Source organism: Sciurus carolinensis, chromosome X (assembly GCF_902686445.1).
Source record: "Sciurus carolinensis chromosome X, mSciCar1.2, whole genome shotgun sequence".
In the NCBI taxonomy this organism is placed as follows: domain Eukaryota; kingdom Metazoa; phylum Chordata; class Mammalia; order Rodentia; family Sciuridae; genus Sciurus; species Sciurus carolinensis.
In genome coordinates this window covers 24,394,625-24,538,803 of record NC_062232.1, presented here as the reverse complement: position 1 = coordinate 24,538,803, position 144,179 = coordinate 24,394,625, and the positions used below count along the sequence as shown (strand labels likewise).

Genomic DNA, 144,179 nt, shown 5'->3' with positions numbered 1-144,179 from the left:
TTTAAGCAGTGTAATAATGTGATTTGATTTTTATTAAGAGCTTGCTGTGGCTATTATATGGAGAATGGACTGTAGAGGTCTGGGGAGGGCAAATGGAAAAGTAGAGAAATCAGGATGCTGTTAGATTTGTTCAAATGACTTGGCTGCTAAAAGCACAAACAAGAAGGGGTGGATGTTTCAGAACTTGTTCCCAAGGCACAGTGAAAGAGAAGAATTGATTCTGGGATGGTGAAAATGTCCTTTATCTTGATCACAGTGGTGTTTTATGTAATGTATAAAGCTGCTCCCCCGCCCATTCCATTGCAGTCATTTTCCCCGCCTCCCAACCACTTGTCAATCTGTGAACATCCTAGCTAGCTATTGGTTCATCAGTCAGTTTGCAAGTATCCTTCTCCATTATTGGTCCCTTGTTAGCCTGGTGAAATTCAACCGCCATCTTTCCCTTCTTGCTTTTCTCTCCTACACACTTGCTTTTCCTCCTCCTCACTTTCCACTCTCTCTAGCTGTGCCCTTTCTTTTCCTTTCTCTTTTCCTCTCATTTTCTCTCTTAACCCTTCAGGGAGACACTCTGTTTGCTTAATAAATTCCCTTATGTGATTTCCCGTGTCCAGCATGGTTTCCGTGGGATTCCTTACATTTTATATGTATATACATTTGTCAAAATGCATTGAAATTTACACTTTAATCACTGTTGCTGAAGTAGTAGAGGTAGAAGAAGGGAGAACAAAATATGAAATGCCTGTCTCAAATTTAGAAAATTAATTTCCAGGAGATATATAATAGTATTAGCCAGTAGTACCAAAGGCCTATTAAGAGATTTGTGCTAAATTTAAATTGAAAACGCTTTTTCTCCAGCAAGGTTCAGCTTCTCCAATATTGGCAAAGAATAGAAGCATAGTTGACTGGAGTCTAGATTAGAATTATGCTAGAGGAGTATGATTAAGGGAGAGGGACAAGGGATTCAGCTCTGTGGTTCTTCTGCTGATCTGGTCTTACGCAGTTTCACTGATCTGGAAGTTCCATTGGGACTGAATGGTCTAAGATGGCCTCTTTCACGTGTCTGGCAATTGGTATTGGCTGGACCATGCATCTTTATCCTACTAGTCTGGACTTGTTCACATGGAAATTGGATTTAAAAAGCAGCAAGTGAAGGCAAGCTCCAGTGTACAAGTACTTGATCAGTGTCTGCTGGTTTGCCACATTCACTAATATCCCATTGGCCAAAGTCAGATAGCCACACTTAGTGTCTATGAAGTGGGGTTGGGAGACATAGACAAGGTCATGGACAGGGAGGAGTGGTGCATGGAGAGCCATTAATTTAGCAATCAACCACAAGGAGATTAGGAGCATTGCTCTCTTCCTACAGCTGGTAAATAGCAGCTAAAACTAAATAGAAAAGTGAGCCAGTTATTCTCTTGGAAAAACATCATTTCCCTCAGAGTATTATAACTAGTCCTAGGATGTCTGCAATTTTTCTCAATGTCATGAAATTCTAAAGACAATCAATTTGAAAAATACATGTGTCAGAGAACATTTTGGGAAGAGAGAGGTCTTACAATGAAATGATGATAGTGGTTAGCAGCTTCCAGAACTTGTTAACTTGGCCCTTCTGCTTTGGATGAGCAAATTTGTAGACAGGATATTGAACCAAATGACCTTTGATGTTCTTTTCAAGTACTGAGATTTTATGATAAACCATTTAGTAATCAGCCTATTACAGCTGATTCTATCCTGGATGAGAAAATGCCCCTTTTTTTTCCTTACAAGCACATACACATACGCCTCTGCAGAAATCAGAGCTCTGAAACAAATGACACTCCTGTTTCATAATATTTGTCTCCTGACAGAAGAGGACCAGCTCTTGAGTTATTGCCTCATTAGCAAAACTAAAAATCATTGAAAACTTCCAGAGTTGTGGCAAGGGAAATATTGAAACTTTCCTTTACAAGGGCTATTTCTGACTTGCATTTTTCTTGGAACATCAGAAACTTGGACTTCTTAACCCCTATTCCTAGATTAGTGGAAAGCACGTTGGAGACTGAAAGTAGGAAAAATGTAAGTATGGACAAAGAAGAAAAAGCAAGGTAATCCTTATGTTTAATAGTGCTTAGGAAAATATAAATAATTTTATTGTTCTCTAAATAATTTCATCTTCGAGGAAAAATTCTTATTTCATTTAACATCAGAAAAAGTGAACTTTGCTGACACAGAATTAGATCTCCAAGTATTTTTATTTGCTCTGCTGGCACAGCAAAGCTTATGGGCAACTTATAATTGCCTGAATGCCCAAAGGTTATAGATCAATCACTTGGACTGCCAGTCACGCCAAGTCACAAGCCTGGGAATAGTCAGAGAAGCTTAGGATCTTTTTTTACAAAGGCAAAATGGCTTATTGTTATATTTGGAAGAAAAACAGAGTGAAAGGAAAATGCTATTGAGCGTACTTAGTGAGAAACATCATTTATATCTGACAGTAGCACATTTTTAATAATGAGGTCAGCAGGGAAAAGATAGAGAACAGGAAAGACCTTATAGTGAGAGCTCTGCTCAGTGAGCCAGCTCAGCTGTTGTGAAGTGGACCCAAAAGTCCACAGGGGAGAAAAGAATCTAATATCTTTAAAATGCAGTGAGTAACATTTACTTTTATTTTAAGGAAAAAAAAAATTGCCCAGGTCAACCCCACCCACTGACTTGATCTTATAACTATGACATTGATTCTTGCCAGCTAACATCTCATGGTTATACAAACCTGCATTCTTTTTAAACTCAGTTTATTCTTCAATTATTAAGATATTCTTTGTCATCATTTAATAAAAGGAAATTATACTTTTGTAAGAAGTTAGTATTAGGGTGAACCACATAGAATTGCCAATATTATACTATTTCTGGCCCTAAAACAGCAACTTCATATTATATAGCCTCATATAGTTCCTGTAAGTGATTGGTGTTTGATAGGTTTGGTATTTTACATTTGTGGGGAAAAACTAAATTATTATTATTTAAAATTTTTTTTTATTTTGGTACTGGGAATTGAACCCAGGGGTGCTTAACCACTGAGCTACATTCCCAGCCCTTTTTATATTTTATTTAGATGCAGGGTCTCCCTGAGTTGCTTAGGGCCTTGCTAAATTGCTATCGCTGACTTTGAACTTGTGATCCTCCTGCCTTAGCCTTCCGAGCCACTGGGATTACAGGTACACTCTACTGTGCCCCATGAAAAGTTAAATTATTGAATGAATGTTCCTAGTCCTGTGACTATTAGACAAGTATTTGGGGGAAAGTAAAAAGCCCTATATCAACCCATACACAAAAATAAATTTCAGATATTACTGTTTGGCTAAATGTTAAATGTATAGGAAGTTAAGAGAATTCAGATGAATATTTACACACTGGGGGGTTACTGAAAGATGTCTTATAAAAAATAGTGGAAAGGCCATGATAAATTTAAATATACTTTTAAAATTACTACGGCATCAATACATCTTTCTTTAAAACCATAAATAAAATGAAAGCATGACTTTAAAAACAGAAAAAATATTTGCAACCTATAAGACAATTAAGTAAGCTGGGATTCTTAACATCTAAAGAAATTATCAATCAATTTAACAATCAATGGGAAAGACATAAACATTCCAATTAAAATAGATAATTTCCAAAAGGAGACATAAATCCCAGTAAACCTTAAAATCAGGAATAGAGCAATTGAAAATATTAATGAGATGCCAAGTGCCAGCTTTCAAATTACTAAAGTAAAAAAAATGAGATGAGATGAGATGAGAATTGGTGAGAAAAGAGGGAAATAAACGTTCTAACATAGAACTATAGAGATGGGGCTAAATTTGTGCTGTCTAGTGGGCAATTGGTAATCAAAAAATCTTAAAACAGCACATATCCTATGAACACCCAATTCCATCTTCCGCAAGCAAGTTAAGGATAAAATCACAAATGTGCCCAAAATTACATATACAAGTATTTCATCACAGTGAAAATTTGGAAACTAACTAAATGTTCTTAAATAATGGAATTGTTCAGAAATCATGACACAGAAAGAAAAATACTATACCAGTGATAAAACCATGTTATAAAATACTTTTAGGGATAGAAAAGATATATTATTTACATGAAAAGAATAAAAGTAGACTATCAATCAACATGTGCACTGTACCACTCAGAATGAGGTGGATCTACATCATCATTTAAACTGTATATAGCAGCATTGGTGGCCTTTTTCATGTTTGTAGCCAATCACCAGATACCCAGTAGATACCAAGATGCATGCTACTGATGTCACTACTTACACAGAATGTACTTACATTCCAATTTTGCCTCTTTCTCCAGAGTGGGGGATGAACCATCTAGAATCATCCTGACTATTCTAAATTGTCATGGTAGGATGGCATAAGATGAGGTGAGATAAATCCCCCTATATGGGACCTGTTGAATTCTGGCTTCAATAAATATTAATACTAATATTAGCTGATTGTTATTCTATTGGCATATTCCCCTTCCTGCTCCTGGCACTCTCTGTCTTTCTTATCCTGCTTTTTTCTTCCTATACACCACCTTCTAATACTTTTTGTAACTGACATAGTTCTTGTTTTATTATCTGTCTCCCCCTACTGGTATGAAGTCAGAGATTTTTTTTTTTCCTGTTTTATTCTCCACTATACCCCCAGCACCTAGAATAGTACCTTCCTAGTACACAACAGGATCTCAAGAAATATTAACCAGATGAATTAATAAATGAATAAGAGTGCATATTTACTACATACATCCCAGGCACCAGATAGTTTAATTAGATAAGGACAGCTTGTAGGGGAAAAGAGGTGATAAACAGGCAACAGGAGGAGCATAGCTGAGAAGGGATAGTAGCAGCTCACCCTCACTGCCTTGCTAGTGGCTATGAGGGTGTTGAGTAGAGTTGATGAGTGATAAATGATCCACCAAGATGACTCTTTTAATGCAAATTTAAGGAGCTACCTCTCTCTCCACCAATTGTCCCCCTTAGCATTGCCCACTGGATCCACAGCAAGAACCCCAAAGTGGAAGGGCTAAGAACACTTCTCTCATTCACTTTCATCTTGGTTTAAAGCCAGTGGGCACTTCTCCGACAATCAAGAGCTCTTTTTCAGGGATTGGAAGAATGTGACAAGACAGTAGCTTAAAATTAAGTCTCAGCAAGAAGAATAATTGGGAAGCTAAGCAAATATTCATAATACTAGTCATTTCTAATGGATTTTTTAAAATCCATGTTTAGCCTGATTACTTAGAATCTGTCTTTGGCTTTCTACATTCATCAAATTCATCATTCTCAGAAAAACTATACTTTTACTCTAGAAAGACTACTTTTCTGAATCATACCTTAAAAGAATGTTCATTTTATTTTCCTGCCGAGTAAGATCAGCTTTGAGTTTGTTTGGGCAGAAGTACAGTTTAAGAATATACATCCTGGGCTGGGTGGAGCGCTTGTTTTACATGTGTGAGGCCCTGGGATCGATCCTCAGCACCACATAAAAATAAATAAATGAAATTAAAGTATTGTGTCCATCTACAACTAAAAAATTTTTTAAAGAAAAGAATGCACATACTGCTCTTCTTTCCCTCTCCCCACATTATCATTAGTTTAAATGTGCCTACAATGAATAAAGCCTTAATCTGGATGCTTTAACAAAAGAAAAGATGTCTCCTGTGAGTACAAAACTGCCAGGTTTCACAGCATGCACAGGAACTTCAAAATTATTGCCAGTTCCTGACATGCAGATAATTCTTCCAGAATTACAGTTTTCAAGTCCAAATTATACTTGAAAAACTACCAGTTCCCCAGAATAAACTCTATGCAATGTCCAGCTCATACCACCCTCACAATAACAGGAAGAATACTGCTTCATATTTTTCCCTTGAAAGGCAATGCAGCCTAGTTGATAAGAGATCAGAGCAGATAAAAAATGGTTATATTTATGACTCTACTTCTTAGAGACTATGCTTTTTTTCTTCTCTGCCCTTCCCTCTCCTGCTCTCCTTACCTTGCTCTCTCCTTGCTTCTCTTCTCTCCTCCCTTCCTCTCTTCTCCTTTGTCCTCTCTTCCCTTTTGTTCCACTCTTCTCCCTCTTCTCTAATCCTAAAATAAAATATTAGCCATAAATAAGTTTACACCAGGATCAACAATGCCAGGTGCTGGCAAGGATGTGGTGGAATTGTAAAACGGCACAACCACTTCGGGGAAAGTTTAGGCGGTTTCTTATAAAGCTAAAACAAGTAGCAACCCTATGACCTAGCAGTTCTGCTCCTAAGTACTTACTAAAGAGAAATGTTAGCCTGTGTCCCAGAAAGAGCTGTTCAGGGACTGGAGATGTAGCTAAGTGGTAGAGTGCTTACTTAGCATGTGTCAGGCCCTGGGTTTGATCTCCAATACCACACACACACACACACAGCTGTTCCAGATGTCATAAGAGCTTTATTCATAATAAGTCTAAATTAGAAACAACCCATATGTCCATCAACAAGTAAATGGATGCACAGTGGTGGTATGTTTGTACGATGGATTCAGCAATGAAAAGAAATGAATTGCTGATGCATGCACTAATGCCAATGAATCTCCCCAACATTAAGTTGAATGAAAGAAGGTAGGCATAAAGCAGCACATGCTTTTTTTTAATTAATATAAACTTTTAGAGAAGATAAAACTAATGCATAGTGATAGAAATAATATCAGTAGCTCCCTGGGGCAACAGGAATGGCAATGGTGAAAGGATATTAGCTTAAAGGAGGAAGGAACTTTTTGATGTGGTGGAAATGTCTTATATCATGGTTTCAAGGCTGTCTATATTTGTCAAAACTCATCAAACTATATGCTTAAGAACTATGCATTTTTGTGTAATTATACCTCAATAAAGGTGATTGAAAGATTCAAACTGCTTTCTAGGCAAAGGATTAGAAAATAGTTTTCTTGCTAGAGTGTAGAGGTGGAAACTGTGTCAGCCTCTCTCTAAATTCACATATTTGTAGGCTAGAGAAGGTGGGTTGAATCAGTGAGGTCATGGATCTGTTGGAAAATTCCTGCTGACTACCTCATTAAATTCACAGACAGTCACTTAGTGCTTCAACCTGCAAGATAATACATTGGGCATTATGAGACATATAAAGATGAATAATTCAGAATTCCCATTCTCAAGTTGCTAATTATTTTTGACCTGATAATGATAAAAACAAAGGTCATCTAATTACTGTAAAATAAGGAATAAGTGGATAGCAAAAGGTCATACTTAATGTACACTTACTCAATACCTGGGAATGTCAGAAGAATGGATATCTTATTTATATATGGTTGCTAAGCACTCTGGGAAGAATTTTGAGGGGCACTTGCTACCCAACAATAGATTAGCAAACAGTGAAATTAATATTCTTCCACCAAATGTCAGGACCGGATTTCCTTCCTTCCCTTGAGAAGGGACCTTAATAAGGTAACAAGTCAGAGGGTGAACACCTATTTTGAGACCTAGGGGTAGGAATGATGGAAGAGAGTTATTAGAATTGTTAAGAACAGGGTTATACAGAAGAGCTGCACATACTCAGGGTCTAGGTTTTTATTAAAGAGAGTCAAACTGAGAGGGCAAATGTATTAGAGTAGGTCATCTCAATGCCTTCACACAATAAAAGATTATTTCTTCCTCCCTCGAAGTGCTATTTGGACATTTTTATTTGGACAGTTGTTCTCCAAGTGGTGACTCTGGGATCTAGGTGCCTCCATTTTGTGACTTCAGGAAAGCTCTGATGCCATCTGGCTAATAGATTGGGAAACAAACATATGGGTTATGTAGAATGTTTATGGGTTAGGCCTGGAAATGACATATATCAATTTTATTCATGTTCTACTGACCAGAACTCAGTCAATAATTCACTTAGATGCAAATTTGGCCAAGAAAATTTAGTTTAACTGTGTGTTCAGCACAAAAAGCCAGATTGATAAACACCAACTGTCTTAACCACAGCAAAGCTCCTATTAAGCAATAAAGTTCCATGTTCATTTACTCAAGGGCAGACAAAGAGATACCATAGAGCAGGGTATGGGAGAAAAGAGGTAGCATTGTATTCTTTGCATAGAAAGTGCTACACTTCTTACTGGGAAATATAAACAAATCAACAATGGAGAGCAGAAGAATCCTATGCCACAATGCTAGGTTATCCAAGAGCCAGAGAAGAAAAACAGTACAGATCTGGGGTCAGAATAACTCTGTCAAAGACTGATACAGTGGCCATTATGCTTTGAGGACCCTAAGCCTGAAGTTGGTGCAGTGCCACAAAAGCAAAAGTCGAATTGGGTTGATTGGATTGAATTGTTCAGAGATACGTACCAGGATTTGACCAGAAGCTTCAAAGAGATGTCTCATGCATTATTGGTTGGGCTCTTTTTTTTCCCTTTGATTAATATAAACAAAAAAATGAGGAACATAAGCATAGAAGTACCATATGATCTAACAATTCCATTTCTGGGTATATATCCAAAATTATTGAAAAGCAGAGACCTAAACAGACACTTGTATATCAATGTCCTTAGCCAAATTCACAATAGCAAAGATGAAATAACCCAAATGTTCATTAACAGATTAATGTATAAACAAAATGTGGTATCTACATATAATAAAATATATTCAGCCTTTTAAAAGCAGTGAAATTCTGATACATGCTTTAACATAGATGAACCCTGAAAATGTGATGCTAAGTGAAATAAGCTAGATTAAAAAAGGACAAATATTGTGTGATTCTACTTATATAAGGCACCTAAATAGGCAAATTCATAGAAAAGGAAAATAGGACAGAAATTACCAGGGTTGTGAGGAGGAAGTAATGAGGAATTATTGTTAATGTGTATGGAGTTTCTATTTGGAATGATGAAAAAGTTCTGGAAATGAATAGGTGGCAATGGCTGGACAATGTGAATGTGCTTAATGCTTAACATATATACCTAAAATTGTTAAAATGGTTGTACATATTTTACTACAACAAAAATGAGAAAAAATGAGGGACCCAGGCTCTCTGATAGAGAAAGAGTTTGTTAAGAGCCAGATCAAGATTCCAGTTGGTGGCTGGAGATGGAAGTTATCAAGTAAATCTTCACAGAAAAGGGAATTACTTCAGCTGCCCATGGAGAATTTCAGACTAGATATTGGGAAGAAGGAGGACATACTCCAGACTCTAGACAAATGTGAACAAGGGCAATCATGAAAGTATGTAGCAAAACCAAAATAAATAAATAAGTTAATTAATAATAATAATAATAAAAAAAGTGTAGTCTGATTTATTCATTGCATCTCCTGCTTTTGCCTGAGGAGGGCACTGATGTTTTCCCATTGGAGGGTGATGGGTGATTGCTGGTTCCTCAACACTTCTCAGTACCTGGGACACAGAATACTCCTGCTTGTTTTAACACGAGAAGGCATATCCCCCAGTTGCTGCATGTGAGTGTTTCCACTTTATCCATAGGAATGGAGTTTACATCACTCTGCAATAAACACATTACCTTTTTCAAGGAGGTTTCATTGTGGTCTGAGGAACTTATCTATAGAATCTATCTATATATTGTCAAACACATGAATAAATTATTTTTTGGGGGGGACAGGTACTACGGATTGAACCTAGAGGTGCTTTACCACTGAGCTACATCCCCAACCCTTTTTACTCTTTGAGACAGGTCTTGTAAGTGCTTAGGGTCTTACCTAAGTGCTGAGGCTGACTTTGAACTTGCAGTCCTCCTGTCTCAGCCTCCCAAGTCACTGGAATTACAGGCATGCACAATACAATAGATGTTTTCTTAAAATAGTCTAACTAATATTCCCCCATCCCCCACCATGCTTCTTCCTGTTCCTCCTCATTGGAGGAGATAGGTGAGTTTGCACATGCTACCTCAATGGAGGGTGTGAAACAGGGTGGTGTTTTAGATCCTTAAGGAAGTTAGATATGACTTTTCTTCTGGATGACGTATCACTTTGACCCTTTTAAAACAACAAAACAGAAGTTTCTGAATATAAAGTTAGGTTTGCTTATTTGTATATGTGATTTTAACTTTCTATTCCCTGTCCAAGCCAATTCTAAGCACATAAAGTAGTGTTGTCTTACAGTGTGCACAGTTTTCAGCCTTCTGCTGAAGATAGATTTTATCTTCCCACCTTGAAGCTGCCCTGGATCAGGAGCTGCTTAAGTTCATTTGGTCCCTGGAGTGGATTGACCACACTCCACAGCCAAGTCCTGTAGGTCTGCTGGTGCCCTCTTCCGAAAGGGAGAGATATTCTAATCATTTGATTACTTATCCTTGGGCAGAAATGAAGAGCTAAGCAGACTGCCAAACTGTCCTTCATGCCTCATCAAGGGACAGTCTCTCTCCAGTAACTGCATCAAAGAGAAAATGAACATAAGTGCTAAACATTTTCAAGTCAGAAAAATCAGACCATTCTCCAGCTAAGTGATCAAAATTAAGACCACCAGTACCAGGTAAGCAGACATAGTGTCTCTAATAGAAAACATCTCAGGTGGAATACAGCTTCACTTAATTGCTCTAAAGTGGCAAACTCACCCTCTATTTCCCTAAAAATATCCCCTAGTTGCTTTCAGGAAATGTGAGGTTTACTTGTAGTTAGTTCTTCTGGTAGAAAAATATATCTTCCCTGTATCTACCCCAAAGAATGCTTCTCTAACTTTAGCATGCTTATCAATCACTTGAACATCTTGCTTAATGGATTCTAGTTCAGTAGTATGGAGTGGGGCCCAGTATTTTCCATTTCTACCAGTTCTAGGTGACTAGAGAGTTGCTAGTCTGCAAGCCAAAGGTATATCTCAAGCATGGTTGTAGTAGTTCTCAAAGTGTGGTCCCCAGATCAGAAGCATCAGTATCAGTCAGGAACTTGTTAGTGATGTAACTTCTCTTGCACCCCCTAATCTAGTTACTTACTGAATGGAAAACTTTGAGTATGGAGTTCAGTCCAACCAGGGCCAGGATTAGGGTAAGGCAAGTGAAATCTGGCACAAAATTTAAGGAGGTGCCCATTCTCTGGGCATGAAAGTATAGGGTGGGTACCTGAAAATGTGCCCACCCTCAGTCTCCTGAGTCCTGCAGTCTGTTTTACAAGCCCTTCTGGGGATCTGATGCATGCAGTAGTTTGAGAAGCATTATCCCCTTTCTTCTCAGTAAATCCACCTCAGTACAATAGCAGCCTCATTGTATCTGAATCATCTAGGACCTAACTGTGACTTATTGAATCAACCTGTTAGATTAGAAAACTTTCACCTGGCCATAAAGGAATGTGAATGAGAATGCTTCATCAAAGAGCTATTTGCCTTAGCAAAGATTTAGAAGAAAAAGCAATATATCACCTATGTTACATTGGATAAACAAAGTAAATGTCTAGAAGCATATGTCAGAGGCACAAAGCTAGAGGGACCATGCAGTAATGTGTAAGATTTTTTGGGGGTACTGGGATTAAACCCAGGGATGTTTAATCATAGAGCCACATCCCAGTCCTTTTTATTTTTTTATTTTGAGACAGGGTTTGCTAAGTTGTTAAGGACCTCGCTAGTTGCTGAGGCTGGCCTTGAACTTGCAATCTTCCTGTCTCTGCCTCCTGAGCTACTGGGATTCCAGGCATGCACCACCCGCACCCAGCATTACATGACAAGATCGTAAGTCAAAAAGTTGGATGAAAATGGCAGGAACACATGATTTAGAGCTCTACACCACTGGTGAAATTTAAACTGCATGTTTTTCTTAAATTCATGATTTCTTTTAAATTAAAGATATATAAATAGGCTACCAGAGGGGAAATAAAATGAGAGGGAGGACCCAGGGAGGAGGAGGAAACCAATTTGGTAAATATAGTAGACAAACAAGCATTAAATAGAAGACTTTGTGCAAATGGAGATGATAACATCCCATGAGCTGGGGAACATGATAACTCCAACATGAAGTCCACCAATGTACAGAAATCTCTGCATACAGAATTGGGAAATCTATTAAAAACAAGAGTCCCGGGTAATTCTTTGCACACTACCACCATCAATTAAGATTGATGCATTTTACTTTTTAGCATTTCCATAATTTGGTCAATTCTTATCTTTCCAGTTACCCTGTCTGTACTTTGCAGTCCAGTAATCCAGTAAATGTCATGATCATGTTTCTCACCTCTATGGTTTCTCAACTTAGCTTAGGTGCAATCTCATTAGGAAAGTACCCCTGACCTCTTTGGCTGGGTCAATTTACCCACTAGCTTTCACAACTCTGGGTTATTTAGTTAAACAACATATACTGGGATCATTGTGTGTTTTGAATCTCTCCAGTCCAAGGACTTATGCTTATCACCATGTCTACCTCCAGTGCCTGTCAATATTGTACCTGTAATTCAGTAGGTCTCAGATGTGGTAGTGCTTACCTGGACCAGGAGTTTTTATGTATTCGTTCACTTATACAAGACTCTATTCAGAAGGGACTTAAGGCAGAACTTGAGAACTAAACTTCCGAAAGGGAGAAGGTGGACTTTCATGGTAAGAAAGCATCAGCAAGGAGCCCACTACAGCCTCAAGGATTCATCATGGCTGTCTCTGAGCAGAACATGATCCAGAGCTGAAGGCTGAAGTTCTGGCTGTGGTTGCTTGGCAAATGATTCCCACCTCTGCCTGTTATTGCCATCTCCAGGAGATTGGTTGATTTTCACCCAGCTGCTGGTGTCCAGCTGCTAGGAGACTCACAGTTCTGAATTTAAATCACCTTCTTCAGTGAACCGAAAAAAAAAACTCATTCTATCCTTTTCTTCCCCAGGTCTCTGAGAGAGGTGTTGCAGATACCATGTTTCCAGTCAGGACCAGAAGACCATCTTAGTGTCTCCTCTTGAGCATCAATAATTTCTGAATAAGAAAACTCCTAAATAGATTGCTTTTTACAAACCAGGAGTTACAAGAGATTAATAAAGAAAATAGAAAGTTAATGTCTAAGATTCACAAATCATTAGAAAACATTTGCAGTTATGGTTATACTCCCCTCCACAGAAAGGACAATAAGGGTTTTATCTAAAGCATTGTTATGTAAGAGTAAGAGCCCCAGTGGCTGGGGAGATTGAGGCAGGAGGCATCATAAGTTCAAGGTCAGCTTCAGCAATTTAGCAAGACCCTGTCTCAAAATAAAAAATAAAAAGGGCTCAGTGGTTAAGTGCCCTGGGTTCAATCCTTGGTACAAAAAAAAAAAAAAAGAAAAGTAAGAGGCACATGAAATACCCAGTATAAAATGAAGTTGTCTCTTATCCCCTGAATTTCTTTAGTCTTATGTCATTGTTTCCAAAAGAACCATTGTAAAGTTTTGATTGCTGGGCAGGAGCACTACTGGGGATTTAACCCAGGGGCACTTTATCACTGAGCTATATCCCTAGCCCTTTTCATTTTTTATTTTGAGGCAGGGTCTTACTAAGTTGTTTAGGGCCTAAGTTGCTGAGACTGTCCTTAAATTTGTGATCCTCCTGCCTCAGCCTGCTCAGTCACTGGGACTACAGGCATGCACCACTGCCACCCAGCCAATTATATTTTTAACAGACCAATTTATATTTGCTTAATGATAGGAAAACATGGTTAATAAAATCTAAATTTGACCGGTTAGAAAAAAACCTTTCCTACAACACATAAGGTACTATCTTATAATGAACCAAGTAATAATCAGGGGAAATTCTGGGATACTTACTAGAGCAGGATTTCTCAGTCTCAGCAATATCGATAATCTGGGTGGGATAGTCTTTTCTCAGGGGACAGGGAGAGGGCCATTCTATGCATTACAGGATGTTTAGATGCTTCCCTGGCCTCTGTCTACTTCTATTGATCAGAAACTTAAATGTACCCTGGATGCGGGTGGTTGAGAACAACTGCACTAATGGGAGACACACAGCATTCACAGATAAAATGGAGTCATAAATTAAAATATGATGCAGACCTTTCTCCTGATCCAAACCCCAAGGATTTGACTTTTTTAATTCAAAGGTCAAACTTGCCAAAATTGTATTTGGGAACAAATCCTTCTTTTAAATAGCATTTTGAAATCTAGTCAAGAGATATCTAACAGAGGAAGTCTAGCTTTCAGTAATCTATTTTTTTTTTACTCAAAAAACCCCTGTCCCTTCAGTCTTGGCTCTAACAAATACCTAAGATACAAAAGAGCTATGTTGACCTCAGTGAACAAGCTTAGCCACTCTTGATAAGAAATAATTAGAAAATTTAAATACAGCAACTAATTATTAAGTGTCTATGTGGCAGAATGCTACCCCTGCCCCCAGCTAAGATGTCAGAATCCTAATCTCCAGAACCTGTAAGGCAAGAGGGACTTTGCATATGTGATTAAATTAAGATGACGAGATTGTACTGTGTTACTCAGGAAGGTCAATGTAATTACAAAAGCCCTTATAAGGAAAGAGGGAGGCAGGAGAATCAGTCAGAGAAGATGGGATAACAGAAGCAGACACTGGAGTGATGCAGTTGTTGGTTTTGAAGATGGGGGAAGAAGCATGAGCCAAGGAATGCAGGTGGCCTAGTAGCTGGAAAAGGCAAGGAACAGATTCTCTCCCAGAACCTCCAGGAGGGACACACTCCTGGTGAAACCTTAATTTTAGCCCAACAAGACCCTGACCACTGCAACCATAAGGGAATACATTGTATATGAAAGTTACTAAATTTGTGATAATTCGTTACAGCAGCAACAGAAAACTAATATGGTGGCTGCTTAGGGCCACAACACCATCATGGGGAAAATCCAACAGCAAGATTATGACCTAGGAAGCCAGGAAAGGGAGGCCATTTCTTGGTTTTTATAAGCATGGTTAATATTTTAAAACCATAGTTAAAGATCTCAATACAGTGATGCACCATTTCACCCTAATAACAGTGAAGTATATAGCTTTTAGGTGTTAGACACTTCTAAGGGTTTTAAATAAATTAATTTGTTTAATCATCATAACAATACTATGATGAAATACTTTTAATTTCCCCATTTTGCTATTAAGGAAACAATTTTTTGCTCACATGGCTAGGAAAGCCAGGCAGTCTTGTTCCAGAATGCAAACAAATGCCACCTAGGGCAGTTCTATGAATTTCAGGTGTGTTATTTTAAAAAGCAAAACCTTAAACTTCTAAAACCAAAATGGATGCTTTACTGTAAGTACTGTGGCATCTGTTTCCAAGTGGAGCGACATCTGCTGTTTTTGCCCTACTGGCCATTCCTACCACCTCACTTTTTTTTTTTTAATGATACTAGAGATGGAACCCAGTGCTTTGCACATGGTAGGCAAGCACTTTTCCACTGAGCTACATCCTTAGCCCTTTTTAATTTTTATATAAGACAGGGTCTCACTAAATTGCCCAGGCTGTCCTCAACTGTGATCCTCTTGATTCAGCCTCTGAATAGCTGGGATTATAGGCATGCACCATCGCACCCAACTCTACCACCTTTTTTTGACAGCAGTGTTTCAAGTTTCCCATGTTCACCTCCTCACATTGGATAGTCTCCACGGGCTCCTCAACCAACCCTTTGCCTGACCCTGTGCAATACAAGCCAGACCAATACAATCCATGCAACCTACTGCAGGAATTTGAAGGTCAACAAGATTCTCCTTAATTTCTGCTCCCTGATCTCTGGAGGTTCACTGGTTCTTGTCTTTTCTAAATCATGCTTGCTGGGCTTTTCCTTTGGTTTGCTGGGCTACCCCATATCCTTCCAATGAAGCCTTTTTTAAAAAATGTAAGTGTACAAGGGTCTGCTTCTTTCCTTACAATCAAACCTTAGCTGAAACTGAGCATTCAAGAAATTTCTTATTTGCTGAAAACCCAAACTGGACACTTTGCATTTCCTCCCACAGGCAAAGAGGCTGCAACATTCCCCTTATAGGCCTAGAAACAGCAGAACACAGGAAGCTGACTAGAGAATAGACGGAGTTCATTAGCAAAGGAGACTGAAGTCTACAGAGCCATTCAGATAAAATGAAGCTACAGTCCAATAATCAGGAAAGGTTTGGGACAATAGACAATTTTTCCTTGGCAATTACTATTGAACAGACTATGTATCTAGAACAAATGATGAGCAATGATTAAACCATCCCAGCATCCACTGGTGTGAACACATACAGTAAAGGATGCACTGAACCTACACAATGCAGGAAGTAGGGACCACAGTGGCATAATTAATCTTTTTATTGTCTTCATGCACCACTCTAGGTGGCTATCTCAATCCAATGGACACTATTGATCATTGCCATCAACTTATTGTTGATGGAATTGACAAATCAAATAAGGATTATTTCCATACAGTGCTACCATAATAAGGCTCATTTCTTTTATAGCTCTACCTTATGAAAGTAGGACATGAATAAAACTTATTTTGGATTCCCTAAGCTTCTGCAAGCCTATGCATCATTGCAATCTAAAAATGTTTCATTGGGATGCATTTTCTCTCTGCAGTACCTATTACATGTATAGCTAAAATCCACAGCCTCCAATCTCTCACTGTTAATATAAAAAACTTTGAGATGATCAGCAGCTTCACTGACCTGATTTTTCACAGGTCCTTAAGTCACTTTCAGTTGTCAAACTTTTTTAATTACAAAAAGCTACATTTCCCCAATAAATGAAATGTCAAACGTTTTGAGATTGCCTGAGGCAGACTTTTAAAGTGTTGTGGGTATTTTTTTTAACTTTTCATTCGTGACTGATTCCAGGACATTAAAGTCCCTATGTATACTGTCATCACCTCCTCATCTTTTTCAACAATGTTGTCCTAGATTCAGCCTATAGAAGACAGGTTTTACTGCCACTCTTTAAGAATGTCACTAAGAAGTCATTCCACTTTTCTAAGATAGCTAACTCCGTGATGAGTAGGTCTTATGAAAAAAAAATCTTCAGTTTAGTCTTTTGACTAATATCATGCATTTCTATAGACATTAAAAGAATAAGCAAATTAGTAATGTGTTTAGATTTAGTATATTTTGTTTATTGCAAAAATATATTGCAGTTGCTCTGGACTCATCAGGGAAGCCTTCCCAAAACAGTATACCCACTAATTAGTTATGCATCTGGGATAGATGGCAAATGTCCCCTATTTTTCACCTTTCCCTATTATACTTCTTCTCCCATCAAAAGATGGAATCTGTCCACCCTTGGAATCATAGCTGTTCTTGTGATTTGCTTTGGCCACTAGAAGCAGCAAAAGTGATGTGTGGGTTCCAAGTCTAGGCCTCAAGAGACATTGTGGTTTCCACTCTCATTGCTCTTGGGACCTGACACCACCATGAGAATAGACCTGGGCTAGTCTGCTGGAAGTTAAGAGACCCTGTGGAGAGATACTTACCTATTCAAGTCATCCGAATCAAGGCTCCAGACACAGAAGTGAGCCCAATCTAGATAAGCTAAGCCTGGTGCAGACCATAAGGACTACCATCAGAATTATGAGCTAAATAATGGCTGCCAATTTAAGCCCCCTGTTTTAGAGTGTTTGTTACCTACCAAAAGCTAACTGATATAGAAGCACTTAAGCAAACTCTCTGGCTCTATAAAATAAGGGAGGGGATTTAAGTAGTACTACAATTTTCTCATTGTAAAACATTCTTAGTAATGTATTTACCACCCTGTTTACTCCTGAGGAGTAGAAAGCTGAAATGAAATTCACACAATTATAAACAAGGATTCAAGGTATATAGCAAGTATATATATAGTATATGAAAATGCTTGTAAACACTAAAGCATTATACAAACTTAAGCTGTAATTATACTTATGTACAAATCGAGAGCACAAGTTAGTCTAAGGAAAATAAATGAATGCCTGGGCAAGTCTATGGAGGAGTTCTCCATCTTCAAGGTAGCCTGAGAAATGGTAAAAAAGAAACTAATGATTATTGATGTTTGTAGTGTTCCTAGGTATTTGTATTTAGTAGCTCATTTACACTCCATCTTAAAAGTAGTCATTACTGTTGGTCCATCTTAGAGTTGAGGAAACTAATTTGGTGATGGTAATTTGCCTGAGTACAAAAGAATAAAGCACAATAACTAGGGCATGAGCACAGATCTTTGAACTTCAAAGACCAAAGTATTTCTTTCCTATCAATATGAAAAATTAATAAAAACACACACCTAGTAGAGTCAAGCTTAAATTAGCTATCAATAAACATTTTAATTGCTTTTTAAATTTTTATATTATGACATAATAAATACATGCCAATGGGAAAAGTTTACATAAAAGTATTATTCATGTTCAAGATCCTATTGTCCCCAAACAATGACAAATAAATATTGAGATATATTTTCCCCATGTTTTCTCAACAAAATATATTGAAATTTCCTTTCCTTTCTTTTTTTTTTTTTCCCCTTTTTTGGTATAAGGAATCAAACCCAGGGGCACTTAACCACTGAGCCACATCCCCAGGCCTTTTTTATTATTATTATATTTAAATTTTACGATGGGTTTCACTAAGTTGCTTAGGGCCTTGTTAAGTTCCTGAGGCTGGCTTTGAACTTGCCATCCTCCTGCCTCAGCCTTCTAAACCACTGGGATTACAGTCATGTACCACCACACTTGGCTATCCTGGGTTTTCATAATCAGGCAAATGGCATTTTAATTATTATCTTAAAATCATGCTCATGATATGAACACATTTATTACAAAAAGTTAAATAATCAAAAAATTTGTAAGATTACAGAAATTTCAATTTGTTATATGCCTTTCCAAAAACATTACATAAAAGATTGTATTATAAAAATTATGTCTTACGTATATACAGACATTATACATCTTTCCTTTGCATAAATGAGATAGTTCTAGATATATTCTTTCACTTAGCAAAATGTTTTAGAGTGCTTTCCATATCAGGGCATATAGATATTTCACATTTTTTACCATAGTTAACCCTTTCTGTATCCAAGCACACTTTGGTTATTTCCAGTTGCTGTAAAAATATAATTATACATACTTTTTAAAAATTGCTATAACAAATGCAATTATATGTAAGTTATGAGCGTGACTTTTATTTATAGATGTAGACATAGGGTGTTTTTATTTGTTTTTGTTTTGTAATACCGGTGCTTGAACCCATGTCCTTGTGCATTCTAGGCAAGTGCTCTACCACCAAGCCACACCCCTAGGCCTAAATATAGTTTTAATTTGCAAAAATAATGTCAAATTCGCTCTCCAGAAGAGCTCCAGAGTATAAGTGCCCATTTCTTCTAAACTAATGAATGAATACTATACATTTAAAAATCTTTTCCTGATCTGACTATAGAGATAATTATTGCTTAATTTGCATTTTCCAGATTTCAGATAGGCACTAGTTTATATATATTTGAAATTTGATTTTTTCTTCAGTAAATTATTAATTATTTCTTGTGCTCAATTGTTTTTGTTTTTGGTACCAAACACTAAATGTACATATATATATATATATAAAATGGGTAGATGAACATATATATATATATATATATTATATATTATATAGATAAAACAAGAATATTTACACTGTTGTGTGTGTGTATGCATACATATATTCTCCCAGCTTGACACATCTTTTATTTTGGTTTACAATATGTTTTAACATACAGAAATGTTAAATTTGCATGTATTTAGATATTTCAATATTTTCCTTTATGGCTTCCAGGTTTTTTAAAATAATTTTGCTCACTCTTGAGAGAGTGGTTTTGTGTATGTGTGTACTTCTAGTACTTAATAAAGTCTTGCTTTTGTGATACTGGAGATTGAAATCAGAGCTTTAAGCATGATGAGCAAGCCCTCATATCTTATATATATATATATATATATCACGTCCCTTCTTTTTTAACTTTTATTTGGATACAGGGTCTCACTAAATTGCCCAGACTGACCTTGAATTTGCAATCCTCCTGCCTGAACCTCCTGAGTAGCTGGGATTACAGGTGTATAATACCACACCTGGCCTTAGTCAAGTTTTTTTTAAATCATTTAGATATTCAATTCATCTGGAATTTATTTTTGTTTTAATGTAGAGAAGGACTCTACTTTTTTCTTTTTTTATTAGTGCATTATAGTTATACATAATATTGGGGTTTATTTTGACATAATTACACAAACATGGATATAATTTACTTCAGTTCAGAGACCAGTATTTCCACTTTCCCTCCTTCTCCCTCCCCTGTTTCCTTTCCTCTACTCTAGTGTTCTTTTTTCTATTTATAGTTTTTTTAATTAGTGCATTATAGATATACATTAAGGTAGTATTCACTAAGGTATATTCATATATGTACATAAGATAGTTTGGTCAGTTTCACTGTGGTGTTCCTCTTTTTTCCTGTCCTTCCTCTGTCCCCCTCAATCTCTTTCCTCTACTTCACTGATCTCTCCTCTGTTTTCATGGGGTCCTCTTTGACTTTCTGGATCTGGCTTATTTCACTTAGCATAGTGTTCTCCAGATCCATCCATTTACCAAAATGCCATAATTTCATTCTTCTTCATGACTGAGTAAAACTCCACTGCGTATATATCCACATTTTCTTTACCCATTTGTCTGTCGACAAGCACATAGGTTGGTTCCATAGCTTGGCATTGTGAATTGTGCTGCTATAAACATTGATATGTTCATATCACTAGCATGCTGACATTAGATCTTTTGTATATATACCAGGAGGTAGAATAGCTAGGGCATATGGTGGTTCCATTCCTAGTTTTTTTTTGAGGAATCTCTCATACTGCTTAAGTGGTTACACTATTTGTAGTCTTGCCAACAATGTAAAATATGCCTTTCCCTCACATACTCACCATCAGTTATTGTTGTTGTGCTCTTGATAATTGCCATTTCTGGCTGGAGTGAGATGAATCTCAATATACTTTTTTTTTTTTTTTTTTTTTTTTTTTGCGGTGCTGGGGATCGAACCCGGGCCTCATGACTTGAAGGCAAGCACTCTACCGACTGAGCTATCTCCCCCACCCTCAATATACTTTTGATTTTGCATTCCCTGATTGCTAGAGATGTTGAATATTTTTTAATGTTTGTTGACCATTGGTATTTCATTCTTTTGAGAAGTGTCTGTTTAGTTCTTTTGTCCATTTATTAATTGGTAATTTTTTGGTATTTTTTGAGATTTTATATATTCTGATAGAATCCCCTGTCTGAGGAGCAGGTAGCAAAGCTCTCTCCCATTCTGTAGGCCTCTCTCTTCATGCTCTTATTGTTTTCTTTACTGTGCAGAAGCTTTTTAATTTGATGCCATACCTCTTATTGGTTTTTTTTTTGTTTATTTCTTGCACTTGAGGAGTCTGGTTAAGGAAGTTGGTGCCTTTGCCAATACGTTGGAGTGTTGAGCAGAAGGGCTCTACTTTTAATGCAATGAATTGCCAGTTTTCAATACACCATCTTTTATCACCTACAAATGCCAAAGTATTTTTATTACTTTAGCTTTCATACTCTGGTTTGCGGTTGAGAGAGCAAGTCCCTATTATTATACTATTTTTCAAAAACTTATTTGTTATTCTTTTATATTATCTCATATTAAGTTTTGAAGCAGCGTATCAAGATGCTAATTGACATTGTATTAATTTGTAAATTAACTGTGAGGGGAAAATAATTTTACGTGGCAATCAGATTAATGTTCCCCATTCTTGCAAAGACCACATCCTAATGCCTACAACCTGTGACTATGCTGTATTAATGGCAAAGGGAAATTCAAGCTGCTAATCAATTGCCTTTAAAATAGATTAGTCTGGATTGCTGGGAGACTAAAGTAGATTTTTCTGGATTATCTGGGAGGGCTCAATATAGCCATAAGGATATTTTAGAATATTTTCATTGTAGTGGACACAATACCTTTATTTTATTTATTTACTTTTATGTGGTGCTGAGGATTGAACCCAGTGCCTCACACGTGTTAGGCAAGTGCTCTGCCACTAAGCCACAGCACCAGCCCAACCATAAGGTTTTTTTTTTCTTAAGTGATAGAGTCAGATACAGTCAGAAGGAGACATAACTATGGAAGAAGGGTCAGAGAGAGAAAATGTTGCTGGCTTTGAAGATGGGGAAGTAGACCATAAGCCAATGGATGCAGTGGAAGCTGGATAAAGCAAGGACATTGTTTCTCCTTGGGACACTCCAGAAAGGAATGCAATCCTACTGATACCTTGATTTTATTTTTGTTTATTTTTATTTTTTAACTGAACTTCTAATGGGCAGAAATATAAGATATTGTGTGGAATTTTTATTTTTGGCAGTCCTAGGGATCGAACCCAGGATGCTCTACCCCTGAGTACATCCCCAGTCCAGTACTCAAAAAAAAAAAAAAAGGTACCAGGGACAATCTCTTTGTCCTGTGTCTATTCAATTTTGTGCTTCTTCATTTATTCAGATTGTCTTTCGGCCATCATGTAAGTGCTATGGTTGTACCCATATAAGACTTGCATGTTTTTGTTAGATTTTTTTATTAGTCAATCTCAGTTGCAAGTGACAGGAACCAAAACACATAAGCTAAAGTAAAAGAAAAGAAAATATATTGGCCCAGATATTTATAGTACCAGGGGTGAAGCTAATTTAGAGTTTCCCTCAGGACCTCCCCACACACAAACATTATCTCATAGTTTACCTCTAGGCTGCAACCACTCCAACAGCAAAACACTTTTGTCCATAAGATAAGGAAAAGTGCAAATTATCTGCACCAAGGTAGCAGTATTAAATTCACAATCCCCAAAATTTAAGTGTATAAAATACAGCTTTCAAATCTGAGGTTTGAATATATCATTAGAAATCAGAAAATTCATGAATTATGAAAATTTCCATTGTGTAATCGCTATAGAACTCCTTTAAAATGTGTTTTAAAATATCTTTTACTTAAAATAATATAATTTTCAATAACCCAAAAATCTGTACCCTCTTTTCCTTTTTCCTTATTCTTAGATATTGAACTTCCAAAGCAACTGGCATATAAACTTAGGTAACTCAGCCATTTCTAACTCAGTTGAAACTCAGTTTCTCTTGAGTATTACCTTCTTCTAGCCAGGAATAAGTGAATTTCTTTCCAAGAGGTTTCCTACCAAACCAGGATTCAGAGGGTTTTCTAGATACAGAGGACCTGTCCTTTTGTCAAGACTTACTGGAATTTAACTTGCTTATCTGGTCTTTGTCACTAGTTATGGCATTCATAGCTGAAGTCCAGAATCCCATCATGGCCTGTAGTTATAAGGACATAACTCTGATTTTTCTTCAAGCAGACCCCAAGTATCCTTAGGTCCACTGGCACTCTTTCAGACACGTTCAGAGGTTTAGGAACACTCAGCTACTTTCCCCACACCAGGTTAATGTGCATAATGTCTGTGAAGCTAACACAAAGTGTATCTGCTTGGGGACCTCTCTTGGCCTCAGTGTTCTCTGTTCTGGTGCTTTGCTAAATGTGAGACTTCTCTTAGAAGCTTGCAGTCTCCTGGCTCTACTTGAGATGTGTGGCACAATTCTTTCCACCTCAGATCTCCCAAACCTGAGGCTTGCATTACCCCATCCTACTCCAGATGCATCCCCAAAGTGGGGGCCAAGCTCCATTACTCTTAGGGATACTCATGAATTTCTAACTCTCTCACTTTCCTCTCTAAATTTAAACCCGTACTCACCCCCATGAGTCATCTCCAGGTCTAGGGCAGGAATTATTTTTATATCATCATGTATTCTTACCCACTTGATTGTTTAATGAATAACCTCATTTTCTACCTCACTTAGGAGATTGTAAAGGAATCGAAATGAAAAAAAAAACCTTCAAAAATTCATAAGTTCCTTTAAAATACAAGGTTGCATTTCAGCTGATGCTTTTGGAATGGATAATGCCTTCTGAGGTTGAGTTTCATATTCTTCAAACTTTTTGGAGGAAAAAGGCAAAAACAAAGCAGGCTACAATTGGATGATCTTAAAATGTGAATTTATAAAGTTGTTTATACATGTATTCTTTAACAAAATACCTTATTTCTCTAGGGCATGATTCCCTTTCACAGAAATTTGCATTAGGTATAGTAGTGGTTGATTTTTCTTCTCAGCATCCAAAACGGATTCTAGGCTTCCTTTTTCTTACTTCTTGTGTCACATGCCATTAAATATGATGACTCCTTCAAAAAAACTTTGACCACACTATTAACATATTCAGGTCACAATTAGCTCAAACAGTCAATGGTTAGAATTAAAATGAGAGCTAATAGACAAAGTAGGCCCAAATTGTCATCATGTTGGCTTAGGATCAGACTTCCTTAACAAGACTCCCAACGCACAAGAAATCAAAGCAAGAATCAATAAATGGGATGGATTCAAACTAAAAAGATTTTTCTCAGCAAAGGATACTATCAATAATGGGAAAAGAGAGTCTACAGAGTGGGAGAAAATCTTTTCCACACACACTTCAGATAGAGCACTAATCTCCAAGATTTATAAAAAACTTACAAAACTTTATACAAAAATACAAAGAATGCAATCAATAAATGGGCCAAGGAACTGGACAGACACTTTACAGAACAAGATATACAAGTGATTAATAATATATGAAAAAAAGTTTTCAACATCTCTAATAATTAGAAAAATGAAAATTAAAACAACTCTAAGATTTCATCTTACTCCAATTAGAATGGGTATTATCAAGAACACAACAATAATAGATGTCAGAGTGGATGTGGGGGAAAAGGCACATTTTTTACAGTGCTGGTGGAGTTGCAAATTGGTGCAGCCACTCTGGAAAGCAGTGTGGAGAATCCTCAGAAAACTTGGAATGGACCCACCTTTTGACCCAGTTATCCCACTCCTAGGTTTATACCCAAAGGACTTAAATTAGCATACTACAGTAACACAGTCCACATCAATGTTTATAGCAGCTCAATTTACAATAGCTAGATTGTGGTACCAACCTAGATGCCCTTAAACAGATGAATGGATAAAGAAACTGGTATATATACACAATGGAATATTATTCAGTCACAAAGAAGAATAAAATATGACATTTGCTGGTAAATGGATGGAATTGGAGAATATCATGATAAGTGAAATAAGTCAATCCCCAAAAAAAACAAATATTGAATGTTTCCCCTGATAAGTGGATGATGATATGTAATGGAGGTGGGTGTTGGGGGTGAGAGAAGAATGGAAGAACTTTAGATTATGTAAAGGGAAATGAGAGGGAGGGTGGCTGGGGGTATGAAAAATGGTGGAATGAGACATCATTACCCTATGTACACGTATGATTACATGAATGGTGTGAATCTACATATGTATAACCATAGAAACGAAAAGTTGTACCCCATTTATGTTCAATGAATCAAAATGCAGTGTGTAAAAATAAAGAATAATAATTTAAAAAAAAAGAAAAAAGAAAAAAATTGAAAAGCCAGGTGTGGTGGTGAAAGTCTGTAATCCCAGTGGCTCTGGAGGCTGAGACAGGAGAATCACAAGTTCAAAGCCAGCCTCAACAACTTAGGCTCTAAGTGAGACCCTGTCTCTAAATAAAATATTTTAAAAAAAGAAGTGCTAGGGATGTGGTTTAAAATGACCCTGGGTTCAATCACTGGTTTTTAAAAAGAGAGAGAGAGAGAGAAAGAGAAACGAATTAAAATGAAGAGAAAAATGTGTGATATTCACTTTAAATCAGAAATAAGGTACCCAGGAATTGTTAGATGATTTATACATGTCAGGGGAACTTTTCATAATCCTTTCTCCCTCTTGATAGTGTATCAGGTCATCTCTAGGTTGGTTGCAACCACATTGCTTGATATTTTATGCTTCCTTCTTCTGCTTTAAACAATTTTACTCTAATCTGATTTTAAAAATTAGGTACAGTCTTTAAAATTTTTAAACACCTATTAATTGTACATATTAATGTGGTTCAGTGTAATATTACAAAAAATGTATATATTTTACCTTAAACAATCCATCACTCTTTTCCACACCCCCTTCCATACTCTTCCCAATTTAGTAACTACTATTCAACTGTAAGGTCAGCATTTTAAAGCTTCCACCTATGAGAGAGAACATAGAATATTGCCTTACTGTGTCTGGCTTATTTCACATAACATCATGTTCTCCACTTCCATCCATTTTGCTGTGATGACAGGATTTCATTCATCTTTATGACTGAATAATACTCCATTGTGTATATATACCACATTTTCTTTATCCCTTCATCTGTTGAAAGGTGCCTAGGCTGATTCCATATCTTATGTATTGTGAATAGTACCACAATAAACATGGGCAGTCAGGTATCTCTTTTATATGACTGATTTCAATTCCCTTGGATAGCTACCTCTAATGGAACAGCTAGATAACTTGGTAGATCTATTTTTGGTTTTTTTTAGAAACTTCCATACTTTTGTACATAATTTACATTTCCATCAACAATATATGAGTTTCTTTTTCTCCACATCTCACCAGTGGTTATTTTTTTTATTTTTATTTTTGAAAATAGATATCCTGGCTGAGCTAAGATGATATCTCATTGTGATTTGATTTGTATTTCCTAATGGCTAATGATATCAAGCATTTTTCATATATTTGTTGACCACTTGTATTTCTTCTTTTGAGAAGTGTCTGTTCAGATCATTTTCCATTTTTTTCCGTTGGATTACTTGTGAGCTTTTTTGTTGTTAAGTTTTTTGAGTTCTTTATATGTTCTGGTTATTAACCCTCTGTCAGATGAATTGTTGGCAAATATTATTACCATTCTGCAAGTTGTCTCTTACTCTATTCATCACTTCTTTTGCTGTATAGAAACTTTCATTTGATCTAATCCAATTTTTAGTTTTTGCTTTTGTTTCCTTTCCTTTGGGGGTCCTATCCAGAAAATCACTGCCTGTGCCAATGTCTTGAAATATTTCCCTTATGTTTTCTTCCAGTAGTTTCAGAGTTTCAAATCTCACATTAGGTCTTTGATCCATCTTGGGTTGATGCTTGCGCAGGGTAAGAGATAGGGGTCACATTCTGGTCTTCTGCAAGTGAATACCCAGTTTTTTCCAGCACCACTTATTGAAGAGGATATCCTTTCTCCAGTGTGTGCGTTTTGTTTTGTTTTTGGCACCTGGGATTAAACACAGGGGCACTTAACCACTGAGCCACATCCCTAGGTCTTTTTATAATTTATTTAGAGACAGGGTCTTGTGGAGTTGCTTAGGGCCTTACTAAGTTGCTGAGGCTGGCTTTGAACTCGTGATCCTCCTGCCTCAGTTTCCTGAGCTCCTGTGATTACAGGCATGCGCCACCATGTATGTGCTTTTGACAACTTTGGAGTCAGTTGGCTGCAGATGCATGGTTTATTTTTGGAATGTCTACTGTGCCCCCTTGGTCTATTTTATGTGTTTTATGCCAATACTATGCTTTCTGTGTTTATTATGGCTCTGAAGTATATCTTGAAACCAGGTTTCATTTTTTATATGTATTTTATTTGTTCTAGTTAGTTATACGTGGCAGTAGAATGCATTTTGACACATCAAACATAAATGGAGTATAACTTTTCTCATTTGTCTGGTTGTACATGATGTAGAGTTACACAGGTTATACATATATGTAATCATATATGCATATAGGGTAATAATGTCTGATTCATTCTACTAGTATTCCTACCCCCAGGCTCCTCCCCTCCCTTCACTCCCCTCTGTCTAGTTCAAATTACCTCTATTCTCCCCTCACCCTTTATTATGAATTAGTATCCACATATCAGAAAAAAACATTTGGCCTTTGGTTCTTTGGAACTGACTTATTTCGCTTAGCATAATACTCTCCAGTTTCATCCATTTACTGGCAAATATCATAATTTCATTCTTCTTTAAGGCTAAGTAATATTCCATTGTGTACATATACTACAGTTTCTTTATCCATTCATCTCTTGAAGGGCATCTAGGTTGTTCCATAGTTTCACTATTGTGAATTGAGCTGCTATAAACATTGATGTGACTGCATCACTGTAGTATATTGATTTTAAGAGTCCTTTGGATAAACCTAGTCTGGGATTACTGGGTCAAATGGGTGGTTCCATTCTAGTTGAAACTAGGTTGTTGTTTTTTTTTTTTTTTTTTGGTACCAGGGATTGAACTCAGGGGCACTCAACCACTGAACCACGTCCCCAGCCCCTTTTTGTATTTTATTTAGAGACAGGGCCTCATTGAGTTGCTTAACACCTTGCTGTTGCTGAGACTGGCTTTGAACTCACAATCCTCCTGCCTCAGCCTTCCAAGCCACTGGGATTACAGGCATGTACCACTGCACCTGACTTGAAACCAGGTTTTGATGCCTCCAACTTTGATCTTTTTGCTCAAGATTGTTTTGGCTATTCTAGAACTTTTGTGCTTCTACATAATTTTTATTATTGTTTTTCTTTTTTATTTCTTTCTTTTTTGCGGTGCTGGGGATTGAATCCAGGGGCCTTGTGCTTGCAAGGCAAGCACTCTACCAATTGAGCTATATCCCCAGCCCTATGATTTTCTAGTTCTCTGAAGAATGTCATTGGTATTTTGATGGGGATTGTATTGGATCTGTAGATTTCTTTCAGTGGTATACCCATTTTAACAACATTAATTATTCTAATCCATGAACACAGGAGTCTTTCCACCATTAGTGCCTTCTTTGATTTCTTTCATCAGTGTTTTATAATTTCATTGTCTTTCATTTCCTTGGTTAAGCTTATTTCTGCTATCTTTGTTGTGGTTCTTGTTACTATTATGAATGGGTTGCTTTCCTGATTTCTTTCTCAGAAAATTCTTTATCACTATATAGAAAAACTACTGATTTTTATATGTTGATTTAGTATCCTTCTACTTTCCTGAATTAATTTATCAGTTCTAATAGTCTTAGTGGACTCTTTAGGTTTTTCTATGTATAGAATCTTATCATCTGCAAACAGGGATAGTTTGACTTTCTCCCTTCCTATTTCTTTGTCTTTTATTTCTCTCTTTTGTCAAATTTATCTGAATAAAAATGTCTACTACTATACTGAATAAGATCACCCTTGTTTTGTTACTGATCTTAGAGGAAATGTTTTTTGCTTTTCCCCATTCGTATAATGTTGGCTATGGGTTATCATATTTAGCCTATCTTATTTTGAGTTATGATCCTTCTATAACTAATTTGTATGTTTATTTTTATTGTGAGACAGGGTCTGAGACTGACCTTGAACTTTGTATCCTTCTGCCTCAGTCTTTTTTTTTTTTTTTTTTTGGTGCTGGGGATCGAACCCAGGGCCTTGTGCTTGCAAGGCAAGCACTCTACCAACTGAGCTATCTCCCCAGCCCCCTGCCTCAGTCTTGATCATGTGCTTTTCAAGCTTCGTTTTGTTCATATGATGTAATTATGTCTGTTGATTTGCATATGTTGAACTATCCTTGCATCCCTGGGATGAATCCAACTTGATCATGGTGAATGAGCTTTTTGATGCACTGTTGAATTCAATATGCAAGTATTTTATTGAGAAGTTTTGCATATATTTTCATTAGGGATATTGGCCTATAGTTTTGTTTTGTTTTGTTTGGTACCAAGGCTTGAACTCAGAGGGATTTAAACACTGAGCAACATCCCCAGCCCTTTTAAAAATATTTTATTTAGAGACAGGGTCTTGCTGAGTCACAGGGCCTTACTATGTTGCTGAGGCTGGCTTTGAACTTGTGATCTTCCTGCCTCAGCCTCCTGAGCTGCTAGGATTACAGGAGTGTGCCACTGCTCCCGGCCCTATAGTATCTTATTTTTCCCTTCTTTTTATTTTTGTGTCCTTGTCTCACAATGCTGGGTAATGCTGGCCTCATAAATTAGTTTAGAAGAGTTCCCTCCCTTTCAATTTTTGGAATAGTTTGAGAAGAATTGGCCATGTTAGTCAGCTTTCATGGCTGTGACCAAAATACCTAACAAAAACAATTTAAAAGAAGACATGCTTATTTTAGGCTCACAGTTTCAGAGGTCTATGTTCATGGTTGACCGATTCCATTGCTCTGGGCCCAAGGTGAGGCAGAACATCATGACAGAAGAGCATGAAAAAGGAAAACTGCTCAGCTCATGGCAACTTGGAAACAGACTAAAAGTGAGGAACCAGGAACAAAATATTAAACCTCAAAGGCCTACCTTCAGTGACCTACTTCCTCCAGCCACACCCCACTTGCCTACAGTTACCACTTAGTATAGTAGTCCTTTCAAATCATTAATCGATCATATGGATTAATACACTGATTAGGTTACAGCTCTTATAATCTAATAATTTACCTCTAAACATTCCTACATTGTCTCACTCATGAATTTTTGAGGAACATCTTATCTACATTACAACACTGATATTTGTTCTTTAAAGTTTGGTAAAATTTGGTATGAAACCATATGGTGCTGGTCTTTTCTTTGGAGACTTTTATTACTGATTGATTCTCATTACTCATTATTGGTCTATTGAGATTTTTTATGTCTTCCTGGTTCAATTTTGGTAGAAATAAGTATCCAGAAATTTGTTCATTTTCCCCCCAGGTTTTCCAATTTGTAAGCATATTGTTTTCATAATAATTCCTAATAACACTTTATATTTCTGAATATTCATTGTAAGGTCTCCTTTTGCATCTCAAGTTTATTTCTGCTCTCTTTGTTAATTCTTTACTAATTTTGAGTTTAGTTTGTTTCTTACTTTTCTAAGTCCTTAAGATACATTGTTAGGTTATTTGAAGTCTCCTTGTTTATGAAGAGACTTGTTGCTATAAACTTTTGGTATTTTGTATCACCATTTTGATTTTTTTTTTAGAAATTTTTAAATTTCCCTCCTGAGTTCCTCAATGATCCACTGTTCATTCAAAAGTATGTTGTTTAAGAAAACAAATGATTAAAAGTATAAAGAGAGAGCCTACAGAATGGGAGAAAAATCTTTGCCAGCTGCTCCTCTGACAGGGAATTAATATTCAGAATATATAAAGTACTCAAGAAACCAGTCAATAATGGGCAAAAAACTAAACGGACATTTCTCAAAAGAGAAAACACAAATCGTCAACAAATATATGAAAAAATGTTCAATATCTCTAGCAATCAGGGAAATTCAAATCAAAACTATACTGAGCCTGGGCATGGTGGTGCACACCAATAATTCCAGCAGCTTGGGAGGCTGAAGCAGGAGTTTCAAAAGTTCAAAGCCAGCCCCATCAACTTAGCAAGGCCCCGAGCAACTCAGTGAGACCCTCTCTCTAAATAAATATTTAAAAAGGTCTGGGATGTGGCTTAGTGGTTGAGTGCACTTGGGTTCATCCCCAGTACCAGAAAACAAAACAAACAAAAAGAAACTACACTAAGCTTTCATCTTACTTCAGTCAGAATGACAATTATTAAGAACACAAACATAATAAATGTTGATAAGGATGTAGGGGGAAAGGACACTCATACATTGTTGGTGGGACTGCAGACTAGGACAACCAATCTGGAGAGCAGTATGGAGATTCCTCAAAAAAACTAGGGATGGAACCACCATATGACCCCACATCCCACTCCTTGAGATTTCTTATTCCAAAAGAACTAAATTCAGGATACAGCATATGGGGATACAGCTACCTTAATGTTTACAGCAGCACAATTCACAAAAGCTAAATTATGGAATCAACCCAGATACCTGTCAATAGATGGATTAAGAAATTGTGGCATAATAACGATGGTTCACTTTATGCTTTGAGCCCTTGCTGCTGTGCCACTGCAATTTATTTTTTAAATGGGTATGTTTCTTTTCTCTTCCTCCTTCCCTTCCTTCCCTAATCTCTCTCCTTCCCTAATCTCCCCCTCCCTAATCTCAGAAGAAATAGGATTACCTTTCTTCCCCATCCTAGACAGAGTTATTTGTCCTTGAGCACACACTCACCACAAGAAAGAAGTAATCCAGACTTTGGAGATGGCACAGAAGATCTAAGAAATGACCATCTCCCAAATTAATGAGTGAATTACAACTCCAACAGAGAACACCTGGAATATAGCCTTTGAATCACCTCTTTAAAAATCCTCTTTTCCCCTCATGCAGAGAAGAATTGCTTCTTGAACAGGAGTCCCCTGTGTTTCTCCTTTGCTAGCAAAGCAATAAAACTTTTTTCCTATTTCTCAAAAAAAAAAAAGAAATTGTGGTATATGTACACAATGGAGTTTTACTCAGCCATAAAGAACAATGAAATTATGGCATTTGCTGATAAATGGATGGAACTGGAGAACATCATGCTAAGTGAAATAAACCAGTCTCAGAAAATCAAGTGTCAAATGTTCACCTCAAATGTGGAAACAAAAGTGAAATAAAAAAAATGAAGGGGAAGATCAGATATCATAAAGATACAGGGATGATCACTAAAGTAGAAAAAGGAGATTGAGGATCAAGAGGGAGAAAGGAGGGATGGGAAAGGGGAGGAAATGCAAAATGAATTTTTAAAAATCATACTATGTGCAACCATAAATATACCACAGGAAATTTTACCTTTATGTATAAGTAAAAGAAGCAATCAAAAATAAATAAATTGACAAGCAAAAGGAAGATCAATAGAATAGAGGAAGGAAAATGGGGGAAGGAATGGGAAGGGAAAAGTGGGGGGAACATGAACTGAAATAAAATTCTGTGTATGTACAATTTTTCAGGGTGAACCCAAGGACTGTGTATTAACTATAATGCTCTAATTTTTTTAAAAGTGTGTTTAGTTTCTGTGCATTTGTATAATTTTTATGTACCTTTGCTTGCTTGCTTTATTTTTTTTTATGTGGTGCTAGGATCACATCCAGTGTCTCACACATACAAGGCAAGAGCTCTACCACTGAGCCACAACCCCAGCCCCATTTTGTATAATTTCTAAGATTTCGTTTGTTGACTTCTAGTTTTATTCTATCAAGATCAGAAAAGATATAGGATATGATTTCAATTTTTTTGAATTTGTTAAGAATTGTTTCGTGGCCTAACAGATGGACTATTCCAGAGAAAGTTCCACATGCTCATGAAAAAAAAATGTATTCTGCAGCTGTTGGATGAAATGTTCTGTAAATATTCTATAATTTGATCTGTAATATGGTTTAACTCCAACTTTTTTTGTTGCTTTCTTTGGATGATCTATCTAATGATGAAAGTGGAGTGCTGATGTCCCCCTCATTATTGTATTGGAGCCTATCTTTCCATTTAGGTCTGATAGTGTTTGTTTTTATAAAATTGGGTTCTCCAACATTAGGTGCATATGTAGATTTCCAGTCATTATTTCTTTCTGATGTATTGGTCCCTTCATCATTCTACAGTGAACTTCTTTGTCTCTTACACTTTTTTGTCTTAAAGCCTATTTTGTCAGCCATGAGTACAGTTATTCTGCTTGCTTAGGTTTTTGGTTGCTTGGCTTATCATTTTTTCACTTTCAGTCTATATGTTTTTACTGGTGAGGTGAGTTTCTTGTAGGCAGTATGTTTTCAGAATATTATTTTTGTTTTCTATTAAGCCAGTCTGTATCTTTCAATTAGATAATTTAGCCCACTTCTATTCTAAGTTATTATTGATAGGTAAGGACTTATTCCTGTTACATTGCTGATTTTCTTCAGCTGTTTTGAATATTCTTTGTTCACTTTTGCTCTCTTGTTCATGTTTGTGGTTTGATGGTTTACTGTATTAATAATGTTTGCGTATTCTCTGTATGTCTTTTGTGTATCTACTCTTCCAGTGGGATTTATGCTTTTATGTGCTTTCATGATATTAGTTATCTTTTTTCCATTGATGTAGGACTCCCTTATATTTCCTTTGTAAGACTAGTCTGGTGGTCATGAATTCCCTCAATTTTTGATTATCTCAGGTCTTTATTTTTCCTTCATTTCTGAAGTATATCATATTCTTTGTTAACAGTTGTTTTGTTTTAGGAATTTGAATACATTATTCCTTTCCTTCCTGGCATTTAAGTTTTGTGCTGAGAAATCTGCTGTGAGTCTAATGGGGATGCCCTAAGTATGACTTGGCACCTTTCTCTCATGTGTTTTAAGATTCTTTCCTTTTTTTGTACTTCTCAGTTTGGCTATAATATGCCATGGTAGAGATCTTTTCTAGTCATGCCATTTGGGGATCTATAAACCTCCCATACATGGATTTCCCTATCTTTCCCCAGGTTAGGAGAAAGTTATTATCTACTATTATTCTCTAAAATAGGGTTTCTATGCCTTTAACCTTTATCTCTTCATCTTCAAGTATTACAAAGATGCAGATGTTTGTTCATTTAATGATGTTACAGAGATCTGGAATACTGTCTTCATTTTTTTATTTGTCTGAATGGGGTATTTCAAAAGACCTGTCTTCAAGTTCAGATAGTGTTTATTCCACTTTATTTGGTCTAGATGCTATCTTAATGATAAAAAAATGTAACCATAAAGTATATGGAAAAGGGAAATCCTGGTTGCATCTACCCATTTTACTGTGATGATGGCACCCTGTAATAAAAATAATAACTAATATTGATCACTTACTGTGAACAAGGCACTATGCTATAGCTGGTGCTTATGTTATCTCAGTTAATCAACAAAACAACTACATGAGGCAAGTATTCTCATTACCCCATTTTATAAATGAGAAACTAAGGACCAGATATTTTAAGTGACTCGCTCATGATCATTCACACAGATGAAATGTTGGAATGATGAAAGTACCAATCTTATAATGTTACTCAACTATAAAATGAAATATTAGAATATCACAGAAGCATAATAAGTATTAGTCACTAACATGAGAAAGAAGAAGAGAAGAAAGTTGATGTGCAATCAGAACATATCAGTCAGTATATAGAAAGAAGCAAAGATAAGATTCAGGGAGAAAAAAAAATATTGGCAATGATAACCCTGGCTCCAAATATTCCTAAGACCTAAGAGGAATTCTGTGAACCAATAAATTCTCAATTTTGATTAAGCTGCCATGAGTAGTTTTCTAAAATTTTCAAACACACTTAAACCCTGCCTTCCCCTTCTTGCTTTAGTACCTGAATATAGGTCCAATTCTATCAACCATAGGGATGGATCACTCATTTAGGATCTAGATAGAAGAGGTCCATTGATTGGATAAGGAAACAAAGCATGTCTTTATACCCATAAATTTACTTTTACCATTTACTTTTGTAATTTTTGGAAAGATACTTGGTTTTTGGAGGGGGCCCATGGTGAGAGCCTATATCATAACAGGGTAAACTAAATATCTCAGCTTGAGCCTTCCTAAAGCAGACTCTTAAAACATGGATGTTGCTGCGGTAGTTTATTTGGAAGGTGGTACCAGGAATTAAATGCATGGAATTGGAGAAGGTGAGGAAAGTAAGGGGAAAAGTCTACAAAGGTTGTGTTCAATATAAGGTTATCACTGAAGGAAATTAAGGCTCAATTGAGATGAGGATCATCTGAGGTAAGATGTAGAACACCCCTCAAAATTGTCACAGAAGGTTGAAGACATCGAGAAATTTATCCATCAATTCCTTTCCTCCTTTGGTCAAGAGCTGTCCTTGGGGCTATCAACTACCCTGCACAGGTTGTGCCTACATGATACTGAGCAAGCTTTTGCAGTGCCAGAAAAAGACCTTGGCACAAAAGTAGAGATCCACAGATATTTTTCAGTGGAAGTTGCTATCTTGCTGGGAATGTACATGTAGCTTCAAGTGATTCAGGCAAGCCATGAAAACATGCAGAAGAATATCAATGACATCTAGTCTATCAAATACCATCTTTCCAGTAATGATGCCTAGAACTGTTCCAGGATCTCCAAGCAAAGCTCCTATCACTTCCAAAGTTAATTTCCCTAAATTTATTTTTCTCAGTAACTCATGAGAGCCACAGTCAAGCTCCACTTCCATAGTTTTCTCCAGGTAGACACAATACCTGAATTAGTGGAAAAGTGTTTTTCTTTCCATCCAATCTCTTCTGGAGGAAATGTGACTTTTGAGATTTTTACTTCCAGTCATGATGGCATAAGTAGGATTAACATGCCCTCCCCTCATAAAAAATTATAAAACTTGTGAAAATATAGAGAGGACAATTTTTGGACATTGGAAAATAGGCAGTATGGGATCATAAGGACATTGGAAAACAAATGAGATGTATCATACAATCATTCCAGTCTTCCTCCTAAAGGCAGTTTCCAGACTGTGATGCAGAATCCCAACAGAGCAAGGGGGTGTTGCTGAAAAGAAAAGATGAATATCAGTGTTCAGGAAGACTTAGGTAGCTGGAATTTGCGTGGGAGCATACCAGGGAGGAGGGAGATGTACAAAGAAATAATTCCAGAAGTAAACCTAGAGGTCCCCTCGAGTCTATTGCTGAATACTAAGCTGTGCATACAAAGGGTGAAAATACTTTATATTAGACACAAGAGAAATTGGAGCTGTAATGTGAGCAATTCCCAAAGATCAGACAGGACTGTGAGATATTTGAGTTCTGACCAACCAGAGGAGAAATTGCATGTTGAACATCTAGGTGTCCAATGAAGAGATCAGAGGATCACACATTTGGAAAACTTTTAGAGAAAAGAAAGTTCAATGACTGAAATGAAACATCTTAGCTATTGAAAGTGAAACAAAGCAAAACTCAATAGATGTGAAAAAATAAGCTCAGGTCCATTTAACAAAAGGACTAGTTAATTGAAAGATAGCACCAAGAGATTCATAATGAATGCAACCGAGAGAAAATGTATCAGAGAATATATAAAAACTTCTACAATCCAACAACAAAATAACCCAATTAAAAAATGAACAAAGGACTTGAATAGATATTTCTCCCAAGAAGATATACAAATTGGCAATAAGTACATGAAAACATGATCACCATCATTAGTCATTAGGAAAATGCAAATCAAAACCACAATGAATTATCACTTCATAGCAATTAGGAAGACTATCAAAAAAAAAAAAAAACCCTGAAAATAAGCATTGTTGAGAGTGTGAAGAAATTGTAACCCTGTACATTACTGGTGGGAATGTAAAATGGTGTAAGCCTCTACAGAAAACCGTTTGGCAATTCCTCAAAAATTGAACAGAGAATTACCATATGATCAAACAATTCCATTTATTGGTACATACTCTAAAGAATTGAAAACAGGGACTCAAACATACTCGTATGCCAGATTTCATAGTAGCATTCTTCACAGTCATTAAAAGTGAAAAAAACAAGTGTGATCAACCAATAATGACTGAATAAAATGTAGTAGATACATACAAAGGAATATCATTAGGCCTTAAAAAAGGAATGAAATTCTGATATATACTACAACATGGATAAAACTTAGAAACATGCTAGGTGAGTATGCTATGGTAAGTGAAATAAGCCAGACACAAAAGGGCTAATCTTATATGACTCCACTTACATGAGGTGTCTAGAATAGGCAAATTCATAGACACAGAAAGTAGAATAGAGGTTAAGAGGGGTGGTGGAGAAGGGGAAATAGGAAACTATTTTTTAATGGGTACAGAGTTTCTGTTTGGGATGATGAAAAATTCTGAAAATAGGGATGATGGTTGCAAAATATTGTGAATGTACTCAATGCTACTGAATTGTATACTTAAAAATAATTAGAAGGGCCAGCATTGTGGCACACACCTGTAATCTCAGCAGTTCAGAAGACTGAGGTAGGAGGATTGTAAGTTTGAGGCCAGCCTCAGAAATTTAGCGAGACCCTGTCTCAAAATAAAAAATAAAAAGGGCTGGGAATGTAGCTCAGTTGTTAAAGAGCCCTGGGTTCAATCTCTGGTACCAAAAACAAACAAACAAACAAAAAAAACCAAAAAACCTAGTTAGAAGGGTATGTTTTACCACAATAAAAAAATATCAGAAGAGACATGGAAAATACATTGAGAAATTACATAATATGTCTGATAGGGAGACAAGAAAAAAAAGAGCAATATGAAGAAATAATATTTGAGAATTTCCCTGTATTAAAGTATTGAGTCCTCATTTTTGAAAAAAAATGACGTGTGCCCTGAACACCAAAGAAAATAAAGTTAAATCCACAGCCTGATACTGTGGTGAAATTGCAAAATATCCAAAATTTTTAAAAAGTTACTGACTATCCTACTCTGGGTAACTAAAGTCAGATGCCATACGGAGAACTCTCAAATTTCAGTGACTCGACAGAGTAGAATGTGTATTTCTTCCTTTTATTTTTATTGGCATTTATTCTTTCTTTATTTATTTTTATTTTTTACAGAATGCATTTTGATTCATTTTACACAAATTGGGTACAACTTTTCATTTCTATGGTTGTATACAATGTTTATTTAATTTTCAATACCTTTATTTTAATTATTTTATGTGGTGCTGAGGATCAAACCCATTGCCTCACACATGCTAGGCAAGCACTCTGCTACTGAGCTACAACCCCAACCCCCAAAAGTGTATGTCTTGTTCATGTCACAGTGCTGCTGGGTGTTTCTGAAAACCTTCCACATGGCATTCCAAAGATCCAGGCTCTTTCTCTTTTCTGTCCTTGTGATCCTTGTGGTCTCCACTGGCACCACTGTATGCAGCCAGGAGATGAGAAGAGACTGTAAAGATAAGATACTTACCAGCTCTCAGCTGTCTCATATCAAAAGTGACACATCACCCCCACTCAAATCACATGGGAATAAATAATTTGTGGTACACTAAAGCATGCTCTCTCTCTCCCCCCATAAATACACACACACACACACACTCACACACACACACACACACACACATATATACATAGAACCTCTACATGTGTGTATATATATTTATATAGAGAAACACATATGGAAAGAGAGCCATATGGAGATATATATGAATACATGAGACAGATATCAATATGTATACATCTTAAAAACAATATTAATAGAAAAAAGGAGGTTCCAGGACATGTACTTTAAATAATACTTCTATAAAGTTTTAAAAATGCAAATACTACCATATGTTGTACATATATATATAATACATGTGTTATTTGGTGAATTTTAGAGGGAGAGAGTAAAATAGGTTGGAGAGGGGATAAGACAGAGCACTTCATCTGTCTTAAATGTTTCATTACTTAAAACATCTGAAGCAAATGTAGCAAAATGTTAACATTTAATAAAGTCAAGTGTTAGGTATACGAATATTTATTTTCCATAACTTTGTGTATTTGCAGTATTTTACCATAAGGTATTTCTGGCACCTAGCAATAATCACGTAATATTTTCTACTATATATTTACAAATATTTTATATGTATGTGTACATGTATATGCAAATATATAAATTCATGTTTTAAATGATATGGAGCTTGTAAGAGTCAGAGTGTTGGGTTATGTGTTATTTTTACTCAATAGCATCATGACTACTTTTTAGGTTAATGAATATATATTTAAAATATTTTAATGGCTAACTGGAAAGAAAAATATTTTTAAAAGGGACCTCAGGAAAATAGAAAGGAGACCAGTAGAGTTGAGGAAGCAGATAGAGGAGCAGGGAGGCGGAAAGAGAAAGGGGAGATACTGGGGAATGAAATTGATCAAATTATGTGGATATATGAATATGTCACAATCAATTCCACTATTATGTATATTCACAGTGCAACAGTAAAATTTTAAACAAAATATATTAATGGGTTATAATTTCATTAAGTATTTATACCATAATTTTTAACCAATAAATATAATTATTTCATTTTCATAATTAAAAGTACAAAATATTTTACCAATGTCTTTTTCAATTAATTATATGATTATAATTTTCACAAAAGGTCCTTAAAATGAAGATGCTCAGATAGAAGAAATATACTCCTGTTTTTTTCTTTTTCAGGATTGAGTACTGAACCCAGGGCCTTGCACATGCTCTGTCACTGAACTAAATCTCCAACCCCAGAAATGTACTTCAAGTTTTGCTCCATACTGCCAAGCTGCTCTTCAGAAAAAGATATTCTATTTTATACTTTGTGTATTCAAGATTATGTACTTTTTTATTTTAGTCATTTTTTTAGAAGTTGGTAATACTCAATATTTTTAATCTTTATTTTGTAACTTTCACATATGTTACATGCCATAGAATAGGAAATATTTGGAAAACATAAATGAGAATTTCCTAGTTTAGGTTCATCTATGGTCCAAGTGAAAAGAAAGATACATTCTCTGACAATGAACTTATTTGTGCATTATCCTTGAAATGTTTTCTCTTGAGTTTTTACCCATAACTTTACCAAAGTGCCTTGTATGTGAATTATGTTAGTATTTATATGAATATCAAATCATGCAAAAGACATCTGGAATGGAAAACTATGTTTATCCCATAAAAGCATGAGGGAATACTGTCTCAAAAAAAAAACATTTTGCTTTTAAGATACCCTGAGTTAAGACATAAAGAATATACATTTCTTCCTTGATTCATATTATTAAGTGTTCTTCTCAGAGGAAATAGATTTGGGATTAAAGTCCAAGGAAGAATATATAAAATGAGCTACTTTCTTCTTGGAACCATTAAATTTGTACTGGGGGGGATACTTAGTGTGAGGGGAAAAACTAATATTCAGTAATTACGTTGTTTTATGCAACCTCAGAGAAGTCTTTTGAAGAAGTTTTCTTTTCATATTTATGGCGTTCGACTATGCAATATCACAAAAGCAGTGGCAGAACAGGTATTTCTACTCTATATGTTCTCAAGGTCTACGTACTCTCTTATCTATTTTACCAGCTTTAATAAATTTGATTTATGGGTCTCTGAAAATGTAAACATCACAATTGACAGAGGAAGTCAGTACTGCTTCTCCATAAACAGTTGTCTTAAGAGAGCTATATTTACTTAAAGGTAAAATTTCTCAACAAACTACTTATGATTGTAAATTACATATTGCTGCATGACAGGAAATGGGACACATCTTGAGAAAATATTGTCTATACCCTGAGGGCCAGTCTTATATATTATATTATAGGTATCTTGAACTCTGTAGAAAGTGTAACGATGACCTTCATTTCAACTGGTAACTTGCCCTAATTAGTCTAATTTGTCTAATTAGGTAAAAATTGTAAAAGGTAGAGAAAAGTAATCTAGAGCAAGGATTTTTTTAAAAAATTCCATTAACAGTTTCCTGCTATTTCTTCAAGTTGCCCAGAGAACCTCGAGAGAGGAACTTCCTCTTTCGTTTCTAACAACAGACTATTGACAATTAAAATCACGTTCCAGGTTTTGGTAAACGCAGGCCTCGCCCTTTCAGATTCTGGTTTGGCAACTACTGTTGGGGTGCAACAAAACAAAACACAACCTTATCCAGGCTGATGAGGTGCCATGTGAAAAGAAATATAGAAGAAACCACCTCAGAGGAACTTAGTAAAGATAATCCTGATTACAAACTTCTTATTGCCTAAAAAAATGTTTAACTAAAATAATAATAGTATAAAAAGTTTAAGTAAAAATAATACATAAGTAATATGTGTCTTTTTTGTATTACATGATCACCCTAGGTTAAGCACTAATGAACATTGTTGATGTTACAAATCCATATTTTGAATCTGGAGAATCCCATTAAAGAAGTATACTCAGGCAGGTCATGTACTCAGATTTGAGTTGACACCCAGCAAGCTTCCTTTACTCAGTTTTCATAATCCAAGTTCAACTGCCTATAATTTTATTAAGCTCTCTTAAATTGCATTCCTGGTAAATCTTCATCACATAGTATCAAATTATTTCTATGGGTAATCCTCTAATCCAGTCCAAACTACAGACCACTGATCTGCTGATCATCAATTTAAAGTCAGTATTTGTTTTTACTGGACAAATTTTATTTAAGAAGTTGTTCAGACAATATTTTATAACTTTTGGTGATAATCTATTAAGATCCATAAATCAAATGTCAGATTTAGGAGCTGAAGAAATAGCTCGTTTTAGAGAGCGTAAGGACCACAGTTCAAATCCCTGGCCCTTCAGGCGGGAAAAAATTTTAAAAATGTCAGATTTAATCTAATTGTTCCTTAACCATGATTGCAATTCTGTGATCACAACATGGACCTTTAATTATTCATACTTAATCAGTCCCCAGCCTCAGCATTATTATGAGAATTAGGGTCTGTCTTAATGGCTCCTGATAGGTCAGTGATTTTAAGTGGTGTCATACAGGGCTGTGATCTATACCATTCCCCTTGCCTTGTATTTTGACTATTTACAAACTCTTTTAGATAACCTAGAATCTATCCTCTGTTTTAACTCCTGTTATGGAATAGAAAGATTCAGTGTATTTCTTCATTGAGTTGAACTGGCAACAATATTGATAGTTCTGTGATCAAATTATCATCAGAAATACTTAAAATCAATTACACTAAAACACCACCATTATTTTGGGCAAATGATCCTATATCATGATTAGAATTAGCTGAAAATGACAGAAACCTGAAATAACATTAGCTTAAGCCTGATTGAGTTTATTTCTCTCATATCAGTGGAGTCCTAAGCAATCTTGAGCTGATAGGGAGTTTCCACAACAATCAGGGACCTAGATCTGCAGAGCTTGTTCTTTGACCATCCTTAAAACACAGTTGTCACATTGTGATCCAAGACAGTTGCTTGAGTTCCAGTCTGCAAATCTACTTTTCGTTCAGCAAAAGCTTTGAAGATACTTACTCTTCCCTTTATAATGACACCTAAACTTTTAGTTCTTTTACTAGAACTTAGTCAAATATTCACCCACCTGCAAAGAAAGTTGAGAAATGTAGTCTTCATTTCACGCACCCATATGCCCCACCAAAATTTACAGGTTCTATTAGTAAAGAGGAAGAAGAGAATGACTATCAATATATGTATGCTCTTTGCATGCACACACACACAGTCTCTCTAAGGGCAATAAATCAAGTCTTACCCAGTCACTGCATGCATATTATCATGTAGGGCATCACATCTGGAAATATCTTTTTTTTTTTTTTTGGTACTGAAAATTGAACCCAGGGGTGCTTTACCACGGAGCTACATTCCCAGAACTTTTATTTCTTTATTTTTTATTTCTGAGACAGGGTCTCACTAAGTTGCTGAGGCTGGCCTTTAATTTGCAATCCTCATGCCCTACCCTCCCAAGTCATTGGAATTACAGGCGTGTGCCACCACAGCTGGCTGGAAATATTTCTTAATAGCCTAGGCACTTAAAAATAAAAGAACAAGTGCTGATCATGTAGCTCAGTAGTACAGAGCTTGCCTAGCAAGTACAAGGACCTGCATTCAATCCCTAGCACCAAAAAAAAAAAAAAAAACTAAAACAAACAAACAAACAAAGCAAGTCATTCACTTTGATGTCCTTAAAGCTCCACGGCTACTTAAATTGAAGTGGAAGTCCAAAGTTAATATGGGGGTTGTAAGTCACCATATCCCATTTAGTTACAAAGGAGCCTGGGGAAAGTACATTTATCTGAGAAGTCATGCACCCAGATGAAAATAGTGAAAGAATTATAGAACAAATATTATGGCAGCACTGTAAGTAATCTCTACGATAAAGTCCAAATCATTCATCAAAATTTACATATGCCTACCCAAAAGTTCTATACATTTGAAAATTAAAATGTGCATATCCAATAATTCTAAATATTTAATTTTTCAAACAACCTACCCTTGAGTTCACCAGAAAACTGTATTACTTAAACTATTTCACAGATGCCTTATTATAATTATATCTCTGCCTTATGATAAGTCACTAATTAACTCTGCTTTGAAATTATTGGAGATAAGAAATCACTGAGGGGTGCTTTACATAATAGCTTATTTATTCATTTGAAGGCCCAGAACTGCTTTCTAAGGAACATCTTGGTTCATCTCCATGCCAAGATGGTTTATTAAACAGGTTAGAGTTAATGTCAAAATTGACTCTCCACTAGCTTAGTAATTAAGCACACAAATCTACTTTTTTTCTGGTCCTGGGGATTGAACTCAGGGGTGCTTGTCTACTGAGCTACATCTCCTAGACCTTTTTATTTAATTTTGAGACAGGGGTCTCACTGAAGTGCCAAGACTGGCCTTTAACTTGAGATCCTCCTGTTTCAGCCTCCTGAGTCATGGGATTATAGACATGTGCCACCATGCCTGGCTCCATAAAAACCTACTTTAAATCTGCAAGATGGAAAAGTCCTATACACAGTGCAAGAATCATGGTACTTTCATATTCATATTCATACTCGCTGTTCTCTTTTAAGGGAAATTACCAACTCAGGGTCCCTGTGTGTGCTAATTAGGATTCTCGATTATAAGTAACAGAGGTTCAGTTCAAACTAGCTCAAGCTATAAAAGCTTTTTTTTCTATTGGTTCATATGATTAAGAAGCCCAAGCTGGGCATAAAGGAGTACACCTGTAATACCATCTACTCAGGACCTAGCCCATATAAGCAGTTCTTGACACATAGCTACTTGCTGTCCCTGGTCAACTGTTGTTTCTCTACCAATGTCTAGTAGTCTACTCCAGAAAGACAGACATGTTGTAATTCTACCACTGGTACTTGACATAAAACTTCATACTACACATTTTTCTACCACTGATACCCCCATCAAGTCTGCTGGATCAGTAGGGCTTATTGTAGCCTGGACTCATGCCATGGAGCCCTTTCTTGCCCTGGGCCCAGTAAGTTGGCAGCCTATTTTGACACCCAGTGCATATGCCCAGAATGGTATTTCTAAGTACGTAAGGTATTGCCTCCAAGACCTAAAGAGATCACCAGATATTAAGGTTTCCCTTCTTTGTAGGAGGGATGTAAGACTCGACAACTAGTTTTTACTTTACAGAGGATGTCTCAGCATATCTAACCACTGGTCCCTTAAAAATTTACTGAAGTTGCTAGGCATGGTAGCATGCCTATAATCCTAGGTATTTGAAAAGCTGAGGCAGGAGGATCACAAGTTCAGGCCAGCCCAGGCAATTGAGCAAGACCATGTCTCAAAATAAAAATAGGGTTAGAGATGTAACTCAGTAGTAGAGCACTTCCTTAGCAATCAATTCCCAGTACTGCAAAAAAAGAAAAGTTTTAATTGAAGTATAAGATTCCTTCTGATCACCTATCTCATTTTTTCCAATTATCATAATGTTATCAATGTAATGGATTAATGTGATATTCAGTGGAACTTCCCAGATCTCTTTAAACTATGATGTGACAGAAGACAGGTAAATTAAGGTAGCACTGTGGCAAAATGGTGACAGCATATTTTTGTCCTACGTAATTGAGAATTGTTTATGATTCTCTTTCCTGACTAGAATAGAAAACAACATATTTGCCAAATTGATGGCTGCGTATCATGTCTTGAGGCGATGTTAGTCTCTTGTAACATAGATACCATGTCTAGCATGGCAGCTGTGAATGGCCTTATCACTTACAGCAATCCATGGTAATTGCTCAAAATCCATCTAATTTCTGCAGGGACCAGATTAGCAAATTAAGGGATTTATGAGATCCTTTAGATCCTTTAGGGTAGCACTCATCCCTGCCATCCTTTTGGGGTACAATATTGTTTGGGGGTTACTCCCTTGGCTGCTGGGATGAAGAGAGAGGTGTGTTTCATCTGCTTTGCTTTCCCCAGTATGATAGCTCTTGGGCCTACACAGGGAAAGCACCCAATGTAGAGGTTGAATCAACTACCATGTATATCAGTTGCAATTACACACTCAGAGAATAGGAAAATGATCAACAGGTGGCTCCATAAAACCAGTAGAAACACTGTAAGCTAGACTTTGGCCCCCACATGCCTCTACTCTAACTGGGAGAGGCAATGATATTACTGGTCTCTAAAGCACAATGTCAACCCGGATTCTTTTTCTAATACTACCTAAATTCCCTCTCCCCAATGTAACAGTCATCTGACTTGACAGTTCCTTTGGGAAAGAACTGGGGAAACTGTTGTGCTGTACACTTGTCATAGTGTTACAGGGTCCTTTCTCCTGGGAACTCAGAGCTCTGGCTCCCAGGCCATCTCTTCAATCAGTAGGTTCTGGTTCTAAAAACGGGATCAGATCTAAGAAATGGGCTATGAGTCAGGATTTTTTATTGAAGTAACACACGAAGTCTTCTATGTGACACTGGCTTCCCACACCCTGGTTGTATGCCCATCAGTTTTGCCACTAGGGAGCTGTAACTTCTAACCATCTTCACAACTCTTTGCTAGTTAAGACCCCTTGGCAGTCGCTCCAGCCTTTCTGGTCATAATGATAATTGTATTCCCATGGCTTCTGGTGATTAAGCATCACCACCTGGCCTGCTTTTAAGTCCCATCATTCTAGTTGCTATCAATAAGCCAAACTTTGTGACAGCCTCTCTGCTTTAGCCCTGGCCAGCATATAGAGGCAGCCACCATTAAATACTGCTGACCATCTCAACAGTGCTTTTCCGATGGCCTTGGTGAATGATGTGTCCTTTGGGCTTTTCCATGGGGCATAACCCACTGGCGGATCTTTTGGCCTTGTGTAATATATGCATTGCTATCTTTGCACTTCTCTCAAACTCTTTAGTCCTTGCTCCACCATTTGTTCTGGCAATTTAGGCATTTCAACCTAGCTCAGTCTGGGCTTGCACTTTCTCTGGACATCTAGGAGCCTCATAGCAGTGAGTTTGCCCCATCTCCTAAAGTCCTTGCCAGGATGTCCCAAGAAAGTGACTCGAAGTCAGTAAGCTCTCCCTTATCCAGTCATAGTTTTCAGCCTCATTGATCAATCACCCTCAAAATCCAGTCCATTGTTCCTCTTCTAGTTCTTGTCAGTACATGCTTAACATGTCTTGCAGCTCCTGTAGGGTGTAGTCCCTTTGCCCCTTATCAGACCTAGAACTTCCTCAACCAAATGATGCTAACCATGAGCTCTTAAAAGGAAGGAATGGGCAACCCCTGAAGGTTCTCAGAGTGCAAAGGAATCTGGGGAACTAAAGTCTTCAGGGACACCTAATTCTATCCCATGTTTCAATTGTTCTGGCAATTTAGGCAGCGAGCCCTGGTGTACTAGGATACCTCTGCTGAGCATTCAAACATCTTTGAAGGCCAATGAATATAAATATGAGTTTTGTCCTCAGCTTCTTCTGCTCTCCCACTGCAGGCTATAAGGGCCTCTTTGTAAACTCCCAAAGAGGCCTTCGGCCTTCACACCTATTTTTCAATTGTTCATTGACTGCCCTCAGTTTTCATTATCTCTCTGTAGGGTATCATTGAAACTGAAAGCAACTAAACAATTCCTTTGTTCTTATGTGCATTGTGATTACACCCCACGCCCACCAAGGACCTTTCAAATCCTTGCACCAGCCAGAACATTCCTCTCCAGCAGAACTTTCTTCTAACCACTACAAGAGGAAGTTTTAGCCATGAGAGTGTAACATTAGATCAGGGCTATTCTGTTATGTAGAATGGGTGTCCTCATTGCCAGCCTGGTGGTGAGTGATCTGTCACCATTGCCCATCTTTTCTCCTGTTATTTTTTTCCAGACCACTTGGGGTTCCACTGTGTCAGTTCGGGTCTCCTGGTAAGCAAATGGTAAGATGGAGTGAGGAATGCAAAAAATTAATTGAGGGGTTCATCACTTGGGAAAAAAATAAAGAGGGAGCAAGAATCAACATGGAAAACCTCTGAATGGTGATGCACATCTGACACCTATTTAAAAAAAAAAAGTGAGCCCGGAGTGGTGGCACATGCTAATAATCCCAGTAACTCAGGAGGCTGAGGCAGGAGGATCGTGAGTTCAAAGCCAGCCTCAGCAACTTAGTAGCGAGGCGCTAAGCTACTCAGTGAGACCCTCTCTCTAAATAAAATACTGAAAAGGGCTGGGGATGGGGCTTAGTGGTGGAGTATCCCTGAGTTCAATCCTGGTACCAAAAAAAAAAAAAAAAAAAAAACCAAAGTGAAGGAGAAAGTAGAATCCAGCAGAGAGATCCCCAGACTGCAATGCAGATCTGACAGAGTCTCAGCCAACTCAGTGGGGAGCTCTGAACAAAGATTGCCAGTTAATGAAGACCTATGTTGGGCAGAAATAGCCCCATCATTGTAGTTACATTATGCTTCCTCTGAAATAGTAGAGCTTCACAATTATTTGCTGAGGCAGATCCTGAAGACACTGCAGTCCCCGACTGTCTGCTAACTGCACTTTTTGCAGCTGATAAACAAGTTATTTTTCAAAGGAAGATGCAAGTAGCATACCTCTTTGTTTGCCACAGCAGACAAAAACAACAGATGTCCACCTCATTCTCATCAATAAAATGAATACCTTCTACAGTGAACAGGTAAGTCATAGAGATTTTTATTCTTGTAGTTTTTTTTTTTTTGAGAAAACTGCCTCATCAACGACCCATGCTGAGAGGAAACTAGATAAAAAGTATAATCACTATCATTTCTTAAACACCTGCTAATTTTAGATACTAAACAAGGTACCTGATGTAAATTTGGCTAGGGCCAAACCCAGGGCCTTTTGTGTGCCAGGCAAATGCTTTACTATAGAGCTACATCCCCACCCTTATTTCTGGGCTTTTTCACCTTTTGCACCTTCTTAGATTTGCTGTGACTTTTCACTTGTTTTTTGTTTGTTTGTTTGTTTGTTTGTTTGTTTTAGGCTTCCCATCCCCTAAGTATGGTGACCCAGGCCCTGGTCCATTTCCTGACCTGCATCCTAGTATCCTGAGGTCTTTATACCAAGTTATAAGTGTAAAATGTACCCAACTCCACCTTCTACCTGCCTAGGGGTTGCCTATGTTTGGTCTCCATTAGTTGAGGAACCAGAAAAAATAATCAGGCAAGGTAGGTATGATTACCCCAATATTACAGATGAAGAAATTGAATCCCAATGAATTTAGATAATTGTTCAAAAGCTAGTGTGTGGCATGGCAAGGTGTCCTGGCTATTATTAAGACACATTATTTAAAACTTAGAAAATAAGGGGGAAGATTGAGTTGCATATTTTTCAATACTACCCTGAGCTGTTGACAGGATCACCCACGCATTATTTATTTATCTAGGGGGATGTTTCTGTGTGCAACTAAGGGCTCACACTCTGAATTTATATGTTGATTTTGCTGTCCATTAAAAAATATAACCCCCAAGTAACAATCCACTGCCCTTTGGACAGTAACCAGTTTTGTCTCCAACTTTGTAAACTTATTTCAAAGTGCCTTTCCTGGTGGACACTAAATATGGCTGTGCTCAAGCATTCTTTGATCCAGTCTTACCATGTTATTGATTTTTCTCATTAGAGAATCATATAACATCTTTGACATGTGTCCATTCTATATTTCTTTGAGAGTCATGTTTTTAACTTTTGAAAATTATCCTTTGGCATTATAATATTTGACTTTAAAGTCCTTGGTGTTTCCCTCTTCTAGATTACCTTTGAAGATGGGAAAAGGAAGGAGCTGTGATCTCCCTACCCCAAGTTAATTTTCTCTGGAATTGGGAGAGAAATCTTATACTTTATCTCTCCTGATGTCAAGGCTGTGCCTCTATATTGGGCCATATTTTGGGAAAAAGCTTTCCTCTTGCAGAGATTTCTAGTGAAATAAACAGCTCAAGAATATTGACCTTGAGATCTGCCTAGAAAACTGTTCCTTAAATTTTTGAAATCTTGGCACAAAGCCTGAGTGCTTAAAACAGAGGCTTTAATTCCTCTTTGAAGGCTCTTTTGCTTTGAGAAGGCTATGGGATACATAAAAGTAAAGCCAAAATCCTCTTCCAGAATGCACTATGAGGGGCTAATCCACTCTGTATAATGTGAGAATTTGTCTTCATTATGGGCAAGGGGATAATGCCTACAGTTTATGCTTCTTCCATTCATGGTAATTATTCTTGCCTGGAAAGATGCTGGAGTCCCTTCTTTTATTCCTAACACATAGAAATGTTAGGTAAGATATGAAAAAATATTTTTAAAACATAGTTGAGCTCAAAAGCAAATTCCTGTGTGTCAAGTGGGAGGGATTGAAGCCAGACAGCTTTTGGAATATTGGGCCTGAATATACACCTCAGGTGCTAAGATATTGACACAAGAACAGCCCTGGAATTCAGGGTAAAAAAAAATCCAATCAAGAAACTGGAGCCAGGTTCTCTAAACAAAGGTGGGCACTGGAAAGAGGCTTCCCTGTCCTTTTTTCAAGAGTAAAAGTAGAAAAAAAATTTTAAAAAGAGTAAAAGTAGAATGCACACAATTAGGCTCCTCACCCTGGGCCATTGGATAGAAATAGAGCTACCTACAAGAACTGAAACCCCTAGTTTGATCTCTGCTGGGGAGTGGAAACAAGTTTTTAGATCTTGGCATGTGAATATCCTCTGCTGAGAAACATTTAAAACTGATTTTGAATCTATGAAATTTGCAAGTCTAGAGCAGAGGCTGATGTTAAGCCATCCAATTATGATACCTCCTTGATCCAGGGTATACAGAAGTCTCTCATAGAAGATAATGCTCACTGCAGATGAGCTCACAGCAAAAAATTATAAAGCACGTGAGGACACTGCTCTGAGTGTTAGCTGATGCTATTAATCAGAGAATTCATTGCAAGGGACCACAGTGAAATCTAATAGGTATACATGGGAACCATCCTCTCATTCTTCTTAAGCCTTATTTTTGGCCAGGCATAGTGGTACACGCCTATAATCAGTGACTAGGGAGGCTGAGGCAGGAGGATTGCAAATTCAAGGCCAGCCTCAGCAACTTAGCAAGGCCTTGTCTCAAAATTAAAAATAAAAAAAGCTGAGGATGTGACTCAGTGGCTTAGTGCCCTTGGATTCAATCCCCAATACCATAATAATACAAATTTTAAAAAAAAAAAGAAAAATAAAAAGGAACCTTTATCTCTTTAAAAGCATTGGGAAGAGTTTTGCTTTAGTTTGAGTACCTCAAGAGGCAGATTCTGAGACCAGAATTCAAGTACAAGCAGTTCATTTAAGATGTATAGAAATCACCTGTATATGGGCATGGGGGTAATGCAGGAAAGGTAAGGGAGATGAGGTTTCATTATTAAGCTAGCTATTACAATGAGTACTTGGAGCTGAACCTCAAAAGGTTAACTGGAGGAAAAGCACAAAACATTCACCTAAGAATTATCCCACCCAAGGGGATATAGAGCATTAATAATGAGAAAAAATTTATATTGGGAGATAATAATTGTATTAAGGGTTTTGGTTTAGAGTTGCTCTCAGAGAGTTGATTTCCTGGCCTGCTGCATCAAGAAGAGTAGTTTTGGGGTCAGAGGGAAGATCTTCAGATACAGGGATGTAGGTAATAGCCAGTGGAAGTCACAGAGAGCATACTGAAATGATGAAGGGCATGGATAGGGCACTGAGAGTGTTACAAGCAACTTTTGACTATGTCTCTGCCCTTTTAATCTCTTTGCCTAGGCAGGGGTGGAAAGAGTGCATGCAGAGAATAGAATTCCAACTCAGGATTACATTAGTAAGTTTCTTTTTTCCTCCTGACTCTCCTCTCTGCTAGTCCTGGAAAGGCTTTACATAGCTTTAGGTGGCTCTGATTGATCTGGCCTTCTTCTAGATCTTTCTGTGTCCACCCTGAAGGCTTCAGGGCCTTTCCTTTTGATACCCAAACCACTCAGGCTCTTGCAACCCTAAATCCTTTCACTCATAAATAATAGCTCTGCAAAAAGCTTCAAAATCCTATTTTGTAGCACAAAAGTAATTTTTTTTCCATACCAGGTTTTAAACTTAGGGGCGCTTAACCACTGAGTCATACCACCAGGCCTTTTTATTTTTTATTTTGAGGCAGGGTCTCTCTAAGTTGTTTAGGGCCTCAATAAATTGCTGAGGCTTGCCTCAAACTTGTGATCCTCTTGCCTTAGCCTCCCAAGTCGCTGATATTACAGGTATGTGCCACCATGTCTGGCAAAAGTAAATGATTCTCTTTCTTTTTGTTCATTTTATTGAGGGAAAAGTTATGGGGGTAAAAAGAAATTATCAATAATGAAAAACACATTAAATTACATTGCAAAATACCATTCTGTTACATCATTTATATAGGAAATATGACATTACTTTGTTTAAGTCACCTTAAATTCTGTTCTGAATCTCCATTCCTACTGGGCAGATGATCTCAATCATTATTGGAACAGCTCCCCTCTTACTGTTACATGAGAATCCAGGAATTTTACAGAGAAAAAGAGAAAGGTTCCTGTGTAGGAAGAAATTTGGTGTTGCCAAACACAAGTGGGCTGGACTTTATCCCGACTCCTAGAGGTAAACTCTAAATCCTTATAATTTCCAGAGTGATAGGGGTGTTTTTGTTATTCACAGTGGGTCACTTGGGCTGCATCTGATATAGTTCATGCTAAGGAGATGACTCAGAGTGGGGCAAGGCACACTAGACAGGCTTTCATGGCAGGGAGGGGGGTAGTTGAACACACCAGAAAAAACAAAAGTGTGATAGAAGGTGGGGTGGAGATTGAATTGAACCACAATTTAATTAATCATGCCTGCATAATAAAGCCCCAATAAAATAATCTCAATGCCAATGCTTGGTTGAACTTCCTCATGGATGATTGGCACAGATACTGTTGTCAATGCTCTGTGCTTATTGTTACAAACACATGTCAGAAGAGTAATGTGTCCTGAGGACAACAGGAGCTTCATGTTTGGAAGTCTTTATAACCCTCCTACACTCTGCCTTATGCATTTTTTGTTGATTATAACATATCCTTTCCTTGTAACAAATGTAGCTGTATCAGAGGTTTTCATGAGTCTTTTGATGCATTATTGAACCCAAAGGTGGTTTGGGAAACCCTTGAACTTGTTGTTAGTGTCAGAGTCTTGGGCAGACTTAGCATTCTGAAGGTCAGTGCCCTTAGCCTCATAGTTTGGCTAACTCTGTGTAACATCTAACCTTCAGTTCATTGCAGCTGATTAGTCGGTTGTCAAAGACTCAGTTTTCCTTGAGGTACCATAATCCTCTGCTTTGGTGCCCTGCATAGATCACAGAATTCACAGAGGCAAAAACCCCAAAGCTAGGGTCTAGCCTTCGTAAGTCCACATTATCCTGACCCCTTTGATTGTTGCTGTCTTCCTGAGATTCTGGTGAATATCCACCCCTTTATCTCCTTTCCATTAAAAACATTTATGGTAGCATTGTTCATGATAGTTCAGAAACAGAAACAATCCAAATGTCTGTCAAAAGTATAAATTGTGGTATAGTCATACCATGAGATATTTTACAACAAGAATGAACAAACTAAAGGACATACAACATGGATGAATCTCATACACACAAATGAAAGAAACTAGAAATGAGACTACAAACTGTATAGTACCATAACAGGCAAAACGAATCCCAAGTGTTTTAAGTAAGGATAATGGTTTGTCAAGGGAATAGTGACTAGAAGGATGTACAAGGGGGCCTTAGAAATTCTGAAAACATTTCTATTTATTTATTTTGGTATTGGGGATAGAGTCCAAGGGTGCTTTACTACTGAGCTACATCCCCAGCTCTTTTTATTTTTCTATTTTGAGACAAGTTCTTGCTAAGCTCCCAGACTGACCTTAAACTGGTGATCCTCCTGCCTCAGACTTCCATGTTGCTGGGATCAAAGGTGTGCACCTTTGTACTTGGCTGGAAAAATTCTTTCTTGATCTTAATACTTACATGTGTATATTGAGTTGGTGAAAATTAATAGTTTCCCACTTTCTGCAATTTTTACATGTAACATTCTAATTAAAATTTTTTGTAAACATAGTATCCCTCTCTACTTTTGCCCTTAGGGACACCTCTCTTCAGTCAATTCAGGGTTTAGGAAAAAATTCAGGATAGGAAGTAGCTTATGAGACATCTGCCTAGGTTGACCAACTTGTCCTGACTTGTCAGGGACTGTCCTGGTTTTATTACTGAAAGTCTCATGTGCCAGAAACTGTTCCCCCACCCATCAAGTCCTGGGCAAACTGGCATAATTGGTGCTATGGTTTGAATGTGTCCCTCAAATTCATGTGTTGGAAACATAATCCCTAGGTTCATATGTTGATGGTATTTGAAGGTGGAGTCTTCAGGAGATAATTAGGGTTAGGTGAGGTCATAAGCATAGGGGCCCCATGATGAGATTAGTGACTTTATAAGAAGAGGGAGAGACCTGAGCTGACACACTCCCTCTCTCTCACTGTGCAACACACTCTGCTGTGTTATGACACAGCAGGAAGGCCTTCCCTAGATGCCTGCTCCTTTCTATTGTTCCATTCAACTTTCACAGCTGTGAGAAATAAGTTTTCTTTATAAATTACTCACTATGTGCTATTCTGTTATAGCAGCAGAGAATGGATGAAGACAGTTGGTCACCCTATTTTTGCCTACAAATAAAATAAAAATCTTCCTCTGGGAAGATGCAGACTAACTTTCTGGAATGGGGAAGGAAAGAAAAGGAAGAACCCACATTATGATCTCAATACATTATCCTGCCACAATCAACAAAAGCTCTCTCTGGGAAATCAGATACTATGTCACTTTGAAAAGTCAGAATCCATATTAACCTAAAAGCCCAAGTCTCACACATGTACACACACACATACACATCATCTGAACCTAGATCCAGGGGGAGATATTCAGTTGGAAAGTTTACTTTTAAAAAGGTCAAGTTATTCTCCCTGAAGTTCCTGTAGACAAGCGATTTCAGAGATAGAGGCCTCTTGAGATCTAAAGGAAATGCTATTATAATACAAATAAACCTTCATGCAGCCCAGCTGTGACATTTGATACCAGAGAGAATATGACTGAAAATACACAGCACCACTCTGGCTTTTCTCAAATGAAAAAGGAATTGTCAGAGACAACTATAAGTTGCAAGGACAAAAACCAAAACATGTGAATTTCCATTTATAGTTCAAAGGATGATGATGCTGGCAGTGTGTAGCAATGGGTTACAGAATAGCTACCAAACAGAAATATTGAGCTCAGTCTTAGCCAAACATTTCCAAAATGGAAAGCCAAAGAAGCAAGAGAGAAAGAGAACCCAGTTTAAATGAACTTTAGTCAATAAGTCTCTTAAACAAAGTGTTGTTCCTTTAAAGTCTTCTATTACGAAGTGATTAAATGCGCTCCCACATAGCTCTTATTAAAAACATTTTGTGGGGCCCATTTCTCCAATTCCAGTTCTATAGCACTTAATGTTCCCTCCAGAATTGCTTTGGGGAAAGAAATCTCATGTCAGGGAAATGAATTCAAAAGTGTTTCCCAATAAGGGCTGAGGGAAATTCACACCTTCAATCCACAACTTGGAAAATAACAGGCTTTAGATTGCTTTTGGAAGTTTGCAAAATAAATTCAAGGAACTCGATGTTGAGTGAGGTAATCTTTAGACAGTTCACAAATATACTTAGTCTTTACAATTATCATTACTAATATTCTTCAGTAGAATATTCTTGTTACCCAAGAAAACTATCTGAATAGCACGTTAACTTTAATAAAAATATCTCCTTTTCAGAAGTAGTACTTTAACCTTTTATCTTCACAACTTTTAGATATACTATGTATTTTAAACTCTGAGAATGTACAACTTAATTTCAGTCACACACTGAAAAAATCCCTAAGCAGGTTCTTGGATCTTTTCTTTTTGGTACCTGGGATTGAACCCAGTAGTGCACTATCACTAAACTACAGCTCCAGCCTTTTTTATTTTCTATTTTGAGACAGGCTCTCCTTAAGCTTCTGAGGCTGATATTGAACTTGGGAACCTCCTGCCTCAGCTCTTGAGTATCTAGAATTATAGGTATGTTCCACCACGCCTGGATATCCTGGATCTTTTCTGTCTTGTCTTTTCCCCTCAAGTCCTTTGCCCAGTATACACATCTCCCTTCACTGAACAATCTCAGATTCATGGATGATGATATATGTTGGGACAGCTCACTGGGCCTTACTTATATCTAATTGGAACAGAACCCTCACAGTTTCTTTTACACATGGCTGTATTATTCTTTCCTTTAAATGGATCCTTTAGTAAAAACCATAGATTAACAAAATTCCAGAGAGTATCACTCACATACATGATCCAGGGGGTGCTACTTAATTAGAGTTGTGTGATGTCCAGATCCTGTCTTACTCTTCTGTTCTTATTTCTGTTCATAGGACTAGTCACTTTTTCATATTTTCCCTAAAACTGTGGTCTCCATGCTCTACTCCTAACCCCACACATGGCCTGAGGATTGGACTCTCTACCACTGGGTTATATCCCCAGCCCTTATTCATTTTGAGACAGTTCTCACAAAGTTGCCAAGGCTAACCTCGAACTTGCGATCCTGCTGCCTCAACTTCCTGAGTAGCTAGAATTACAGGTTGTGTCACCATATCTGGCTTCCATGCTTTTTCTTATTGTTTGCCCCATCAGTAAAAAGATTTTTTATCACATTCTTCAATATCTATACATATAACTTCATTCTTTAAAACACGTACCTGTGCATATACAAACATATATACTATACAATACACAAACTATGAATAGAATATTTCAGACTAAATATGAATAGAACATGAAATAATTTTTGAATTATTCAAAAATTCATCTAATGGAATGAAAAATCAAGGCCCAAGTAGCTGCCTTGAAAAAAACATTTTTCTGGGGGGTTTTGTTTTGTTTTTGAGGTATTAGGGATCAAACCCAGGGTCTTGAACATTCTGGCAAGCACTCTACCACTGACCTACATCCCCAGTTCCATTTTGAATTTAAAGAGGCATATAGGTTAAGAATAAAAACATAGAGAATATATACCATACTAACACTAATCAAAATAAAGCTAGAGTGGCTATATTCATACCAAAGTAGATTTCAGGGCAAAAAATATCATCAGAAATAAAGAAGATCATTTCATAATGATAAAGGAGTCAGTTCAGGAAGAACTATGACATAGCAATCACAAATATTTATGGACTTGATAACAGAGCTTCAAATCAACTGAAGCAAAAATGATAAAACTGAAAGGTGAAGTGGATAATTCCATAATTATGGTTGGAGACTTAAATACTCATCTCACAATAATCAATAGAACAAGTAAACAGAAAATCAGCAAGTACATAGGAAATTTTAACAACACTATCAACTAATGTGAGCTAATTAACATTTACAAAGCATTATATCCATCAAGAATGGAATATACATTCCTCTCAGGTACACAAAGAATATTTATAAAGATAGACTATATTCTGAGCCATAAAGCAAATCTCAATAAATTTAAAAGAATTCAAATTATGCAAAGTGTGTTCTATGATCACGTGTTAGCTTTCTGTCACTTTGACCAAAACACCTAACAAGAGCAACTTAGAGGTGGGAAAGTTGTTTTGGCTCATGATTTAAGAGGCTCACCCTGTGGATGGCCTACTCCATTGCTTTGGACCTGATGTGAGGAAGCATATCATTATGGAAGGGCATGGCAAAGGAAAGCTGCTCAGCTCATGGTAGCCAGGAAGCAGAGACGGGGAAAGGAGCCAGGGACAAGATATATAATCCCCAAGGTCACACCAGCAGTGACCTACTTCCTCTAGCTACACCACATCTGCCTACAGTTACCACCCAGTAATCAATTCAAATTATTAAGCCATCAAATGAATTGGTCCATTGATTAGGTTATGGTTCTCATAATCTGATCATTTCATCTGTGAACATTCTTGCATTGTCTATCACATGAGCTTATTGGTGGATACCTCATATCCAAACCATAACAGACCACAGTGGAATTAAACTGGAAAACACTAACAGGACAATCTCATAAAAGTCACCAAGTAACATAACTCTAAAAAAATGCATGGATCAAAGAAATCAGAGGAGAAATTTAGAAGTATTTTGAACTATATATGAATGAAAATACAATAAATTAAAATTTTTGGAATGCACCTAAAACAGTTCCTAGAAGAAAACTTACAGTGTTTGTGGGACAGATCCAAAATGTCTAGAGTTAGGCTTTCTTGCTGAGACTTCTGGCCAGCTATGTTTTAGTATGTAGTAAAGGTCATAAACACCCTGATTCAGCATATGTACTCAAGGTCATAAATATCTGCTTGTGAGCATGCACTCACTTATGTAACCTGTTGGCACTGTGCCTTCTTTGTTTGGCCTGCATATAAAAAGGTCTATGTAAAGACTCAGGGGCTGGGGGCAGCTGCTGCATATGAATAAAGCATATCCACCATCCCACCTGAGCCTTGCATCTTCTTTCAACTGCCAGAACCCTGACCCTTCCTTCCAGGGCCTGAGCCTCAGTCAGACAGTACTGTATTAGAAAACACAATAGGTTTCACATCAATGACCTCAGCTTCCATAATGGGCTAGAAATGTATATGTTTCTGTGTACAAGTCATTGAGATTCTTATTACTCTGGATTCCCATTTTGGAGTTTCTTGATCAGATTTTAACTCTTGGCCTCTTTTTGTGATTGGTAATGATGAATGGAACACATGCTTTTATTTCCTCACCCCCCCTTCATCTAGAAAGAAGACCCCTATCTCCACTTGCATCCCTTAGAAGCCCAAGCTGAAACCAGGTTCATGGGAGAAGCCACTTAAGTCTGTTTCTAGTCTAGGTAAAAACAGTGTTTGCTGCCCACTAGTGATCCAGTGTTCTTCCTCTGGGCTGAGACAACCACTTAAGTTTTGGGGGGCCAAAGCACTTTAAAGTATCTTAATCAGCTTGGGCTGCCATAATAAAATACAATAGACTAGGTGGCTTAAACCACAGAAATTAATTTTTTCACAGTTCTGGAGGCTGGGAAGTCCAAGATGAAGATGCCAGCTGGTTTGGTTCCTGTTGAGAGCTCTCTTTTTGGATTGCAGATGGCCATATTCTTGCTCTGTCCTCACATGGCCTTTCCTTGGTGCATGCATAGGGAGATACATCGATTCCTCTTCCTCCTCCTCCTCCTCCTTCTTCTCCTCCTCCCCTTCCTCCTCCTCCTTTTCTAGTTATGCACTGAATGTTTGTGTACCACCAAAATTCATACATTGAATCCCTAATCCCCAATGTGATGGTATTTGGAGATGGGACCTTCGGGAGGTAATTAAGATTAGTTAGGATAATTAGAATGAGGCCTTCATGATGGAATCAGTGGAAGGGCTCAAAACATGACTTTTTTTTTTTTCAATATTGGGATTGAGCTAGGGGCTGTGTTGCCTGCCATCAATGCCAGAGACTTGAGAGGCTTGAGGCAGGAGGATTGCAAATTCGAGGCTAGTCTCAGCAATTTAGTGAGGCCTTAAGCTACTTAGTGAAACCTTGTATGAAAATAAAAAATAAAAAGGACTGGGGATGTGGTTCAATGGTAAAGTGCATCTGGGTTCAATTCCTAGTAACAAAATGAACAAACCAAAAACTGAAGATTGATCTCAGGGGCACTCTACCACTGAGCTACATCCCCAGCACTTTGTATTTTGAGACAGGGTCTTACTAAGTTGCCCAGGCTGACTTTGAACTTGTGATCTCCTGTCTCAGTCTCCTGAATGGCCAGGATTATAGGTGTGCATTACTATGTCTGGCAAAATATGACTTCTTTTTTTTTTTTTTTTTTTGCAGTGCTGGGGATTGAACCCAGGGCCTTGTGCTTGCAAGGCAGGCACTCTACCAACTGAGCTATATCCCCAGCCCCAAAATATGACTTCTTTATCCATCACGATCTTTACTGTCAAAGACCTTCAGGTCTCGACTCTCAATCAACAGCTATGTGAGTTTGGACAAGTTCCTCACCTTTTGGAAGCTCAATTTCCATATTTATAAAATGAGAATAGTAGTAGAAAGTACTTCTCAAATGTATTGGGAGGCAGGAGAATATCTCAGTGTCATACAGAAGAACACTTGAAAATGTTTATTTCAGTACTAATGTTGCCAAGCATATGGATCAGTGTCTCCTCAGCCATCATCTCCTGTCAGAGACACAACTGAGACACTCTTTCACATAATTGTGTTCTCACAATTTGTGACTCTCCTGTCTCCTGACGTGAGTATTCAGAGATGTTAAATTGAAGTTAAATGCCTTTTCCACCTGGTCTGAAGGCTTTCAAGAACCTAATACTCTAAATTATATAATCTGATCTTATCCTTGTTAAATTTGGGGGGGATAAACAATTGTCTTCTAACTACTTTGGTTAAGTATTTTCTTGTGTATTTTAGGATTATTAAAATGCAATTAATTCACTAATGCAATAAATACCTATTGAATGCCCACCAAGTACTATTCTAGGTATCAGACATATAGCAGTGAACAAAATAGACAAAAGTCCTGTGTACTTCATACTGGTATAAATAACTGTAATAGCATAAACTTCTCAAAGTCTGTTGACTTTGTTCCAGAACTTCTACTTAGAATGGTCATTGTTTCCATTCTCAAATAAAATTGATTTTTAATTTGTATTTTGACAGTACAGACTAATGAAGGTATCTTTAGTGCTAGAGATAAATTAATCTGGGGTACATTTATCAGACAAAGTGAACATAAAGAAAATGACATATACTAAAGCTTATGAACATTCTGGGAAGGGTAAGAAAAATCTCTCTGTGACAATCATTAATATTTTATTCCTTTAAATATTTATTTTATAATGCAAGAAGGGTGGAAATACCATGAAACATTCGAATATGTTACAAGCTCCAAATTTACACTAAAGCTAACTAAAGGAAATTTAAAGAATTTTAGAAGTAACTTCAGTAACCTGACAACCATATCCACAAATTATGAAGATATGGGTTTCCTCATCTTTATAGGTTTTTAAATCAGCACACAGCTATTTTACATGCCTTTAAAAATCAAGTTACTCTTCATTTAGTTTTGACAGAACCCAGGAAGTCAATTTCATAGCTGGTTATGAGATAATCTTTAGGTATCTGTACCAATCATATCGAAACTAGCAAAAGTTAAGCTACATTTTTTTATGTGGGGGAGGCTGTCTGGGTTTCCTTTTTACAGTGAGTCCTTTCATAATGTATAATATGGTAATCTGAGGGTGCCAGTTTTTCTATTTCACTGGCCCCATGCCTTCTACGAGTTGCTGACTCATTTTATGGAGTAGAATTAGGAACCAGTTCAAATCAATAGGCATTTGTGACAGAGGGTGCTAGTTCTTCCCTAGTCTCCATTTTCTTTCTTTCAAGGAAGTAGAAATTTTAGCTAGGTACAACATCAACGAAAGTCAGCAATATCTTAGAAGAAAGCTCACAGGTATAGAAGCAATAAAATTAGGATAAATGATAAGAAAGATTTGAAATTTTGGGTAAATGTATGCCACATCTTGCTATTTTCAGCAACATCCTGACATCCTACATAGGGATGGACCCTGATCAGAACTACTCAGACAGCTAACAAATACAAAAGGGAACAAAAATTGTCAAAAGAGCATTCTTTGCCTGTGGCCTGCAATTTCAGAGCCCCACATAATTGCAAGAGCCAACTGCTTTCTACGGCTCCACAGTGAAGCAGTTTAAAGAGGTGTCAAAAAACGTAGCCTTGGCAAGAGATAACCTGGTGGCTCCTCAAACCACTTTCCTTATTGACCAGTAAATGAGAGTCCGAGAAAAGGTAAAGATCATATTAACTATTTCAACTTCCCACCCAAATCTATTGAGAAGACCTCAAGGAGGCAGCTATTAAGTTAAATGAGAGGAAAATGAGTCAGCACAGAGAGCAGTGTTACAGCAAGAGAACTTGCCTGCAAGAGATCTGAAGTTGTGGTTACTTCTATTTGTAAGTGGCAGGTAGTAAATAGACCAGAAGCCTATTCTTTTTTTTTTTTTTTTTTTTTTGCGGTACTGGAGATCGAACTCAGGACCTTGTGCTTGCGAGGCAAGCACTCTACCAGCTAAGCTATCTCCCCAGCCCCAGAAGCCTATTCTTATAGTTTAGATATTAGGTGTCCTCCAAAAGCTCATGTTGGAGACAATGCAAGAAAATTTAGAGGTGAAATGATTGGGTTATGAGAGCCTTAACCTAATCAGTGTATTAATCCCCCGACAGGGATTAACTGGGTGGTAATTGTGGGCAGAGTGTGACTGGAAGAGGTTGATCACTGAAGGCATGCTTTTGGGGTATATATTTTGTCCTTGGAGAGTGGCGCTATCTTTCTCTGCTTCCTGGTGCAACGTCCTGGGATACTTTCCTCTGCCACACCCTTCTGCCATGATGTTCTGCCACACCTCAGGCCCAGAGCTGTGGAGCTGGCAGTCTTTGCACTTCAACCTCTGAAATCATGAGCTCCAAATAAACTTTTCCTCATCTAAAATTGTTCTTCTCAGGTCTTTCGGTCACAACAGCAAAAAAAAAAAAAAATGACTAAAGCACCTATTATGTGTTAGAGGGAATCTGAAAGGCAAAAAAACTCAAAGCTTGACTTACAAATGCCTATGATGATTGGGTGCCATGCTGCACACCTATAATCCCAGCAACCGAAGAGACTGAGGCAGGAGGATCACAAGTTTGAGGCCAACCTCAGTCATTTAGCAAGACCCTGTCTCAAAAGAAGGATTGGGGATGTAGCTCCCTGGGTTCAATCCCCAATACCAAAAACAAAACAAAACAAACAAAAAAAAATGCCTTTGAGCCCCCAAGTAGTGTTCAGAGCCCCAAACTTTAGCAGAAAACAGGCTGTAAAAACTGAGTAATTCCCAAGAAAGGCTCACTGCAGATGTGGTCATAATAATAAATGGAAATGAACCTTCTAGAAGGCAAGGGCCACATAGAACAACAGACAAGGAGTTCCTTTAAGAAAACAACTAGCCAGGTGTGGTGGTGTACACCTGTAATCCCAGCGGCATGGGAGGCTGAGGCAGGAGGATCGTGAGTTCAAAGGCAACCTCAGAAGACCCTATCTCAAAAATTAAAAGGGCTGGGGAATGTGGCTCAGTGGTTAAGTATTGCTGGCTTCAATCCCCAGTACCAAAAAAAAAAAAAAAAAGACAGAACTAAGGACTGTCAGATGAGCTAAGTAAGTAAATTAATCCAATGCTAGGACAAAGAAATTTTGCAATTCCAAGCCTATAGTTCTTAATAATTACTATAAACTGATGACTATAAAGTGGTTCCATTTCTCCATTTTCAATATCAGTGTTTCTACTCTTGTTACATTACTCCTACTCCACCATTATGTTGTGAGTGGGGCATATAACTTCTCTTATTTTTTTATAATTTGTAGGGCCACAAGGAGACATACTTGAATCTGATGTAGTGGTGACATCACTCAGAGATCCTGGACTTCGAGATGTATGTAGTAACAGGATTGTACTTCAGATTTCTCTCCTTTGGTGACTAGTGAGTATGTTCTATGTATGGGAAGAAGGGCATGTATAGCTGCTTGTGTGGCCAGAATAGCAGAATGGCAAAGCCCAAGTTCTTCTCCTAGTACCTGTTTACCCCTTTTGTAATAATAGAATTTTGAGCTGCATATATGGTTACCTAAAATTAAACTCCATTTCCCATTCTCCCTTGTAATTAGATGTGGTCATGGAACTAAATTCTGGTCAATGGTATGTGAGAGAGTGTGGTGTATACAACTTCCTTCCTGTGACCCTAGCTTCTGGCATAAAGCCTAGCATCACTGAGGATGCTCCTTACATATTTTTTGAATGAATAAATAAGTTAAACAGGAAAGCAATTATGTTGCAATGATGGAATTACAGATAATTTAGTATAATATTTTTTTTGTGTGTGGCTGTTAGCAACTATTCTTTTTTTTTAATTTTATTTATTTATTTATTTTTATGATTGTACACAAATGGGATACATGTTGTTTCTCTGTTTGTACATGGTGTAAAGGCATACCATTTGTGTAATCATAAATTTACATAGGGTAATGTTTGATTCATTCTGTTATTTTTTTCCCTTCCCCCCACCCCTCCCACCCCTCTTTTCCCTCTATACAGTCCTTCCTTCCTCCATTCTTGCCCCCCTCCCTAAACCTAACTCTAACCCTAACACTAACTCTTCCCACCCCCCATTATGTGTCCTCATCCACTTATTAGCGATATCATTCTTCCTTTGGTTTTTTGAGATTGGCTTATCTCACTTAGCATGATATTCTCCAGTTTCATCCATTTGCCTGCAAATGCCATAATTTTATCATTCTTTATGGCTGAGTAATATTCCATTGTATATATATACCACTGTTTCTTTATCCATTCATCAATTGAAGGACATCTAGGTTGGTTCCACAATCTGGCTATTGTGAACTGAGCAGCTATGAACATTGATGTGGCTGTATCTCTGTAATATGCTGATTTTAAGTCCTTTGGGTATAGGCCAAGGAGTGGGATAGCTGGGTCAAATGGTGGTTCCATTCCAAGTTTTCTAAGGAGTCTCCATACTGCTTTCCAGAGTGGCTGCACTAATTTGCAGCCCCACCAGCAATGTATGAGTGTACCTTTCTCCCCACATCCTTGCCAACACCTGTTGTTGCTTGTATTCTTGATAATTGCCATTCTAATTGGGGTGAGATGGAATCTTAGGGGTTTTGATTTGCATTTCTCTTATTACTAGAGATGTTGAACATTTTTCCATATGTTTGTTGATTGCTTGTAGATCTTCTTCTGTGAAGTGTCTATTCATTTCCTTAGCCCATTTGTGGATTGGATTATTTGCATTCTTGGTGTAGAGTTTTTTGAGTTCTTTATAGATTCTGGAGATTAGTGCTCTATCTGAAGTATGATTGGCAAAGATTTTCTCCCACTCTGTAGGCTCTTTCTTCGCATTGCTGATAGTTTCTTTTGCTGAGAGAAAGCTTTTTAGTTTGAATCTATCCCAGTTATTAATTCTTGCTTTTATTTCTTGTGCTATGGGAGTCCTGTTGAGGAAGTCTGGTCCTAAGCCGACATGTTGAAGCTCTGGACCTACTTTTTCTTCTATAAGATGCAAGGTCTCTGGTCTGATTCCGAGATCCTTAATCCATTTTGAGTTTAGTTTCGTGCATGGTGAGAGATATGGATTTAGTTTCATTCTGTTGCATATGGATTTCCAATTCTCCCAGCACCATTTGTTGAAGAGGCTATCTTTTCTCCATTGCATATTTTTGGCCCCTTTGTCTAGTATGAGAAAATTGTATTTATTTGGGTTTGTGTCCGTGTCCTCTATTCTGTACCATTGATCCACCTTTCTATTTTGGTACCAATACCATGCCGTTTTTGTTACTATTGCTTTGTAGTAGAGATGAAGATCTGGTATTGCGATACCCCCTGCTTCACTCTTTCTGCCAAGGATTGCTTTAGCTATTCTGGGTTTTTTATTTTTCCAGATGAATTTCATAATTGCTTGCTCTATTTCTGTAAGGTACATCATTGGGATTTTAATTGGAATTGCATTGAATCTGTATAGCACTTTTGGTAGTATGGCCATTTTGACAATATTAATTCTTCCTATTCAAGAACATGGGAGATCTTTCCATCTTCTAAGGTTTTCTTGAATTTCTTTCTTTAGTGTTCTGTAGTTCTCATTGTAGAGGTCTTTCACCTCTTTTGTGAGATTGATTCCCAAGTATTTTATTTTTTTCGAAGCTATTGTGAATGGGGTAGTTTTCCTAATTTCTCTTTCTGAAGATTCATCGCTCATGTGTAGAAATGCCTTAGATTTATGTGCATTGATCTTATATCCCGCTACTTTACTGAATTCACTTATGAGATCTAAAAGTTTTCTGGTGGAATTTCCTGGTTCCTCTAAGTATACAATCATATCATCAGCAAATAGGGATAGTTTGAGTTCTTCTTTTCCTATTCGTATCCCTTTAATTTCTTTGGTCTGTCTAATTGCTCTGGCTAGAGTTTCAAGGACGATATTGAATAGAAGTGGTGAAAGAGGGCATCCCTGCCTTGTTCCAGTTTTTAGGGGGAATGCTTTCAGTTTTTCACCATTTAGAATAATATTAGCCATGGGCTTAGCGTAGATGGCCTTTACAATGTTAAGGAATGTTCCCACTATCCCTATTTTTTGTAGTGTTTTGAGCATGAAGGGGTGCTGTATTTTATCAAATGCTTCTTCTGCATCTATCGAAATAATCATGTGATTCTTGACTTTAAGTCTATTGATATGGTGAATGACATTTATTGATTTCCTGATGTTGAACCAACCTTGCATCCCTGGGATGAAACCCACTTGATCATGGTGCACTATCTTTTTAATATGTTTTTGTATGTGATTTGCTAAAATTTTGTTGAGAATTTTTGCGTCGATGTTCATTAAGGATATTGGTCTGAAATTTCTTTCCTCGATGTGTCTCTGTCTGGTTTAGGTATCAGGGTAATATTGGCTTCATAGAATGAGTTTGGGAGGGTTCCCTCCTCTTCTATTTTATGGAATACTTTGAGAAGTATTGGAATGAGCTCTTCTTTAAAAGTTTTGTAGAACTCGGCTGAGAACCCATCTGGTCCTGGACTTTTCTTTGTTGGTAGGCTTTTGATGACTTCTTCTATTTCATTACTTGAAATTGGTCTATTTAAATTGTGTATGTCCTCCTCATTCAGTTTAGGCAATTCATATGTCTCTAGAAATCTGTCGATGTCTTCGAAATTTTCTATTTTGTTGGAGTATAGATTTTCAAAATAGCTTCTAATTATGTTTTGTATTTCAGTCATGTCTGTTGTGATATTTCCTTGTTCATTCCGAATTTTAGTGATTTGGGTTTTCTCTCGTCTTCTCTGTTAGTGTGGCTAAAGGTTTATCAATTTTGTTTATTTTTTCGAAGAACCAACTATTTATTTTGTCAATTTTTTGTATTGTTTCTTTCGTTTCAGTTTCGTTGATTTCAGCTCTGAGTTTAACTATTTCCTGTCTTCTACTACTTTTGGTTTTGGTCTGTTCTTCTTTTTCTAGGGCTTTGAGCTGTAGTGTTAGGTCGTTTAATTTTTGAGTTTTACTTCTTTTATTAAATGTGCTCCATGAAATAAATCTTCCTCTAAGTACTACTTTCATAGTGTCCCAGAGATTTTGATATGATGTTTCTTTGTTCTCGTTTACCTCTAAGAATTTTTTAATTTCCTTCCTAATATCTTCTGTTATCCAGTCATCATATAATAGCATATTGTTTAATCTCCAGGTGTTGGAGTAGTTTCTGTTTTTTACTCTTTCATTTATTTCTAACTTCAATCCATTATGATCTGATAGAATACAAGGTAGTGTCTCTATCTTCTTGTATTTGCTGACATTAGCTTTGTGGCATAATATATGGTCTATTTTAGAGAAGGATCCATGTGCTGCTGAGAAGAAAGTGTATTTGCTCTTGGTTGGATGGTATATTCTATAAATGTCTGTTAAGTCTAAATTATTGATTGTGTTATTGAGATCTATGGTTTCTTTGTTCAATTTTTGTTTGGAAGATCTGTCCAGTGGTGTAGTATAATATTTTAAATAATTATCAGCATACTTTTTTTGGCACTAGGGATTGAACTCAGGGGCACTTGACCACTGAGCCACATCTCCAGCCCTATTTTGTATTTTATTTAGAGACAGGGTCTCACTGAGTTGCTTAGTGCCTCGCTTTTGCTGAGGCTGCCTTTGAACTCTCTATCCTCCTGCCTCAACCTCCCAAGCTGCTGGGGTTATAGGTGTGTGCCACCATGTCTGGCATCAACATACTTTTGACTATAAATTAATATGCATCATTTATAATTTTCTAACCCAATAGGCTAAGTTGAGCTTTGTTAACTATTATTCCTCAACCCATCTTTGAACATTACACATAGGAACCATATTAGGGATTTGAAACTAGTTTTTCACAATTTTATTTATTGAGAAATATATTGGTTGGAACAGGAAAAGGAGCTTTTTTGTAAACTATATTGATGGATTTTTTTTCTTCTAACATTCAAATGAGTATTTTAAATGGAGGTGAGACTATGTGTCATAGTATCAAAACATTTATGAGCTCTCCAGCATCTCAATCTATGGGCCTTCATTTTTTTTCTGATTGAAATCTGATTTATTTAGAAAATGGTAGTTAGCCAAGCATGGTGGCACATGCCTGTAATCCCAGTGGCTCAGAAGCCTGAGGCAGGAGAATCACAAGCTCAAGGCCAGCCTTAGCAACTTAGTGAGACCCTGTCTCGAATTACAAAAATAAAAATGGCTAGGGATGGACTGAGTGGTTAGGTGCCCCTGAGTTTAATCCCTGGTACAAAAGAAAGAGGGGGGGGGGGAGAGAGAGAGAGGAAAAGAAAACAGTAGTTAATATTTTGTGAAATGCTCTGAAAATAATGAAAATTAAAATTGTGCTGGGTAAAAATAAAACACAACATCTCAAGGATCACATAGTTGTGTGCCATAGGACTTTACAGTTCATGAGAAGATCAAGTACGTTAGCCTGTGAGACTCACAGAAGTCATCTCAGGGAGGAAAGTCAAGATATAGACTCATTTCATAGAAAATCTGGCTTAGAACCTTTTGGCCAAGTTCTTGGGACTAGACATGGAATTGGGAGTAGGCTTAGGTTTCTGATTTCTAATCCATTGTGATACTGTTTAACCCATCTCAGTTCAAAAGAACTATGCATGTAGTTTATCAACTTCTCCAAGACTGTCCCTTGTCTGAGGAATACAGATGTTTTTCAACTCATGTTGGGATTACATCCCAATAAATCCATTCTAAGTTGAAAATATCACATCAAAAATGCGTTTACTACACCTAACCTACAGACCATCGTAGCTTACAACACATTACTCTGCAGAGTATCAATTGTTTCCCCTTGTGATCCTTGTCATTTGTAGGTGATTGGGAGCTGTGCTTACTGCCGCTGCTTAGCATTGTTAGAGAGTAGCATACTACACATGGCTAACCTGGGGAGCAAATTCTAATTTCAAAAATTGAAGTATGGTTTCTACTAAACACATATTGCTTTTGCACCATGAAATCGAAATTTTTCATGAAGTAGAAAAATTGCAAATCAAACCATCGTAAGTCAAGGACCATCTATATTAAAAAAAGACCACTGTCATGCACTGCTTTGCCAATTATTCCCTCTCATATCCCTGAGTTCAGAATAATGAGGTAGAGCCAGGTGCAGTGGTACACACCTGTAATCCCAGTGACTTGGGACATTGAGGCAGGAGGGATTCAGGTTCCAGGCCAGCCTCAGCAACTTAGACCCTGTCTCAAAATAAAAAAAAAGGGCAGGGGATATAGCTTAGCAATAGAGTATCCTTGAGTTCAATCCCCAGTTCAAAAAAAAAAAAAAGATTATAGAATGAGAAGTATAGAAATAGTTCTTGTGATGTCACCACTTTCTGATTGGAAGCATAAGATTTGAGAGTAAATAAATTATATTTTAAGTAACAAAAGGGGACATTAAAAAATCCTGCTTTGAAATTTCTCCTTGGTTAAATTGAAATAATAATAAACCTTAATTTCAAATGTTTGTTATTTCATTTTAGCCGGATCTATATTTACTCATTTTTATTATGAGTTTACATGTGACTTCCTTTGGAATAACCACCCCAGACAACTCTCTCCTTCCCATTACTTTTCCCAGCCCCCACTCTCCCAAATGCTTCCTTTGTACTCAGCTTCAAGAACACCAAAGTCAAGAGCTACAGCTTCATTTACTATATTCCATTATACTTATTTGTTTATGTGACATTTTTCTCCAATAGACTGGAAATGCCTTGAAGTCAGGGACTTTGTTCTATTCATCTCTGTATCCTTAGAACCTGGCTTCATAAATGTATGTTGAACGATGAATGAATCCCTAAGGCTATGAGTAAATGACACTTGCTGTTTCTGATGTTCCTGGCACAGAGCACATTGCATTGGGGACAGGAAGGGCCAAATTCCCTTCTTGACTGGAACAGTTACCTATTACCTTGGGCAATTCTCTTAAATTCAATTTTCATCTGTCAAATGTCTTTTTGTACTATTGTTACATATTTACCATGAAATAGAAACTGTGCTTCAGAAAGAACTCAAGACTATTTGGAAAAGAGAGCAGTGAAAATAAGCCATTTTTAAATGTGTATTAAGGAGGCTACTTATAGTCTTCTCAAGAACAAAGAACACTCTCAGCTGTAATGTTTTGTAACCAGTATTGATACTTGAACAACCTAAGTGATTTAGGTGATTTTTGAGGAGAGAGTTTTAAATCCTGCCTCTGTCCAAACTCACTGTGTTACCTTAGGTTCTCCAGGGTTGTCTGCTTTTGTAGAATTACAACTTATTTAACAGAGGCTTATTGGGCACCTGTATCTTGAGTACTTAATCATTACACGTTGAAAACTAAGCATTAGGCACAAATTGGATGCATTTTATTAATATAGAATATAAATGTTTTTGGTCACTTTGCCTTCCCTGTACTCAAATGAAGTCTTCAATACTCAAACTCATTCATTTGTTTTACTTTTTTTATTTTTTATTTTTAAAATTTTGATTCATTGTATACAGATGGAGTACAACTATCATTTCTCTGGTTGTACATGAAGTAGAGTCATACCATTTGCATAATCATACATGTGCATAGTTTTTTAAAAATTTTATCCTTTTTCACATTCTTTTTTTTTTTCCTTTTTCACATTCTTTATTGGTGCATTATTGTTGTACATACTCATCCATTCGTAGTATATTGGTTTAGAGTCTTTGGTTTGCAAGTTACAGAAAATTTATTCCAGGCTATGCAAAAGGAAAATGTATCAGTTTATGTAACTGAATAGTGTAAGGATAAGGCTCAGTTGAAATGATATTCCCCAAACTTAGTCCCTCTATCTCTCCCTGTTTTTGAGTTCACTTTCTTCGGGTGGGTACCATTCTTTTTTGAAAAAAATTTTAGTTATAAGTGGACACAATACATTTATTTTATATATTTATTTTTATGTGGTGCTGAGGATTGAGCCCAGTGCCTCACATGTGCTAGGCACTCCACCACTGAGCTATAAACCCAGCCCTGGGTTGGTACCATTCTTCAGAGAAAGTTCCCACTGTGATTCTGACTGGCTGTCACAACTCCAGATTTTATATCCTCTCAGAAAAAAAGTGAAAGTGTCTCCCTGGATATCTCACCAAAAGTCTCATTGCATCTGATTGTCTCTCCCTAAGTCATGTGTTCACTCCTGAGCCAGTTGCTGTGGCCTGAGGAAAGTGAGGCTCTGATTGCCCAGGACTCATTAATATGATCACCATTGGAACTGGAATTGTAGTCTACTTTGCCTGACCCACATACAACTTAAAGAGAAGTGTAGTCTCCTAAAACCCTCACCAAAAGGAATCTGGAACAATTGCTAGAAGAAGGGCTAGTAGATACTTGATAGCAAATTAATAGTTCACTATACACACTTCCACTATATTTGTTCATTTTTGTGCTACTATAATAGAATACCTGAGATTGGGTATTCTGTTAATAAATAAATTACCAGAGACTAGATAATTTATAAAGAAATTTATTAGTGTTCTAGAGCATAGGAAGTCCAAAATTGAGGGGCCAGAAATCTAGTAAGGGCTTCTTGCTTCCTCCTCCAGTGGCAGAAATGAAAGGAAAAGAGGGGGAAAAAGAGAAGATAAAGAGGAGGGAAGGGAGGCCAACTAACCTTTTTATAATGAACATACTCCCTCAATAAAGACATTTAAAAAAATAAAGACATTAATACATTCATGAAAGGGGAACACTCAGGGTCTAATCACTCCTTAAAGTGATTAGTTATACATAATAGTGAGGTTCATTTTGACATAATCATACATGTGTGATATATAATTTGCTCCATTTCAGTTGCCAGTCCTTCCTTTTTCTTTTCCCTCCTCTTGCTCCCCACTCCCCTTCCTCTACTCTGCTGGTCTTCCTTTTGTTTATTTATTTACTTATTAAAATTGATGCTTTATAGATATACATAAAGGTGGAATTCACTTGGTATATTCATATGTGTACATTGCATAATTTTGTCAATTTTATTCTGCAGTGGTAAATAGATGGAACCAGAGAACGTTATATTAAATGAAATATACCTGACTGAGAAAGTCAAGGGTCAAATGTTTTCTCTCATAGGCAAAAGCAATTCTTAATTAGGGGCATACATGTAAAGTGTCAGAAACAAATAGTTATGGATAAGCACATTCTCTGAAGCAGGGATCTTGGTTGAGTGCCACAGTATCCACTGCACATGCTCCCTACCATTGATAGTGAGACCATTCCATATGAGTTCTTTCTAATTCACCTACCCATTTGTTTGCTGCTTCTTGTCTAGCCAGAACAGTGTTTTCCTGTCCTGTGTTCCCCTACCAACACTACCCACCCACTGGATCTGTAGCAAGTCTACCTTGCTGGCCCATTAGAGAAAAATGTTTTCTTAAGAAATATATTTGTAATTCCCCCAACTTAGGAGTTGAGGGAGGTGGGCAACTGTCAGTCTGTATACAGGAGTCTTCTAGAGCACTGTTGAGCTTATCCAGTATTAAGTAAAAACTAATTGAGAGTCATGATGAATTTTGGAGATATTGAACATGCTTTCTACTTGAAATGAGTTTTTGGAAAAAGCAATTAGAAACCACTTTATATTTGTGAAGAGAATTGTCCCCCCAAAATGTTTTTATTCCTATTAATTAAACTTTGACTTCAAACAAGAAAAGGAAGTTGAACCAATTTAATTAAGCTCTTACTTCTCAGAGATAGGTTACTACTCTTGAGATGACAGCCTTAGTAGGGATGAGCCAGTAGGGAACTGACCTTTATCCACTGGATGGGGACATAGGTGATTAGGAGTGCAGGTCCTAGAAGGGAAAGGGAGGGATGTGAAATGACTGATCATGTTCCTTAACTGGAATTGCTTAGTGTCTTCTATCAGTTCAGTTCAAGTGATGACCTGCAACTCAACTCTAATCTTCTGGCTTGTTTCAAAAGAGTTCTGATGAGTATAGGTGATTCATATTCCAAGAGGAACATTAATCCATTTTCTGTCACCAGGTACACAACTCCCAAGTCAGAGAATGATGAGATAAAACAACGAATGTGTCCTGTTGTGGGTTCAGTGGTAAAAGGGTGGGGGTGGTAAAAATTGATGCTTTTTTTTTATCATTTGCACCTAATTAATGATCTTATATCCCTCTTTTAGTGTCCTGGTATAAGAAGGATCAATTAATTTGTTTCTTTAGTTATGACATGGAAAATGAGTAAGTTGCTCTTAATTCTTCTAGCCAGCTCAGGTGGCCTTCTGACTTCTGATAGGGTACCAGACATTACAAGGGTGTAACTGTTTAGATCTGGAATGTCTCCCAAAGTCTCATGTATTGAAATCTTGGTCTCCAATGCAGCAATATTCATAGAAGAGGTTTGGGGAAAGTGATTGGATTATGAGCACTCTGACCTCATCAGTGGATTAATCCATTGATCACTGAGTGGACTACTGGGAGGTTGTGGAAACTGTAGGCAGTGGAGCATAGTTGGAAGAGGTAGGTCACTGAGGGCATTCCTGGAAGGATATTTCTTGTCCCTGGTCCCTTCTCTCCTCTGCTTCCCAGATGCCATTAGCTAAGCAGCTTTCCTTTGCCACACCCTTCTACCATGATGTTTGTTTCTTGGAGCCAGTCAACCGTGGACTAAAAACTTGAAACCATGAGCCAAAAATAAAACCTTCCTCCTTTAAGTTGTTTATGTCAGGTATTTGGGTCATTGTGATGAAAACCTGACTAACACAAGGGTAAGTACTAAAGGAAAGTTAGGTGGAAGCAGAGTAGTTCATAGAATTTATGGAAAAATTAAGATTATAAGGAACTTATTTTCTATTGAGAATCACCAAATCACAAGGTAAATATCAATCAAGGCATTTACAAAGTAGAAAATTAATGTAATAAATAAGATATTTTAGCACAAAGAGCAAATCTGTCTGAATGTGTTTCTTAGAACTTATCCAGGGTTGCAGGCAAAAAGTTAACTGAAACTGGGGATTTGTCGTTTTCCCAAAGGGATGGGCTGTACCCAAGCTCAACTTCCCATGGGACTTATTCACCTCACAGGAGAACTGTAATATCCCATTAATTCCAAAGTCCCAGACAAGGCCTATAAACAGATGACACCCAGAATTCAGATTGCCTGACTTCAAGCAGACTGAGTAGTCCATCAGTTACAAGATTCCTCTTAGGCTCACCAAAAGAAGGGAGAGTAAGGGACCAAGGGATCCTCTCAATGGAACCCAGAGTCAGAGTCACCTTTCAGGCCCAGCAGGGGCTCCCTCTCACCAACACTCAATTATCTAATACCAGCAGCAGAGATGGACACTGAGCCTACAGTGTAGCACCACTTCTCAAGGAGACCAGCCAGCCACTGTAGATTGATTACTTTGGGTCCCTTCCACAGGGCACGTGTGACTGTGAGGCAGTAATTCATTCTTTCCAGAACTGCTTCAAACACTCAGTAAGTTTCCCTTCCATATCTATAGTTTCCCCACCAGCGCCACCATTCAAAAGTTTATAAAATGGTTATCTATTGACATGGTATACCAAACAGTATTGCCTAAAGCCAGGGAACCATCTTACTACATTGGGGTTGCACATGACTATGAGAACCACTGCTCTCATCATATCTCTCATCACTCAGAAGCAGGCAGCCAAAGCTCCAGGTATCTTTTTAGCTTTTAGACCATAACTTGTGGAGTTGAGGGTGACACTAGATACTGTTGGTCCCATGAATAGCCTCCATGATCCCAGGTGAGACCAGAAGAACTCTGGTCAAAATGAACCCACCCCAAATTGCTGACCCATTGTATAATGAACAAATAAAGTGATTATTATTTTGACTATCATGTTTTGGAATGGTTCATTATATGATTATTGATACAACAGGCGAGACCAAAAACATCTGGAATGGTATACATGTGTCTGACATATATGAAGAGAATATACACTAAATTCTGTCACATTGTACAGAAATCTTCTAGTCCCTCCTCCACAGGACTCATCAAGAAGTGGCAAAACCAGTTCTATGACTATCACTTAAACATGTCCTCCAATTTAAGTAAGAAAAGATACAAGGGAGATGTTTATTAGTTATCTCTGAGGGAGTATTGAAGATTTTCTTTCCTAGTAGGGAAGGGGAAGCCAAGCAAGGGGGCTCAGAATGATGTGTTTCTCTCCAGCTGCTTGATTACTGAACTGTAGTGATCTATAAGTAGAACCTGGAAAATTTTAGGGAAAGCTTGCTGTGTATCTTTGGAGTTTGGAGGCCTGTGTCAGTATAGACTCTGCTGCATGCCTTTTAGAATTCTAAAGGAAGAAAGCTTGCTGAGGCAGCAGTGACAGGCAGCATGTCTGTTCACCATGGCAGGAACATTTGAGTTTCCCATGGATCCGATTAGTGGCACAAAAGGAAAAAAAGCTTGAGCCCTTTGCTTGCTTCCTCCCTAAGGCCCTGTCAATGGGTGAGAGAAAACTGGGAGTAAGAAACTGTGGATATTCCATGAAATTTGGGGTCTGAGAATAAGTCAGAAAAGATTTGGGCCATATCTAAGAACTGTGCAGTGAAAAGGTTCCTGAAGAATCATGCTTATCCACGAGAGAGTGAGCATTTGGATGCCAGTCACACTCAAGCTACTGACAACTATGTGAGGACACATAACAGCATTGAAAAGTAAAAAAGACCAGGTGCTAAGGAGAGAGGCTAGACATGTCTTCTGGGACACTACTGAATCTTCCCAAAGGGAGCATGAGTAGGAACCAAAAAATAAATCAAGAGAGAAAGAGCTAATTTTAGGCATCTGCCATGTCCAGAGGGAACAGAGCTATCTTTTGATAGTATCAGTAAAGTAATACTTTGATCAGCTCAATCCCCACCCGCTTTACCGCTGGAAAAGAAACTATGGTTATCAAGATGGGGGAGATGAAGTAGAAGACTAAGGAACTGGTGGCAGGATCCATCTGGAAGAGAAGACAAGATACAACTTTAAATCAAGTTATGATTATTCTGCAGGTGAACGCAGTAATGTGATTAAGTTCTGGTCAATGGGTTGTGAACATAAGTGTTGTTAACAACTTCTGGATCATGCCCTTAAAGAAAATGGATAAGCCTCTTCTTTCCCGGTGACTGGAATGTGATAAGAGCCATTTTGGACCATGTAGACTAGGACAATACTCTAGGGATGATGAATCAAGAAAACAGGAGACTAACCTCAGCTTACTTTGTGGAGCAGAGGTGCGATATTAGTCCACATTCGTTGTATAACAAGGAGAAGTTCCAGTGCCATCCAATAACGAGCATTTATTTCTCATGCATGGATTTGTAAGTTGACTGGGACTGCCCTGCTTGGAATGACTCTGATCTTAAAAGTTTTCAACAAACATTTTAGCACAATGGTCTTCACTATGTGGGGTGTGTGACAGGAGTGAATGGCCCCCTTTCTGACCACATTCAGCTTCCCAAGGGAGTGACTCTCTTGATGCTGGAGCTTCTCTGCTTCAAGATATAGGTCAAATTCAGCTCTAGTCCATGTGTCTGATTTTCATCCCCAGGCTGAAGAAAGATTGGAAGCTCTTAGAGGGAGAAGTGCACTTCTTCCCATAGTGAAGTTGGATCTGGTTTGCAGTTTCCCCACTTTGAACTCAAGTGTTGTGAGACATTGTCCACGAGTGGATGCTGTTTTCTCCTCAGTGGTCTGAGTTTACTTCGACAGGGCCCTTCTCTAAACATCTAAATTGTAATACTCTCAACCTCTTCCTTTTGTCCCTCTGGCTCTAGACATCATAGCTGCTTCCTGCAGTTGCCACCACTGTGCTACATTGAATTGTGGCATTTTCAGTTGCTGAATAATCAATTCTTTATATTAAATTATGTTAAAATAATCAAGGTGGTTCGTTTCTTGACATTACCTTGACCAATCCACCAGACTAAAATCCTGTGCCTGAGAGATGCCCCTCAAAAATTTCCGCTTTGAGGTATTTTCATGACATCCCCCTCTGTATGTCACTCCTCTCTGTATTCAGTTCTATGAGAATTTACTGTGTTTAACTTTCATCATTGTTTTTTGTCCTTCATCTCCATTCCAGGCCAATAGCTCCCTGAACTCAGAGTATACTTATTTCTTCAGTACCTGACACAGAAAACTCTGAACAACACACGCGTGAATAAATGAATGAGCGAGCAAAAATAAAGCAGGAAAAGGAGTTATGTAGCACCGAAATGAAAGAGAAAGTTAGATGGTGATGTGAGAAACAGGATGGCTGTGGCTGCCAGTTGTGAGCCCAGTTTTAAACTCACAGGAAGCTCTTGCTAAATAACGTGAAAACAAGAACAAGATGAAGAGACTCCTGAGATTTCAAAGAAAATTCTCACAACTAGGGTAGGGAGGAGCAAAGGGCTTGAGGATTCCCGGCGACGCAAAAGTGTGTTGGCTATTTGAGTCTCTGATGGTTGACCAAACCCTAAGGGAGGCCTCTCACTTTGTCACCTGGTCCTGCCAAGCCCTTTACCAGGTTTCACTCCCTGTCCACCCCCACCCCAACCAGCCTCTAGAGGAAACAGGTAAAACCCGGAGAACTGGGTCCCGCCCTAGGGTTCTTTTGGGCATGCGCTATCCCACGCTCTTGCGCAGGCGCACTAACTTCCCTCCTTGTAACCGGTACTGCCCATTTCCGATATGGGGGAGCGTTTGCTCAGACTAATTTATCACCTTTCCTGTGGTCCCCCGCCCTCCGGTTCCTATGGGGTAAGCCTCGCGAGATTGCCTATGGCAGTCCCCGGCGGCGCCATCTTTGTGCCTGGCGAGCGACGGCTCCCGACGGAAGCCCTTAAGCCGGCGGCTCGCCTGCCAAGCTATCGCCGAGACCGGATCCAGGAAATACTAGGCGGGCCTCGGTGGGAGGGACGCACTGAGGGAGGAGGGAGGAAAGGGGGCGGCGGCGGCTCACACCGGATCCGGGCTCGGCGCGGCGCGCACCCGAGGGGGGTCGGGCGGGGAAACGGCTCCGGCCCGGACCCCCCCGCGGGAGCAGGCGACGGGCGTGAGGGCGAGGCGGCGGCTGCGGACTGGGAGCAGCGGTCGCTGGGTGAGTGTCCGCGAGGAGGCCCGGCACCTGCCCGTGCTAGGGCGTCGGTGGTGCCCCGGGGTCTTCCTGGTGATTCCGCGCCCAGGACGGTGGGCGTGTGCGCGACTGCGGGTATCCTGCGAGCTCGGCTTGGCCTGGATATGCGGCTGCCACCAGGAACTGCAGGGCTGCCGGAGGTCTGCGCAGGGCCTGGCGCGTCCGCGCCCGCCCGGGACACCCCGAGAGGTGGAGGGGAGAGGGAGTGGCCGAGGGGGGGGGCGACTTGATTAGCATTCGTTCCCCGAGTGGAGTGGATGATGTCCTCCTTCGCGGGTTTCTACCTTTGCACCGGCTTGACGCTCTGGCAAGGTGTTTGGGGATGAGGACTAGCAGCCCGTAAGATTGGGTCTGTTGAGTGTGTTGAGACATGTGGGAAAGGTTAGTAGTAATAGTAATAATTGTTAGCAAGTGTCGTGTAAGGAGAAAACATTGTCTGCGTTCATTTAAAGATCACATAAGCAGTACTCTGAGATCCAGCAACAGACTAGAGTTATTCCCAGTTGGACTTCGTTAGTTTAGTACCGTGTGCCTGCTCAGTAAAGTGCATAAAAGCAGATTGGGGGCGGGGTGCGGATGAGATGGGGACAAGGTGAGGAATAAAGTAAACTGCATGAAAATCAAAAGTTGGTATTGTTGATGTGTTAAAATATAAAGCATTTTCTGTCTTTACCGAAACATTACTTAAATTCTTTAAGAAAATTTGCTACCTTTGGTCCAGACAGAGCTTTTCAGTTTGGTGTGTTCTTCAGTGACGTTTGTCTATCAGACAGTAATTTTGGTGTATTATATATTTACTTATGGTTTGTAAACGGATAGGAATGAGTGGGATAAAAAAATAGTTTGACAAACTCAGCTCCCTTTGCTCACTTTCATTTTGGAAAGATAGAAGAGTTTACTTTTTTCTTTGCTTTTGTACTGATTTGCAATAGTAAACAAGAACATGTGCAAGAAAAAAGTTTTGATCAAGAAGGGACTTTTGAGATGAGAGTTTGATTTTGCTGTGTTATAAAGGGCATCACTACCCATGGTATCTTTTGTCATGTTGTCTTTTTATGAATACTGGAAGAATGCAAACATATAATTTTAAGCCCATGTGTGATAGGAATTTTTACAACTTTAGATCCCCCCATCCCGTTGACTTATACTTGACTCAGTCAAGGGAATGTTAAAGTTAAGTGAAGGTAAATATTAAATATGATTTTCATCTTGACAGCTAACAGAACATGATCTGTGTTCACTCACCTCGAATTTTCTTCCTTATGTTTATTTGATACTTTCTTCTCCTTAATTATAGACTATTCTATAGTTTGTGCTGGAGCTAACATTGAGTATATTCAGGCACTGGGCTTGGTAGGTAATGTGCATTTGCGTTAATCCTTGTAGCTACCCTGTGTAAAGTTAATGTTATCCATGTTGCACAGATATGGACACCAACCTCCAATGTTCTTCTGTAACTTACATGGGTAACTAAGGGGATCCTATAGCTGGTAAATTTCAGAACTAGAACTCAAACTAATATGTCTGATTCTAGAGCATATGCTCTATCATATTCTGCATAAGTTTGTGCTGATACAAATTTTATGAAAATGGGAATTTTTATTACAAAGAAACCTTTCAGTTCTGTTGATAATCTTGACAACTTTCATTGTCCTTGTCTCAATATAATCTTAAGTTTTTTTTCTTTTCAAATGTGTTCATTTTCTATCTATAGGTAACATTTGGGCAGAATTTCAGAATTTTGTTGATTTGTAAAAAATTCCAAATAACTGGTAGTGACCTATCTGGAATTTAGGTGTTTTCAGTAACTTTGCCTCCTATTTCAGCATGCCAAAGTGCTGCAAAGATCAGATATTTTCTACTTGGGAGGCTGAGGCAGGAGGATTGCAAGTTTGAGACCAGCCTGGCCAACTTAGCAAGACCCTGTCTCAAAAAATAAAAAGTGCTGGAGATGTAACTCAGTGGCAGATCACCCGTGTTCAATCCCCAGTACCCCCCGACACACAAAAGATATTTTATTTGTTTGATCCTTCACTTTATTAAAATAGGAACTATTCATAGGATTTTGAATTTGCTTTCTGGCACATTGAAGGTATATACACACACCCTTACCTTCTCTAGCAAGTGGAGTACTTGATAGCTGACCCTGTTTTTCTTCTCTTTAATTTAGTACAAAGGTTTTGTACTCAGGACATGGTTTGTAGAAAATACGGCAGCTATTATGGGAAGCAGCATAATCTCTTATGGGGATGGGAATGACAAACTTTAAAGGTTCCCAGGCAATATCTGAGACGTTGGAGAAAGAGCAGGAACATTGTGGGGGGTGTCACTTTTGTCTCTCACTGGTCTCTGCTGTTGCATCTCTGATGTGCTGTTGAGCCCTGTCATCCTGGCCCTTATCTTTGCAAGAGAGAGGCCCTACATCTGGGTATCTGGGTAGAGTTCAACTGGAACAACAACTGTCGGAAAAAAAAGACACTAAGTGGCCCTCATCTCTAAAAGGTCATTTGGTCAGGTTTACCTGTGTAATTATCTCTGGCTGGAATTTCTAGAAAAGTTACGTAATTTGGGATTTGCTGCTCCCATATTTTAAGAAGTAAATTGTTTGGTTACCTTTAATGAGATAGTCATGTCTCATAGAAATGGAAAAAGAAATCTTGTGTTCTTCAGTACATAGCAGCATGCATGTGTGTTACACAGAGTGTTGGAGTAGATTTTAAATAATACCTTGGAGTATTGACAGGCAGTCTTTTAGTCTGACTGAGCAAGTTTTTAATTATAGTTGTACTTCCAAGAATGAGTTAAATGTAGTCCAGTGTCGTGGCACATGCCTGTAATCCCAGCATCTGAGGAGGCTGAGGCAGGAGAATTGCAAGTTTGAGGTCACTGGGCATCAAAGTGAGACCCTGTCTCAAAATAAAAAAATAGTAAGGGCATGTGGCTGGTGGTAGAGCACCCTGGGTTCAATCCCAAGTACAAAAAAAAAAAAAAGTACTTCTTTACTTGTGAAGGTAATGACTCATGTTATTTGGGATACTAGGGTAAAAAAAATTGACAAGTGATAATGTAACTGAGAGCTTACCAAGGAGGAAAGCCTTCCTAAAACGATTTATATTGTCACTATGTAAAGAAAGACACCAGGAAATGGCCTCATATGTATTTAGAAGTTTATTTTAATACCTTCTGCATAATAAAACCTCAAATTACTACCATGGGCACAGATACTTGTCTAAAAGTGAAGTGAATCTGATGAAATATCTGAAACTGTCAAACTGAATCCTAAACATTTAAGAACATCTATTACAGTGTAATTCATTGACAGGTCTTTTATTTTATTTTTCCAATTCTCCAACCTCCCACTTCCCTCCCTACTTAAAATTTCTCTCCTTCCTTCCTTCCTTCCTTCCTTCCTTCCTTCCTTCCTTCCTTCCTTCCTTCCTTCCTTCCTATGCTGTTCCTGCCATTACCAGGATCCTTCCCCTTAGTCCTCAGTTGACACTGAAGTGAATGAGAATAACCAGGGTGAGGGAGGTAGTGTCAAGACAATGTACTGTGGTTTCTCTTTTTCCCTGTCCTTAAGCACTAAGGAGGAAAGTTTGTAAAAAGCCCTTGTGCTGCAGGAGCAGGCACTGTTCCCTCATCCTCTTCACCAACCCACCCCACTCTCATACTTTTTCCTCTCTTTTCAGCTGTCATCCCATCTTCCATCCTTCTCTTCTAAGTGCGTCTTGCCAGGATCTCCTTGCATCCTAGTCCAGAATCTCCTCCCACTCCAACTCTGCCTTTTGACTTCATTCATACCTTTATTCCTGCTCTCCCTTGATCAGGGAGGCTGAGGCTGTGGTCCTAGGGAAGTTCAGACTCCCAGTTAGGATTGGGAAGATTTCCTTTATCTATTTTCAGGACTGAATGGGGTAGGGGTAGTTACTTCTATCGAAGTTGGAATACTAAATGGGTTTTCCCATAGAAATATTGCTTGCATAGGTTTGGTGTTTTGCTATTCTCTTGTAACCTCGTTCAATCTTTTGTGGGTACATTGACCATTGTTTCCAGGAAGTTGAGATGTGAGATTCAAACAGATGATTTGAAAAATCTGCTTGTCACCAATCAAAAATAAATAAGTGAATGAAAGGAAGATCAGTAGAGGAAGAATAGAGGGAGGGAGGAGAAGAGGGAAAGCGGGGAATGGGGACTGAGTAAATAAAATTCCATGCATGTGTGATTTTGTCAAAATGAACTCAACTACTATGTATAATTATAATGCTCTAATAAAGAAATAAATATAAAAAATCAATTTGTGCCCCATAAGTTGTTGGAGATTGCTTGCATTTTGTGAATTACCTAATGAGGTGGTAGGTAGCATACCTTTTACCTACTCTAAATTAGGTTTGTTTTGTGAATACAGTGGCTCTTCTGGGAAATAATCTGATAGGCTTATTAGATTGTCAAAAAAGAATTTCTGAATTTAGGTGCATGTTTTGAAATAAAATTTAAATTCAGTCTGTTTCAGCTTAATGTTTATTGTTAAAGAAGATCTTACAGTGTTGTTGACAGAACAGAGTTTTAGTTTGTCATGAAAGGAATATCTTGTTCCTTTCTTGTTGATGTTTTGAAACTTTTCAAAGGTATTGGACCTTATGCGGCTATTTTACCCTAGTTTACTTAGTGGTAAATATGGACAGTGTGTTTGTTTTACCTGAAGATTTTAAAATAAAGTTTTATTAGTCTGATGGAATTACATAATGTTACTATTATTTGTGGTGTTCAAACAATTAAGTGAAAGATTTCAAAATGATAAAAGCAAAGCCAAATGCATTTTACATTTGTTCTCCATAAATATGTTTAATCTTAGCTTGGTCGAAGGAAATATTCCTAGTAAAAGGCAAGATGGATCTTTTTGTTTTTGTTCTCCATATAACTCTTTGGTTTGAAAAAATGAATTTGAATAAGACCCTCTGTTCATTTTAAGAGTTTACAAAGGGGCTGGGGAGATAGCTCAGTTGGTAGAGTGCTTGCCTTGTAAGCACAAGACCCTGGGTTCGATTCGATCCCCAGCACCAAAAAAAAAAAAAAAAGAGTTTACAAAATTCTTTAATTATACAGAGTATAGTGGTTAAAAAACATGTTCTCTAGGGGGTAAAACGTTCAAATATTGCGATTTTCTGACACTAACTAGCTCTGTGTTCTGGGGCAAATTGCTTAATCTCTGACCTGTTTCCCCATTTTTTGAAATGGGGATAATGTGGTATCTCTTGTGAGGATTAAGTGAACCAGAGGATGCATTGTGTTTAAAACATGCCTAGCAATGGTATCTGCTCAAAAAGAGTTAATAATTCTTATTACTTTGTCATCATCATTTCTACTGTTACTACTTTAGCTACCTTCTGAGGTGATAGCCTTCTGTTCTGGTGGGGAGTAGCTGTGAAAGATGTATTTGTTTACTCGCTAGTAATTTTTTAAAGCAGTTTATTGAGGGGACCAGTGAGAGCAATATATTAACTGTTAGATACATCCACAGTTGGCCATAGTGCAGGAAATCCATAGAATAGTAAGCTAATTTTTTTCAGTAGCACCATTCCCATCATGTTAAGTATAAAGAGCTATGTCTCTTTGATGTATGAGCAAAACTGGATTAAGTAACTGCAGTCAGTGCCTTTATTAAAATTTAATGATCTTGGCATCTATAAGGCTCTGTAGAGGGAGCCTCAATTTCTAAATGGTCTATAAAGACTTTCTTTTTTCATTTTATTTTGAAATCAGCACCATTTTCCCACAGAAAAAAAATGTTGCATATGGTGTTCAGATTCTCAGGCCAACCCAACATATCTGAATTTGAATACAGATAGTACTATAAAAACTAACTTCTATGTATAACAGTGTCTCAGCAAGAATGTGCACTGAGTGCATCCAAAACTAACCAATTATGAACTCATTCAGATGGCAGTTGGGTCCTCTTCCTCCATGGCCCTACGAAGGGCTCCCCCACTTGGGAAGAGGGTTTTATTTGGGTGAGGCTGAGGATAGGGTGAATAATGGGGGCTGATCTTTAGAAGGCCAGGACCTTTTTCCTGGCTTGGCTTCTTAAAAGGCTGTACTGCATAGTACATTGGTTAAGAGCATGAACTGTCTGCCCAGAATGCTTACCTTCAAATCTCTGTTCCATTACTTACAGAACTTCTCATCTGTAAAATGTAGATAAAAAGTAGTGTCCTCCTGATAGGGTTCTTGGGAGTATTAAATGTGTTACTATGTGTGAAGCAGATGAAGCAGCCCCTGACCAGTAGGTGAGTACATAAGAAATGTGTTTATTTTTATTAAGTTTCACAGTTTTAGAACCTCTAGAATATCCTTCTCTATTTGGCTGTCCACTACCTACATCTGTTCTTAAATAGGAATTTTTTTCTTCACTTTCCATTGAGGAATAGTATCAGAGTTTTCCTTTTCATTCCTAGCAAAATGATGTTTTTTAAAAAGGCGTTTTGAGGATAGTTTTATAATGGTAGAGAAATAGGTAGCATTTACAGTCCTTTCTGTGAAGTCACCCTACCCCCCATTTAGGTCTTATGCAGATCTGGAGATATATTACTTGAAGTTACATAATGACTGTGGACATTTGATTGGATCCAAATTGGGGTATAAATTCCTCAACTTAAGGCAGTTTTTGGCTAAGTCATTTTTTCTTTCTTTCTTTTTCTTTTTCTTCTTCTTTTTTTTTTTTTTTTTTGCTTACTGGAGATAAACCCAGGACCTCATGTATGCTAGGCAAGCACTCTGCCACTGAGCTACATGAGTAACTTTTCTGTTTTTTTCTTTTCTTTTTTTTAAATTTTGAGACAAGTTCTTGCTAAATTGCCCAGGCTGATCTCAAGCTTCTGATCTTCCTGCCTCATCCTCCCAAGTAGCTGGGATTATGAGTATGCCAGGTTCAGTTATTTCTTTTTAAATATTTTTTTTACATTTTTTTACTTTGGAATAATTTTTGACTTACACTAAGTTTGCAGAGACAGTCGTCCAAATTTGCCATGTACTCTGGCAATAAATTTAAGCTTGCAGTCCTCCTCCTTCAGCCTCCCCAGTAGCTGGGCTTATAGGTGTGAGCCAACGTGCCTGACTGAAATCTCCAGTTTTTTGGTGAAATAAATATCTGTGACTATAAAATGATTTTCTGATTTACTTTTCAATTTTCCTCAGGTTCTCAAAGACCAGGTGTTTCCTTTAGGGATGACAAGAACAGTGATTAATCTTGGTACTGAACTTAGTGGTTTGAAATTAAAGGAGTGCTATGATAGTAGAAAGAACCCTATAGGGTTTGGGTTGAGGCTAAAGCATTTTTATAATTTAAAACTATGTTTTCACAACACGAAATGTGTTGTTTTATGTACTGTTCACTTTTGATGGATTCAGTTTCAAAATGGCACATCATTTTTTAAATGTTAAGTGTACTTCTTATTTTATATATGCAAGTGAATTGGGATGAATTGAAGAATTTAATTTTTTAGGACTCAGTTATAATTGATTAAGAAATTGGTATTGAGATAATGTCAGTAACTTAGTACATTTGTGTGTTTATATGAGCTTTTAGAAAATCCTTGGTTTCAGTTTGTGACCATGATTGATTTTTTAGGGTCTTTTTCGGAACTACTATATGCAGTAGGTACCCTTGTTATTCTAAATTATTGCTCATGACTTAAATTTGATGTCAGAATCATCACTTGTGTAACAGAAAGTTATCTGTTAGGCTGCACATCATGAACTTCACTTTTAGAAAGTCTTATCTTTTTTGCCACAGAAATAACTTTTGGCCATTAGTCTTGGGTGGCAAAGAAATTCATTTTGAGTTGTTTGGATGAAAATGTTTCACTTGAATATGGTTTGTATTGAGTGACACTGCCAGTAAATAAACTTTCTTGCTGGCTGGAAATCCCCCAGGACTTAGAAAATTGGGAGGGGGTGAAATTAATTAAATAACTTCAATTGTTTATACTTATTCAGAACTTTTTATGATCTGGGACAAAACATCCAACTTCAAAGGATCTTGGTTTTTCAGTTGTAAAACTAGGGGGTTTGTCCGGATGTATCAATCTATTTATTAGTTAATTTATAAGATTTAAAAACTGGTCTGTTTAACAAAAACCTACAAGATGAAGTTGCTTGTCTTAGATCTTTATTAATCAATACTCTTCACGAAATCTAGCTTTAAGTCAGTTTTTCCTATTGGAGTTAAGTAGTTCCACGTCAACATATAAATTTTAGAGTTACTAATTGGTTTGACACCTCTAAAATAAATCCTTTTTGATAATTAGCATATTGCTTTTAAAATTTTTGTCCTTTGATTTTTGTGCTGTAACTTGAAGCAGTGGACTTGAAACTTTTTTTGCTATGTATTCCCTGAACAAATTTGAAGAAAAAATGTACTCCCTCATACTTAAAAGAACCAGAAAACTTTTTTACTGAAGTTTAATATGCAGAAAGTACACAATATCAGTAGTGAACAACTCAGAGAATTTTCACCAACTAAGCACATTTTTGTATCAGCACTTAGATCAAGAAATAAATGTCATCAGCAACTTAGAAATCCTGCTTGCCACCCTACCCTCAGCCATTTTCTTGACTACTTTTAGATTAGTTTTACCTACTTTTATACTTTATATAAATGGAATCCTACTGTACTCTTTTGTGTCTAACTTCTTTTGTGCAGAATTGTGAATGAGATCTGTATTGCTTGTAGTTGTATTCATTCTCTGCTGTATACTATTCCACGTGCAGATATTTCACTGTATATATTGTTGATGGATGTTGTTGCAGTAGCTCACAGTTTTTAAGAGAATGTCTTTGTGACCTTAGAGTAGATAAAGATTTCTTAACTAGACTTTTCAATGATAATTATTTCTCTTAGTGTTCAGACTGGAGAAGGAATGGGAGAACTTGTTTATTGAAGTTACAGCATTTGAAAAGTTTTAAAAAATGTGAATATATAGTTAAAAGTTTTTACTCAGTAAATCTCAGAGTGTGTGTCAGTATTTATAGTTAAATTTTCCAGGTAGAGGCTTGTGCCTTAATAACCATTAGGGGTAGAATTTAAGAAAATGTGCCATGTACTCCTTGCCTTTTTTGCTGATTTATAGGAGTTCTTTATTATAAACTGGAAATGAGTCCTTGCTGTTTGCAAATATATTCTCCCATTGTGTGGCATGCCTTTTCATTTTTAATGTGTCTTTATAATCTGAAGTTCTCATTTTCAATGTAATTAATAATTTCCTTTATGTTTAAGCCAGGTATCAGGTTCAGTTTAAAGTATATTTCCTTATCCCATGGTGTTGAGGATATTTTCTCACTTTCCAGAAGCTTTATGGTTTGGGTTTTTGCATACAGATCTAGTATCTACCTGAAACTGATTTTTATGTATCCTGTTAGGTAGGGGACAATACTGTTTTTCCCCCATAAGGATAGCTTGTTGTCCCAGGATAGCATTGTTCCAATGCACTGTCCTTTCCATACTGTTGTGAGGAATCTAATATCCACATGTATTTGGTTTTGTTTCTTTGCTCTCGGTTTTGTTCCATTGGTCTGTCTGTCCTTGTTCTGATACCCCATTGTCTTATTTATTAAAGCTTATAATAAGTCTTAATATAAGTCAGTATAACAAGTTATTCCACCTTGTCCTTTTTGAGAACATCTTGGTTACTCTTGACCCTTTGTACCTTTATATGAATTTTAGTATCATCTTGTCATCCACCCCCGCCCCTGCACCCCACAGTCTGTGGTTTTGATTGGAATTGCATGGAATCCATAGAGCAATTGAGGGAGAAATAATATTTATAGTATTGTTTTCTACTTCTTAAACATGATACACAGCTCCATTTGTTTAGGTCCTTCTTAATTTTTCTCAATAATGCTTACAATTTTCTCCAGGAAATTTTTCACAACTTTTGAAAGTTTTATTTCTAGATATGTGATATTTTTTGATGTTATAAATGTTTATATTTTTATGTTGACTAAACTTTTACTACTTATGTTTGTCTTTAGCATCTTTGCTGTGTATTCAGTCTTTTGATCTGCAAGTTAAGAAAGTTTTATTCCTTTCTAATTATTCTTTTATTTGATTCTTAGAGTGCTGGCTAAGTACTTTGATATAATACTAAGTAGAAGTGGTATGAGTGGGTATCATTGTCTTGTTCCCTTTCTCAAAGGAAAACTGCTAGCATTTTTCCACTAAGTATGTTGTTTGCTTTAATTTTTTCCCCAGACATTATAAGATTAAGGAAGTTCATTCTGTTTTTACTTTGCTAAGAGCTTATATCATGAATGGATATTGGATTTTAACAGATGCTTTCCTAATGTTGAAATAACCAGATGATTTTTTTCCTCAACTTAAATTACATTGATTGAGTTCCTATTACTAAATCTGCTTTGCATTCTAGAAATAAACCCACTTTGGTCAATATCACATTTTATTTAATTTTACTTTGGAATTTTGGATCTTTGTCCATGAATGAGATTGACTTTTAGTTTTGTTTTCTTATGCTGTCCTTGTCATATTTTGATAGCCTTGTAAAATGAATTAAGGAAATACATGTTTTTTTCATTCTCTGGAAGATTTGTTTTATAGCCAGGTGCAGTGTTGTATGCCTGTATTCCCAGCCACTTGGGAGGCTGAGACAGGAGGATCTCAAGTTCAAAACCAACCTCAGCAACTTTGTGAGGCACTAAGCAACTCAGCAAGACCATCTCTAAATAAAATACATTAAAAAAAGCTGGAGGTGTGGCTCAGTTGTTGAGTGCCCCTGGCTTCAATCTCTGGTACCAAAAATAAATGAAGTATACAGTTATTAGTTTTTATTATTTTCAAAGTTTAACAGCTGCATCACAGTCAATTTTATAATACTTTCATCATCTCAAAAAGAATTTTGGCACCTGTTAGTAGTCATTCTGATTTTCTCTCCTTCCCTTCAGTGTTAGGTAATCACAAATCTTTATCTCTGTAGATTGGCCTCTTATGAGATTTCATATAAGTGGTATCATGCAAAAAGCTAGATGCTTCCACTTAGCATAGTGTTTTCTAGGTTCACCTATGTTGTAGTAGGTGTCAATACTTCATTTGTTTTTTATTGCCAAATATTGCATTGTATGCATATACTACATTGTTCATCAGTGATGAACATTTGGGTTGTTTCCCTTTTGAACAATTATGTATAATGCTGCAATGAACATTTGTGTACATATTTTTGTCTAGACATTTGTTTTCATTTCTCTTGGTACTTTTAAAATTCTTGATACTGGATATACGCATTTTTTAAAAATTTTGAGACAGGATCTTGCTAATTTGCTCAGGGCCTTGCTAAGTTGCTGAGACTGGCTTTGAACTTGCAGTCCTCCTGCCTCAGTATCCTGAGCCACTAGGATTACAGGTGTGTGCCACTGCCCAGATCCTTCTATTTTTAATGAATAATTTCACTAGAGGTTTAGCAGTTAAAATGGTTTTCCCCAAGAACTAACTTTCAACATTGTTGATTCTTCTGTATGAATGTTTTTCTATCTTAAGATCTGTTTTTATATTTATTTTCCTTTTACTTCTTTAGGGATTTTTTGCTTTCTTTTTTCCTTCTCCCTACCTAATGGAGATGGGTAGTTAGGTATTAGTTTGCATCCTGTTTCCTTCCTGACACATTTTTTTTTTTTTTTTTTTTTGCAGTGCTGGGGATCGAACCCAGGGCCTTGTGCTTGCAAGGAAAGCACTCTACTGACTGAGCTATCTCCCCAGCCCCCTTCCTGACACATTTAAAACCACATTTCACTTTCAAGTATAGCTTTACCAGCATCTCATGATTTTTGATATGTAACATTTTCATTATTAATTTCATATTACTTTCTAATTTCCACCCTAGTTTTTTTGATCTATGAGTTATTCAAAAGTGTGTCTTAATTTCTAGTAACGAGAATTTTCTGTGTATTTTTGGTAGTTGGTTTGTGGCTTTATCACATTTTAGAGAACTCCTTTGAGTGATTGCAGTCTTAAAATTTCTTGAGGCTTACTTTTGGCTCAGCAAGTCGTCAGTTTTTATTAATATATAAGCACTTGAAAAGCATATATTCTGCAGTTTTTAGATACAACCTTATAGAGTATAAGTATGCCCACTGATCTCATTTCCTACTGATTTTTTAGTCTGCTTATTCTTTTAACTACTGAGAGTGATATCTTAAAATCTTCCAATGTGACACTGATGCATGTGTATTTCCTCTAGTAATTTTTGAACTTTTGCTTTGTATGTAATTGGAGGCCATTTATCATGTGCATGCAAATTTAGTTTGTTGTGGTGAATTTAAACCTTTTATCATTATGGAGTGACTCTTTAATGATGCTTTTTCTTTGATATCTATTTTATCTGAAACTAGTATAGTTATTCCATCTTTATTGTGGCTGTTTACATGATACATATTTTTCTATTTTAACCTTTCTGTGTTCTTAGGTTTCAGATGGGTTTCTTGAAAATAGAATATACATTTGTAGATTTTTTTGTTAATCTAGTGTGATAGTCATTCTCTTTTTGTAACAATCAATCTCTTTAAATTTAATATAAATACTGGTATTTGGGAACTAAGTAGAGCATTTTTATTCCTCTAGCTCTGCTAGTTCCTTTTTTCTTCCATTGATTTTTATATTTTTACAGTCTCCTTCTTCATTGTCATTGTCTTCTTTTTCTTCTTCATAATTATTCTTTTTTTAATAGTTATTACCCTGGAATAACTAGTCCAGCATGTATCAAAGTCTAGTGTTAAGAGGTACTTTGACCTTCCTCCTGGTTGAAGCAAGTACATTAAAACCTTAGTTCCATTTACCTACCTCCAGACATACATGTTGTTTTTTACCTGTATTTATTTCTCTCTATATTTTAAATACCACAAGACATTTTTGTATAATCAGTGTTCCTTTAGATTTTTTACATGCTCATTTATACCTTCGTGGTTCTTCATTCCTTTCTGCATTTGTGACACTCTCTTCTTGGGTCAGTTTTCTTTTGTACTATGATTTCTTAGTGAGGATCCACTGAATGTTAACTCTGTTTTTATTTGAGATGTATTTCAGTTTCAATCTTGGAGTATATTTTCTGCAGTGGAATACTAGATTGGCAATTATTTTCTTTTTCTTCCTCTTACAGCTTCCATTTTTGTTGTTGAAAACTAAGCTGTCAGTCTACCTGTTGTATCTTTGAAAGTAGTCTTTTACCTTCTAAGGATGCATTTAAATTTTCCTTTTTTGATTTTTCAGCTAGGAATTCATTGAGATTGTTAAGTCTGTGGTTTGGCGCCTTTCATCATTTTTGGAAAATATTCATATATGCAAATACTGCTTCTGCCCCATTCTCTTTTCCTTCTGGGATTCCAATTAACTATTGGATATGGGACCATCTCACTGAATCCTAATGTTTCTTACATCCCTCTCTTGTCATTCTGAGCCCTTCTTCAATCTGTCTTTTGGTTCATTGTCTTAACTGTGTCAGCTGTTAAATCTGTTCCTTGAATTAATTTTAATTTTTGCATTTTTTTAGTAACAATTACTCTCTTCATTTTAAGATCCACAGTCATATGCTGTATAGCATTTCCACCAATGATTGACCACACATAAGATGGAGGGCCCTTAAGAGTATATTGCCTAGTGATGTTGTAATCAGCCTACTTTGTACCCTATGTAATATTTGCACAATGGTGCATGTCTCAAAATGTATGCCTATCAAGTGACACAACTGTATTTTGTCACTTTTTATGGTTTCTAGTTTGTTGCTGATGTTTTTATGTTTTGATTATCTTCAATATAATAAGTATAATTTGAAATCAATGCCTGATAATTCCAATACTTGGAGTCCCTGTGATTCTGTTTTTATTGTTTTTTTTCTTTGGCTTTCAGTCATCTTAACTTGTCTCCTCATGTTCTAATTGTATGCTGGTCATTGTATATGCAATTTTATTTATTTGAGAAATCATTTAAGACAAAATATTTCAGAAAGGATTGTGTGTGTGTGTGTGTGTGTGTGTGTTTTCATCTGCTTGAGAGATCCCAGGATTACTTAATCAAATCACAACTTTTGAGATTTTCCTTGGTCAACCAGATGACTCACGATCATATTACATTCAGTGTATGGACAGATTAATTTTTGTTTTACCCTTATTTCTAAGCCCTTCAAGGGTTCCAACCTGAAGATGGGAGAAGAGGCTTTTTCCTCTGATCTATCAGGCTGTCTGTGCCGGTCAGCTTTTCATTGCTGTGACTAAAATACCTGACAAGAACAACTTAAAGGAGGAAAGATTTATTTTGGCTCACAGTTTGAGAGGTTTCCATGGTCATCTGTTCCATTGCTCTGGGCCTAAGATGAGGCAGAACATTACAGCGGAACAGGACGGAAGAGGAAAACTGTCAACTTATGACATTGGGGGCGGGGCCAGGAATAAGTTTTATCCCCATTGACACACTCCCAGTGACCTACTTCCTCCAACCACACCCCACATGCCTATGGTTTCCATCATTTCCTACTTGTCCATTCAGCTATCAGTGTGTTAATCCATAGATGTGGTCAGAGCTCTCATGATCTACTCACTTCCCAAAATACCCACCTCTGGACATTGTTGCATTGGAGACCAAATAATTATTCAACACATGAGCTTTTGGGGGACATTCCAGAGCCAAACTATCAGAGACAGTTGAACCTCTAACTTCTTCTTTTAGATTGCTGAGCTTACCTTTTTGAATTCCAGTCCTTTAATGAATCTGAAAGCACTGTCCTGTTAATTCTTTGACCCTTTGAAGAAAGTCATTTCTTATATTTTGTCCAACTCTGTTGCTTATCTCAGTGGGAGGGTTGATTCATATTACCTCATATTCTATAACCAAGATAGGGAGGCTTCTTGTTGGCTCTTTTTGGGCAGAATTTACTTATAAATGTCAGTGACTTTGTCACTCTTCTAAGACCTGAGACTTGTTCTCTAGTTCCATATGAACTTTGTTTTAAATAGTTGTGTTCACTTGTATAATTAGGTACATTTTTTATTTTTTTTTATTTTTATTTATTTATTTATTTATTTTTTTGTGGTGCTGGGGATCGAACCCAGGGCTTTGGGCTTGCAAGGCAAGCACTCTACCGACTGAGCTATCTTCCCAGCCCACATTTTTTATTAAAAAGCTACACATTGGGTCTGGGATTGTGGTTCAGTGGTAGATCAGTTGCCTAGCATGTGTGAGGCATGGGATTTGATTCTCAGGACTGCATATAAATAAATGTTCATCAATAACTAATAAAAATATTTTAAAAAAGCTACATATTTTGTGTATTTGTATAAATATAAGTACATTATTTTGTGAGTACTCAGCAACATTTTGAGCCTCTATAACCTTGAATAATTTTTAGTCCTTGACCAATGGATAAGTTTACTGAAGTATCAGTTACAGTGGTCTAAGATGATTCTCATAATAAGAAATATCTCTTAATTGCTATTGAAATTGGTATGCATAATATCAACTAAATTTTTTCCCCTCTCATTGAAAAGAATATTTTTCTATTTACCCTTTTACCCTCATAACTTCTTAATGTACTTGTATGTGGGTATAATATACATCTGTCCTTGTAAAATAGAAGAAAGAGGCAGTTCTGATGAGATTCTTAAATTTGCTGCCATGTAAATGCTCTCAACCTAATGAATAAATATGGTACATTACCAATTATAAACTTTTTCCTTCTGTGTAAATTGATTCCCACAGCAGCCTCTGAAGTAAGTATGTGATAATTAGGTGTGGTTTTAAACAAAGGATTAGGACACAGGGCCTGAGAGTGTAAGTATCTTGCCCATGGTTCCACACCTGAAGAATTGTATATGTTCTTTGTCTATTATTATTACACATTTTATTTCAGCTATAATGACCCACAGACACTCCCTGACTCCCAGTTTTTTCATTCTCTGCTTTCTTCTTTCTGTAAACCATGTATCATGACCCCATGAGTCATGTCCTAAAGATAGAGACAATTGGGAGAATATCCCTTCATATCCCATTCTCACTGTCCCCCACCACACCCCATTTCTAGAACATAGCCCCACTGGCTCTGAATTTGTCAACCTCTGCCCTGTTGGAAAGCTTGCTTTGTCACTTGTCTTCTTTCATCCCTACCTGTGTAGTTCTCTTTCCTCTCTTCAGATATGCCTCCATTTTCCAGTTCTAACGAAGTTGCCTCTTTTTTTTTCTAATGCATTTGTGACAGAAGTGTGATTAATCTCATACTTCTTTACTAACACCCTTCCTAGATACCTTCTGTAAGTCTTCCTTTTTTGCTTCTTCAATCATTCTTGATGAAATCCTAACCAAAATCTTGTTTGCTTTGTCCTTCTGAGTCTTAGGGCCAAAAGCTGACCTGCCTCAGACCTTTTCCCAGCAGTAGTGTCAGTGCTCTTGTACTTCTGAAGTGCTTCTGCTTCTCGGTGCTGCTCACATCTTGTTTTCAACATTCTTGCTACTCCCTTGAATGACAGCCTCAAACAATTAGTTATCTTACATTAGACCTATAACGTCAAATGCCCTTATTTAATTTGGAGCATATTCAATCATGCAGTGTTCAGTTACTACATGTTTTAGGGTATAAAGCCTCTTCCTCAAATTTAGTACCACTCCATTTTTTTCTTGAGAACTATGACCTTTATCCCTAAGGATTCTTTTGTTTGAAAGTTCATTCATTAGATTCCCCCCCTCCTGCTCACAAATCTGTCCTGCTTTGAAATGTTGATAGAACTACGATTTATACCAAAATCTTTTGAATTTCCTCATGTAGGACATTTGTGTTTTCCCTCTTTTTACTGTTTAATCTTGCATCTTTTCTTTTGTCTGTTTTATTTTTCTTAAGTAAACTTGTTTTACTGAATCCAACTCTACTTTTGTGAATTTTCTCATCAGGATTCCGGAGTGTGCACTTTTTCACCAGCTCAAGAGAAGTTTCAGGACAGGGCATGGCCTTCACACTTCTTGCTTTATTACTTATTGCAGTTTTGAATAAATATTTAAATGAACTGGTGTTGGTTTTTTAAAGATTTTACCTCTGAACTGGCTGAAGAACCCTCTTAGCTTTGTATCTCTAGCAATTATTTTGAATATACTACTTTTTTCTCCTTAAAGGACTATTTTTGATTACTTTTAATTGTGAGTATTTGCAACTATACACAAATAAAAAGTTCATTGAACTTCTGATGCTGTAGTTATCAACATTTTACTATACTTGTTTCATCATCTCCTTACTCCTTTACTTTTGCTGAGAATTTAAAGCATATTCAAGACATAATTTCACCTCTAAATTAATATGCCTCTAAAACAAAACATGTTTTACAAAACTACAATGTCCTTATCAGATACAACACATCTAATAATAATTCCTAAATAACATAGATCGCACTTTAGTCCATATTCAAGTTTCCTCAGTTAAATCTTTCTTTATTCTCTTGTAAATGATACCAACCCCTTCTGCTTTTATTTATCCTCAGATGTCCATCCTGGGGAGGGTGTTAACTTGTTCCTTTATCCTTTGTATTTTATGTGGACTGGTAATTATAACTATATGCTTAATTACATTTAGATTATACTTTTTTGGAGGAGTAAATACGAGTACTTGCTGTCATTTCATATTATGTCACATCCAGAGATATGTAATGTCTGGTCATTTTACTTTAAGTATTGCCATGATTTATGAGAGTGTTCAGGTGGACAGCTTAATCTTTTCATTGAAGGTCAACTCTTTACTTAGTGGTTCTATCATCTATTGACTGAGTAGGTGAATTAGTTACCTAATTAAAGGTGGCAAAGTTATGATTGTTCTAATTTGCTCACTTCCGCCATTATTAGCTGAAATTTTTCTAGATGGAAGAACTTTTTTCCTTTTTTACTAGGGCTGCTTGGTTAACATGAAATATCTAGTCAGTTCTTAAGTTATTAAAATCCCTAATTGTAAAACTGAAGACTCTGCTTTCCTTTTTTAAAACTAAAACTGTATTAGTTTATTAATGATTATGGTAAATTAACTTTTTAATTCTTCAGGAAGTTAAAGTCATTCCTGTGTGGTAGATTAGGGATTTAGTGGGTTGGATTATGGGAGGTTCTCCCAGTCCTGAATGAGCAGCTATCCTTCTATGGGGGGGCATAGAGTAGCAGAGAAAAAAACAGTAAGAAAAGATGGCATACCTTCTTTACTGCTGCTGGCTTGCAGTGAGGGTGTGGTTCTTGCTTGCAGTGTGGGAATTTAAAAAGTCCTGTGTTTTACCAGAGCCTAAGTCAGTCTCACTGTGGAGTCATTTAAATTTTAAAGACCTAAGGCCCTAAAAGGGCTCCAGCACAGTTTTGTAATCAAACTCATTAAATTTTAATGACTAGTATATCTTGGGAAGCTGCAGGGACCCCTGACGGTTTGCCAGGGATGTAACTAAAGCTCCTCTTACTAGCTTTCTCTGAAGGCAGAATTTCAACAAACCTTTTTTGTGCCCTCTGCCATTTGGAGCTCTGCCTTAGGCACTAGAGGTGACTGAGAGGGAAGCAGGGTGGCTCAGTCCGCCAGGAAAATTTTATCTTAGCATTGATTAAACATAAACTTCATTCACTGAAATTTCGTGTAGGAAAACAACTGCTTGCATTTTTATGACCTTTTTATTTGTACACTGTATCACTTGCTCATGCTTTCTTTTTTAAACTTTTCATAGTTGGAGTCTTATCTCTTTGGCCTTCCTTTTTTAGGACTGTGTCTTCAGTTTTTCTTCACGTCTTCACCGTGAATTGTAGCATGTCAGACTAAACAAGGTGTCTTAGTTGAAGTTTCATCAATTGTAAAATTGGAGGTAAGGAATGTACATATATCTTTTTTGAAAACGAATGTATGTGACTGTTAGCAGGTTGCATGTTTACACCCCTCCCCTGTCCAGTCTACTCTTCATTTACTCAAGAGCAAGAAAAAAAGATGATGTCCATGTGATTTCATTTGTGTAGATATAGGCCTTAAATCAGGATGCTAAGCAGCTGCTACTTGCTCTTCAGCAGTGGGAGGTACAAGTTCTTCTGACAGTTCATTCGCTATTAGAAACTTCACCAGAGAATGGAAGGTAATTTTAGCAGTTGGTTTTGCATAAAAGGGGCTAATCCTGCCTAGGGACCAGATCCCTATTGGTTGGAGTGGGTGGATCTGGAAAGATATCCCCCAATAAATAGCTACCTCCCACCAAGAATAACTGCACATGTGTATATGCAGATTTTCCACGTTCCTAGTTTTTTACTTTTTGTTTTTTTGTTTTGTTTTTTTGTGGTGCGAGAGGTTGAATCCAGGACATCAAGCATGCTGTGCAAGTGCTCTACCATTGAGTTACATCCCCAGCCCTTTTCATTTTTAAACATTGTCTTATTATGTTGCCCAGGCTAACTTCAAACTTGTGATCCTCCTGCCTCACCCTCCCAAGTAGCAAGGATTTACAGGTATACACCACTGTGCTTGGCTCAGCTTCCTAGTCCTTATTGTAATTTTTTAATATCTCAAATTTATGTTCAGGACTGGGGTTGTAGCTCAGTGGTGGAGCACTCGCCTAGCACATGTGAGGCACTGGGTTTGATCCTCAGCACCACATAAAAATAAATAAATAAAATAAAGGTATTGTGTCCATCTATAAAAAAATTGATGTTCAGTAACTAAATTGAACAAAGGGTAAATTCACTGTTATTATAAATAAATAAGGGCATAATTTTTAAAAATGGTATCCTAACTATAGTTCTTGATTTGGGCTATTGGAAGATTGGTATCAAGAAACTCTAAGAATATAGGCTTTGATTTCTAGTTTGTTTTTCCACCTTATGAAAATGTTCCTGCTTTTTTAAACATCTGTTTCCTAGTATAACATACATGGGTGTGTGTTCTGAATTACACACTGGATGAGATGTTATGTGGCCTGTTCAGTCATCTTGTCTTTTTAGCAAGTTTTCAAACCTTTCTAGCCTTCAGTTTTCTTCTTGTATAAACCAGAGGTTTTTATTGGGATTAGGTTCAGGGTTTCTTAGCTTCAGCACTGTTGACATTTTGGGCCAGTTAATTCTTTGTCAACAGGGACTACTTGTGGACTGTGGAATGTTTTAGGAGCATCCTTGACCTCTTCCCCCACCAGATGCCAATGGTACCGCCCCCCAGTATGACAACCACAAATGGCTCTAGACATTGCCAAATGCCTCTTATAGGACAAAATTACCCTGGGTTGAGAACCACTGCATTAAATGATGTATTAGTTCCTTCCAGCTTTATAATTCTGTTGTTTTTATTAAAGCAGAAAACAAAACCTACTCTTCGTAATCCAGCTTAGATGTCATCTCTTCCATGAAGTTTTCCTCAGATCTCCTTCTGTCTGTCCTACCCTAATTCTGTTTTTGAGTACTTACAGAAATAAACACCACTCTGCTGTAACTATTAGTGTGTTTCTCTCATTTTAGGGCTTGGGCCTCCCATATTTCTCAGCTCAGATTGTTTTCTTAAAAAATTTTTTTTTCTTTTTACAGATTGCATTTTGATTCATTGTATGCAAAGGGGGTACAACTTTTCATTTCTATGGTTGTATCAGCTCAGATTTTATTAAATGAATGAACAGTGAATTCAGGAATATCATCAGGTTAGAAGTTGTTAAATAAATGGTTTCAAATGGCATTTTTGTTAATCTTTCAAACACTTCCACTAGGAAATTCCCACAGAACTTAAATTTCTGAGTTAATGAAACCAATTACCCACTTTTTTGATTTCTTAGATGTATTAGAAGACAGGAGCCTCCTATATGTACATGAGAGATCTACATGAACACATCTAGACTGAGAGAAAGTCACACAAAAATTCATAGCATAGAGTTAAGCTGTTTGTTTGCATATCTACAGGGATTGCAACTTCCATCTATTCAGAAAGAAACAGAAAAGGTAGTAAATGTTTTTCTTTTACAATACCTCACACCTCACCTCTCAACTTACATCATTCCTCACCATATTCTAAATATTTCTCAAAGCAACCCGGAGTAGGAATACATATTAATCATGATCTCGTATATATGCATCTACCTGAAAACAAGGATTTTGAATTAGTACATATTGTTTCTATGTATGTAATTCTTTAATACTATTTTGTTTCCCTTTTTTCTTAAAGAGTGGTCATCATTTAGTAAATTTATTATATAACTTAGTAAAAGGTCACAATCCAACATTAGAAAAACACTACTAAGTAATAAAATGTGGAGATGATCTGCCTCTGGCATATATCACTAATAGGTTGTCCTTTCTTTTTAAATAATGTCCCTTAAGAATGAACCCAACGGGGCTGGGGAGATAGCTCAGTTGGTAGAGTGCTTGCCTCGTAAGCACAAGGCCCTGGGTTCAATCCCTAGCACCCCCCCAAAAAAAACCAAAAGAATGAACCCAACAAAAATATTGGAGAACAAATTAGATTTCCATTTCAAGTCCTATTTTTTGTCATTTATTCTGAGCATTTATTATGTACAAGACAGTCATCAAAAGAGTATATTTGGTTCTTATTTTCAAGATTTATATTGATAAAACCTAGAGAAAAATTCAACGTTAATGTATTATTTCAAGTGCTAAAAGTGGTGATAAATACAAAGTGATCTGTAGGTGTTTAAGAAGGGGAGAAAGCTGCTCATTGAGGTTCATGGTAAAAATAACATGATTGTGGGATAGGTTTTGCATTGTCATATCAGAAAGTAGAAAAAGGTATGCATGGTAGAAACAGTGTTCAGATAGGTGAGCAGTAATTTTTGCTCACACTTGAAGTTTATTTTTTGTACATTATTCAGGATAAAGTGAGAAGTTAACAAGTACTAAAAAGTATAGAAAATGCCAAAAATATAGGTTATAAATGGTATGTTATTTTAACTCTACTGTGGTTGTAACATGAAGTTTACCCAGTAGATGAGTTAGAAACTTGTATGCATGATAATCCTGATGTAAGCCAATATTTGCCCTAAAATGATAACATTAACATTGTATTACTAGGTTTACTGAGATTGCATGTAACCTCCAAATGGTGGAGAGAGTATGACTATTTGTCAAAATAAATGAATAGTTACTTGTATATATAAATTGCTTTTCACAGGACAAAAACAGTTTGTATAGTAGTCAGCATTTTAAAAAATGTTATATACTATTTCACCTATGCAGTTACAAACTATATGCCCACATTATAGGCTCAGGCGTAATCATTTCTAAATAGAATAGAAGGTTCAGCATGTAAGTTCCAACCAAGTATGCCACAAATGCCTTAAGAAGTTAAGCAGTGGACTATGTTTTTGCCTTTTTGAACTGTGACTTTCTTCTATGGAATAATGTAGAACTTAATTACTATAGAAGAATTTTTGATCTAAAAGAAAAGTAGAAGATTCAGCTTGTGATGATACTTGGGAAAGAGCCACCTGTCGTGAAAGTGTGGTCTAGCATCCTGTCTGCTGTTACTTTCAGGCACCAGAAGTTTACTAGTTTTTGTCATTTTCCATATTGAGTTGGGAAGTTAACAAAGGATAATTATCTTTTCATTTTTGCAGATTTCTAGACTACTGAAAAGAAGCACTTTCAGAGCTGGAGATGTGAATTTAAAAACTCCTATGCCAGGGTTCATAGACCATATTGAGGTATTTTTTTTCTAATTTTAAAGATTTCTTTTTTAGAACAGTTTTAATTTTACAGAATAATTGAGAAACTGATATGGAGAGTCTCCATAGATCCTATACCCAGTTCCCACTATTATTAATAGCCTACATTAGCTTGATGCATTTGTTACAATTAATGAACCAATACTAAGCCATTTTTATTAACTAAAATCCATATTATTCTGATTTCCTTAGTTTTTAATCTAATGTATTTTGTGTGTGTGTGTGTTTCAGGATTCCATTCAGGAAACCACATCACATTTGGTTGTTATGTCTCCTTAGGCTTCTCTTGGCTGTGATAATTTCTTAGACTTTCCTTGTTTTTGATGACCTGGACAGTTTTGAGGAGTACTTCTCAGGTATTTTGTAGAATATGCCTCAGGTGAGATTAGTCAGATGTTTTTCTCATGGTTAGAATGGAGTTATGAATTTTTGAGAAGACCACAAAGATAAAGTGCCTTTTGACATTCTAATCCCATCATATCAAGAGTACGTACTACCAACAGTGCACATTTAAGGACTGGGAAGTTATGCTCCTTCTCCTTGGGTAAATGATCCACATAAATAAATTATTTGGAATACTTCAGTGTCAGAAATTCATCTCCCATTTGCCCATTTATTTAACCATTTCTTTATATCAGTATGGGCTTATGGATGTTTATTTTTACAGCTTGAATTTTAATCCAACACTTATTTTATTTGTTTTCATGTTCCAGTTTTTCCAGCTCTGGCCATTGGGAGATCCTTCAGTTGGCTCCTGTGTTGTTTTGCCATGTCCCTGTGGTCATGGATATTTTAAAAAATTTGTTCCTTTTAGATATTCATGACAGTAGAATGTATTTTGACATAGTATACATACATGAAGTATAACTTATTCTAATCAGGATTCCATTCTTGTGGTTGAAGATGATGTAGAGTTTCATTTGAGTACTTCCATACTCTCTGGCACTACAAGATGCCCCAGACTTATCTTGTGTATTTCCTGACCCTGTTTTAGAATCAGCCATTTCTCTATAGGGCCCTGGTTCCTTTTATTAGAGAATGCTGTTAGAAAACTGGGGTATTGTTCCTTCTTTCCCGTCTTGGCTGGGATTCTGTGTGTTTACTACCAACATATTTGTGCATATCTATAAATATTTCTATGTGTAGGTTGCAATTGACAAATAGATATTCATTCGGGGTGGTGTTACAGTTAAATGAAATCTGATTATGCTTCTATTTGTTGGGGGTTATTTAATTTGAAAATGTTTTTGATTACTATTTTAATATAAATGTTATTTGGGCCTCATTTCTCTTTTGAGAATATAACAGAATTTGAGATAGATGTAGTGAATATTGTGACAATTTCAAAATGGTTTCCACTGTAATGAATTATCGTATAGGATGATTGTTTTAGAAATTATTTGGAAGGCTGCTGGGCGTGGTGGCACATGCCTGTAGTCCCAGCGGCTCGGGAGGCTAAGGCAGGAGGATCACAAGTTCAAAGCCAGCCTCAGCAACTTGGGGAAGCCCTGAGCAACTTAGGGAGACCCTATCTCAAAAATAAAAAAGGGTTCAGGGCCAGGCTCAGTGGTAGACTGCCCCTGAATTCAATCCCTAGTATCTATCTATCTATCTATCTATCTATCTATCTCTATATATATATATATATTATTTAGAAGACTCATTTAGGGAAAATAGCACTTATTGTTTCCTAATCTGTTATTTGGTAGAACTCATATATATGAACCAAAAGTAATCCTGAAACTCTAACCCTTTGTCAGTGAAATCTCTTTTGTTTTGCTTCAGTATCAGCCATACCTTGTTGCTGTTTAACTGGAAAAATTCAGTCTAGTACAAATATTCTTCTGTTTTAAAGGAAGCAAGTTCTGCTTTAACTTGTCTTTTATGGTTATGACATCATAAGAGTCTTACCAGGTAGCCAGCAGTATGAGAGAATCGTGGTTAAAAGTTGAGACTTCAAGTTTGTATTTCTAACTTTGCTACTTGCTAACATTGTGACAGCAGGCAAATTATTTACTGTCTCTGAGTCTCAAATTTCCTCACTTGTATAATGTAGATGATATTATTAACTCTCTCCCTTGGGATTATTTTGGGAATAAAATGAGGTAAAGCACTTAGCAACATTACTGGTAGGTAAATATTGTTTAATATTATCTAAAATCAAAATCTCCAAAGCAGGAAAAAAATGGATAAAGTTCAAAGCTTTATATTGGTATACATACTTGTTTTAGTTCAACAGTTATTACTGGGCTAGCCCAATCAGAAAAATGAGCGGTTCTTTCATTTTTTAATCTTAAAAGTTCTCTCAAGGCACACTTCAAACCTGCGAGATGCTCATCTCACCAATCTTAACATGATAGCAGTGATTGTGAGCCGAGTGATTGTGTGCCACTAGGGGCTGCTTGGGTATTCTGGGATTTTTATGGGGGGCGGGCACGGCTAGGGTGCCAAATACCTTTCCTGTCCTGGGACAATCTTTTGTAATTATGCCCCAGATTTATTGCCTTACTAGTATGTCTTAGACACATTAGACTAAACTGATATTTACCATAGTATCCTCTTTTAGAACATATTTCTGGTGTGACAAACCTAGCATCTGTGTAAATGAATGAAGCAAGTCCAGACCTCGGTATCTGGGACCCCTAGGGAGTATAGGAACTAGGGACTGGAGCCGATTTGGCCTTTCTAAAAGGGGAGTGGTACCCCAGCTTCAACAAGTTGTTGCTAATATTTGCTAAATTGTCTGAATTTGCAAACCGTCTAGGAAACTAGATATATAAATTTTTATGTGAAGTCTTCTTATTTTAAAATGTAGCTTAACTTTTTTTTTAAGCACTTCCAAGTTCAAACCAGGCAGATTTGTGGGCTGTGGGGCTGGATTTGGCCCATAGACCATTGGTTTGCAACCTCTGATATAATTATTTTAGGAAGTGAGCTAAAATTCTGGCAGAGGTACAACACTCTGAGCCATAATGGCACCATCCTGTGTGTTTGCTGAGCTCAGAAAAGGCTGTAGAAACAAAGCACTTAAATATCCACATCATTTTCTCTCAAGTGTGGGGAATTGTGGTATCAGAACAGACCTGCAGGGGAACTTCCTCTGTGGGAGGAGGAATTCTTTGGGGACAGATCCTAACAGCTGCTTTTTCAGAAGCAGAACCCTCTGTTCCTTGTGGTGCTAGTACTCTGAATTAGGGAGGTGGCCGCACAACTGAAGGAAGCCTCCATGATGCTCCTTCTAAGCCGAGTATCTGGTCCCTCCAGACACTGTCTTGCCTTCAAAAATTAGGAGTCCCCACAAAGCTGACAGGCAATAATGGCTCAACCCTGCAGAATCTCTTGGTTCATTTGGCCCTGAACTACATGATGATCATAGAGCTTATACCTTCAGTATTTCTTCTTTCTTGATCTAGGGTTACTACCCATACAGCTCTGTATTCCGTCTAGGCTTCTTTAGTGGGGGTGTTTCAAGGATGTCCCAGGAGTTTGGTCACATTTGAAACTAGCCTGTGTGGTGTAGATACTGTTTGAGTCCTCTACCTAGTTTTAAAGTGTCAAACTATCATTCAATAATTTTAATATTGGGTTAAAAATAGCAGCCCATTTTAATGTTAAAGTCTGTGTATTTTTCAAAGTAATTGGTGCATACATTGATATTTATGGATAAGAATGGAGTGTATGTTTTGATCTGCATTGTAGCCAGATCTTTAAGACACTATATGATAGACAATAGTGTTTTCATTTTAGTTGTTTTCTATGGGACTAAATAAATATAGTACAGTACTTTACTGTAAAATGTTAAGTATTTTTAAAGGAAGCTGACTTAATTTATTGGCCAGAACATTTTCTGTTTGTAAACTGTTGGCCTAACCCCTTTGTGCACAAAAGGGAAATCACTTTTTAAAACATTTTAATATTATATAATGTTCAAGAAATTGTTTATTTGAGTATACTATATTGTACTGTGAAATACTAAATGATTATCCACATCAATTAGTGCTTATGTGCATGAATGTTTGTAGAGGGCAGAGTGCCAACCACTGTTAAATTATATGCATAAGAGCTGGGGATATAGCTCAGTTGGCAGAGCGCTTGTCTGGCAAGCACAAGGCCCTGGGTTCAATCCCTAGCAACACACACACACACAAAAGATTACATACATAATTCCTTAAGGAAAATATGTCTTTAACAATTTTTTTTTAGGGAGGGTACAGGGGATTAAACCCAAGGGCTTTACCACTGAGCAACATCCCTAGCTCTATTTTCTATTTTGAGACAGGGTCTCACTAAGTTGCTTATGGCCACTCTGAGTTGTTGAGACTGGCCTTGAACTTGCAATTCTGTCTCAGCCTCCCAAGTTGCTGGGATTACAGGCATGTGCCACCACACCTGGCTTTTTATCAGTTTAGATTGTATTTGTTGTGAAAAGTCAGTCCACCATTAATCATCTTTTAAGATAGTAACCATCTTATGGGTGTGCAAGTTGTTGGCTTCAATTTGAAAGATACTTTAATATGATTTTTCAACTGTACATATAAGGCAACTTCCTCCCTTTAGGACTTTTTTGTGTGTCCTGAAAGAGCTAAATTATTTGTTAAAGAATTCCTTCCCCCTCCGAACCCTCCACCTCCTCATATACCCATAACTTCCTATTCGGATGATAAGCCAATGAGGGTTTGCTGTATTTTTTCACCTGCCAGTGAAAGAAAGGCACTCATTATTGGGAATGTGTCTTCGGGATGTCCATGGTACGTACCAGTGAGTGATGTAGGGAAGACCACAGACTTTGGAGAAGACAGGCTTGGGTTTGAGTCAAGAGTCTGCCATCTGCTCATTTTCTTATTTATAAATTGGACATAATCATATGCTACTAATGGCATAGTGGTTTATTAAATGGCAGCTAATAATAGTGATAAAATTAACGGTAACTTTGGCCTTGGTGTAGCACCAGAGATCTCTGGAGACTGACAAAGCTATTTGAGAACCAGTAGCTCCCAGTAGCTCTGAGGTATGTGAAGCCCATGCTTTTGACATCTGAAACTTCTGTCCTTTTTGACTCTTGTCATCTTTTCTTCTATCTGATAAGGAGACAATTGTATGGTCCTTGTATTAAAGACTTTTAGGGTGGGGGAATGAACAAAACCATTTTTTGGTGCTGCTAGGGAATCTCAAGCCTTTGGGTACATGAAAAGCCCTTTATTGAAGCTTTGATTAAGTTGCCATGAAGTATTCTGAATATGGTCAACCCCTCAAATGTTAGGGATCATTTCCTAATAGGGAAGTTATTTCTGTAAATACAAGCAGATTTGATTAGTCATTTTTGCTATTAAACTGAGTTTTTTTCCATTTCACCTAATGAATATATATTGAATACCTAGTCTGTGCTAGATCCTGTGCCTCATCTTTTGTATACCCTCAAAGGAGATACAGGTTAAGTATCTTTTATCCAAAGTGCATGGAACCAGAAATATTTAAGAGGTCATATTTTTTCAGATTTGGGAATGTTTGCCTAGGCTTTTTTGGTTGAGCATCCCTGATATGAAAATTGGAAATGTTCCAAAACCTGAAAATAATTTTGAGCATCAGTTGGTATTCAAAAAGTTTCAGATTTTGGAACATTTTAGATTATGGACTTCTGGATAAGGAATGCTCCACCTATATTGAATTAAGGAATCCAAGGGTTGTCTTAGCCTATCATTTAAATTAAGATCCTAAAATTTTAGAGCTGTACTGTCCTGTACAATAGTCACTAACCATAGATGGTTACTGGGCTTTGAAAAATGTGACCAGTCGAATTGAGATGTGCTATTAACTGGATTTCAAGGACTTAGTTTGACAAAAATAATGTAGAATATCAATTTTTATATTGATTACATGTTAAACCAATATTTTTGATATACTGGTTTAAAATTAATTTTAGCTCTTTGTTTTTACTTTTTAATGTGGCCACTAGAGCATTTAAAATTAGGTAAGTGACTTGCTTTATATTTTTATTGGACAGTGCTGCCTTAGAGCTTCAGTGACTTGGCAAGTTTACTCATCTAGCTAGGATTCCTTTGGTTAGTGAAAATTATAGATTGCTTTATTGTGAAAATGGAAGGCAATGTTTGTTTTGATCAAGAAGATGGATTATTAGGTGGTACACGCCTGTAATCGCAATGACTTGGGAGGCTGAGGCAGGAGGACTGCAAGTTCAAGGCCAGCCTCGCCAGCCTTGGCAGCTGAGTGAGCTGAGTGAGACCCTCTCTCACAAAATAAAAAGAACTGGGAATGTAGCTCAGTGCTAAAGTGCCCCTGGGTTCAATCCCCAGTATCCTCTCCCCTCCAAAAAAGAGGATAATTGAAACCCTGTTTCAGAAAAAAAGTTAATCACTTAAGGCTTTGAAATAATTTACATTTTAAATTAAAACCTAGATGATTAATCTAGTAATATCCCAGGATTTCAGATTTGGAATATTTTTGAAATGGGCAAACTGAGAAAATGTACTCATTGATACAGTAGTCTAAACTTATTTTTCTTTTTTCGTAAGCACTTACAGATTGTTGTACATAGGTAATCTCTGCTTCCTCAGTATTTGGTCAGGTGGGGGACAATTTAGGGAAGCTGGGCATGGTGGCACATGCTAATAATCCCAGCAGCTCGGGAGGCTGAGGCAGGAGGATTGTGAGTTCAAAGCCAGCCTCAGCAACTTAGCGAGGCCCTAAGCATCTCAGTGAGACCCTGTCTATAAATAAAATATAAAAAAGGGCTGGGGATGTGGCTCAATGGTTAGGCTCTTCTGGGTTCAATCCCTGGTACCAAAAAAAAAAAAAAAAAATAGTGTTTTACCCAAATCTATCAGGTTGGTTTAATATAGTACAGTCAATTCATCATTTAATATATTTGGGCAGATATTGGGGTTGGGCTTTGGAAATGCAGTAGTGAGTGAAGCATGCGCCTTGAAAAGATTACAGACTTTTTTTGGCATTTGATTTTTGTTTTCATCTTTATTTTTACTTTTTATTTGTAAGTAATTTGAAACTCACAGAAATTGCAAAAATAAAAGTTCAAAGAATACTATATAGCCTTTACTCAGATGCACCTACTAACATGGTTCCCTGTTTGCTTTATAGTTTGTTTCTTCTGTGTGTATATACGTGTATGTACATTTTTGAGTATACACACATATTCAAGATATATATTTTTCCTAACCTACTTGAGAATAAGTTGTATGCCCTTTATCTCTAAAAGCTTCATTGTTTAATTCCTAAAATTGGGAATATATTCTTGTATGCAACCACAGCAGTTATCAATTCAGTACACTTAGTACATTCGATACATTTAACATGAATAGAATACTCATTTTTGTCTTTTGATTCGTTTTTGTATGACATTTTTCCTGAACCTTAAGATTCAGTTTAGGATCAGGTTAGTTTTGTCATGTCTCTATTATTTTAACCTGGGACATTTTTCTGGCCTTTCTCATTTATGACATGGGCATTTTTGAAGACAACATCACCCATCTCCGCTCGCCCGACCCCCAACACACACAGCCGGTAATGGGGGTTGAACCCAGTGGTGCTCTACCACTGCGTTTTTATCTCCAGGCCTCTTTTGAGATAGGTTCTTGCTAAATTGCTGAGACTGGCCTTGAACTTTTGATCCTCCTGCCTTAACCTCCCAAGTAGCTGGGATTATAGGTGTGTGCCACCACACCTTACTCCTCCCCCCTTTTAAAAATAGTACATCTTTAATTTTGGGTTTGTCTGTTTCTTCATGAGTAGTTTCAGATTCTACATTCCTGACTGGAATGCTGTCAAGTGAGGTATGCTTTTCAGGATGTCACATCTGGAGGTATATGCTGTCTATCTGGCCTTCGTTGATGATACCATTTTGATCACAGAGACCCGATGTTGTTCAGCTTATCCACTAGATAATTATAATTCCTCCCTTGCAATTAACAAACTTTGGGAAAAAACATTTGTAAGATCATGTATAATATATACTATTCATCCAGAATTTCCCTAGATTTAGCATCCATTGATGGATAATACTTACTTGAAGCAGTCTATACTGTGATGACTGCAAAATGATTTTTCCTACTCCAATGTTCTGCACATTTACCATTTGGATTCTACTGTCAGTAGAAACCCTCCCTTCTCTCCCATATATTTACACACCTATTTAACTGTCATTGTTATGAACTTAGATTCCTCTTTTCCCCAGGCTTATAATTCATTATTGTTCTCTATTTTGTTGTCCAACTTCTTACAGGTTTGACTGTTGGGAGCCTCTTCAGACTGACTACCATTCCTTATCACATGCTCTCATTTTTTGAGTACTTCCCCACTCTCTGGCATAATAACATGGTCCAGTAGGAGATGAAGTTTTATATGAGAGATTCTTAGGTATACAGTTGTAGTCTAGTGTGAGGGTAAGCACAGCCTGCAATGGCAGCACAGAAGTCTCTCTAGCCAATGTAGGCATGGCAGCAGGACTGAATGGCAGGGTGTCAGTGGGAGCATCCTCAGGGGACATGCTACCATAGTCGACAGGTACAGGATCAGTAGGACTTGGAGAAACAGGGTGGTTGGGAGGGAAGATAGAAAGCATTTCTGGCAGATGTATCATTGTGTCATCTGTGACTTTTCAGACATCAAAATAATTACTGTGCTTTAGAGGAGTGAAATAGCCCTTGGAAAAGCATGAGTGATTATGCCTAAGTAGGTTCTCTCAAGGCTTAAAAAAATATGGTTGCCAATAATAACACTCCTTACTTTAAATCTAGCTGCTATTTTTTTCAACATTAAAATGAAGCTGAGGGCTGGGGATATAGCTCAGTGGGTAGAGTGCTTGCCTTGCAAGTACAAGGCCCTGGGTTCAATCCCCAGCACTGCAAAAAAAAAAAAAAGCTGAATTTTTTTTTAAGCCACTGGTTGGTTATATTATATCAGAAGACTCTGGCTTAGTTGAATCCCTCAGTTTTCTAACCTTGAAATTAGGTATCTTTTTAGCATTTCTTATTTGTAATATATTGATAACTGAATAAAGTAAAATATGTAATTAGGCTTAACTATTTCATTTTATTTTAATAGGAAATGACTGTGGTGTTGGAAGATCATTACTTTTGGAAAGCCGGTTAGCATCAATTTCCTAAGAGAAATTTGACCATCATTTGTTCTGGCATGGCGCAAAGCAGTCCACAGCTTGATATTCAGGTCCTCCATGATCTCCGACAACGTTTTCCTGAAATTCCAGAGGGTGTGGTGTCTCAATGCATGTTACAGGTAAATTTCCTGCTACTGACTAGTGATTTTAAGTTATAGTTTTCCTTATTAGTGTTGACTTTGTATTGTGGTAACTGAAACTTTTGTTTGTTGGGGGCGGGGGGCATTTCAAACAGGATTTCTCAATCTTGACACTGTTGATATTTGGGGCTGGATAATTCTTTGTTATGGAGTTCAGCCTTGTGCCCAGTATAATGTTTAGCAGGCTCCCTGGCCTCTACCCATTAGATACCAGTAGTATATCCATAGTTGTAGCAGCCCAAAATATGTCCAAACATTGCCAAATGCCCCATGAGAGGCAAAAATCTCTCCCATGGAGAACCACTGATGTTGAGGAAAGTGTAAAGGCATGTAGCAAAGAGGAAAAGAAATATTCTTTAACTTTTGAATTTTGGGGATGGAACCCAGAGTTTCATGCATGCTAGGCAAGTCCTCTATCCCTGAGCTATACCCCGACCCCCTAGAATTAAATTTTGAATCTCAAATTATCATGTTAACTTCTTTAGAAGTACACTATCCATTTCTGAGTCTTCTTGCTGGTTTTCTGGTTGGTAAATTATTATACTAATACCTGATTTGAAGTGTAAATCCACTTTTAGTTCATAAGCATTCCCCTTGTCTTGTCCTACGGTGAAATAATTCTTTTATCTCTGAAATAGAATGTGTCTTCCCACTCAAGGGACAAAAGAGTAAACAGGCCTGCTGCTTCCCCTGTTTGGTTTTGTATAATCCTTCACAGGATCTCTGTGTTTGGGATTATGGCACTTTGCCAATTAGTTTACTTTTGGGAGCTGTATTTCCACTCTACCCATTGGTCTTCTTCACATGCAGTCAGTACTCAAACGTTCACACCACCTTAGTGCAGTGTAACTGAGGATATAACCTAAACCTATAAACAGGGAAGGTTATTTACAAGTAGACACATATAGAATAATAGTGGTAACAGGCACTTCCTTTGCAAACCCTTTACTAGGCCTAGCCCTTTGGGCTTATAGTTTTTGTGTTAGATTGCCTTTTTGTTTTGTTTTGGTACCAGGGATTGAACCCAGAGGCACTTTACCACTGACCCACATCCCTTTTTATTTTGAGACAGGGTCTTACTAAATTGCTGAGGCTGGCCTTGAACTTGTAATCCTCCTGCTTCAGCCTCACTGCTTCAAGTCGCCTGGGATTACAGGCATGCAACACCATGCCCGGGTTGCCTTTGTATTTTGTAACACACTCCCAGTCAGAATCTCAGCCCTTTAGCCCCATTTGAGTCTCTGGTAGACCGAAGGTATCTTCCCACTGGAGTGAAACCAAGCAGGAGCGTCTTCTACTTGAAAAAATACATCCTAGAAATCACTTTCTTCACCTATCCTAGGGCTCCACTGAATTCTGACCTTATTTTGTTTGACTTTTGAGTACATGCATTTTTTAATGGCCACTTAACTACACTAAGTGAATAGAACTTGAAATTCTATGTGGTGAACATTTGCTGTTATTTGCATTGTTCTAAGTCTTTCACTTTTTTTCTTCCTTTGGGATTAGTACAGTGTATCAGATTTACCACCTGCTGGCTCTAGAAAAGCTTCTTTGTTCACTCTAAAAATCTGTGAAATTTACAAGTTTGCATTTAAAATGCAAGCCTTAAAACCTCTCTGGGCAGTTATTCTGATCTCTTTATCCAACTAGACAATTTTTATTTCTTTAACCATTTATTTACTCTTTGACACATTTTCACCCATTTGTTTTTCTTTTTTATGACATTTAGCAAGTCAAATATGGCATTTGAATCTGTTCTTGTGGGGGTTTTTTGCCAATACTTCCATTTGTGATTTTAAATTTTTCTAAAAAGGAAAATTTACTCAGTTTGTCACTATAGACATGTAGTTGAATAAGTTGATAAATCTGTTTTTAGCAGTTTGAATTTGGATCCTTTTTGTGATGAGACCAGTTAGGGGACATAATTCATTATGTAGAAAACATGCAATTTCAAGATTAATAATAAAAATATCAAATAGTAAAATGTGTTTCCCCGTAATCCATAAGTTTATAAAAAGCTTGGAGATACTGTGTTTTCATTTTTCAAATTTTCTTCCTTCAACTCTGTCAGTGACACATTCTAGTTGGCAGTCTGAATCCTTTTGCTTCAAATTTGTTTTTAATATCCAGCCCCTTTCCCTTCCTTAGCAAGATTTCAAGGGGGATGAGAGAAAGTCAAATCTTTGTGTTCTGATTTTCTTCTTAAATGCCAACTAACACTTCTTTCTCTGGTATTTTTAGAAGCATTTGGATTTTAATATCAAAAGCTTTTTATAAGGAAAAGATAAAAATTAGCTGAGGAGTTTCAATGAACCCAATGCTTTATATTCCTGAGAATTCATTTTGCAAAAGTTTGCTTGACTGAATATGTTGTTTCACTTCTAAAGCTCCAGTTTAGTAATATCTTTTTGGACAAACAACCTCTCCCTTGAAATTACTGTGTGGAAAGAGAACTGAGACTCAGGAGACCAGGAATCTAGAATTGGCTCTTCAGTTAACTAGTTCAGTGCCTGTTGTTAAGTCATAGTAACTTTCCCCAGCCATCTCTTTCCTCATTTGTAAATGTGAGTTGGAGTATATGAACTCTTGAGTTCTCCCAATTCTAAAATTATAGCATTGTAGGTCCTGTTTTAGGTTTAACCTTCAACAGAAGCGTTTTTTATATAAAATGTATTTCTCCATAAAGGAATATGTATGTGTGTGCATATTTATATGTATGTATGTTTATGAGCTAGAAAGTCATAATTGGATTATGATAGATAATATGGATCATTTCAAAGGCACTGAATAATGTTTTATTATAATAGTTTAAAAATTTTGTATTTTAATGGCAAATTGCTTTATAATATCTTAAAGTTTTAAAAGGGAGGCTTTTATTACTTAGATTACTGTTGATTAGAACTACTAAAATATGAGTTTGTTAGTACTATCTGTGTGTGTAAAACTAAGAAAATCCAAATCTTTGAAAGTATATCACGTCACCATTAGCAGATAAAAACTTGAGACAGTGGGAATGTGAATGAATTTAAGGCAGTTGAGAACAGGTTTTTTGTTAAATTATCAACTCTGGCAAAGTCAGAGTCATGGTTCAAAATATGGGATTTTTTTTTTTTTTACTGATTCTTTGCTTTACTTAAATCTTTATAATGATACAAGTTTAAGTTATAGAGGGATAAATTTGAGTAAAAGCAAAAGGCTGCTTTGGAATTTATTGTTTTAACACTTCAGGACTTTTATTATGCTTTTTTATTCTTCAGTGTTTAGAGTGCCTTTTAAAAACTAAAGCGTGATTTTCATTTTATCAATTTGACTATTAATGATGGATATTGCTTATACTTATTTATTGCAGCAATTGTGGTGAATCCAAGATTAGCCCAACATTTTAATTTGTTGAGATGCAACAAGTGTAAAATGAGTCCTGGATTTGGAGTCAGAAAACTTGGGGTTGAGTCACAATGTTCATTAGTAGGTACTTTACATTTCTGTAGCAGTAGTAGTAGTGGTAGTACTAGTAATGTGCATTAAATGTTTATAAACTAATATGATTCGTTTGGAATCTTCTTTTCAGGATAGATGACCATCAAGTTTTTTTGTGGTTAAAGTACTGCTCTCTACTTACTCTGACAGTAGTATAAAGCCTGACTTCCACTATTAAGATTTGTTAATTTTGCCAATGTTATTTTTACCATTTTTCTCCCCTAGAATAACAACAATCTTGAAGCCTGTTGCCGAGCCCTGTCCCAGGAGAGTAGCAAATACTTATATATGGAATACCATAGTCCAGATGACAATAGAATGAATAGAAATCGCCTTTTGCATATTAACCTGGGTATCCATTCTCCTGGTAGCTACCACCCAGGAGATGGAGCTCAACTTAATGGTGGTCGAACACTGGTACATAGCTCAAGTGATGGACACATTGACCCACAGCATACAGCAGGTAAACAGTTGATATGTTTAGTTCAGGAACCACACTCAGCTCCAGCTGTTGTGGCTGCTACTCCCAACTACAATCCATTTTTTATGAATGAACAGAACAGAAGTGCAGCTACTCCTCCTTCACAGCCACCTCAACAGCCATCTTCCCTGCAAACAGGAATGAATCCATCTGCTATGCAAGGGCCTTCACCACCGCCGCCACCACCTCCTTCATACATGCACATACCTCGGTATAGTACAAATCCAATTACTGTTACAGTGTCCCAAAACCTCCCTTCTGGACAGACTGTACCAAGAGCTTTACAGATTCTTCCACAAATTCCAAGCAATCTCTATGGGTCTCCTGGTTCTATTTATATTAGACAGACATCTCAAAGTTCATCAGGAAGACAAACTCCTCAGAGTACGCCATGGCAGTCCTCACCACAGGGCCCAGTGCCTCATTATAGCCAACGTCCTTTACCTGTTTATCCACACCAACAGAACTATCAACCTTCTCAGTATTCTCCCAAACAGCAGCAGATCCCCCAGTCTGCTTACCATTCACCACCTCCTTCTCAGTGTCCTTCACCCTTCAGCTCTCCACAGCATCAAGTGCAACCTTCCCAGTTGGGCCACCCGAGCTCCCATGTGTTTATGCCACCTAGTCCTTCAACTACTCCACCCCATCTATACCAACAAGGACCTCCTAGCTATCAGAAACAGGGAAGCCACTCAGTAGCCTATCTCCCATACACAGCATCTAGCTTACCCAAAGGTTCCATGAAGAAGATAGAAATTACAGTTGAACCTCCTCAAAGACCTGGAACAACAATTACTAGGAGTCCTTCACCCATCAGTAATCAACCGTCTCCACGGAATCAGCATTCGCTGTACACAGCCACCACGCCACCTTCAAGTTCTCCTTCAAGAGGGATGTCTAACCAACCAAAACCTCCATTTAATGTTAATCCTGTGTATATTACATACACACAGCCAACTGGACCTTCATGTGCTCCATCGCCATCTCCTCGGGTGATACCAAACCCAACTACAGTTTTTAAAATTACTGTAGGCCGAGCAACAACTGAAAATCTTCTAAATTTAGTGGACCAAGAAGAGCGCTCTGCAGCACCAGAACCTATTCAGCCCATTTCAGTGATACCAGGCTCTGGGGGAGAAAAGGGAAGCCATAAATATCAGAGGAGTTCTAGTTCTGGATCAGATGACTATGCCTATACACAAGGTAAATTTTAACCCTTTTTATAAAAGTTAATCTTTATGGTGAAGTGGCAATCTCCTATTTGAAATAAAACACTCCATATTAACTGGTTAGTTTAATTAAACGTTTGGTATTTATTAAATATTGGGCAGTAGCATTAGTGCTTCAGAGTCATCTACACACTTGGTTTTAAAATACAAAAGTATCCCATTTGTTTACAATAAAAATAAATAAAAGAAAAGAAAAGAAAAAAAAAATACAAAAGTATAGGCATGAAAATTGTGACCTAAAAAGATTTTTCGGGGGAGACTAGTGAAATGGATATTATCAAAACTACAGAGTAGGAAAAAGATTCAGACAGGGTGGACTGTTGTACAAAGAATATGAATTTTTTATGAACTTGGTCTGAAGAACATAACAGTATTGAAAAGTAATATAAAAGTGAAATTGGTAATGAACATTATTGGACTAGCTAATAGACCTGTAGAAAAATAGAGATTTTTAAAAATCTGTTCAGATAGTTTCAAGAGAGAAGAATTTAATACTCTTTAGTATTCAACTTTAGTAGTTTGCACTGTGTAAGATGGGGAGTGATTATAATTCTAAGTCAGTTTGCCTGGTTTTGAGCCTTTTAAAACACACACAAGTATAGTTAAAAGAGAATCTTGGGGAAACTAAGGGATGTCCTTAGAAAAATAAAAGATGAATGAACAAGAGGGATGTGCAGGTGATGTCATTTCGGTAGTTAAGAGCTAAATTAAAGCAGATCCAGAGGCAGAATGGCATTAGAAAGACATTAGAGTAAATGCTAACCCTCAAGTTGGTTACATTAGCAATGCATATAGAAATTTTCCAGTCACTTAATCAGTGTTATTCTCTGCAATGACTTTATCTGTAATGCTGTAGCCTTGCTGTTACATCAGCGAGCAAGGATGGAGAGGTTAGCAAAGCAATTGAAACTTGAGAAAGAGGAGCTAGAGCGGTTGAAGGCTGAAGTTAATGGTATGGAGCACGATCTGATGCAGAGACGTCTCAGAAGAGTCAGCTGCACCACTGCGATCCCCACGGTAAGTGATCTGTTGAGATGTTCATAGGAAAGTCCGCATTTGTTTTTCTTTCAAGGTTCTGTTCCTGACAGTTTTTTTTTTGAAACAATGGATGCAGAACTTGTCAAAATTATTAAATTTTTTTCATATGTGCAAATTCCATAGACTCATCAGTATTTTCAGTTACAATCAAGGTGTAGCATCTCATTTATCGTAAATTGCTTTCTGTCAAAATAGAAATGAATCATGCACCCTGCCCAAAAGTTTTATAAATTATTCTCCATGTGTTCATTTTTTCTTTTAAGTAAAGGATATATATTTTTTCAAATACTTAAATGTGAATTTTGGGACACTATTGACTATAGGATATCTTAAGGCAAAGCAGTTTCACCAAATGTAAGTCATTGTAGAAACTGAGATGATGATATCGATAGTGGTCCTTCAGGGAACTGCTCTGATGAAAAGATTTGGGTATTTTCAACATGTTGGTTAATGTATAGGAGTTCTAATGATCTGAAACAACTCCCCAAATTCTAAAACACGTCTCCTAAAATCTCGTGACTCCACAAGCTTTCTATGATCCAGTCTATCATTTCACCTTTCAACATTTGTGTATTCAAGTTTTTGCATACAGCTTAGGAATGTGTTGCTATGCTAGGTGCTTAAAGAATACCTGCCAATGGGAAAAATAGGTAATTGTATTGGGGTAAGTGCCATATATGCTGCTGGGTAATGTGAGAACTCCTGTATTATCTGGTTTGTCAGTTTATTCAGTGCACTTTTCTCCTCTCTCACGTTATCCTCCTGGAATGCCCTTCTACAACTCTGCATGTATAAATCCTGTAGTTCTTCAAGGCTCACTTAACCTCTACTTTTTCCATGGAGCTTTTCCTCACTTTAGGATAATCTCTCTCTCAGCTTACAGATTCAGAGAAGCAAGTATCTATATCAGTCCACTTGTCAGCATAGCTACAGCTCTTTCTCATAAAGAAGATTTTACCTGAGGTTCCTGGCCTCAAAGGGGATCTATGAATTCCTTGAAATTAAATGCACAGTTTCATATGTGTGATTATGTGGGAGGTAGAAAAACAGCTTTCATCTGATTTTCATAAAGTTACTAAAGGGAAAAAAGGGTGAGAAACCACTGCCCTAAACAATTGCTAGTATTGCTATAGGCAGAGAGGAAAGGGGAAGAAATTTTAGAAGGGAAAAGAACACAAAGTAATGAAGGCTGAAAGTCAAGACAGAGGCTAACTTTCTGAAGGTGGTAAATAGAGTTCCCTGGCTTAAGCAGCTTTCTGATGAGTTTCCAAAGGTGAATGTGCATAGAGGTAGAATATGGTTTAGACCTTGAAAGCTGCATCAAGGCGTTTGAATTTTATTCTGCTGGTAACAGGGCCAGTAGAAGTGTTTGAGGGAGAAGTTTTTGAGAATCAGGCATATTAATGAGATTTTTTTTTAATATTGACTCTTCCTTAGTTTAGTCAACATTAAAAGGAAGTTTTCATAAAATGCTTGGAAAATTACAGTGCTATCTTTAACCAAAGGTAAGGTGCTTGTAAATTCAACTTCTGCCTCATTTTCTGTATTTGAAAATCTTGATTCTTCTGATTAGGGAAGATAGTGAAGTATATGACCCATATGGGAATGATGATTGAGCAATTTGTAATCCTCTAGGTACCTGTATAGCATAAACAAATTTTTTAGCATAAAAGCATTTTCTTTAATCTTATAAACCTTACTTCTCAACTACTTGCTACATGATAACCTCTGCTAAATAAAACCCTATTTTTAAAAAAATTGGAAGTCAAAAACCGTCTAATGTAACATGGGTTAGTGCTTCAAAAAAAAACACCCAGTTTTTAGATTGGAGCTTTTATTGATGAGTCAGTTTTAGAAACCCAAAAAGATAAGTTGGTAAAACTTCCCTGGACTATAATTTCTTTTTAACTTTTTAGAAAGAGAATTTCAAAGGTAAAGTGAATATATTGAATGAACCCTGTGTAGAGCCATCGCCAAGCTTTAGAAATTGGTAGTTAGGTGGGTGATAAGAGATGAGAGGTTTATGTGGGATTGCCTTGTAATTCTGCTGTCAGACGTATAGTAAAGTGGAAGACACTTGGGAGTGCATGGCTGAGGAAGTTTGTTGTACATCATGGTTAAGACAGTGAGTGGGCTTTTGAGTCAGGTGTGAATTTGAATTATATTTCCCCTACTTGTGTCACACATATATCTTTGGCTAAACTACATTCTCTATGCTTATTTTCTTTTCTTTAAAATGTGTGTGGTAGAGTTCCTATCCCATGTGATTTTTTTTAGAATTATATAAGATACATTAAGCAATTTATATAATGTCCATCAAACAGTAAGTGTTCTTATAAAATGTTGGTTGCAAAATGTATATATAAACATACCTGGTAATATACAAATATCAAGCAATTTGCAAAACTTTGATTTCCCTTTAACTTTAGGAACATGCATGACATGATTCCTTATGTAAGAAATTAATCGTTCCGTCAAAATTCTCTTTTTGTTCATTGAGGCTCATCTGAGGAACCATGGGATAATGGAAAAGGTACCTGTCTAGGCTTGGGAGTCAGAATAGCTCTGACTATAGCCAACTTGATTTGCCCCATCTATAAAAGGGAATTATAACAAATACATTATTGTTGTAAACCTGAAAGGGACAATGTCACATGCCTAGTATGGAGTAGGTGCTCAGCAAATGACTGTCATTGTCCCACTTTATGTGTAGGAATAGCTAATAAGAGTATTGACATTTTTGCAAATAAGCACATATTGCTACCTTCAAGTTTATTAAATTAATTTCTTATCAAACAGTATACAAAAAGTTAGTTAAGAAGTACTTGCAAGGCACATTGTGACCAGCTATATGTGTGGTTACAGAAACAGTAGTAGTGAAGTAATCTTTTCTAAGAAGAATACAAGTGTGAGATGTGTCCTGATGTCATTTTCCCTCAATCTGCTATTTACAAAGCATTGTATTAAATGATGCAGAAGATGTCTTAGATATGCACATCTGACTATAAATCTATATTTGTGTGTGCAAGAAAGAGAAAAGGTTACATAGGATAGTACATCAAAAGTAGTAATGATATAAGTACTTTCAAAGTTCCGAGATAGAAACTTAGTCTTTTGCTAATTGGATCCAAAGATGAGACAGTTCCATGGAGGAGGGGGAATTTTAAGTTTTACCTTGAAGGATAAATAAGATTTTAATAAGCAGAGAACTGCCAGTTGTCCATCTCCCAAGCTATTTCTCACCATTCATCCTATTCTGGTTAAATTTTTGGACTATCCCTCAGCTTTGAGTCCCAGGTGCACATTTGGGGATAAGTCACCAAAGAACATCAGTGGTCTTCGACATTGGGCTCTGTGGCATGATGGTTGCCACAGAGTTAAAGTGCCACAACAATTGACTTGAGATATTTCTGCCACCTTTTTAAAAAGAGCTTAGAATTTTTTATTGTAAATTGTTTAGATACAAACAACTCTAAATCACACTTGGCCAGTGTTAAAACCTGTCCATGAAAATACAGTGTTCTTTGGCAAGTGGCAAAATTCAGAAACAGCTTTCCCCCTCAATCAGAAGCTAGGAAAGGGACATAGGAATCTTACAGATAAACTCCGAGTTTAGTAGATTCCAGTGACTCTGCTGTGTTTGGAAATGAGCCTAGTGAACAGAGTGATTTTTTTGTGTGTGTTTTTGTTATAAGCAAATGTGCAGTAACCTCTTGACTATAAAGTGTATTATATTTCCATACTTAGTTACAAAGCTTTACTATGCAGGGCCACCAAGGCCGAAACATCTCTCTTTCTACCCTCAAAAATGCATAGGAAGGATCAGTGCCTTCAAGTTCCTTGACTTTGCCACAAAGAATGGGTTCCTTTACATGGTCCTGGGAAGATAGTTAAGTGATCCAAAGAGTGATGCTAAGAGCTTTATCTTTAATGTAGATACCCAATTATACCTTTTAACCTGGTAGGCAAGGTGTAAGGATTTTACATGTTAATTCTACATAGTTTATCCAGAGAAGTGAGGAAGGAAAAGCAATACCTAATAAATATTTGAGTGAGTGATTGTTTCTCTAGCATTCTAAGGGATTGTAGTTTTTATTGAGCCTTTTAAACCTCTTAAACTTTTGGTCCCTGCTCATTTAACGAACATCCCCAGTTATTCTAGTACCTCCCAAGAGCATATGATTTTGTGAATTAAGATATTTTTTCATTTTCCTTCACTGTTAACATATTTAACTGTTAGCAAAATACATGTATTAACAGAATAGGATTTTATTATTTTCCCTCAGTAGCAGATACATAATTTTTTATAGTTGAAACCATCCTAGTAATTGAGTTAATACCTGGGTTGTGCTAAAGTGCCTGTTCCTCTAGAGTCCACACACTGACCTTATTTTTTATTGTTCATGTATATATAAATAGTAAAGAAATTGAGAATGGCATGGGAAATAAAGGCTTCTAAAAAGTCTTACTTACCTGAAGATTAGAACTCTCTCCTCACTGTATTAGACTCTGTCTTCTGGCTCATATGTGCTCCTGAAAGGCCTAAGAACTGGGTGGGCTAGAAAGGTTTAGGCAGAAGAAATAGTTGGAGAAGAAAGGAAATTCAGTAAATAGGGAAGTGTTAATTGGAAGGAATGAGAGAATCTTGGTAAAAACAATGCCTGACACTAAGCACTAATTAAAATTAGTACTGTTATAATTTGTAGCAGGTTGGACAAAACCAAAATTGTGGACATTGTTTGTTTAGAACGTTGTTTATCTTAGAGTTTCCCTTGCCATGGAAATATAGAAGCAAAATATTCTGTGATTAAAATGGTAGTATCTTGTATGATAGAGCAGTCTAATATTGTAGCCTACCACTGCATTGCAGCTTTTGTTTATATGTGGCCATTTCAGTGTCCCCATTTTACCTGACTGTTCCTTTAAAAACATACATATAGGACTTCTTAAACATGCCCTCTTATGAACTAAGGCCGAATTCTTGGTAATACCCATTCAGAACAATTAACATGAAACGCAATTCTTAAATGTTGGGCTTGATAATGACTTTCCCACAATTGCTATTTTGGGTCCTTTTTTACTAGCCTGAGGAAATGACAAGATTGAGAAGCATGAACAGACAACTCCAGATAAATGTTGACTGTACACTGAAAGAAGTTGACCTCCTTCAATCTAGAGGTATAGACTTGATTATTTGGTAAACCATAAGTTAATAGTGTGGTATTTTTAAGCTGCTTAAATAGCAATAATTTTGGTTTTATAGATTTAAGAGATAGTTTTTGTCCATTATAAGATTATAATCCTTGTAAAAGAGATCCCCTTTCCCCCTGGTCATGGATCAGATTTGGGGATCAAAAAACAGTTTTACTTTGGCAATTTCATCATTATTCTTACCATCTAGACTGTTATTATTTTGCATTTATCTTCTTAGTCTTACTGAATATTTTATAAATCAATTGGTTTTAATTTTAAGACATAGTAGAATTTATATAATGTGTTAGTCATCTAAAATATCTGGAAAAAAATGGGGAATCCCAAGTCAGTATCAAACATCGCAGTTTTAAATACTATATGCCATTTTTAATGTTTCTATTACATGAAGATGTTCAACTATCTAATCATAGTTTTAGTGTTTTGATTTCTTAACATTAGTATACCACAGAAGAAGCTCTCTTAACTTTCATTTACTCAAATCACCAGATTAGAGACAGCCTTCATTTCCTTTAGAAAATAAACTGATGTCAGTTACGTGCCCATGTACCATTGCTCTCATTGGTTGAATTGTCTGCTTACCACGAGTCAGTGTGTCCCCAACACTGTTTCTGCCAGTTACCATAATTTTGTAATTTAATGTTTCATAAACTGACATGAGTCAAGAGAAAACCTGTGTCTAAAAACCACAGGCAAATGTTTTTTAAACTTCAAAGACAAAACACTAAAGAGATAAGGACTATGTTAGGGATGAAAATAAAAAATCTAACAGGATTCTCAGCGATTTTTAAAAGTGTCCTTTGTATCTTTCTTGCTTCATTCTGAAGAAATCAAAACAGAAAATTACAGATCAGGGTTCAGCAAACTATGGTCTGCTGTCTGTTTTTGTAAATAAAAGATTTAGTGAAATGATAGCCATGCCCATTTGTTTATATGTTATCTGTGGTTGCTGTTGTGCTTCAGCGGCACAGATGCAACAGAGACTGCATTATCTGACCTTGACAGAAAAACTGTGCTGACCTCTGCTTTTGGTCACCATGGGTGTGGTATATATAAGACAACCTGGAGCTTCAACCATAAAGAAATGATCTTTGTCTAAACATTAAACTACTGCTACATTCATTTTATTTTACATTAAAGTTGATGCACATTTTTCCTTAATGTGTTCTAACCAGCCTTTTACCTGAGCCCCCCCAATTTCTCTTCTTAATTATGGCAGCTAAGAAAGCTTCTATGATATTTTAAGAGTACATAATTCAATATCTCATTGCTACTTTTAGGCAAGACTGAACATTAGAGGCAGGAAACCCAAACAAAATGAACTGTCTGAACAATAAACAGAAAAATTGGACAGTGAAAGTTGAGCAATCTAGTCAGGTACCCTTGAAGTTATTTTCAGAAGCTTAGTCACTGTGCAGCCTGCTAGCTTTAAGCAGTGAAAAATTTACTATGCATAACATGTAGGTTATATAAACTATTGCTACTATATCATAAAAAATTGCATTGATTTTTTTTTTACTTGTGTAGTCTTTGAAGCAAAACAAGAAACATTTAATTCAAACATTTGGTTAGGATATTTATAGTGAGCCTTATGGGATCTAGAAATTAGAATATTAGCTGTGACTTAAGGAATCAAATACATATGCAGCATCTTGTCATAAACAATCCAATTAATATGTCAAAAAGCATTGTGGAATTTGAGCTATCGTAGGAATTGTTTACAGAAAATTCTCTCAAAATAAAACAACATATCCAAATATATAAAATATTTGTAATAGGACCTGCAAAGGGGAAACCACTATTAAGGGTTTTTAAGCAAAGAGCTGTGTTCTGGGGCTTTTGGACAATGACCTTACAGTGAGCTTTTTTGGGTACTTAACCATTTCTAAGTCTCTTTATATAAGGGGTCCAAACATAGCTAATTTTTTACTAAATTCTACTTTTACACACTCTAGAAAACTTTTTGTACTGGGTTGACCAAGTTTCCAATCTAAACTTTTTTTTCTTTTGCATTATGGGGGGTGGCATTTAGACTAGATGCAAATCACTGCATACATTGATGAAAAGCAACTTAATTGTTGGTTTTGGTAAGGATAATTTTTGTTGAGAAAAAAAAATCAAGTCTAGAAATCAGGAGATTTAATATAGTTAAACTGTTGGTACCATACTCCATCCTCTGTAAATAAACATACAGTTAAACTTTTACTAGACTTGTGTAGAACCAGTGTACAGAGATAGATAAGTTAGGACTCAAAACTGGCACTGTATCAAAATGAACCTTGTAGGAGTCACAGTAGGAGATGTGGCTGAAATGCAGACTAGTGTCTGTATCAGGAAGTGACTATCTTAGAGGTGAAAAATGTGTGGGAAGACAGATTTCTCAGGGAATGGTCTATCCTGAAATTGGTACCACATCATCTTTTATCATTGATAAGTCCATGGGCTACATTAAATTTAACATTGAAGTTTATCCTGGTCCTGAAAATAGGAATCCATGAACTGCTATTTCACAGTTATCCAGGTCACTTAGATATCTCAAAATATAATTAGATTAATCTTTATAAATTGGGCTTCTTCCATAGTTGAATTTATAATGGAAAAAATTTTAAGGTAAATTATGAAAGACATGAAAGCGAGCCTTCACTATCTGTCTTTTCTTATGGTTTGTTCAATTAAATTAAAACAAGCAGAAAGAGAATACAGGTCAGCCAGCCTTTCATTTCTTTTCTTCATTTACCTCTTCAAATGCCCGACATGCTTAATCCTGCCTGAGGAGACTAGCCTTATGTTTAGAGAAATATTCTTTCAGGTAATACATTGCAGACAAACACTGATGTGGTGGTTTTCTCAGATCTTTTTTCACAGTGATAAAACACAATTTCAGTGGAAGGAGGACAGAATAATATAATGAGATTTGAAACCCTGGAAAACATTCTCCCTTCTTATGTCTTATTTTATATATTTTCTTTTTTTAAAGAATTAAATAGCAGGAGAAAAAGTCCTAAATGCCTGGTGATTTTATTTTATTTATAGGAAACTTTGATCCAAAAGCTATGAATAATTTTTATGACAACATAGAACCTGGTCCAGTTGTACCACCAAAACCATCCAAGAAAGGTAAGTAGGGCACGTCACAATCATTGTAGAAATAAAGACAAAATTCTTTGGGACTGAAGAAATTTCCATTTGAGATATTCATTAGCTTGTTCAACATAAACAAAGTTACCATATTTAAAATTTTTTTTAAGTTGTAGATGGACATAATACCTTTATTTTATTTACTTTTTTTGTGGTGATGAGGATTGAACCCAGTGCCTCACACATGCTAAGCAAGTGTTCTACCACTAGGCTATGACCCCAGCCCCAAAGTTACCATATTGATGTCATCATGGCAATAATGAAATATCTCCAAATGTTAATTTTTAAAAAGCACTAAATTAAATGGGATATATAGTTTCTGTTGAAACTATGTTAAATAATTAATGTAATAAAACAACAGGAATTTCAAAGGTCTAATGTTAAACTACAAAGTTAGGTTTGTAATAGATCTGAGATTATTTTTTAGGCAACAGGAGTCCTTATTTACTCAGAAGTTGAGCCTAGCAATTACATAGGACAAGGTATTTTCTCATCAAGGACAAAATAAATCCTACATAACCAAGGTTTGGGTTTTGGAAACATTTTCAGATCTTATGTAGAAATGATTTAATATCATCAAAATCTGTCCTATTTTTGTGTACCATTATTTACTTGGCATTACAATATCTTAATTTAAATTAAATTTAAACTTGTCATTGGATGTAGATTAACATTTTCTGCTCCATTCTTTCAAACAGCCCATGTTGCTTCATAATTATACTTCAAAACTGAATTAAAGTATACATTTCATATTTTAATCCTTTTTGGATTAAGCAACTCAAACTATATTGATCACCAAGACATTCTGAATAGTGAATATTTTTAAAAATTACTTGAGGATATTACATTTAAAAATCATAGATTTAAATTCCATCTACATCATATAACCTGACCAATAAATTTTGATTAAACAATTTCCCGTGTATATTAAGCTTAACTCAGAGTGTTTATATTTTGTTTTTGGGTTGTAACACAGGATTCTTCTTTACTACTATCATGGATGTTTCATCTGCATTCAAAATAGCCTACTGCTATCTAAAAATGGTATAGAGAATCTCTTAGTGAATGATTGCCAAGTACCTAATTTGGCACTATGGTAACATTATATGTAGGTTCATGTTGAAAGTCACTGGGTTGTATATGTATTGTTGATCACTTTGTGTTCATAAAATATGAATCTTTAAACTTGATTTTGCCTGAGAGTCTACTAAGGAAGTATCACTTACTGGTAAACCAGCAGATGAACTTAAGTTAATCGATTCAAGTGCTGTCATGGAGGAATTGTTCTCGTTAAGCTAGTCCATTGAAAGGTTGTTAAACTGGGAACAGAGAAGTAGTGGTGGACAATGTGTCTACCTTGAACTGAATCATTAGCATAAACTCTGAGGTATGGTCTATTACTTGGGATTTCAAGGTTTTATTTCTCCAGTTCCTGGGAGATAAAGCCAGACCTCTTTTGGCAATACCAAATTTTTTACTTATATAATAGTTAAAGCAGCGCTTCAAAGGAAATTTATAGCTTTCAATGCTCATATAAGACAGGACAATCTAAAAATCAATGACCTAAAATTCCACCTGAAGAAGCAAGCAAAGAACAACAAAGTAGAAGAAAGGAAAGATAAATAATGCCAAGTACCCAATTTGGCACTATGGCAACATAAAAGAAAACGTTAGTAGTGCCCAAAGTTTCATCTTTCAAAAGATTTACAAAAATCAATAACCTTAAAGGTAGATGGATCTAGAAAAAAAGAGAAAGATTACAAGTTGCCACAATCAGAAATGAAAGATGGCTTATCCATTAAAATGATAATATGGGACTGTGAAGAATTTTTTCATGCCAGCAACTTGACATCTTAGATAAAGTGGACACATTTTTCTGAAAAATATAACCTACCAAAACTGAAAACAAGGAGAAATAGGAAATGTTAACAGCTCTGTGTGTGTATAAAGAAATTGAACCTATTATCAAAAAATTTTCCACAAAGATGTCTCCAGATAGCTTACTGGCAGGTAATTTCTGCCAAACATTTGAGAAGGAAAGAATACCAGTCTTACACAGATTCTTTGAGAAAATAGAGAAGGAAGGAATGGTCCCATTTTTTTTAAATGAATTTTTTTTTTCCTAAAGACTTTTTTAAAGGCAGTTTTAGGTTTGCAGTAAATTTCCCATAACATCCTGTCCATACACATGTATGGCCTCCCCCGTTATCAGTATCCCCCACCAGAATAATACATTTGTTATAATTGAACAAAAATTGACACAGCATACTTTCCCAAAGTCCATAGTTTACCTTAGGCTTCATTCTTGGTTTTGTACCCCATTTTTTTTTAATGAACCTAGTAGAACCCTGATTCCAAAACCTGGTAAAGACCCACACCCATAGAAAACAAAATTAACAAATGTCTCACGAGCATGAAGGCAAAAAAATGCTTAATAAGGTATTTATAATATATGAAAAAAATATCATGACCAAGTTGAGTTTAAATTAGGATTGTGGCATTGTAACATTTCAAAACCAATGTTGTTTATCATATTAACAGTAGAGAAAAATAATCTGGTCATTTCACTAGGTATAGGAATACCATTTGACAGAATTCAGCAGCCATTTTTGACAAAAACTCTTAGCAAATCTAGAACAGAGGGAACTCCTTCGGTCTCACAAAAAGGCATCTTTGAGAAACTCTTTCAGCTACCATAATTACTTACATAGCGAAACCTTAAATGCATTAAAGGATGTCAATTCTCTCATATCTCCCCCCTCCCCTGCTTTGTTTTTGTATCAGTGATTGAACCCAGGGGCTGAGTGACATCCCCAGCCCTTTGCTTAAATTTTATTTTATTTAGAGACAGGGTCTTGCTAAGTTGCTTAGGGCCTCACTAGGTTGCCGAGGCTGGCTTTAAACTTGAGATCCTCCTGCCTCAGCCTCCCCGAGCTGCTAGGATTATAGGGTGCACAGTGGTGCCTGGCATTTCTCACCACTTCTATTGGAACATTGTACCTGGAGGTCCTATCCCATGCAGTAAGTCAAGGGGAAAAGTGCATAAAGATTCAAAACGAAGAAATGAAATTATGTCTACTATGGTGACATAATTTGTTGCAAAAAATATCCTAAGGATACTGAGAAACAACTACTGGAACTAGCAAGTAAATTTAACAAGGCCTGAGGGTGCAAGTTCAATATACATAAATTATATTTTTATATATTAGCAATCAGAAATGAAATTTAAAAGATAAGTCTAATTCCTGTACCATCAAATACCACATAACACCTTGGAATAAATTGAACCAGAAATGCATACATTGAAAACTATATAAAAACATTGCTAAGAAAAATCAAAGACCTGAATAAATGGAAGGATAGTACATGTTCCTGACTGAGTCAGTAGTGTTTAGATACCCATTCTTCCAAGCCTGATATGTAGGTACAATACCAAAAACAACCCCACTAGACTTTTTACTTCTTAATTTTTTTGGCAGTACTGGCGATTGAACCCTGGGGCACTGTACCACTGGGCTATACCCCAACAGTGTTTTTTTTTTTTTTTTTTTTGAGAGGGCAACTCCCAAAGTTGCTGACGCTGGCCTCAAAGTTGCAATCCTCTTGCCTTAGCCTCCTGAGCAGCTAGGATTACAGGTGTGTTTCACCATGCCTGGCTAACCTTTTTATTTAACAAAATTTATTCTAAAATTCACATGGAAATACAAGACAATTTTGAAAAATAGCTAAAGCCAGAAACCTTAAGCTAACCAACTTCAGGACTTAACTGGCATAAAAATAAAGAAATAGAGCACTGAAACAGATCAGAAAACCTGGATATAGATCCCCACTCAGTGTGAGTTGATATTTTGATAGAAGCACCAAAGCAACCAACGGAGAAAGGAAAATTTTCAACAAGCAGGACTGAAGGAGCTGGATATCCATGTGGGAAATAAAGCACAAATTTTGGTCTCTACTTTATATCATCATAATACAAAAAATTTGAACTAGTTCTTATACCTAAGTGTTTTTAAAAGCTAAGCTTTATAAAGCTTCCAGACAAACATAGTATCTTTGCTACTTAGGTGTACTTAAGGTTTATAGACAGGACACAAGAAGCAATAAAAACAATTGATTAACAAACCATTAAAATTCAACATTTTTGCTGGTGAGACTCTTTTTAAAAATATCTTTTAGTTGTCAATGGACTTTTATTTTATTTATATGCTGTGCTGAGAATCAAACCCAGTGCCTTTACACATGTTAGGCAAGCACTGTACCACTGAGCTACAACTCCAGCCCCTGGAGAGATTCTTGAGAAAATGAAAAGGCAAGCCACAGCTAGGAGAAAATATTTGTGAATTATGCATCTGATAGCGGACTGGTATCTATTACATAAAGAAATTCTACAAGACAATAGTAAAAAGATAAAGAACCCGATTTTAAAAAGAACAAAAACATTTAATCAGACCTTCACAAAGGAATCCATATGAAAGACCTCAAGAAATTTCTTGAGGTCACATGATAGATCTGTTGCCAGGAGCCTGTTGAGTCTTAGTGGCGATTTTCTAGCAGTGATGATGTTAATGCTGATATGTCATTTTGTTTTCTGTCTCTGGGACCAACACCATGTAATTGAGGTGGGAGGTTCCTGTTTGGTATCCTCCTTGGCTAGAAATTATGCAAGGCTTGCATTAATATTCCATGATGTAGTCTCTTAAATATCAACCTTCACCTAACTCTCAAGTATTTGTACACTAAAAAGGCTTTTTTGTGGCTCATTTAATTCAAATAAAATTTGCTAAAGCGAATATTGGATAGTCCTGAGTTAGTTGTAATGGGTCCAGTTACAACCAGTTTCTTAAATATGTATCAGATGCTCAATATGTAGATTTGCTTGATTATACAAAGGGAAGCCATGACTCCTACCCTAAGCAGTTTGTACTCTACATGTACACAGTTTTAATATAAAAGACTAGAAAGACATTTAAACCATCTTCACAATGGAAATTTAGTTTAGAAATTTAATTAAGCTTTAATTATATACTAGCATAAGCTATTATAAATATAAGTGAGTAAAAAATGGTACTGCTATTTACCAAAGTTTCTAAACCTTTTCACATTTTCTTTTGAAATTTATAAATAAGAATTCATTAAATTCTCCAATTTTGTTGGATGCCTTTTCATAACAGGTTTCTCAAAAGCTGTTCAATTTTATTAATTCAAATTTGTTTCCTTTTAGGCACTTGCACATTTTCACTTTGTTTTTTAAATTAACATGGCCTTCAGGAAAGTACATCTAGTTTAGTGCAGATATTAGCAGTACTGCTGAGTGCAATACTACTCAGCAACAACAAACCAAACGAATAAAATGCTCTTAACTGGTAGAACAGGCACATTGGTTTGAATAAATGTGTTGGAGTTATATGGAAGATATTCATGAAATATAGAAGTTTATGTGCATAAATGTGATAGAGAATGAGAGAGAATAAACAAGGAAAAACAGAGAAGAAAGACAGGGAGACAAAACAGACTTGTCAGTTAAGCAATATAGTGTGATGACCCCTCAGGTGACTCAGCAAGTCTCCCCACTCCCCCATTGGAAACTCATACAGTGACAGCAGCACTGACCTTGGCTTCCCATGTGCTGAGCACTGGTTCTGGTCATCTTAGCCACCTGACCTTGTTCAGCTCTAATCTGCACCACAGAGAGGTGATCTGTTCAAATACTTACCAGTATATTTTACAAGGTTTTTGTAAGAGTCAGCAACATGAAGGTATGTGGTGCTGTAAAAGTGCTTTACGAAACCTAAGAAACAGAACTTTACTTTGTTCTTTGGAATCTGTGGAGACTTTGCTCTTGTTTAATTCTGATAAGAGAGGGTTGAAGTTCTTAAAGCATCATGCTTAGAATGCTTGGAACAGTGATCTCCAAAGGTGGGTTGTGGAGGGGATTGCACAGGGACTTCAAACCAATTAGAAAATGCAAGATTTTTCTTTGATTCTTAAATGCAAATAATGTGAAGTCTGCCATTTTTCATTTTTACTTAATACAAAGGTTGTTTACTGATAACCTGTGAATTCATAGAAACATTCCAGCAAGAAGTCAGGATGCCTACAGTTCTTGTCTGTGTTACAAAATGTCTGCTGCACATGTAGGTAATCAGAATTCATGAAATGATTTGTGAGCACAGGTTTGTCAGCACATAGTACTTAAAATCAAAACCAACTAAAAATAATACTATTATTCTTGCTCTTTAATTATAAAATCTATAGTTGTATTTTGTCATCATTATTGTAATGGTTAGCCTTGTATGGATAGTGTGTTTTTACCCCATAATTTTGTTACTTATTGCTTAATTGGAGAATTACTGTAATATGATCTTCCTAACTTTGCTTCCACATTGACCAGTTCATCGCTGTCACTGAGTTTGTACCCCTAATCTGCTAACAAATGAGAATCTGGTAAGATAGGCCATTGGTTCCAGGTAATCAGAGAGGATGTAAGGGCCACTGCTCTGTGCAGGTTGCAGTGCAGCATTAAATGCAGCATTTACCCTCACAGGATAACTAAAGATAGCATGAAATGATAGGAAAGGGAAATGTACTCAGCCATGTGGGTTGCAGCAGTGAACCTTGAGAGCCTGTTTACTCTTGATAAAGAATCACTTGATCGCTTCTTACTGGCTTTGCTTCTTCTTTTACAGACTCCTCAGACCCCTGCACAATTGAGAGAAAAGCTCGAAGAATTAGTGTGACCTCCAAAGTACAGGCGGATGTTCATGACACCCAGGCAGCAGCTGCAGATGGTTTGTACTTGCGTGTCTAGAATGTCCACAGACACATATTAACTTATGTAGATTTACCATAAGTAAAATCAGACCTTTATTTTTGCTTTCAAAAATTATTCTCTAAGCTGAGCATAGGGGGTACACGCCTTTAATTCCAAGTTTGAGCGTCAGCAACTTAGCAAGATCCTGTCTCAAAATAAAATATAAAAGGGGTTGGGGTTATAGCTGAGTGGTAGCATGCCCCACAGCTCAATTCCCAGGAACCACCCTGCAACCCTGCAAAAAATATTTTCTCTATACCAAGTTAAATTTTAAGGCTGTGCTGTCCAATTAAAATATATTACAAGCCACACATATAACTCAAAATGTTCTAGTAACAACCCTAAAACAGTAAAAAAGATTAATCTTTTAATCCAATATAAATGAAACATTTCAATATGAAATCAAGGTAAAATTAGTGATTTTTATCCACTTACAGTACATCTCAATTCAGACTCATCACCTTTGAAATGCTCAGTGGCCACCATATTGGATAGATCAGCTCCAAGGAAATAGTATATACGGAGAGCAAGGCCAAATAATTTCAAAATGACTTGACAGTTCTGGATTTTATGAACTTTTCACTGAAGTTTTCTAATGATTTATCCTGGCATTCCATTGAAATGATGTTTCTAAAAGTATTGTATATGTTTGTGTTTATGCATGTATTCGACTTGATTTTCTTAAATTCCCCTTAATGCAGCAGTTGAAATGAGAAATGAGCCCATCTTTCATATGTAGTCATAGGAATAGGGTGAAGAACTCAGCAATTTTCTGTCATTGTAAAACTAAGATCACCTTTCCAGTAGAGGCTGAGCCTTATCAGAGGGTAAGATTCAGGGTCTGAACCTCAGTTGCCTCTCAGGGAATGGTCACACTAGTCATTTGCCATGAAAGACAAATTGATAAACCAGAAGTAAGCTAGTTAATTTTCAATGGGAGATATGCTAACCCAAAACCATAACTGACAGAGCTTCCCCAGATCAGTTTCTTTTTGTTAACTATTTGGAAAGATTGCTTACCTTAGATTTTAATCTCATTTCCAGTTCATGGTGAGGGTTTCCAGTGTCCTATAGTTGTGCTATCCAGTTGAAATATATTGCAAGTCACATATATAATTCTCAGCCACTTGATCTTGCCCCAGATTCCAGGGCAGATTTAATCTGGAGATCTTTAGCCTTCAGTTCACTGACCCTGCTCTTCATAGGGACTGTTCCTAAGAGGCAGGGTTTACAAATGGACCCTAGAAGCAGAGCCTTTTTGAGCATGAGACTAAAGAGAATGAGGATTTAACAGAAATACAAATCTTGAGTTTTTATAAAACCCTGGAGACCAACTCAAGGTTGCCGGCATTTTGTATTGCCAGTTACAGACTTTTTTTTCCAAAACATATAAAGAATGTTTGAATGCCAAAAAGGTAGGAAAGAATCTGGGAATAGAAGACAGCCTTTTATACTGAATGAAATTTGACTTTCAGAAAAACTGTGGAGTTTTTATATTTTCACTATTATATTTTCACTATTCTGGGGAAAATTTTTGTTATGAATTGTCCCTGCCATTTATGAACCATTAGTACAAAGCACATGGATTTTGTTGGAGTCTAACATCTCATGGGAAAAGGCATACATTTCATCAGATATTTGCTATAGTATATTTAGTAACAGAGGAAAAGTCAAGGTAGGCCGTGATTGTCAGGGAAGACATAGAAGAGAGACAGAATTAATGTAATATGTTATGAAACATTTTTTTTTCATGTGGCTGGAATAAAGCAGATCTATCCACTATCTATGAGGAATCATTTAGGAAGACAGTCTGTTCTAGATTTCTGTCCATCATCTTTTTTTGTTTTGGCAGTGCTAGGGATTGAACCCAGGACCTTGTGCATGCTGGGTAAGTGTACTACCACTGAGCTATATTCCCAGCCCCCTTTTTAATTTTGAGGCAGAGTCTTACTAAATGCCCAGGCTGTTCTCAAACTTGTCATCTTCCTGCCTCAACCTCTCAAATAACTAGGATACAGATGAGCACCACCACACCCAGCTTCTGTCTTACAGCAAAAAAAAAAACAAACTGTTCAGAACAGACTTTATGACTATATTGTACTTTCTGCTCAGTTATGCTTTTCTAGTAGATAATGTTTACTAAATGCCTTACACATTGCATAAGGCAGAACATTATATCCCTTGCTTTTTGGGTTGTACTTGGGAAAAAAAATTTGATCTTTACCCCCTTTCTCTTTAATCTTCACTTCCCTCAGAGAATCTAACTGGCTCCACACAGAGTCCTCGGATACAACCCCGAGATGAAGACTACGAGGGGGCTCCATGGAATTGTGACAGCTGTACCTTTCTTAACCACCCAGCACTAAATCGCTGTGAGCAGTGTGAGATGCCACGGTACACTTGAATTCAGAAGAGTCAGCACCAGGTTAAAAGCGAAACTTTTTGAGCACCCACAGAGGAAAAGGAAACCTCGGGAACCTATTCATCTGCCCAGCCTTTTCATTTTCAATTGCACGGGGGGAGGAGGAGGAATGGCACTGTGGCCACTGTGCTCACAAATGGAAAAATGGCGAGGTCTTTCTTTTTCTCCTTTCTTAACTCATTGCAGAGTGAGAGGTAGAAAGGAATACTTGAAACTGGGGAAGGATTCACTCCTGAAAGAATGTACACAGAGCTAAGTCAAGAGCTCTTCTGTGGAATCCTAATTGTTAAAGTTACTGCTGAGTGGCCCTTATTTTTTTTTTTAAGTCAAACTTTGAATTGTAGTATGAAAAGTTACAGTTTATGCAGACAAACTGTGAATTCCAGAGCAGGCTTACCTGGCCACAGCTCTCTGGAAAACCAAGGCTCCCTGTGCTTCTTCCTGCTGCTTCCCATGAAGAGGATAGGAAAAAGCACCCAGAATATGATTTTTTTTTTTGCAAAATAATAGGGGTATTTTTAATTGCTGCTTTTTTTCAGGGGTAATTTCAAACACACACAAACAAGATGTTTTAAAATGTGATTTGTAGCAGTCAGGAATTAGGCATATTATGCCCATCATTGGAAAGTACAATCAAAGGTGGTAAGATCCCTTTGGCTTGTACAAGGTTTCATCAAGCTGTATCAACACTGGTAACTAAGACCTAATTATGCCATATAAGAGATATATTTTTTAAGTTACTGTATGCTTTTATTAGGCCATTTGTTTTAAAAATAACAAATCCTTACAAAGTATGATTTTATAAATGACATTCTTATAAAACTGCGCTTTGCCAATAGCACAGTGAATGTATGCCAAATGCAAATCCATTCCAAAATCTATTTGGAAATCTTGAGCTCAGCTGTGGTTCTTAAGAAATGTTTGCAGTTCATAGAGCTTTTTTTTTTTTTGCCTCCTTCCAATTTTGTGATGGATTCATGATGTTTACAGCACAGATAATACTTTGTGCCATAATACTAATATAGCTGAAGAAAAAAAAATCAATATTAGCTGTTCAATAAAGATTTATTTGCACATATGTTTTAAACCAATGTGAGGGAAATTACAGTTGGCCAATATTAATAAAGTTGCACACTGCATTGTTTGGGGAGCAAGAAAAATCTGGTTGGATAATATTGGGCTGGGGGATAGCTCAGTGGTACAGCATATGCTTCGCATGCACAAAGGCCTTAGGTTGGACCCCTGGCACCCTGAAAAGAAAAAAGAATTGTTAAGAAAAAGATGAATACAGAGGAGTTTGAAATGTACAACTTTTATAAATAAGTTTTTTCAGAGATCATATTGAATTTGTGCAGGCAGCACAGATAGTATTAAAACAGTCTGTGAAATAGAACTTGAAGGTGTAGAGATAACTGAAGAGATATAAAACCATGTGACTCATTAGAGTGCAGCAATGGAAAATTAATAGCACATCTAAATAAGGTCTTTGCCACTGTTCAGTTTCCTTCTTGGCTCAGAATTGAATTTTAGAAACCCGCTCCCCATTTTGGCAAGTATAAACAGCAATAAAGTTGGTAGATTTTCCCATTCTGAAGCATTTTGCCTGAGGTTATTACCTTAGGAATACCAGCAGGTGCCCCCCTACACACACACCCTTTGTGTTCTCATTGTATTCTAATTTAGCAGTAATCTCTGGCAGACCTGGAAAAACAAGCTGCACTTAATAGCATAATGAAACCAAAGGCATAGCTCATCATAGTTTTCCATCAAATCATAATTTCACACACTGCCTACAGCGTTGAAAACATTTTTTCATATGTGCAAAACTCCCCAAAACATATCCACTCGTCTCCCAAAGTAAGTGTGGTTGTGTAATTACACTGATAAAACATCTCTCATACAACAATTGTGGCAAAACTGTGAAAATAATGGTGAGAAAACAGACAGGCTTTAGAGCATGGACTTGAAAACAGCATTCTTTAAAGGCTTTTGTAGCACTGGTATCTGTCAGTTTCCAACAACAGTCTAGCAGTCCTAGTATTCCGTAAGATGCCTTTTGCCTTTGTATGGTTTCATGTCTTGTTAGTGGTGGTCAACACTTGGTGTTAATAAACAATTTAGGGGGAAAAACATATATATACTGCTTGGTGTTCTAACTCAAAGGTTTACCAGTATTCATAGTGATATGCTGAAGTGGCAGCAATTAACTTGGCAGTTGTCAGTTGAAAATGAAAGTAGCATGTTTGAAAATAGTCAGATGCTTTATTAAAACCATGTAGATGACTTTAAAACTATTGCATGAAAATACATCCAGGTTAATAAGCTGTTATCATACAGTAGATGCATGGTTTCAGTCCTTTGATGACATATCTAGTCAATCATTGCTTTCCTGCCAGGAAAAATGAGAAAACAGTATTTTCTAGGTGTGGAAGGTGGGGTATGAGACATCAGAGATTGATTTTAAGGAAGTTTTGTACCTGTCATTTTGTAATTGTGCACAAGTTTCATCTGCCAACTTAGGCTGTATTCAGTTTTCTTAATATGAAAATTATTTGACTCCGATAAATTCACTATATTTAACTGTATCCCATAGACGACTTCTTGCCTGTGACCAGATTGAATAAGAATCCACCCAGCTTTCAAGGTATCTCTTCCAAAGAATCTCCTAGTCAGATTGGTATGCATAAACAATTGGTAGGAATTAAGTTGGCTGATGCCCAGCACTGAGGTGCCTGTGCCCTTTGGTTGAGTTGGTGCACTCCTTGTTTCTTGTAAGAGCTTTTCTCTTAAAATACAACTAGTTGGATGTATCTGGTAACATATAGACCTGACTATACATTTTACATCATTTCACTGTTTTGTAACCTGGGTTTTTAGAAAGCATGTTTGCCATCCTACTACAGTACATTGCCCCTTAAATTTTGGAGTTCTTTAAAGTTTAAAGTGGTAATAGAGGAGCCAGAAACTTTCTAAGCATTGTAAAATGTTGATATTGACCTAGTTTGGGAGAGAGTAGAGGCAGGGGATTTTAAAGAAACAAAAGAAATGCATTGTAAAAATGTAGTTTTAGAGCAGATTAATGATGGTGGGGAAAGTGTTGCTAATTTGTTTATTTCCCTGGAAGAAATGGGAAGTGTTATAAGCAGTTTAATTTTTAAGGAGCTGGTCTCAATTTTAGTACTTTTTAATTATAAATCGATGTTTCCTTAAATTTTGTCATTGCTTTGTCACAATTATCTAGGGTTCATATCCAACTTTCTGTGGCAACTCAATTTTATATAGTCTTTTAAAAGGTAATTGTAATGTCTTGCTGAAAGTATAAACAAAAAGCAAGAATATAAGGCATAGAAGAATTGTCCTTTAAAGATATCAATGATGTATCCTGGAATGTGAAGATGTTCCTTTATAGTTAAAAATTATTTTAATATTGTACCATTGTTAGACCTTGAATGAGTCTATATTACAGTGTGTGTCTGTTTATCTGTAGAGAAAGGAAAATGACAATTGAAATGCTACTTTAAAAAAAATCAGAATTGGGCACTGTCTGTGTTGCACCACTACTGTATCTTTTTGAAAGAATTAACAGTATTTTCCTATTGTGAAGGTTGATTCTGATGACGTTTTCACATTCACCAGAAATTTTTTTCTGTATTATTTGCATCCCCAAATATTTAATACAAGTAGATTTTGCATGGCTTGGGCATTCAGAGATTAATAGAATGATGAGTCAATTTTAATTTCTAAAGCCATGAAAAGTTGCTTTGAGACTGAACAATTCTGAATTTTTATTTATAACAACACCAATGTCCATGTTTCTTTCCCTACTGTAAAGGAATTGATCAGTTTCTTCATTAAAGCAGCAAGAACTTATTAAATCTTGTAAATACCATGTCTCTTAGATTTCTGTGTATGCTGTGAATGAAATTATTTTGAGATGAAATTGTACAAAAGCATTTAAAAAGGCTGTGCATGCATCGTACTTCCAAACAGTACATATTCAGAAAGTCAAAAGATTCCTGAAAAATAAATTAATAAACTAAAAGCAAACACTACATTCTGCATCTTTTCTGTATAGTTAGAAATATTTATAGCATCAAGCTAGTTCTAGTTCTAAACATTTCTGGATGTACAAACTTAACCATCCCATTTCACCTTATTAGAACATTAGTAACGTTAGACTTGGGTAAGTATTAAGTGCACATTGTTCTGACTTGAAAATTAAGATATAGAGCGTGTGTACATGTGTGTGCGTGCACCTGCACACGCAGGTTTTATATAAAAGTTGGAACATGTTAGGAACTTAACATTTTTTTTCATTCCACTTAATGTTGCTTATTAAAAATGACTTTTTCGTGGTACTGGGGATTCAATCTAAGGGGCATTGTACCACTGAGCCACACTCCAGCCCTTTTATATTTATTTTGAGACTCTGTCTTGACAAGTTGCTCAGGCTGTCCTGAATCTTGGCAATTCTCCTATGTCAGCATCCCTACTACCAGGTATTACAGGGCCATGCCACTGCATCCAGCTGTTGGTGTCATTTGTAATTAGTTTTTCAAAGGTAAAACAGAGGTTCTGTCACTTCCTTGCCTACGGTCTGAAGTAAACCTTCCCAACATTTTGCACAGAAATCTCCACAGATGAATCTGTTAGACAACTTTTTTTGTGATTAAATAAATTTAAAGTCATTTCTACATTTAATATATGAAAAAGTACAAAGTATAGAATTGTATAATGTACCCCAGTTACTCTACACAACTTCAAAAATTATATAAGCATCCTTATTTCTTCTATATTTCTTTTCACCTTCTCACTTCTCCCTGGATTATTTTGAAATAAATCCCAGACATCAGTTCATTTGGAAATAAATTTTAACAGAAGCATTGTACTCATCACACCTTACAGAATTACTGTTGTTTAAATATTGACTATCCAGTGTTTTACATTTCCCAGGTCTCAACACTTTTTGAAAAATAAGGTATCCCAAATTATGGTATAAATGGAATACTTGAAATTTGTTATGTCTCAAAATGTATATTGGGTGTGTGCGCACGTGCATTCTCGTAGTCCCTCCCTATCAGGAAACCAGTCATTTATTAACTGTACTGTCTTCCTAAAGAAACTTTTTTCCATCAACTATTTAGTTATACTCTACCACATCTTACAGTTAATGCATAGAATAAATGTCAAAGATAACTTTAAAAGTAGTAAAGTGTTTTTAACTATCATTTCCCACATGCTAGTAGTCTTTCTTAAGCAGTTGACTTATTTTCAGTTTGTTCAGTTAGTGCAGATATGGTTTGCTGTGGTGCCTGTTTTTGTAGAGATACCTTTGAGGACTACATTATTTATATTTAATCCCTATATCCATATAATGATTTCTCTTTAGAAATTGACCAGATCAGTTTTCATACAAAAGACTTGGGGGACTTGTGTGGGGGATGCCCAGTGTTTGTGTCCCACCTATATTCCTCCAGAGACTTCCTGACTTTGTCCTATTGACCTTTTTCTAGAACATTGGAACAGGTAATGGAGATTTTTAAGATAGTATATACAATGTGTGGGGGTTATTGCTGAGGCTTGAACCCAGGACCTTAAGCATGCTAAGTAAATGCTCAAACACTGAGCTGTATCCCCAACCTGAGTGATTCTGTTTTGCAAATTGTGAGCATTCAAATCATCTCACTTGTCCTGCCTTTTGAATGTTGGTGGGTATATTTTTGCCTACTCTTCCATGACAGGACAGGAGTAAATATATAGTGAAGGAAAAGTCAAGTAATAAAACCTAGCTTCCTAGACTTACATTGTGGTTTAGGAAGAAAATGCTAGTTAATACAGTGTATATCCTTTGACTTGTTTGTGCATTTACTTTTGGGGTGGAGACAATTTTCAGGTAATACTATTCCCTTGATCAAGAACTGCTAACAGCCATTTCTTAATCCCTAGGAATAGAGTAGTCTGATTTGGTTGCGTGATTCACAAAAGATCTTTGAAAGATATTTGGGGTTGAGGAAGAGAAAGTTGAGTTAGCATATTGAAATTGCTTGCATTCTTTATATACTATTTGACAGTGATTCCAATAGCCACATGTGGCAGGGGACTCCGATTTCAACAATGCAATTTTAGTTTCTTTCCCCAAATTCCACTGACGCTTTTTTTTTTTTTTAAGGATTGGAAAACAGGAAAGGGTACTCTCAAGGGGTCAGAAATGACAGAAATTGATGGGGGTATATTGAGGGCACTAGCAAACTGCTGTCAATAAGGCCACAACTCTAGCCATGAATGAAGGTCAACCTGCAAAGCATGCCTTTGGGACTCCCCAATAGGACCCACGAAGAACCTCAAACTCTGAGCAATGAGCAAATGGAAGAATTGGACTGGAAGCATGTAGATTGCAGCATTTACTTTCTGACTCACTTGGCACCCCTGTTCACTAAAAAAAGGAAAGCACTTATTGAGAGTTACTTGGCCAGTAATTAGGGGGCATAAGGCAACAAGTAACCTCGGGCTGCCATGATGAACACAGAGAAAAATCTTGTCTTGTTCCCTGAGGATTCCAGAGAGAGGTTTTCAACCCCACAATACCAAAAACACTCAGAGCTGCCTGTTGAGTGGCCAAAAACAAATGCTTACCAAAGCATTGACCTTCCCAGTCTAACCAATATTTTGTAATCAAGTAATTTCCAACCAAAGATAGATAAAACTGCCAAAGTAGAAAACTTTTTCAGTTTTGTTGGATATTAATGAATGATATCAAACTGAAAAGCTTCTTCACAGCAGAGGAACAATCAAGAACATGAACAGAGATCCTATAGAATAGGAGAAGATCTTTACCACCAGTACCTCAGATAAGGCATTAATTTCCAGGATATACAAAGAACTCAAAAAACTTAACACCAGAAAAATAACCCAATCAATAAATGGGCAAAGGAACTGAACAAACACTTCACAGAAGAAAAATACATGAATAAATGTTCAATATCTCTAACAATTAGAGAATTCCAAATTAAAACTACGCTGATGGGCTGGGGTTGTGGCTCAGTGGTGGAGCGCTTGCCTAGCATGTGTAAGGCACTGGGTTCGATTCTCAGCACAACATAACAAAAAAACTACACTGAGATTCTATCTCACTCCAGTTAATGGCAACTGTAAAGAATACAAGAATAAATGTTGGTGAGGATGTGGGGAGAAAGGTACTCTCATATATCGGTGGAACTGCAGATTTGTACTACCACTCTAGAAAGCATTATGGAGATTCCTTAGAAAACTTGGAATGGAGCCATCATTTGACCCAGCTATCCCACTCCCCAGTCTATACCCAAAGGACTTAAAATCAGCATACTACAGTGATGCAGCTACATCAATGTTTATAACAGCACTACTCACAATAGCCAAGCTATGTGAACAACCTAGGTGTCTCTCGACAGATGAATGGAAAAAGAAAATTTGTATAAATACACAATGGAATATTAGTCATAAAGAATGAAATTACGGCACTTGCTGGTAAGTGGATGGAACTGGAGAATATCATGCTAAATGAAATAAACCAATTTCAAAAAACAAAAGGCCAGATGTTCTTTCTCATACATGGATGCTAACCCCAAAACAAGGGAGGTTGGGGAGGAGAATAATAGAAATTCATTGAATTAGACAAGAGGAAATGAAGGGATGGGGGAAGGGAAATAGGAAAGACAATAGAATTAATCAGACATAACTTTCCTAGCTTTGTATTTGAAGACACAACCAGGATAACTGCATCATGTACAAGAGTGGGATCCTAAGTAGAATAAGTTATATTCTATGTTTGTATAATTTGCCAAAACACATTCTAAGGTCAAGGATTACAAAATAAGAACAAATAATATTTGAGCAGCATGGTCCACGTGGCATTTAAAAACATTCTTTAAAAATCAGCCAACACATGGAAAGGAACAGCATTCTGAAAATAGGATCTTATTCTGCAAAATCTGAGCAGAAGAGAAAACTTTGAATACCAAACAACTTTTCAATATTGTTTCTCAAAAAGGAATAATCAGATCAAGATAGGCTGCATCCAAGTAAAAAGTAATTTGTACTAAGTTCAAAGACACAAGTATAGGTACTAAACTCAGCTGAATAAATGGAGAAATGTTAAAATTCAGAGGAAAGAGGCAGATGTGGTAGTGCACTTCTGTAATCCCAGGGGCTCAGGAGGCTGAGGCAGGAGGATCACAAGTTCAGAGCCAGTCTCAGCAACTTAGTGAGGCCCTATCTCAAAATAAAAAGGGCTGGGGATGTGCTCATGGTTAAGCACCCCTGGGTTCAATCCCTGGTACACAGTAAATAAAAATAAATCAGAAGGAATAAAGATGAGAGCTGGCACATAAGAAATATGAATTCTAGATCCAGGATATACTTAATGACATTTACCAGTGAGTGGATGGATCTGGAGACTATTATGCTAAGTGAAAGAAGCCAGTCCCCCAAAAAACAAAGGTTGAATGTTTTTGCTGATATGTGGAAGCTAACCCACAAAAAGTGGTGAGAGGGGAAGAACAAATTCAGTAGATTAGACAAAGGGGAATGAAGGGAAGGGAGGGGGATAGGAATAGGAAAGATAGTGGAATGAATCTAATATAACTTTCCTTTGAACATATGAATATACCACAGTGAATCCCACCATCATGTACATCCACAAGACGGGGATCCTAATTAGAATAAGATATATTCTGTTTGTATAATTATATCGAAATGGATTCTACTGTCATGTATAATGAAAAAGAACCAATAAAATAAATGAATAGAACCAGGAAATGTGATAAGGAATCCCACGGGGGAAAGACAGTGGATAGGGATGCAATCAGAGACAGCTATGCATTGAATAACAAGGTCAACAACACACTGACCTGTCTTATAGGACAGTGGTCCTATAAGATCATAATGGAATTGAAAAGTTCCTATCATCTTGTGATTTGGTAGCTGTCCTAACAACGGGCCACAATACATTTCTCAGGTGTTTGTTGTGACTGTGTAAATGAACCTACTGCATGGGCCAGTCTTACAAAGGTATAGCACATACAATTATGCACAGCACATAATACTTGATAATAACCAGTATCAGTCACATATTATTTACTATTTATTTTTTTAGAATGTACTCCTACTACTTACATGTACATATGAATTTACCACAGTGAATTCCATCTTTATGTATATCTAAAGCACCAATAAAAAATAACTAGAAGACCACTGGAGTAGAGGAAGAAGAATGGGGTGGATGGGGGGAGGAGAAAGGGAGGGAAAGGAAGTACTGGGAATTGAAGTGGAGCAAATTATGTTCCATGCATGTATGATTATGTCAAAATGAACCCCACTATTATGTATAACTATAATGCACTAATAAAAACATTAAATAGGTGTTGGAGAGGATGTGGGGGGAAAGGTACACTCAGACACCGCGGGTGGAGTTGCAAATTGGTGCAGCCACTCTGGAAAGCAGTATGGAGGTTCCTCAGAAAGCTTGGAATGGAACCACAATTTGACCCAGCTATCCCACTCCTCAGTCTATACCCAAAGGACTAAAATCAGCATACAACAGTGATGTAGCCACATCAATGTTTATAGCAACTCAATTAACAATAGCTAGATTGTGAAACCAACCTAGATGCCCTTCAATAGATGAATGGATAAAGAAACTGTGATGTATATATACACAAAGGAATATTACTCAGTCATAAAGAATAATAAAATTATGGCATTTGCAGGCAAATGGATGGAGCTGGAGAATATCATGCTAAGTGAAATAAGCCAATCCCCCAAAACCAAAGACCTAATGTTTTCTCTGATAGGTGGATGCTGATACAAAACGGGGTTGGGAGAGGGCATAAGTAAAGAATGGAGCAACTGGATTGTGTAGAGGGAAATGAGGAGAGGGGAGGGGGCAGGAGGAAGGAAAGATGGTGGCATGTGACAAACATTACCCTATGTACATGTATGATTACACAAATGGTGTGACTCTACATTGTATACATCCAGAGAAATGAAAAGTTGTACTTCATTTGTGTACAGTGAATCAAAATGCATTCTGCTATCATGTATATCTAGATAGAATAAAATTTTAAAAAATTAAAAAGAAAGTTACTCTAAAATTATGCCATGGTATGCCAGCAGCAACACCATACAACTCATATTTGCTACATAAGAAATGTAGCATTAAGCCATCTAAGTTTGTGGAAGAACATTCTATGATATTTGCATGATAACAAAAGCACCTAACAAGATATTTCTCACACCATATTCCTGTTAAGAGACATTACTACATAAAAGCATGGGAGTAGGAGGGTTGAGAAAATATTACCTACAAGGGTAAATAATCCAGGTGATAACAGAATTTTCCTAAGTCTTTGTCTCAGACAAAGACAATTGTTTCAGACACAATTCTCTCATTTTAACATGCAAAATAAGTATTAATATAATAGTATTATGATCAACTTGGTTAATTCTCCATATATTGAAACTTTATACCTTGTTAAAAAAAACTAATTTTTTTTCTAACGTCCTCCGAACATTTACACACAGAAATCAAGAAAAGCTCAATTTCAAAAACAAAATTA

General features: G+C 36.9%; 1 protein-coding gene and 1 non-coding gene across 8 annotated transcripts; both read left to right on the top strand.

The window, feature by feature from the left end:
• The first annotated feature begins 77,373 nt into the window (after positions 1-77,373).
• On the top strand, positions 77,374-136,300 carry Tab3 (TGF-beta activated kinase 1 (MAP3K7) binding protein 3). Of its 7 annotated transcripts, none has more exons than XM_047536741.1 (10): positions 77,602-77,761; positions 96,549-96,649; positions 100,379-100,465; positions 109,562-109,753; positions 113,480-114,941; positions 115,824-115,984; positions 121,090-121,183; positions 124,250-124,333; positions 131,041-131,142; positions 133,421-136,300. In XM_047536741.1, exons 4-10 carry the CDS (start codon positions 109,652-109,654, stop codon positions 133,567-133,569), a joined length of 2,154 nt encoding a protein of 717 aa, XP_047392697.1. In that variant the 5' UTR covers positions 77,602-77,761; positions 96,549-96,649; positions 100,379-100,465; positions 109,562-109,651; the 3' UTR covers positions 133,570-136,300. The 7 variants fall into 7 exon arrangements, 6 of the variants coding, with proteins under 6 accessions (XP_047392702.1, XP_047392697.1, XP_047392699.1 ...); XM_047536742.1 differs by lacking the exon at positions 77,602-77,761 and adding an exon at positions 77,862-77,986; XM_047536743.1 differs by lacking the exon at positions 100,379-100,465.
• Positions 99,144-99,218, top strand: Trnat-cgu (transfer RNA threonine (anticodon CGU)). The gene has a single exon. It is a non-coding gene; the product is annotated as a tRNA-Thr (tRNA).
• Positions 136,301-144,179: the final 7,879 nt, after the last annotated feature.

What these genes read in the sequence shown, in the direction of transcription:
- Tab3 (XM_047536746.1), top strand. Translation starts at nt 109,652, where the DNA reads ATGGCGCAAAGCAGTCCACAGCTTGATATTCAGGTCCTCCATGATCTC. An exon ending in GCACCACTGCGATCCCCACG is followed by an intron (nt 115,985 to 121,089) that starts GTAAGTGATCTG and finishes CTTTTTTACTAG; the next exon opens with CCTGAGGAAATGACAAGATT. An exon ending in ACCAAAACCATCCAAGAAAG is followed by an intron (nt 124,334 to 131,040) that starts GTAAGTAGGGCA and finishes CTTCTTTTACAG; the next exon opens with ACTCCTCAGACCCCTGCACA.